The sequence below is a fragment of the Telmatherina bonti genome (genome assembly GCF_933228915.1).
Source record: "Telmatherina bonti genome assembly, chromosome: 16".
NCBI classification, from domain to species: Eukaryota; Metazoa; Chordata; class Actinopteri; order Atheriniformes; family Telmatherinidae; genus Telmatherina; species Telmatherina bonti.
Window position 1 is genome coordinate 22,826,716 of NC_136614.1, and position 121,136 is coordinate 22,947,851.

The 121,136-nt window shown below is 38.1% G+C and overlaps 5 protein-coding genes across 6 annotated transcripts; 3 read left to right on the plus strand and 2 right to left on the minus strand.

The window, feature by feature from the left end:
* Positions 1-1,743: 1,743 nt before the first annotated feature.
* Positions 1,744-73,942, plus strand: xkr6b (XK, Kell blood group complex subunit-related family, member 6b; the record flags this gene model as incomplete). Its single annotated transcript, XM_079255648.1, has 3 exons — positions 1,744-2,306; positions 72,159-72,355; positions 72,972-73,942. 3 exons carry the CDS (start codon positions 1,744-1,746, stop codon positions 73,940-73,942), a joined length of 1,731 nt encoding a protein of 576 aa, XP_079111774.1.
* Positions 73,943-81,171: 7,229 nt separating this feature from the next.
* Positions 81,172-92,217, plus strand: ccm2 (CCM2 scaffold protein). 2 transcript variants are annotated; one of them, XM_079255576.1, is made up of 10 exons: positions 81,172-81,520; positions 85,773-85,949; positions 87,361-87,444; positions 87,630-87,813; positions 89,237-89,373; positions 89,510-89,645; positions 90,051-90,108; positions 90,228-90,360; positions 90,466-90,604; positions 90,912-92,217. In XM_079255576.1, exons 1-10 carry the CDS (start codon positions 81,491-81,493, stop codon positions 91,214-91,216), a joined length of 1,383 nt encoding a protein of 460 aa, XP_079111702.1. In that variant the 5' UTR covers positions 81,172-81,490; the 3' UTR covers positions 91,217-92,217. The 2 variants fall into 2 exon arrangements, with proteins under 2 accessions (XP_079111702.1, XP_079111703.1); XM_079255577.1 differs by lacking the exon at positions 85,773-85,949.
* Positions 92,218-96,763: 4,546 nt separating this feature from the next.
* Positions 96,764-98,051, minus strand: fam167ab (family with sequence similarity 167 member Ab; the record flags this gene model as incomplete). The annotated part of the gene is made up of 2 exons (XM_079255114.1): positions 96,764-97,027; positions 97,701-98,051. The coding sequence occupies 2 exons, from the start codon at positions 98,049-98,051 to the stop codon at positions 96,764-96,766; spliced, it is 615 nt and encodes a 204-aa protein (XP_079111240.1).
* Positions 98,052-101,449: 3,398 nt separating this feature from the next.
* On the minus strand, positions 101,450-105,866 carry lca5 (lebercilin LCA5; the record flags this gene model as incomplete). Its single annotated transcript, XM_079255115.1, has 8 exons — positions 101,450-102,776; positions 102,878-103,034; positions 103,137-103,273; positions 103,358-103,454; positions 103,560-103,697; positions 104,246-104,551; positions 105,051-105,292; positions 105,479-105,866. 8 exons carry the CDS (start codon positions 105,864-105,866, stop codon positions 101,878-101,880), a joined length of 2,364 nt encoding a protein of 787 aa, XP_079111241.1. The 3' UTR covers positions 101,450-101,877.
* A 3,277-nt stretch (positions 105,867-109,143) lies between these two features.
* Positions 109,144-115,914, plus strand: sh3bgrl2 (SH3 domain binding glutamate-rich protein like 2; the record flags this gene model as incomplete). Its single annotated transcript, XM_079255116.1, has 4 exons — positions 109,144-109,188; positions 113,508-113,693; positions 115,054-115,134; positions 115,900-115,914. 4 exons carry the CDS (start codon positions 109,144-109,146, stop codon positions 115,912-115,914), a joined length of 327 nt encoding a protein of 108 aa, XP_079111242.1.
* Between the last annotated feature and the right edge of the window lie 5,222 nt (positions 115,915-121,136).

Sequence of the window (121,136 nt, forward strand, 5' to 3'; positions counted from 1 at the left end):
GCTCGGTAGGCACAGTCTAATCACAGGCGTCGAGCTTGCAGCGGACTCACCAGCTCTTTGCTCACACATGCAGCCCAGGGAGGGGGAGCGCCACTTCACAGCAAATGCTTAACCCCTTGACTGCTACTCAGAACAAAAGAAATCGTGCAGGACAGAGATAAGGCCTACATGCCTTTTGGTAATCAACTGAATTTGACATAAAGATCAATTCTTTTCATTAATGCAGGATATTTTGTGTTGAAGACGATGACGATGTTTGATTTCAGTAGTTGTGTTGGCGATTAAACTAATACTGGTGTTTGCTTATCAAAAGCTTTATCAGTTTAGCTTTTTTTTCCCACATATATGCTGTCCATCAAGAACACAGCACTCAAACACTAAATAAATTCCAAGTAACACCTAATTTCAATTTTCTCCATTGTTTCATTTAAACATAGAAATGAAACAGAAAACAATTAATCCCAAACTTGTTTTAACTGCAGCAACTTATAAAGTAGAGCAATACAAGTAATAATTGTGTGTGCATATATTCTGTTTCATATGTATATTTGTATTAGTTCATTGACGTTGCAGTCATTTATCTATGGATCAGGAATTGTCACAGCATGTCGGTCAGGTTGAAGTTTGGACTTTGCGACCATTTGGAACGTTTCTTTACTTTTTCAGCCCTTCTCTTTCAGGCTTCTGTGCCTTGGATTATTGTTTTGCTGTAAGAACAAGTTTTAACAGACAGATTATTCATATTCTACTCGAGAAAACTTAGTAGGAACTCAGGGTCGACTCACAGCCAAGTCCATAACAAGCCCGAGCCATCCCTTCTCCAACACGGCGCGTGACAATAGATAAAAAGTACTGTGCCACAAAATTTGGCACTGAACTTTCAAGCTAAACATCTGCAACTTTTTTGTCTCTTCTTAGGAAATTGTTAAAGGAATCTTGTGGCGTTTTTTTGGGGGGATTTACCTTTGCGCTTTAAAATGCGCTGTCATGTTCTTTAAACATGAGGCATTCTCTTGGAAACTCTTAGAAATAGTTTCACACCACCTTTTATAATGCGAACACGATACCTTTTTTTTTAAACTTATGCAGTAGTTTAGGGGTTGTGACTTGCTATTGGTTTCCCCACACTGTGTCACGGACTGTTTTAAAAGTCTAAACAAGAAAAAAAAAACATATTTTGGTGGCAAAGAGGCAGGCTGCGTGTATTAATCACCCTAATCATGCAGTCCTCCTCTGTAAGAGCGTCAAATGAGACACTAGATGGCAACCAAGCAGGATGGGAGGTGTATGTGGTGATTGTGTGTGTGTGTGTGTGTGAAGCGCAGAGGTGGGGAATGAATTACGTCGGCGCGGGACAGCGGAGAGACGGACGGTCTGCTCGAGGTTCTGCGCTGCGCAGCCGGAGGCGGGCAGCGCAGAGGGGGGAAACAACTGCAGGGAAGAAGATAAATGCAAGGGCAAAAACTATCCGATCACAGCTGGATGCTCGACTTACATATGAAAAAGTCTGAAGTTGAAAACTAGATCACTGTAAACCAGTTGAGAGTAGATCTGCAGTGGAGGGCCAGAAGAGATGAGCTGCGTCGGTGGCGACGGCGGTGCGCTATTTGGGGCCAGAAGCGACGGCGACGCACTGACACCCAGCTTTTAGATGGCTCTATCATTTGGGGTGCAAAACAGGTGTCAGGGAAGTGTCGTCACGAACCCCGGAAGCCGGAGGAGGTGGGAACATCAGAGGGAAAGATGGCAGCGAAATCCGATGGTCGCGGGGTCGTCACCGGTTTCGCCCAGCTGCACAACCTGGACGAGGTGGTGGGGACTGGAGAGGACGACACTCGGGACAGCAGTTCATTCCACATCTGCCATTGCTGCAACACTTCCTCGTGCTACTGGGGCTGCCGGAGCGCCTGTCTGCATTACCTCCGGAGGAAGAGGAAGGGGAAAGATGCAGGGCGACCACCGCAGGAGGAGCGCCTCTGGCTGGACTGCCTGTGGATCATCCTGGCGCTGCTGGTGTTCTTCTGGGACGTGGGGACCGATTTGTGGCTTGCTATCGACTATTACCACAAGCATAACTTCTTGTGGTCAGGCCTGACCCTGTTCTTTGTGTTAGTGCCCTCGGTTCTGGTCCAGATCCTGAGCTTCAGGTGGTTTGTCCAGGATTACACTGGGGGTGGACTGGACTCCGTGGAGGGTCTGAGTAGTCGTAGAGCTACAGCCAGTTTTCAAAGAGACAGGTGCTGCCGCCTCTCTGTCTGGGTCTGGCAGACAGTCATACACATCTTTCAGATGGGACAAGTGTGGAGGTAAGACAAACTTTAAGTTTAACCTTTAAAAGAATTGTTTGACTCTGTTTAACTCTGTTCAAAACAGTGTTCCCAGCTCATCTCACTCTGTCAATCCAGCCTTCTAACCTCTTCTTGACTGTTACCTGGTATAACCCGATGCTGTGTACATGACTGGCGTAAAAAAAATCAGCACCGTGGTGATGCCATTACGCTTGCTTCCCAGTCTCCATAGATATGATGTCTGCATTTGCATTTTTTTCCCCTCTTTAACATTTCGTCACATTTTACGTTTTTTATTTTCTCCAACGAGTCTCTTTCTCTCAGACAACCAATTTCTTTCCCTCAGCAAAAACTGCCACATCTGCACCGATGTAAATGTTTAAGTACAGTGCGCCATTGCGCTTGTGTGGTGGGGGGAAGATTTGTCCTAAACAGCGGCAGGTGGTAGCCGAAATCGTATGTTTCTATGCATGTGTGTGTGTGTGTGTGTGTGTGTGTGTGTGTGTGTGTGTGCGTGCGTGCGTGCGTGCGTGTGTCTGAGTATGTGTCAGGCGCGCCGTTCACATCCCAGGGTACAGTCGCCTCGATTCACCCGCTCTCAGATACTCCAAGCAGAGGCCAGACGAGCATCTGTTTTCACGGCGCACAAAACTACATCTTCCCCCCACAGACATGATGTCATCGATTCCTCTGCGACGATCGACACATTTGGTCCCTAAATCCGCTTTCAGCCCCCACCGCTTAACAAACTGATGCGTCAGGAGGGGACCGCGGGAGATACTCAAAAAGGTGTGCAGCTCTGCGCGTAATCTGACATGTAGAAGCCACAGTAGTAAAATGTGACACTGGCGCGCGCAGCTGCTCTCCTCTATTTCGACTGAACAGTCTGAGCCTGTGACCAGTGAATGGATTTTTGGTGCAGACAGACGCAGTGGCTGGCATTTAGTGGGAAAATAGTAACGCATGACGGCTGCTCAGAGAGGGCCGGCGTGAAAAAAAAAAAGAAAAAAGAAAAAAAGAAAGTAAAGCAGCAGCACGCTGTGAGACCCAGCAGAAAGGGTCAGATGATTTCATCCTACTCAGGTTTTTTTAGTCACACAAACGACAGCGAGATTGATCACAGAATCTGTTGCAGTGTTTGTGTTTGGCAGCAGCCTGTGCTCCTCATCGGACAAATGGCTGTGCTGTATATTCTGATGCATGAGAAGGTTTCAGCCACAGGCTAGATTACTCACAAGCCGAGTCCAGGAGTAACATTTGAGCACAAACTCACAGACCTTTCTAGAGAAGAGAGCAAATAATCCACAGCCTTAAACTAGATATCTTCTCATTTACTTAATCGTTTCCTCTCCTAGTTTTAGTGAAATGAGCCTAATTTCTGTTATGTCAGTTATATTTTACTCTTGCATTGAAGATAAATAATGCCTGCTGGTGCATCCCCAGTCAAGATGGGTTTTCCAAGAAGGAGCGAATCCTCGGTGCATTCCTGATCAGACTGATTCTGAAAGGTGTTGTATTGATCTGCTGCAGCTGCATTGGCTCAGGTTTATTTACTCCACTGTGGTTCAGCTGATTGTTTTCTTCATATCTGAAGTAAGAAGGAGGCACGGAGACAGCTGTTACCTGGAGCCCATAAAGGAGTGTTGGTTGAAGCAGCAGTCTCATAAATCCTAAGTAATGGATAATTTTTTTTAAAAAAAACATCTGACTTCTGTTGCCCAATGATGTGAGGGCCCAAGGGAAAATATAAATGTAGCTGATTTTATTTATGTCACACACCTTTTTTTTTATTTGGCATCATCTTCTTCTGCTTCACCTATTGAAGAAGAAGTTATTAGGAAGTGATGTTTCAACCTGATGTTACAAAGGATTGTTGGATGTCTAGTTTAATATTCATCATAACACTTTCTTTAGTCTGTTTACACGTACACAGCCTTAGTTTCAGTTTCAGTCTTTATCAACCACATCTCCACACATGTATTCATACTTTTTTTTTTTTTAAACTCTGTAAAGCACTTTGGTCAGTTTATACTGTGTTTAAATGTGCTATACAAATAAAAGTTACTTACCTACTTCCTTAGTATAACCTGCATCTTTATGATGATGATGATGGAAGGCACTATTTTATGGTCTTTTGTTACATTGAAGACCTATGTACAAAATCCTTGACATCCCATCATTGTGCACAACAAAGTAAATGGTCATCACACATTTTTTTCCCCTCATTCATCATTATTTCTTGTTTAGACTCTGTGTCCGCCAAATGTTTATGGATAAGATGTGCTTAAAGTCAACATATTATAAAAGACATAAACAACATTTCATCAACATTTACTGAATCAAAACAAAACTTAAATTGCACTCTAAATCCAGATAGCTAATATTGTTTATGATCTGTTTCAGCAAATTGTAATCCAGCTTTTAAAAGGAAATGTATTTAACTTCTTCCAAAAGAAAAACAAGTTTTGGGTTTGCTTTTAAGTAAAAATGAAGGCTTCCACTTGCATTTTCTTAGTATAGTTTAACACAAAGAAAAAAAAAAGCCTAATTTGACCAAACATATCAGCACTTCTAATCTCATGGCTGTAATTTTACATTTTGTCTCAACTGCTTACTTGACAGGGGTAGGGGAGGTGAAGCGAGGGAAGGCAGGTTTATTTGTATAGCATGCGCCCGACAACTCAAGGTGCTTCACATAAAAAATGAAAAGCATGACAGCAAGGTGCAAAAGAAACATTAAAAAGATAAAAATGATTAAAGAAATGAAACAACAAGCTAAAAGAAAGAGAAAGAGACAACAGATCACACACTGTGAGTTACAGTATGACACAAATAGATGTCAGCAGTATTCATCATCGTCTACACCATCACCACCAAAGTACATATGTCAGAAAATATATTTAAAAAGAAAAAAGAAAAACTCTCTCTACTTTAAATAAAACCAGAGACAAATAAAGACATTTTTAAGAGCCTATTTGAAAGAGCTGAAGTTTGGAGCAGAATTCAGGTTTTCTGGAAGTTTGTTCCAGATATTAGAAGCTGATTCCCAGCTGTTTCATCTTAACTCTCAAGATGGAAAGTAAACCAGATCCAGATGATCTTAGAAGTGTTTGTGGCTCTTTTGACATCAGCAGATCAAACAGGTATTTTGGACCAGCTCCAAGGGAATTTACAACATCATTAAATCTCATTAGATTTATTGGGAAAGTGTGTTCAAACTTTGGACTGGTGCTGTAAATAGCAAAGTTTTGTACTTCAGGGACACCTTTAGTGTTCATCAAAATCTCACTTGAAAAGATAATTCATTCATTCATTTATTCATTCATTCATTCATTCTCCCACTTTGTCCAATCTGCGGTTGTGGAGGGCTGGAGCCTGCAATATCCCAGCTATTAGCAGGTGAGAGACAGGATGCAGCCTGAACGGGTCACCGGTCCATCGCAGCGCCTCGACAGGAACAGCTGTATGAAAAACTGTCAAACTGAGTTAAGTGAAAGTCAGAATAAGAAAACTGGCACAATGAAATGTTGCTTGTAGGGAACTTAAGGATTCATGTTTGTGTGAATGTTGTGACAGCACAAAGCCTGGGGGGCAGCAGTCCTTCTCAGGCCATTTTCTCCCGTCGGACATGATCTGCCTCACTACTGGTTTGGAGGTGAGGGTCAAAAGCTGCTTTTGTCAGATTCATTCAAGTTCACAACCCATTAGACCCGCAGCGCTAACGGTTGATATGAAAATGATTAGAGTCTGTAAGAGGTCACTCACCCAACAAGTAACATATGTTGGTAGAAAGTATTATGGGGTATGTGTATTTATTGTTGTTATTATGTACAATTGCTGAAAAAATAGGCCTCCTAATTTTCAAAAGAAAACTACCTTTAGTTGTACTAGGCATTAAAAATAAATGTGAAATTTTTGGTAAACAAGGGTTGGTGTAATAATTTTTTTTTTCGCAACTTCATGTGCATGTCTTTAAAAACATCCACATTCTTCCCATCCTTCACTTGCTTTTGTTATGTAGATGATTTCATTTTTTATATTTTCTGCAAGACTGGTATCCATAATAGTGATTCTTAGACAACACAAGCTGCTAAAGCATCAGTTTGTGAATTGTTTTGCCCTCATTAATATGACAAAACAAGCTGAAGTGCTGACAAGAGTCAAAACCGCTTCCTCATCATGTCTCATTACCGAGTTCTATTTTTTACTCTGCTTTCAATTAGTTGCTTTTTTCCTCCTCTGTGCACCTGAGGACCAAGCTGATGGCAGAATCGCCTGCTTGTCTTGCAGTTATCTCCTTGTTAATTGTTGACAGAATCCCATCTGCAATCTCACTATGTTGCTGGTTACCAATGTCCTTCCTCTCTGTGAATCGCTGGCTCAGTTGATGGTGTTGAGATTCCACTTGCATACGCGCAGGCACACAGTGGATCACACATACACCATGGTCTCCTGACGGCAGGGTGGACAGCTTAATCAGTGTAAGCCCAAATTAATGTCTCACAGAGAGAGAGATGCAACCATCTCCTCCCTCTCATAGAAATTCATGTGGAAGTTTGGGAAGCTTTTTATTAATTGGAATTCCCATCAGAACCATGTAGTCTGAATCTCCAGAACTTCACCAAATCCTAAAGACATTCTTTTTCACACTTAAATGCATTTCTAAATAATCAGTTTTACATTTATGTGAAGTGATTTTAAACTTAAGTAGCTGGCTGCTTTTCCCGGGGATCCCATGGTTAAAACAGCTTTTCATTTGCAAGATAATTTGTTGATATAAGTTTTATTAATGAAAATGTTATCAGTGAAGTGTAGCAAACAAATTTAGACATCTAGCTCAGCCAAAGAAAGAAAAAAGGCATCCACTGAACACAGCTTGCAGGGTCTTTAGTGGAGATGAAAAGAATCAACTAAATGCCAACAACAAGTTATAAGAACCACTGAGATGTAGAGCTTATTCTCTTGTGTGTTACAGTGTGAAAACTACCAATCTTAAAAATGGCAGCAGTGGATAAGAAGTTCTAGCTTGGCAAGCCAGACTCTCTCACTGTACCAGCGTAGAGTCTGGGGACTCACCATAGACTGTAAAAAGATGGATGGAGCCTTCATCAGTTAAAAGGGAAGCCTATGCGGAAGTCTATAAAACTGCAGTTCCCCCTTCATCCACTAGATGCTGGCTCCAAAACAGATCAAACCCCCATAGACTCCCATGTTAAAAAGACCAACTTTACAGCAGAAATAAACAATAACATCCGTTAGCAGGTTAGCTCCTGTTAGCTCGGTTAGCTTTTAGCTACAGAAAGCTTGGAGTTCGCTAGATGTCAATCATCCACCATGACGCTCACAGCGCCCCTCTTAGCTCCACCTCTTTGCCCATATATGTATTTTCCAGGCAAGACAGCACGCATGCCCCTGTCAAGATGGCGATGGTAGGAACCACCCACTGAGCTTCAGTTCAGTTCTTCAGAAACCTATGGGTGATGTCAACGAGGCTACATCCATCTTTTTATATACAGTCTATGGGACTCACTCACATCACAACAGATTTCTAGGGTGGGACAAACAAGCACGGAGTAAACCAATTAGAAAAATTGTGGATGTAACATCAGTAAAGCGGCAGCGCATGGCGTTATTGGCAACTCAGTGTAGCCATTTGAACTGGATTGTAAGTCAGAAACGAATATTTTTTTTTACGGCAAAAAGAAACTCATGCTACGTCCATGTGCCATATTGAATTTTTTGAAGAATACGTGGTGATGCAAGGCAAGAGTCTACTCACATCAACCAATCAGAGTGGCCGGTTTGTTTAAGACCGATGCGAATCTCTGTGAAGGGGAAGGACTCCAGACAAGTCGCTCTGTATTGAATATAATGGGTGTTTCTCAATTCAGGTTCTGCACACTTCCAAGTGTGGATTCGTCGGCTGCATTCTGTCCCCATTCAAAGGCTCCTTCAAGTCCACCTTTTAAATCCGCCCTTCGTTTGGCTCCAGATTAGCTTAAAACGAAGGATACAAGAGATGTATCCTAAGCGCCCTCTCCTATCCGACAATTCATTGCGTGCCAGATAGAAAAGAATGAGCAGCAGAGCACCGGTGTAGGTACCACACCAGCCAGGCCTTTTATTTCTTTGTTTTTATGTATATATATACACACATATTTGTCCAGCAGACAAGCTGGGAGGACAGTGGTATTGTGTCCAATAACCACAAATTAATTTCATTACAGTTGTCCTCAGATGTCTTCGGTTCCTTTCATTAAAGAAAAGGCTGAATTTATTACAGTCACTTAATTAATTGGAAACTGAAATAAGGAACAATAATTGGAAATGTGCTAAATTATAATCCAGTGATAAAAGACACTGTCATTTAATTGAGTTAAAGAAAACAAACAAACAAACAAATCGCTCTTGGACAAATTAGAGCATTTTTCAGATGAACAGTGGGACAAAATACCTGTCAACAGGTGCAGAAGTCTGACTGGGAGGAACAGAAAACATCTGACTGTAGTCAAAACATCAAAAGATTAAAAAAAAAAAGTTTGTGAGTGATTTAACATGTGTTATTTTATCATATTGGTTTGCTTTTTTTTTTTTTTTTTTAAATCTTTCTGTTGAATCAGAATTAGAAAATAATGTCATGATTTTCATTAAACTTTTATGTATTATTACTTTTGTCAATTTCAGCTTATTTCTAAGGCAGCTGTTTTTCTCCTTCTTTAATGGAAGATCTATGAATACATATGAGGATGACTGTATATGTGTCTAACAAAGACTAATTTTCACTGAAGTTAACGTCAGCTTGACAGGATGAGCTATCAGCCAGAGGAGAGCTTATCTAAACCACCTCCTCCACGTTTGTAATTTAATCACGAAGGAAAAAAAAAAAAATCTAATTTAAATCACGGGCACCATATTCTGTCATTTAAAAAATATTTTCATGTTTTTTGTGGAAGAATGGGATCAATAATTAGATAAACTTGGCATATGTAGTTGTTAGGCAACGGAGGACTGGAGCACTATGGGTAATTCTCGTACACTAGATAGGCCGTCTCATTTTACTGACAGTAAGCGCACTTAGTTGTGTGCAGACGACGCTGAACACTTCGTAGCCTACGCAAGTGCGCAGACCCTGAATAGAGAAACAGCCATGGAGCACTCCAGTCTGGCATGCCAGGCTAAAGAAGCTCCAGCTGGGGGGTTCTGACCACATAGGAAAGGTGTAGCGACCAGGTATCTGAAAAACAACTTGCAAGTGAGAGTTGAAGATTTCTGGATAAATGAGTTACTTGAGCATGAAAATATTTAATCATGCTTCTACTTACATATTGACTTTATGATGATGCTTAAGGCCAATAATCTTTTTTCCAGATACTGCAGCTAAGTTAGAAAACACAGAAAAATCTAAAAAAAATTTAAGTAAAACTTGGGAAGCATTGCTCCTTAACAGACTACCCTGCTGTTATCTTCTTTTTAAGAAAACCCAAGTTCAATACAAAGTCAGGTCCAACTGAATTTTATAGTCTTTATTGATCATGTAATAAATATTATTCACAGTTTTATGTAGTGTGTATAAACAAGAGAATGTACTGATATAATCTACCTCTCAGTCAAATACAGCACTGTTGTGCTGTGTTCAACCACAACAAAGATGATATCAAGATGTCTTCTTGTAATATGCTGGGGGATATTAGATACCACTGTATTTGGTGCACATTTTGACTCCTGTGCAGGAAAAGGCTGAGACGACTACATGATTCTGTTCTAGATAGTGTATTTCTTAGTATACAGTTGCTCAAACGAGAGCGTATTATTTGATTTACAGTCTTTATCAGCATTAGTTGGGCTGGTTGGTTGATGGGTTTCATTAAGGATTACTGAGACAGACGTGTGTTCATTTTATTATTTCATTGTGTCCGTGAGAACCATGGAGTATATTGCTGCCTATCTGAAGTCGTATTAAATGGAATTTAATCCTCTTTAATGCGAAAATGCATCAGAAACCACACTGTTACAATAATGTTAAAGGATCTTTGTATGTAGAAGCCGATAAACTTATAATTAAGGTCTTTGTCTTTGTTAATGTTTTACCTGATTTACACATAAATGTTTTCTGCTCAAGAATTCAACAGCAATCATGGGGAAGAGGGGATTCCCTTTTGGAAGTTGTGAAAAATATTTTAATGCCACAAATCTGGTTGGTTAGATTATGCTTTAATCCAGTACAAGACTGGGCTCACTGCTGAGCTCCATGAGGAAATCGCCTCATGGTTGGCATCGGCTTCTGTTTCCTTGCCTGGTACACATTAATACACACTGCAAAGGAGCTAACAAAAAAAACCTTCTTTTGATCAACTGCAGCTTTTTTTCCCCCAAAAAAGGTTTGCAGACATAGGAAAGCAAGAGGTTAAGATTCAACAACGTAATCAAATGCTGCTTGGAGAAAAAAAAAAGAGCTGTGAGAGTGAAAGTTGGAATAGATGAGACTTGGATGAATTGGTGACAATCTATGTAATTATGTATTGAGAGTTTAAAATGGTGACAGATGGGAACATCTTGTTCCTGCCATCGTGGAAGCACTAGAATATTTTTGGATTGAAGGAAATGACTGATACTTGTCTTAATCTTCCTCAGCTGCTTATTTTGATGGCCAACAGAGTTAATAAATTGAGGAATATCCTTAACAATATTAATTGGTTTTATACTGTGGCAAATGCAAAAAAATAATAATAATAAAAAAAACATCTGTGCATTTTTTAATATAAGATTTACATTATAATATAACAATAAGATTACTATAACAGACTTGTACATTTCGTGACCGAAAGAACGAGATCTCGTATACAGGCGGCTGAAATGGGTTTCCTCCGCAGGGTGGCCGGGCTCTCCCTTAGCGATAGGGTGAGGAGCTCGGTCATCCGGGAGGGGCTCAGAGTAGAGCCGCTGCTCCTCCGCATCGAGAGGAACCAGTTGAGGTGGCTCGGGCATCTGGTCAGGATGCCTCCTGGACGCCTCCCTGGTGAGGTGTTCCAGGCACGTCCCTCTGGGAGGAGACCCAGATTTATTGGAGATTTATTGGAGATTATATCTCTCGGCTGGCCTGGGAATGCCTCGGGATCCCCCCCGCAGAGTTGGCAAATGTGGCTGGGGAGAGGGAAGTCTGGGCTTCCCTGCTTAGGCTGCTGCCCCTGCGACCCGACCCCGGATAAGCGGCAGAAGATGGATGGACTTGTACATATTTTTTTAATCTTTCAAGTGCATAATTTTGAAAGGGAACACAGGTAGAAAACCCTTAAAAAAAACAAAAAACAAAAAAAAAAACCACATCTCCAACTCTGTTAAGTGTTACTTACAGATTCCATTGTTGCTCTGGAACAAATCAGTATAATGCTGCTTGTTTTCTCATTAGTGATGATAGCAGGGAAGAAACCTTTAAAGCCAGCTCTCTAAGAAAACCCCCCAATTATGTGACAGAGAAGCACATCCAAATGCAAGAAAAGCCATCTTTCTAGCGAATGTCTCACAGCTGGGGGTAAAGCGACAGAAAGCAATAAATGGCAGATAAGTATGTGTTTGAGTTATTCAAGAAGCAGAGAGAGAATTCTTTAATAAAGGGATTCAATTACTGTTTGGGTTGTATTTTATTGCGGTTTAGATTCAGGCTGCTGTAGAATTGAAGAGCATTGGTGCACTCTTTGAACTGTTTGCATGAATCCAAATATTCACACTCAAAAGCCAACAGGTTTGTGTTGAGGTGGCATTTATGAGTAAAACATTACATAAAAGAGTATCTAACATCTTCGGCTTATTTCAGTTCCATTTCTGCAGGCATAGCACATTGTGTTACTGCAAACAGCTCTTGAGTTCAGCACAGTGCAAATGAATAGGAATGAAAGGTCTGTGATGATGCCTGATTTACTCGCCTTGGGCTTGACTTCTGAGCAAAACAGCATGGAGGCCTTGATGTCACACTGCTGCTTTTTACTCCATTCTGGTCAACGCACAACCAAGTGCATGAGGAAACATCAACCACACTGGGTTGGCAGACAGAAGCCATACACTTATATGCATTTGTGAACATAAATAATCAGTTTCTCAGTGAGTAAAGTACAAGAGTAACCCTTTTTTTCATATGCCTCAGCAGTCTCACCTATGACATTCTTACAGATACACAAAAGCACACACCCTGGATGTGTACTGTTTTCTATTGGCACTTAGATCAGAGAGAGGTGGAGGACAATGATCCCCTCCTACCTTCCCACGGCATTATCCTTTTCCAAAAAGTCATCTTCTGCATTTACACCAGCGTTTCTCACTTTGTTCCCATGAGAGCCACAATCCAGCAGTAACTTATTATAGCTTCTTATGTTATAAGAAACTTAGGTTTTACATGTATTCCTGCTTCAACACATCTGAATTAAATGAAACAGATATGTCAATTCCTGCACAGTTACTCATTATTTTGAGTCGGGTATGTTGGAGCAGGGATACATGGAGAACCTGCTGGATTGCTCCTCTTGGAGGACTGGAGTGAGTAAGTCTGACTTATCTCTCGGGAGACTCAGAATTAAGTCCCCCTTTTGATATTTTTAATCATATTAAATGACAAAAAAAAAAAAAAAACCTTAGATCACCATACATGAATGTCAATATCTCAATAGAGTTAATTAAGTTTCAGAACATCTTCAATTCTGTATATAACAGCATTGTTATTGGAAAAGTATGATGATATTCCCTGTTTTCCATGCGTAGAGGAAATAATGCTGTAGCCATATGTATCTTAAAGTGTGTTTTGATTTGCTCACACACGATGATCCACCAGAAAAGGCACAAGATGTGTATTAATTAAAACTAGTTAACTACAACAAAGTTGTTTCCATTTAAGGATCTAATTATTGCAAACTGTTAAAATGTTTTTTTTAATTACTGAAGGATGCTTTAAAAATGAATTTACTGACTCATTCTCAAACAAATGTCTCAAAGGCTCAATATTTAATAATTTAAGCCTTAATAAAGCAGCAGCAACAAAAAGGAAGAAAACAAGTTATTAATAAATAATAGAACAGTAAAATGATTGTGGTGGAAAATACTCTGGTCTTGAGAAGTTGTAATACATCTAAGAGTCAACTGTCTTCGTACAATGAACATTTTATTATAAACTAATACAAGCACACGCTGGAGCTTGGAGAGAGAACTCTCTCTGCAGATGCTGAAGTAACACCCGATTATAAACCATGCTTAACTCCTCCTAGTTGCTGAGCACACCATATGAAACAATCATTATCTCTTATTTAAGACTAAACTGAACTCACTAAGCATCAATCACTCACTATATTACTTTATTACCTTTAACCTTTAGACAACTGGTCAACCAAGCAGTTGACAAAAACAGATGCGCTGCAGGAAACTCTTCCTGTCTCAGACTTTGTCTGCACATTCCAGACAAGGATCATATAACTTAAAGAAAGCTTTGTGCATAGACACAAAACACAGCAGGATCACAGCAAATCAATGCATATATGTCTAATACTTAATTCAAACCAAACTCATAACAATTTTCCCCAACACTCTCCCTCCTCTTGGTCCTACAGGACCAACAATAAGAAGAGAAATTGTTATCAGAACGCAAAAATACATACAGAAGACAACATTCTCAAAACATCAGGAGCCTCATGCCTATAAGGTTTTAAAAGAATCTTTCAGAAATTACAATAGTGAGGAGCCATTTACTTCAGCTTCAAAATCTGAGTCTAACAATAAATGTAAGAAAAGTGGAAACAAATCATTCCTCTTAGGGGGTGACAGAGGTGTAGTGAAGACACTGTCGGCGTTCTGGTGGGACTTGGCATATCACAGTGGCAGTGGAGCGCTTTTTTTTTCTTCACCTCACACTGATCTTGCTTGAGAGCGAAGGCTGGTCTTCAGGTGTGAGAGTAGACTATCTCACTTACCCACGCAACCACAGGGATTATTCTGCCCTTTGTTGGGTGGTGCATTATTCTTCTGTAATTTCAGACTGAAGAGCTTCAGGAGGTTCAAGCAATCTGTAGTGCCAAGCAGCTCACTCTGCGACCTTTACCGCTGTCTGGGTCGTCAGGAAAACCTGAAATGGCCTAAACCATCGATGTTGGTTCCAGCGCTGATGTTTAAAGCTTCTTATCAGGACAAAATCTCCAGGCTGAAGTGAATAGAGCTGCGTAGATGCTGATCCATGAAGGGCAGCTTTCACCTGTGTGCAAATGCCTGAAAAGGGTTCTTATGAGGTTAGGACAGTATGTTAAAACATTACTTTCACACAGAGCTGTGTCTGAACAGGCAGTCTTGGAAGGAACCATGCCCACTTGGGTGAGGGTCCTGCAAAAAGAATCACAAAAAGGCCCATGTTTCCATGTTACGCATGCGCATATACATCAGAACCAGAAAAAGTACTTTTGGTCCAAGGAAGACCTGAAAAGAGAGCCAGAAGGAAATTTCCCCGTCTGCAACCTGTGGGAGGAAAACATTCAGGAAAATGGCATCCAGAAAGTCATTCATAAGAGAGCGCCAAAACATGGACTTGTTTTCAGCTAAAGAGTAAGCTCAAGTAACGAGAACTGAGACGGGAGAGCTGCAGCCTCCACCATGTCACAGTCAGAGCAAACAGCATCAAAAGGAAAATCAAGTCAGGGTCAACTAGAGGTCGGTCAGGGGCCAGGCCTGGGGGGTGCAGAGGATAGTCAGTTTCAGCTAAACAGTCATGGAGTAAAACATGAACAATACAAAGCAACAGTCAGGGCCACTCATTTATCTGGTAGGTAATCATTCAAAGTAACCAAATTCATTTAATTACTTATTGCAAAGTTCCTATCAGGTAGTCTCATCTTAACCAACAACCAGAAAAAAATCCCCTAGCACTGCATAGCAGGACATGTGTCAAACTGGACTCCCAGCAGTCTGACCAACACTTATCCATGCTGGAATTTCCTTTCTGATTTACTGCTCGTGTTGTTTATGTCATGTCTGCTAAATGACAGAAGCAGAACCACACTGAAGAATCTCTGCATATATTAAATAAAGCTCATTCAGAACTGTTGATTTAATCAGTAATGTAGTCTAGTTTAGTCTCATGGTTTACTCTGATTTGTCTCTCTCAGACTCCAACAGACCCATTCAGAAGCAACACACACAAAACTGAGATCATGATAAGACTGGCTTTCTATTCCAAATATATTGTAAACATAAGCATAAGCATAAAGCAACAAGATGTAAACCCATCTTTAACAGCTGGACTTCAGGTACTGAACAGCCAGAGACCTTCAGGTCATAATAAAGCTGTTTGTTTTCTATCTACATTTGAACTTAAGCAGCATTTAGAAACAAACTTCTAATACTGATGGTAAAGCTGTTTACATCTACAACAACACGACGCACACATGTACGTGCACACACTCACAGCAGCATTTCTTCCTTAATGATTTTAATGCAAACGTGTGTAACAGAAAAGGCCAAGGCTAACGGTTTAGCATAGTTAGCTTAACTTTGGAAGTATCAATACTGTTCAAATAATCTGCCTCATATTCATGTTATTTTGAGGACATACAGGGCTTAAATGACTTGTTTGTTTACTTATTAAGCGTGTTAACTAAGAGACTGGTCTATTTACTGGCAGCCATCGCAAGAGTTGGTTCTACTCTTTAAACAAAAATCATCTGATGTGTATTTTAACCACTGAGCATATCTGCTTTAATCCAAAATAATGAATTCAGATTAGGGATAAAACACCAGCTGTCAGCAAATAAAACACGGAGATTGTTGTACTTGTGTTGCATTCACTGAAGTCAGGAAATTACAAAGCTACCTTCTTATTTAATGTCATATAGCGGCTTATTTTTTCTCTTTTGACATCTATTCTGTCTCAAACATTAAAAACTTAGTATTCATCACTTTTTTTTTTTTTTTTTTTTTTATAAGGCACAGCGTGCCAGAAGTTGACTAGTCTGTATGAACTGTTCAGCTTCCCTGCAGCAGAGCAGAGATGTCTGTGTCATTGTTCAGTTTCAGAAGTCTGCAGGAGTGCGAAATTTTATGCATGCTCATAAATGTGGTATAAAGCTAAGCAGAAACAGTGAGTAAATGTTTGGTTGTAGGGCCTCATTCCCTGGCCTGGTCTTGTGGATAATCATTCAGCTCGTATCACTCGATCTGCTCAGGAGTCAGACGCGCCACAGCCACCATGCTCTCCTCCAATCAGCATACAATCAGAAATTCATGCCAGGAAGTGCCCGACACATGTTCATCAAAGCTTCCTGGTAGATAAATCAGGTTCATATGTGTAATTAATTAAGAGTAACATGTAAAGGATCAGAGAGTGGGCAAAAGTTCAAGGAAGGAGATCCAGGTTTTCCACAGAGAACTGAGTGAACCCAACAGTCTTTCTGACAGAATCAGGGTGCAGCTTATTCCAGAAAACATCATCTGATTCTGTAGTTGTGGTGGGACTTGTGCTGCCTGTCGGCCACATCCGTTAGTCTTTTACTTCCAGAAAATCCCACAACTGAAACACAGTCTGAGGACAAGGAGGATCCATCACCTCCAGAGGTCAAAGGTGAAAATCCAGCTCAAATGTCCACCATAGGAGCCATATCCACACTGTTCACAGTCACAACCAACAGGGCTCTGCCAGACCCTCTGGTTCTGGGATCTCCGGGCCCCATCAGCAGCGGCCGGGTCCATGCAGCCACATCTGCATATCAGGTTCTGCTCCAGGACTCAGAGCTGACACAGAAGGGAGGTGGAATGATGCTGTAGGTTGTAGGGACCGTTTCTGCTCCAGTCTCCTGACTGACCACGCGTGACACCCAGAACTCTGCAGTGACCCGGATCAAGAACTCACTTTCCCCCAGCCCCTCCTCTGAATCCCCTCAGGCAGGATAGACAATTTTAGGACCCTGTGGACCAAGCTGCATGCTGACAAGGGTTTAGAAGGGAAAGCTGCAATGCGTCCAACACCATACAGCAGACGAGCTTTTGAGACTGAACCATTTGGTCATGTGGTGTATTTTCTTCTCCAGTAAGGGGAAAATAAAGATCATAGCCTCATAATTATAATAGTTTTCTTCTGAATCCTGTGGCAAACATATTATGTGGACCATGTTCTGTGCTGTGAACATCATGTAACTTGAACATTACATTGTAATTGTGTGTGTGAGACTATATTATCAGTGGATTCATAACTCAGTTCTCTCCTGGGAAAGCTGAACATGATCTTGCTAAGAAGATACACTTGTTCTGAGAACTTCTCTTCTCGCCGTTAGCTCACATTTAGCTAAAGTGAACTTATTGCAAGGGAAATTTACTCTAGCACGTTGGTTCACCATTCCTATTTTAAGGTCAAGAATTTTCTCTTTTTTCCCTAACATTATGCTTAGTTTCAGCATCCTTTAGCTGCATTATTTATTTCCAGTTTATCTAAATTTATTTAGACATGCTAGGTGTAAATTAATAATTGCAGTAGTAAAGGAATAAAAATCACCTTATGAATGTCTGAAAGGGAACAGACAGAAACCTAAGTTTATTGCCTACACAATGTACAGTAATTTAACATAGTAAGTTCCTAATACTATAAATCAAATCTCTCACATTTCAGATTTCTCATTCTTAATATGTTGTTGCTCTTTAAAATGTTCTCAGGTGATAATAAAGAATGCTTTTCCTTAGGAAAAGGTTTCCACATTCATACAGGGAGTGGCTTTTATGCTCTTATAAAAGCTTTAGGAAGAAAAGCACAAGCAGCTATTTTACACAGGATTTATATGTTTGTTTCTGCCTAACATGCTATGACATCATCTCCTTCAGTGAGCAGAAGGCCTTTAATGAACACACTCTTTTCCTCACTTCCTTCTCTCATACATTTTTTGTTGTTTGTTTTTTTTCTTTTTTCTTTTTTTCTTACTGCAGTAAATTAGATTTTACACAAACAATTCACTTCAACAGTTGGATGAATGCATGTGAATGGGTCGTGCCCCCACGTTTGTCTACCCCCACACAAGCTTCTAGGCTCTCCTGCGAGAGTCCGGTGTGGCTTCACAAGACGTGGTTTTAATTCTCCACACAATCAGTCCAATCAAGTTTAACACAGGAAATTTTACACAACCACCCCAGTTTCCCCTCACATGAAGACAGAGATTTCAACTTCTTAATGGTGCTGTACATCAACCTCCTACTGCAAAGGAACTAGTTCTGTTTGCAGCGGATGTACACAGAGGGTCAATCCCACACCTTTGTAGAATTATCAGGCAAAATTCTCAATGTCTCCAGAAACCAGCCCACACAGTTTCTTCTCTGTTCCTCCTCACTCAAGATGGCTTTCCTCTCAATTTTCTAACTCAAGGTTGGCCTGGTCTTGCTTCTCGAGCTCACAGGACTTACTGACTAATTTACTGGTCTCGGTCTTGTAACTCACAAGATTTACTGGTCTGGTCTTGCTACGTCTAGCTCACAGCACTTACGACTTTTGTTACTCACGATTTTTAACTTAAACTTTAACTTAAACTTAACTTAAACTCACAGGATTTTATTTATGACGTCAACCTGATCTCGTCTTAAGTTATTCTCTTATCCCTTGAGTTATTCTTTCGATGAGGAGGTGAGGAGGAGAATCCCTGTCACAATGAGAATAATGAAGACAATTGACCACAAAACAGAAAAATATTGTGATTATTAATTAAGATATTGATTATTAATTTGTGATAAATTTCTAGTAATGTTTGACTCCAGTTTGAGTCTGAAAATTAATATAAATTTAGAATAACACTTCTCACCATTGTCTTTTCACACTGGTTCAGAAGGAGTCCTGGCGTAGTCGACCACGGGTGGGAGAAAGACGTCCTGTCCTCTGAAATTCTCTAATTGAGGTTCTTAGGATGAATCTGTGGATTCAGGTGGCCAACCCGTCTATCCCCAACCTGGGCGGACTGACGCAGGATCCCGAGACGAGCCCCCAAAAACTGTGGTGGAAAATACTCTGGTCTTGAGAAGTTGTAATACATCTAAGAGTCAACTGTCTTCGTACAATGAACATTTTATTATAAACTAATACAAGCACACGCTGGAGCTTGGAGAGAGAACTCTCTCTGCAGATGCTGAAGTAACACCCGATTATAAACCATGCTTAACTCCTCCTAGTTGCTGAGCACACCATATGAAACAATCATTATCTCTTATTTAAGACTAAACTGAACTCACTAAGCATCAATCACTCACTATATTACTTTATTACCTTTAACCTTTAGACAACTGGTCAACCAAGCAGTTGACAAAAACAGATGCGCTGCAGGAAACTCTTCCTGTCTCAGACTTTGTCTGCACATTCCAGACAAGGATCATATAACTTAAAGAAAGCTTTGTGCATAGACACAAAACACAGCAGGATCACAGCAAATCAATGCATATATGTCTAATACTTAATTCAAACCAAACTCATAACAATTTTCCCCAACATGATGTTCTTGTGGTAGAGACTAAAGTAATTTACCTTACCCTTTTCTGCTATCGTATCCAACTTTGCATGTTATTTTACAACCGTTCCTACTCTACAATAGGAAAACAGAAACTTCCAGTCTTTATGTAAAGTAAATACAGTAAAAATGTATTTATTGCACTTCACACAGAAACAAAGCACAAGTGCATCACAGGATAAAAAACATATAAATACAAAAAATGCAAGAATACATAAGACATACAATTTATACCAACGAACAAATGAAAATTTCCACAAGGGGATGAAGAGAGCCAACATTGCTTTGGTGTCCCTGAGAGCTAGCTTTGGTTTCCCCTTTCAGATTTTGCTTGGCTTGTGTTGGACTTCCCATTGTGATGACCAGTTATTTCCTACTCTCCTACATTAGATCTGAAAAAGAAACCAATATACTTGTAATGGCTGTTAAAAAACAGACTTAACATGACGGAATTAGCATTTAGATCCAGCCATAATCTTTCATCTTGTGCTGTAATATTTGATTAGACATAAATTTCCCAGTTTCAGCATATGTTTCAGTTTGCTGTCGCATAAGTTAACATGTTTGCTCTCTTCTTATCTGCCTTGCTACAGTTGTAGCTTATACATGCTGGTGGAACTTGGCTCGTGATGATGTAGGATTTGTTGACTTTGAAGTCTGTTGTTTGCTCAGCGTGCCTTGTTCTCTTTGGCAGTTGTAGCAGCTGCATCGGTTCAATTCTCAATCCTCCCTGCAACTGTCTGCTGTTTTCATTCCCGTTAAAACAAAAACTCTAACCGGTGCTTTTCCTGTAAGTTCATTGAGAAGCTGTCAGGACAGCGCTTGTTTCATTGTGTGTTTATCTTTACATTACTCTGCAGCATGTCATTATCACCTGGGCCCAGAGGACTCCTTGTATGAGCTGAAATAGTCACACACTGAGGCTATTTTTCAACCTAATGCTTGCGTTTCTAAAATATACTTATGCCTCTTTTCCCTCCTGAAACAGGTGAGACTCACATTCCCAGATGTACTATTTGAGATCATCATGTGCTCTCTCTGTATACTCTCTCTATCCATTAGTGCTCCTCATAAGCTCATGCCACTGCATTACCATCTGTCTTCCCTGCAAAGTTAACATATGTTTTTATTTTTATCCCTCCCTATCGCTTACACCTATTAATGTTCTAAGGCTCCTCATCAAGCCTGTTAACTCCCTGCATCCATCTTGGAAGGAGACACCGCAGTGGATCTTCCTTTGTGCTTTCTTCTTCTTACTGGCTGAAGCTGAAAAGATGAGACTCTCTATAATCTGTATCCAAAAACAGTGTCCCTTACTGCTAGTTAAAGTCATCATGCTGCCTCCCTCCGCTCCGTCTTCCGCTTCATATCTGTGGCTCTCTCCCTGTGTTGCCTTCTCATAAAGTTGCACTTGACCTCCATTTCTGTCAAGGAAACTGGAGCATCTGGCTCCTGCCCCATTACAACTGAACACTTCCTCCCTCCCTCCATGTCTCCCTGATCCTGCCATACCACCCATCTTTAAATCCCTACAGAGCCCATTTTCAGCTCTTCTAGAATCGGCTCCTCATTTATGCTCCCTCACTCTGACAAGACGTCTCATTTCGATGGGAAAATATTACACTTCAGCTCTCCAGTGAACCTGTGGCTCTTCTAACATTGCATGCCATTTCTTTAGACTCATGGGTACTATTATGTCCTGTTGAAAAGAATATACACAATAGACCAACTCAGTATTAATACAAAGGAAGAGTATTGAAATATTCATCTATAAACGTTTAGATATTACAATTAAAACTGGAGTTCTAACGGAATCCGGTATTGCAGGTCACACTGGGAATCAACCCTTCACATTGCAGTGATTTACAGCTTTTGACACATTTTTCAACGCAAACCAAAGTCATGTTGGTTCAAATAAACCTCTGACAAGCTGCACTTTGCAACAAGATCACACAAACTGCTTGCACATAAGCTTTTCTGTGTAAAGTGGATGAAAACAAGCAATAGGTGAAGACAATCAAGCATAAAGTCAAACAGAATTAGATATCTCTCAGGAGTTGAAGGCCTAAAGCATGGATTAAATGAAACGCAGTACTTGACTTACGATTAACAGCACAAATCAAACAACTATAAATTTGCCGCTGGTTTTCACAATGTGCTTGTCAACGAGTGTTTTTCAGGCAAATTAAGTTGGCAATTTGTTTTCCTTGTGCTCTAAAGGGGGAGGATATTTAACAAAAGTTTAACTTATATCCAGATAATTGAAGGTGTTGTGTTCTGTGCTGTTAAAGCATCTAAAGCATAAAAGGGTGATGTGTGTTTTTTGGTGGAAGTTTCTGGTACTCTTAAAACAAAACACTCAAAACTCAGTCAGGCATAAAATCTCAGACTGAAGTGTATAAATTTCAAAGTTATGTTGAGTGTTTTTTTTCTGTTTGTTTCCCCTGTTTTTATGCATATTAAACAAATTTGCAGAGGTAAGTCTGGGACTGTCAATGGGGTAAAGCTTCCTGGTTTCCATGTTGACTTTCCTTTAAAGATATTCTAGAGGTTTTAAAGCGTGTTTTTTGAAAGTGTTAAAGTAAAGGAGTTGCAACCTGTGTGTATGTTGAAGTTGAGGAGCTCAGAACCCTGTAGAGTACCAACATCTTGTAATAAGTGGAAACATGAAGCATGAGGACTTTTAAAGGAAGGTGTTTGTGTTTTGATGAGGGAGTGGGGCTCAAACATAAAGGTAAGGAAGGTTGTGTTTGGTTGATTATTACTCTCTAATAATACCAGTTGCCATTGTATTATATATATTTAGAAAGCCTGATTAGTCACTTTTAGAACAAGATATAACTTGTGAGGATTATCCTTCTGAAGAATGAGCAACACAGCTAATCCAATATTCTAATAATGGTATTTACTTTTTACTTTTAAGTTTCATTATGGACCTTCCACAGTGATAGGGAGAAAAATAAAAACAGCACATTTAGAATGAAGTCTGAACTCACAGCAGGTTATTTCATCTTTTCCACCCCCGAATTCTGGAGCTTCTCTAAAGCAAGGTACTCTGTGGGGGACAGCGATGTCGTCTTGGATGATGGAGTTAGGATCGGGAAATTATGATCTTGCCACTGACACCTGATTCTCATTCTGATAAATCTGGCTGTTTATTACAAGCCAATCAGGTTCCAGTTGTACACCTGTGACTGACACACACCTGGCAGCACTTGAACATGGCAGAAAGCTTAGATTACATAACAGACTTAACAATGAATATTAGGTTTGTTTCACATTACAACACACTACAGAGTGGTTTGACAGATGACTGGATACTGTATGTCATTTTTCATAGTAGATACAACATGTATTTTCACAGTTTTCTAAACACACACTTTCAGCTCTTTTTTGATGCTGTCTGTGCTTTATTCATATCTTGAAAGCTGCATCAGCAGTGTTCAGTGAGGACCACCATTGTTTGAGTCTAATCATGGCCGATGCTCGGGGCGTCAGTTTGATAAACAGACAATCTCTGCTTATAAATAATTGAACAGCCCTGTTAGTGCTCTTGCTCCCACAGTGTCATACTCGCAGGGTTTTGCAGGCGTCCCTTCTCATTCTCATATTTGCATGGTGATGCCCTGCTTAGTGAGCTGGTGCGCTCACCGAGACACAAGCAATACTGAGATACGATAAACACAAAGAAAGAAGAGCGTACTATGCAGTCTGTCTGTTGCAGGGAGTCAACATGCTAATGTGAGACTGAGAAAAAATGATGACAAGAACATGTAAACACTGACAGATCTCCCTGTCTTACTAACTAACTCCCCTCGCTTCAGTGCCATAGAAAACACAGCATATGAAAGTGGTATTTACTTTCTCCTCTTATGAAACAGAAAAATGTCAAACTAGTCCTTTTCAAAAGATTAAATCCTTAAACATTTTTACCACAACTGGAAACCAACACGTATACTGGTTCTCTGAATTCATTTTGGGTGTTCACATGTGACATTTCTTGTAAGAACATCCTGATCTGGCCCATATAATCTTAGGGGCCGGCTCATATTTAGAACAGCCCATATTCAGGTCTCCTGTTCTGTAGTCCATCTCTGTCCTTCTGGTGTCCTTCTTCTCTTCTATATGATTGTGACTGGGTGGCTTTTTGCCTCGGATCATGTGGACATGGCCAGTTGGAGGAACCTTCTTTTGCTGTTGAAGGTAACCTTAGACCTGAATGATGTCACGAAAGTGTGAATCACAAGTTTGGTCATGCTATAATATATCAGTTCAGTGGCCAGTTATAGAACATTTGCTATTATAATAAATTTCCAAGATAGATGTCACATGTTGATTTAAGATCATTGCTTCCATTTACATCAAATAACATTAAGAAAACAAAATATCAGTTGACATTTTGACTATTTTCTCTGTTCACTTGTTTTCAGACTAACCCTTCCTCACATCCTTCAGCATGTCTTCTGTTTTCACCACCTATTTCCAACCTCTTTCTTATCATCTCGCTTTTCATTCTCTTATTACTTGTTTTGTTTCTGCAGCATCTTGGCACTGTGTCTGTTCACCCTCAGTGTATAATGGGTATTGACAGCAGCTTGTACTGCATGGTTTGGTTCTTAAATACACTTCTCAATTCACTAGATGCAAAAAAAAACAAAACAAACAAAAAAACAACAACAAAAAACCTGATGTCAGTCTTCTTTTATTACTCCTTAGTTGCACATAAAAGAGCCTGTATCCCCAGAAAATAAAACCAGCAGGCTCTTACTCATGCCATACATATGTAAGCAGGTGTTTGAGCACATATACATGCATAGGAGGTGTGAATGTTCCTTTGCCTTATGTTACCATGAGTTTTGAGAAGCAAATGACTCATCTCTTGCGATGGTGTAACATTTCTGATGCTTTGCTGAGCAGTTTGGCTCGGCAGAATGCTTGGTTTTATGATTAGATGCCTGCAGATTCAGATCCTCATTAGATGAAAACATTTTGAAAGCAAACTCTTCTGCACCTCTAAAAACACACTACCAGGTTCTGCTCATGAAAAGGAAAGACAGATGTAAAAGAGACAGAGAAAAGAAAACACTGAATTAGGAAGTAAAAGGTTTAAAAGCTTTTAGCAAGGAAAAGGGAAAACAAACTGGGTTCATTTAGCTACAGTTGTGCAGTTTTTGCTCCACTGCTGCTCAAACAACCATAGTTTTATATCCTTTGATATCAAGACTAAATATTTAAAGATATCTCTATGCAATCTTTAGTGTCATACTTTCTTTTAGTGGAAGTGATAGGGTGTCATACAATTAATACGTGAATGACTTTTTCCAAAGTTGTGGGTTAGGAAAAATCTGATTCTTGCATTTTTAAGAGGTTAGAGGAAAAATGCAGAACAGATAATGTATCTTAGTGAATTTGACATTTCATTAAGTGGGCTGTTAAGCTGGGTCCAATACAATAGCTGGATCAGTTTTTCTTAATCAAGACTTACATTCTGACCTTTTTTTCACTAGCTGACACAATTTCTTGAGGTCTTAATGAAATGTCTATGGCATGCTTTGGTTGAAGTTACACAAAAACACCCTGCAGTCGCTTCTTTTCCTTTCATTAAATTACACTTATATTCAAGTGGATCATTTTAAAGGCATGGAGTGACCCATGCTTCCACTCCATCCCTGTCTTCCTCAGGGTCTACCTCCTTTGTAAAGTGCAATAACCCCTGGAGCATGTTATTACAGCATGAGAGAGCATATTTTGATAGCTCAGATTGCAAATCAAACTCAGAAAAATATAGAAGTAGCAACTCTAAAATACCTTTACTTTCTATCATCAAGAGTTGGACCCGTAACGATTTGTTGGCCATAGATCAGCTTTTAGCCACAATCTTATGAGTCATGTGATCATGACAAGCCTGTTAGTAACACCACTGAGAACGCGCCTCATGATTATACTGTCGCATGAGCTGAAATTTAGACTTTCCTATTGCTCCTTTCCTGTTTTATTTGGGCTTCTAGACATCCAGAACTGTTGCTAACATTGTTGATACAGTGTTTCAATATTTGTTTTCTGAGTGGAGTTAACAATTGTGCATTCAGTGACGAATTGTAAAATAAAATTTTAACCGTCAAGTAAGAAAAATCAATGAGAAATCGTTTTTCCGTGAGTATAAAAGAACTGAACAATTAGTAGCTCAGTTTTATCAGTCAAGTGATTAAACTAAGGATACTAGTTCATTTTAACAGGAAACCAAAAAAAAAGCAAAAGTAATTTAACTTCCTACTTTTTAAGGTTAAAAAAACGACAGCATTATTTAAAATTGACATTAGGTGGAGATGCAGAACAAGTCTTATTTTTCCAAAATAAGTCTCTCTTCAAGGCGCACTGCTGAAGTTTGAAGTTAACGACTAAAGACAATTTCACACAAAGTAACCCAAACTTGGATTGAAAAGTTGAAAGTTTTATGAGTAATATATTAACTGTTTTCATAGGGGTGCACACCGGAGGGTTAGGTGGTTGATGGTTCACTGTGGGGAAACAGAGGTAGTTAACGATGGCATCAAAACTGATGATGGGGAGCGTGAGGAAGAACTGCAGAGCAGGTTTCAAAGATAAAGACACAAATCCAAAGAAATATGTAGGTGCCAGCAATAGTCAGTATATCTGAGAGCAAACAATTTGCCTTACAAAGGCTGATAGTAAGCACAGCAAGGGTCATAAACATGAGAACAGACAAGACAAAAAACAAGTTCACCTACTCTTCTGTACAAAGGATACGACAGAGACACGGGCTCGCTGGACAAACGGCAGCAGACAATTCAGCACTGGAGGAGTGAGAAGAGGAGACTTAAATACCACGAGAAACAAGTGAGCAACATGAGTGCAATTACCAGGCACAGGTGGACACAGCCAGGAGCCTGGCAAGCAGAGCACCAACCAGACAAAAGACAAACAGAGTAATATAAAGGGACTTTTAATGAGGCTGTTTTGGATCACGTCTCGTTCTAAAACATGATTATGATTAGAGGGATGCAGCTGTGGGGCATCAGTGTAAAAATATCATAATGCTTTTTGTCACGAGATGATGAGAGCAGTACTGGAACAAGATTGTACCTTCATGTTATAACAGCTCTCAAAGGGATTTTAAACAGGAATGTGTGGTGGAAAATACTCTGGTCTTGAGAAGTTGTAATACATTTATGAGTCAACTGTCTTCTTACAATGAACATTTTATTATAAACTAATACAAGCACATGCTGGAGCTTGGAGAGAGAACTCTCTCTCCAGATGCTGAAGTAACACCCAATTATAAACCATGCTTAACTCCTCCTAGTTGCTGAGCACACCATATGAAACAATCATTATCTCTTATTTAAGACTAAACTGAACTCACTAAGCATCAATCACTCACTATATTACTTTATTACCTTTAACCTCTAACCTTTAGACAACTGGTCAACCAAGCAGTTGACAAAAACCGATGCCCTGCAGGAAACTCTTCCTGTCTCAGACTTTGTCTGCACATTCCAGACAAGGATCATATGACTTAAAGAAAGCTTTGTGCATAGACACAAAACACAGCAGGATCACAGCAAATCAATGCATATATGTCTAATACTTAATTCAAACCAAACTCATAACAATTTTCCCCAACATTCTCCCTCCTCTTGGTCCTACAGGACCAACAATAAGAAGAGAAATTGTTATCAGAACGCAAAAATACATACAGAAGACAACATTCTCAAAACATCAGGAGCCTCATGCCTATAAGGTTTTAAAAGAATCTTTCAGAAATTACAATAGTGAGGAGCCATTCACTTCAGCTTCACACTGATCTTGCTTGAGAGCGAAGGCTGGTCTTCAGGTGTGAGAGTAGACTATCTCACTTACCCACGCAACCACAGGGATTATTCTGCCCTTTGTTGGGTGGTGCGTTATTCTTCTGTAATTTCAGACTGAAGAGCTTCAGGAGGTTCAAGCAATCTGTAGTGCCAAGCAGCTCACTCTGCGACCTTTACCGCTGTCTGGGTCGTCAGGAAAACCTGAAATGGCCTAAACCATCGATGTTGGTTCCAGCGCTGATGTTTAAAGCTTCTTATCAGGACAAAATCTCCAGGCTGAAGTGAATAGAGCTGCGTAGATGCTGATTCATGAAGGGCAGCTTTCACCTGTGTGCAAATGCCTGAAAAGGGTTCTTATGAGGTTAGGACAATATGTTAAAACATTACTTTCACACAGAGCTGTGTCTGAACAGGCAGTCTTGGAAGGAACCATGCCCACTTGGGTGAGGGTCCTGCAAAAAGAATCACAAAAAAGCCCATGTTTCCATGTTACGCATGCGCATATACATCAGAACCAGAAAAAGTACTTTTGGTCCAAGGAAGACCTGAAAAGAGAGCCAGAAGGAAATTTCCCCGTCTGCAACCTGTGGGAGGAAAACATTCAGGAAAATGGCATCCAGAAAGTCATTCATAAGAGAGCGCCAAAACATGGACTTGTTTTCAGCTAAAGAGTAAGCTCAAGTAACGAGAACTGAGACGGGAGAGCTGCAGCCTCCACCATGTCACAGTCAGAGCAAACAGCATCAAAAGGAAAATCAAGTCAGGGTCAACTAGAGGTCGGTCAGGGGCCAGGCCTGGGGGGTGCAGAGGATAGTCAGTTTCAGCTAAACAGTCATGGAGTAAAACATGAACAATACAAAGCAACAGTTAGGGCCACTCAGTTATCTGGTAGGTAATCATTCAAAGTAACCAAATTCATTTAATTAATTATTGCAAAGTTCCTATCAGGTCGTCTCATCTTAATCAACAACCAGAAAAATCCTCTAGTACTGCATAGCAGGACATGTGTCAAACTGTACTCCCAGCAGTCTGACCAACACTTATCCATGCTGGAATCTCCTTTCTGATTTACTGCTCGTGTTGTTTATGTCATGTCTGCTAAATGACAGAAGCAGAACCACACTGAAGAATCTCTGCATATATTAAATAAAGCTCATTCAGAACTGTTGATTTAATCTCTCTCAGACTCCAACAGACCCATTCAGGAGCAACACACACAAAACTGAGATCATAATAAGACTGGCTTTCTATTCCAAATATATTGTAAACATAAGCATAAGCATAAAGCAACAAGATGTAAACCCATCTTTAACAGCTGGACTTCAGGTACTGAACAGCCAGAGACCTTCAGGTCATAATAAAGCTGTTTGTTTTCTATCTACATTTGAACTTAAGCAGCATTTAGAAACAAACTTCTAATACTGATGGCAAAACTGTCCACATCCACAACAACACGACACACGCATGTACGTGCACACACTCACAGCAGCACTTCTTCCTTAATGATTTTAATGCAAACGTGTGTAACAGAAAAGGCCAAGGCTAACGGTTTAGCATAGTTAGCTTAACTTTGGAAGTATCAATACTGTTCAAATAATCTGCCTCATATTCATGTTAATTTTGAGGACATACAGGGCTTAAATGACTTGTTTGTTTACTTATTAAGCGTGTTAACTAAGAGACTGGTCTGTTTACTGGCAGCCATCGCAAGAGTTGGTTCTACTCTTTAAACAAAAATCATCTGATGTGTATTTTAACCACTGAGCATGTCTGCTTTAATTCAAAATAATGAATTCTGATTAGGGATAAAACACCAGCTGTCAGCAAATAAAACACGGAGATTGTTGTACTTGTGTTGCATTCACTGAAGTCGGGAAATTACAAAACTACCTTCTTATTTAATGTCATATAGCGGCTTATTTTTTCTCTTTTGACATCTATTCTGTCTCAAACATTAAAAACTTAGTATTCATCACTTTTTTTTTTTTTTTTTTATAAGGCACAGCGTGCCAGAAGTTGACTTGTCTGTATAAACTGTTCAGCTTCCCTGCAGCAGAGCAGAGATGTCTGTGTCATTGTTCACTTGCAGAAGTCTGCAGGAGTGCAAAATTTTATGCATGCTCATAAATGTGGTATAAAGCTAAGCAGAAACAGTGAGTAAATGTTTGGTTGTAAGGCCTCATTCCTTGGCCTGGTCTTGTGGATAATCATTCAGCTCGTATCACTCGATCTGCTCAGGAGTCAGACGCGCCACAGCCACCATGCTCTCCTCCAATCAGCATACAATCAGAAATTCATGCCAGGAAGTGCCCGACACATGTTCATCAAAGCTTCCTGGTAGATAAATCAGATTCATATGTGTAATTAATTAAGAGTAACATGTAAAGGATCAGAAAGTAGGCAAAAGTTCAAGGAAGGAGATCCAGGTTTTCCACAGAGAACTGAGTGAACCGAACAGTCTTTCTGACAGAATCAGGGTGCAGCTTATTCCAGAAAACATCATCTGATTCTGTAGTCGGGGTGGGATTTGTGCTGCCTGCCGGCCACATCCGTTAGTCTTTTACTTCCAGAAAATTCCACAACTGAAACACAGTCTGAGGACAAGGAGGATCCATCACCTCCAGAGGTCAAAGGTGAAAATCCAGCTCACATGTCCACCATAGGAGCCATATCCACACTGTTCACAGTCACAACCAACAGGGCTCTGCCAGACCCTCTGGTTCTGGGATCCCCAGGCCATCAGCAGCGGCCGGGTCCATGCAGCCACATCTGCATATCAGGTTCTGCTCCAGGACTCAGAGCTGACACAGAAGGGAGGTGGAATGATGCTTTAGGTTGTAGGGACCGTTTCTGCTCCAGTCTCCTGACTGACCACGCATGACACCCAGAACTCTACGGTGACCCGGATCAAGAACTCACTCTCCCCCAGCCCCTCCTCTGAATCCCCTCAGGCAGGATAGACATTTGAGGTCCCTGTGGACCAAGCTGCATGCTGACAAGGGTTTAGAAGGGAACGCTGCAATGTGTCCAACACCATACAGCAGACGAGCTTTTGAGACTGAACCATTTGGTCATGTGGTGTATTTTCTTCTCCAGTAAGGGGAAAATAAAGATCATAGCCTCATAATTATAATAGTTTTCTTCTGAATCCTGTGGCAAACATATTATGTGGACCATGTTCTGTGCTGTGAACATCATGTAACTTGAACATTACATTGTAATTGTGTGTGTGAGACTATATTATCAGTGGGTTCATAACTCAGTTCTCTCCTGGGAAAGCTGAACATGATCTTGCTAAGAAGATACACTTGTTCTGAGAACTTCTCTTCTCGCCGTTAGCTCACATTTAGCTAAAGTGAACTTATTGCAAGGGAAATTTACTCTAGCAAAGTTACGTTGGTTCACCATTCCTATTTTTAGGTCAAGAATTTTCTTTTTTTCCTAACATTATGCTTAGTTTCAGCATCCTTCAGCTGCATTATTTATTTCCAGTTTATCTAGATTTATTTAGACATGCTAGGCATAAATTAATAATTGCAGTAGTAAAGGAATAAAAATCACCTTATGAATGTCTGAAAGGGAACAGACAGAAACCTAAGCTTATTGCCTACACAATGTATAGTAATTTAACAGAATAAGTTCCTAATACTATAAATCACATCTCTCACATTTCTGATTTTTCATTCTTAATATGTTGTTGCTCTTTAAAATGTTCTCAGGTGATAATAAAGAATTGCTTTTCCTTAGGAAAAGGTTTCCACATTCATACAGGGAGTGGCTTTTATGCTCTTATAAAAGCTTTAGGAAGAAAAGCACAAGCAGCTATTTTACACAGGATTTATATGTTTGTTTCTGCCTAACATGCTATGACATCATCTCCTTCAGTGAGCAGAAGGCATTTAATGAACACACTCTTTTCCTCATTTCCCTCTCTCATACATTTTTTTGTTGTTTGTTTTTTTTTTTCTTTTTTTTTCTTACTGCAGTAAATTAGATTTTACACAAACAATTCACTTCAACAGTTGGATGAATGCATGTGAATGGGTCGTGCCCCCACGTTTGTCTACCCCCACACAAGCTTCTAGGCTCTCCTGCGAGAGTCCGGTGTGGCTTCACAAGACGTGGTTTTAATTCTCCACACAATCAGTCCAATCAAGTTTAACACAGGAAATTTTACACAACCACCCCAGTTTCCCCTCACATGAAGACAGAGATTTCAACTTCTTAATGGTGCTGTACATCAACCTCCTACTGCAAAGGAACTAGTTCTGTTTCCAGCGGATGTACACAGAGGGTCAATCCCACACCTTTGTAGAATTATCAGGCAAAATTCTCAATGTCTCCAGAAACCAGCCCACACAGTCTCTTCTCTGTTCCTCCTCACTCAAGATGGCTTTCCTCTCCGTCTTCTAACTCAAGGTTGGCCTGGTCTTGCTTCTCGAGCTCACAGGACTTACTGACTAATCTACTGGTCTCGGTCTTGTAACTCACAAGATTTACTGGTCTGGTCTTGCTACGTCTAGCTCACAGCACTTACGACTTGGTCTTGTTACTCACGATTTTTAACTTAAACTTTAACCTAAACTTAACTTAAACTCACAGGATTTTATTTATGACGTCAACCTGATCTCGTCTTAAGTTATTCTCTTATCCCTTGAGTTATTCTTTCGATGAGGAGGTGAGGAGGAGAATCCCTGTCACAATGAGAATAATGAAGACAATTGACCACAAAACAGAAAAATATTGTGATTATTAATTAAAATATTGATTATTAATTTGTGATAAATTTCTAGTAATGTTTGACTCCAGTTTGAGTCTGAAAATTAATGTAAATTTAGAATAACACTTCTCACCATTGTCTTTTCACACTGGTTCAGAAGGAGTCCTGGCGTAGTCGACCACGGGTGGGAGAAAGACGTCCTGTCCTCTGAAATTCTCTAATTGAGGTTCTTAGGATGAATCTGTGGATTCAGGTGGCCAACCCGTCTATCCCCAACCTGGGCGGACTGACGCAGGATCCCGAGACGAGCCCCCAAAAACTGTGGTGGAAAATACTCTGGTCTTGAGAAGTTGTAATACATTTATGAGTCAACTGTCTTCTTACAATGAACATTTTATTATAAACTAATACAAGCACATGCTGGAGCTTGGAGAGAGAACTCTCTCTCCAGATGCTGAAGTAACACCCAATTATAAACCATGCTTAACTCCTCCTAGTTGCTGAGCACACCATATGAAACAATCATTATCTCTTATTTAAGACTAAACTGAACTCACTAAGCATCAATCACTCACTATATTACTTTATTACCTTTAACCTCTAACCTTTAGACAACTGGTCAACCAAGCAGTTGACAAAAACCGATGCCCTGCAGGAAACTCTTCCTGTCTCAGACTTTGTCTGCACATTCCAGACAAGGATCATATGACTTAAAGAAAGCTTTGTGCATAGACACAAAACACAGCAGGATCACAGCAAATCAATGCATATATGTCTAATACTTAATTCAAACCAAACTCATAACAATTTTCCCCAACAAATGATCATTTAAATACGCAGTTTACTTTAAAGAGGATATCAGTGGCATGTATCTTGATCATCTTGATGTCAGCATATTTAACAATGAAAGGAAAAAGAAAATAAGTACACATTAACAAACATCTAAAATACAATCTTTTCTTAGTCAGCCCTATTTCATTGGCTTAATGATATAATTTGATAATTTTTCAGTTAAATAATTGGACGGAATAATCAATATGGGTGCAGGATGTGGATAAATGTTTTGAGACTTAATACATCCTCTGTACTGGTTAAGGATGAAATGGAGTCCATGAGATATTTTCAGCCACCGTGTCTGAATGGATTAGACTAGTATTCCTTTAAGGGATACAACACTTTATCAACTGCTTCTGCCAATTCCTTGACTCCATGTGGATAACAGGTTTGGAAAAAACAACAAAAAAAGTACATTATAAATAACTTTTATACATAACACACTGTGCTTCCATTACCAGCCTCTGTTATTTAGGGCCATACAGAATTTTGTGAAATATGATGTGACCACAGAGACAAAAGATGTCAAGACAACCAACAGGCAAACTGCAATTCATTGCAAATTTAAAAAAAAAAAAAAAAGATAAAAAAGAAAGTTTTTTTCCCAGTTGGAGGTGATCAGATACACAAAGAGTATTATTAAAAATAAATATTAATTGTTTCTTTTTATTCTATCCACTTGTGTCTTTAATGCTGTATTGCAGATGGTAAAATCTTTTTTTCATTTTTGCTTTAGGTGTCTAGTTTGTTGAGCTGATTAGTAAGCATCAGTAGGCAGCGTTCATGGCAGGTTCTTTACTGATCATTCTCTGACTAAACTTTGGTCGTTGGACACTAAGCTTTTCATTTCTCTATGCACTTATGTCAATAAGATCATTTTTAATTTGCTTATATCCACTTTCAAGGCTGGTGTTTGACCCAGTTGTGACATATTACAAAGTAGAATTGAATAGTTTCACAATATATTTAGAAATATTAAAAGGAATATCTAGCAATAGGGTTAATTTACACACATTAAACTTTATTGCATGGTAAGCGTTTATTAACACTTATAGTTGCAATTTTCACTCTAAAAACTGACAGGAATCCTGCTGCATGTGTGCCTATCTATATTATATTGTGCAATAAATGGATTTATGCTCTGTGGAGTGTTATGTAGAACACACCAAGATTAGCAGGATGTTTAATCATGGAGCCTTTTGAAATAAGCTTAACATTTATCTGAGAGCAAAGGCAGGAAAAAAAAAAAAGAGCCTGGGAATTCTGTTCATCTGCACTTAGGAAAATGGTCTCTGGGAATATAAAAGGAAATCAAACAATACTCTCAAATGTTTGAGGTTCTGCTAACTGATTTATTTGGAACTTTTTTATTCTGCTTTTCAAGGACTCAGAGACTTTTCCCTACATCTGTACATCCAAGAGACAGAAGGTTTTCCTTTTCAGTTTTTGTCCTTTGCTGCATGTATCCCTGGCTGTCACAAGAGATTGCAGACTGCATTTAGTCTTTTTTTGGCTTGGCTGAACTCTCCTCTTTCTCACCTCCTCAGTGGGTACAAATCTCTGCCCTAGAGATGAAGACATTGTAACAAACATGGAGCAATATGTTGCACATACATACTTTAGTGGTCAAAGGGCTCATCTAAATATTATGGAACAGCTCGTAGCCTTTTCACATCTGATCTAAAATTGATAGGTTGTTGGAATGCTTTACTGAGCTTTCTGACAACATGAAGTCAGTGAATGATGAAGCAGTGTGTAACCACAATGAAAACACAGAGCAAAAACAATGCGTAACGTGTTTGCTGAAAGAGTCCAGAAACAACCAAGCAAATGTTGAGACAGTAGCGTTGCATCCCTGTTGAAGGAAGGCATCGTAGATAGAATAGCTTTCTTGGTGCTTCATTCATGAAAACATAGAAGAATGTAGAAGCATGTAGATCTCTGTCAGATTGTTGTGAGCATTAGCAAAATAGCTGAGAAGACACAGTTGCGCCAGTTACTAGCTTGATCATGTTGGGAGAAAGTCCAGAAGCTTGTCAGGTTTGAACATTGTTAAAGATTTGATTCTTTTCCCTTCTTTTCCCAGATGACTTTCATGTGGAAATTTGATCTTTTTTTTTTTTAAGTCTGCATTCAAAAAAGGTTTGAAGTAACCAATGTTTGGTGAACATTTCTTATTTGGGTGCATTGGCTGTCAACTTACTAAATGTAAGGAAGGGTGACTTCTGGGCCATATAACTTTACACATATTTTTTCAACACTTCAACTCCACCATAGTTGCTTTTACCTGCTACATTAACATAGTGAGCTCAATGCCACTAACACTGTAGAGTCATTTTAACACCTCAGATAACAGTGTGTGTGTTTGTGTGTACGTGTGGGCCTCTGTGGTTGTTTCCTGCCTGGATTTGGACTGTTGATGATGATATGATGTGTCAGGTTTCATTTACACCTGTCTTTGCCAGACACACTGTGAAATTAATTGAGCCAAGACATTAATTTCCTTAAGGTCTCTCAAAATGTCAAAGCATTTATGAACACGGTTTGAATGAAATCTGGATGGAAAGCAGAGAAAATACCAGAGAAGTAGAAAACACAGGTGTTGTGTTGGTGTATGTGCCATTGGAAACAGGGAAGATGAAGGAAGGACAAAGAGGTGATGGGACAATGCTGCACTGTAGGTTGTTTATAAGCTTGTAAAAATGCAGTTTGCCAATTTTGTAACTAGACTTTCTGCATTCATCCATTTTTTAAAAACACTTGTTTCCTCCTGTTTATTGTTGCAGGGTGTGTGAAGTCTATCCCAGCTGTCACAGGATGAGAATGCAGCTCAATGTCAAATATACACTCAGTTTAGAATCACTAATTTACTAAACATGTATGATTTGGACTGTGGGTAGAAATTGTAGCAGGCAAAAAGACTCCACAAAGAAAGGTCTCAAACCATTTTTGCACTAGGAACCATCTATTGGGAGGCAACAGTGCTAACCAACATGCCAAAGTTACACCTTTATGAATATTTGTAGCTTTTATTGCAAAGATCAAGAGCAGTCTAAAAAAAAATGACTGCACAGCAACCTGTACATTTTTAATTAGTGTTTTTCTTTTTAATAGAAAGATAACACTTAATTTTCCAAGTGTCATAACTGCATGAGACGTGTCATAGAGGTGTGATGGGGAGCATACAATTTGCTTCTTGAGAAGTTTGTTTATAAAAATGTTTCTTTGCACAAAAATGTTTGTTCTGTGTTTTATTATAGACATAATCTTGATCAGTAATTAAAGGCCAATTTCCACAAAAAAAAAGAAAAAAAAGTATCAGTATCGACCAGTTGGTACGGGAACTGGTATCGTCGATACTTGTACCTACTTGATATTAGATCAATACCAAAATTTGCAGTATCATCCATTCCTATTTTGTATCACGTATCTTATACTTTTTCTATGTTTACATTTTAATGATGAGACTTTATATTCTCTCGCTTGTCTTTAATAGATGTGTTCCCGATATTTAAAACTGTTTGTGTTTAACTATTTTGTGCCTCCTATATAGCTGAATATGATGCCTTGCTATACAGTAAAGGCTTATGGCTGACACACATTCATGTTGACTTTTGCCTCTTATTACCCTGTTACTATCAGTGAGTTCCTATATTCTGTATGCATTATTATCAAACCAGAGCGTGGCACCCAATTTATTTCTTTACATGCTTCTCTTGAGTTCTGTGCACTGCTTTCTCTAGTTAGACTGTTGAAGTTTCCTTCTTGCCATCTTTTCTTTTACTATCTACATGCCCTGTAGTTAGGGAACTGCAATGTAGAAGTGTGTATTGAGAACCATTAATTAGATAGTGCCCTGCTGCAAACTGTGACCCAGATTTTCAGAGCATAGCACTGACCAGTCAAACCATTGCTGCTGTACAGTGGCAGCACCCTGCTTTCATTTAAAAGAGCTCAAGCCATGCGTGAAAAAATGAACTAAAAGTACAGTCTTTTCCTCTCACCCTTTGTGAATAACAGCAGTTATTTAGGTTAGCTACAGACAACAGGTCAAATAAAACCCTATCAGTGAGAAAATTCTCATATGGAGATGAAGCGTGAGAAGGGAATGCATTAAAATCTAGATGTTAGTGGTCGTGATGCCAAAATGTCTGCAGGTTGTGCAGGGAGGTCTTTCAGTGACTGTTCTGACATCCTAACAGCGATCATTAGGCAGCTGGAAATGTTGCATGTTCTGTTTTCAATCCAAATAATCCATTACAAGTTATTTTCTATACTACTGTGACGTTTTATCAGATCAACGTGTCTGTTTTAAAATGAGCAGATAGGAAAGGAAGAAAAGGAGAAAATCTCTGGCTCACTATGTGTCTTTTCAATAAAGCAATCCTTCAGTAGAGAGAAGAGTTGTGGTTTCTAAGTTTGTTTAAATTTTTTAGTTGAGAAAGACCAAGAGCAGCCCAAATGCACAAGAGTCTGTTGGCAGCAAAGAATTCTACTTCATATTTCAGGAAGTACCTGCAGACTGAGTACAGCTCCACAACACCAGTGATTCTACCTGTGCTAAACTCCAAAAACAGCTGTAGCTAGCTTCCAACACTGGGATAAAGCTGCATCTGCCAGAAAATTAAATATGTTGCTGGTTATGTGGTGAAGGAGATGATACCAACAACCATAGTCCCCAAAGACTGATTGATTGATATATATCTTTCCATAAAAACATTAATTAAATCCCTATAACCTGTCAAGCTGTGTGCATTTAACCTAACACACTCTGTTTTATGTTCATTTGTAAAAAAAAAAAAAATCCAAAAAACTAATCATTACATAAAGCGCTGTAGATGTTATTTCACTCAATATTTTGCATTAGCTTGAATGCAATGAGAAAGCAGGAAGAATATTTGAAGGTACCAAACCAAACCTACTGAAAAGGCTGTTTATAAATTTGGCAACACAAAAGTACACTAGCAAGTTACTTTTCTAAAAAAAAAAAAAAAAAAAAAGCTTCAGAGCACCCTGAATTAATTCTAACGCTAAATATCAGGGTAACAGTTGTGGCTGAGGTCATGCAAATGGAATGACTACCCTGGTGAAGTAAAAGTAAATTCACTGTATGACAAGACTAATTTATTCAGCATAAGCAAGTTTATTCATAGTGGAATTAAAGACATAGAAGGAAACATCCAATATTCACACAGGATGATATAATTTATTACAGACAAATTAAACGTATAGTGTGGAAGGATGACTGGTATCTAGTGGTGAAGATGGATTTTATTTCCATAAAAATGACTTCCAATGTCAAGTACGGTTGTAAATGGACAGTTGCAAAAATCCTTCCAGACAGGTGTCTCAGGTGCACTGATGACTGTGCTACTGTACATGTCAGGGCTTAAGAAGACATGAGAAAGAAAAAAAAAACATGTTGGTTCAAGACATAACAGCAACGCACAGTAGGTTAAAAATAGCTTTCTTTTCATTGTTTTTTATTTTTTACGTTTAATCCTATAAACCTATTCTAGGATTTGGGAAAAAAAAAACACCCTCAGAAACCAACATGGACTCTTTCATGAATCTACATGTGCATCTGCTTTACCAGCGTATGTCTTGGTATTCCGAAAAAAATATTAAAGTTCAGAATATGTCCACAGACATCATCAGACACTTTGAAGACCTTGTTTATTCTCTTGCAGCTTCTCATGAGCTGATTAATATATTTACCTTGGTGAACTCAAGTAGTTTTTGTACTTTGATGCAAATTAGTGTTTTACTCTTATGCCGTGTCATAACTGTCTTTTTATTGCTGCTATGAGGTGTTGCTAAGTCGAAAATTGATGCACAAATTTAGGTAATGTGCAAAAAAAAAAAAAAAAAAAGAAAAAAAGAAAAAGAAGTTCGCTGTCTGAGACAGAAGCACCCGTGTACAGCTTGCTGTGTCCACTGAGCTGGAAAACAGTGTCTGCTCAACCATCAACCTGTCTGACCTGCTGACCACAATGCTACAATGTGCAGCCTTGTCACAGGATGACCTAAGTGACTCACCGTAGTCTGAGCAGTCTGCCGTTCTTCCTCACACTCTGACATAAGTTCTGCCTCACTGTGCTCGTCTGCCATCCTTCTGTTTGCTCTCCACTCTCACATTTGTACCACTTTCTCTGTTACGTAGCCTTTTTTTTTTTTTTTTTTTTTTTTTTTTTTCACCACATTGCCACAGCCTCTCACAGTTGTGCTTCCATGCTTCATTCTGCCTTTCCCCCCTCTGTCGTTCATTCCTCCGCTGCTCCTTTTCCCAGACCTACCCCGCTGGGCTTTGGCGGGCAGCAAGCGATGACAGTTGTATTAGCAGTCGATTTTTGAGGTCACTTTCGCTCAGCGCCACTGAGACTCAGATATGCTGTCTGAGCCACAGAAACAATGAGAGAGGAATCCAGAGCTATAGTAGATAGAAAAGAAAAAGAAAAACAACTGAAATATGTAGATATTTGAAAAATACAGAACATATTTGTACCACATTAAGGGGAAAAGAATAAAGTAATAGGTAAGTATTTTGTGTGAAAAAAATCTTAGAGGTAAAATTAAAACACGTGATTTGCACAGTGAATAATTAATTTACTGCCACAGTGAATAATAAAAAAGGAGCTTCTCATGACATAATGTATGAACTCCACCTACATATGTTTATGTTTGTTTTCATAAGTACCCTCAGCTTAAAAAAAAAGGCAAGGGTGAGACCTAGCGCCTGCGCATGTGGGTGTAAAATCCAATGGAGACAGACCCGCCATGTCTTGATTGACATCTAATCACTATGGCAACAAGCGAGCTGCAAGTGTCTGTTCCCCTGAGAGCTTTCTGTTGGCAGGTTGCAGGAAATAAGGAGACTGAGGACTTTCCCACAAAGCATCAACACTGTAGTATTACACAGCTCATATAGGACATAGCCCCCAAAATTAGATGATTGTTCCTTTCCCTAACAAACCTCATACCTCCCAAGCAGCTGTTGACTCATTATTCAAAAGTAACACAGTCATAAGCAAGCTTTTTTTGGATTGTGGGGGGCCCCAGCTGTCTCAGCGTTTCTGGGTGCTAAGCGTCATCACTAATCGGTTGAAACATCTCAGTGGGGCTTCATCTTCCAGCAGCTTTGAGTTGATTACAAGCTTCTGTAGTGGATTTCAGGTTCAGAGGAGCTACAGAATGACAGTGACACTTTCTGGCTTCCAGATGGTGTTTGTCTCTGCATTGTGGTCTGGTTATGTGATGTGTTGAGTCATCCTGTCTCCCGTTGCTTGTACTTCTACCTTGCTTTCTTGTCACTGTCTCCGCTTTCTCCCTGCACTCAGATGCTTGTCTCTTAAACTTTGAACAAGGTGCAGAATCAGTTTGAATAGTTGAGCAAACAGCAGCATGAGCATTTGCTCTGGTATTTGTGCGCTGAATACTGACGAAGACAGAGAGGCAGGAGGTGGGAGACAGGGAATCCCTGAAAATGGAAAGTGCAGCACTGCACTTGTTTTCTGTAACTGCTCAGCATCTCTTTCAATTACACATTTACACAACCCAGCTTAACTTCCATAAGATCTGCAAGTGTAGTTGCATAAGGGTGCTCGACAACTCCCAGCAGAATTCATCTATAGTTACCATAGCATCCCCTGCAAGCACACAGACCCCTGCTGAGGTCCAAGTATGGTGGTGTTTGAGCCCTCTGCAGATGGTATCATTCCAACGCACAACCCAGCTGGAGTCCACTCAAGGGTGGGAAGATACTTTCAGTTTGTGTTTTGCATAAGATGCTTTATTTTAATGTGCATATTTTGGGGGTTTATAAGAAATGAAAGCTGTTCTGTTGTCTGCCTGATGTTGCACGACTCCTCCTGGACAATAACTTGATGTTGCTTTAACAGGCTGTACCTCATGTAGCACTGTGGCCTCACAGCAAGAAGGTCGCAGGTTCAAGCTCTGGCTGAGGGGAGGTTTGAACTGTGACCTTTCTGTGTGGAGTATGCATGTTCTCCACATGTATTTGCAGGCTCTTTGCAGGTACTCCAGCTTCCCCCCACTGTCCAACAACATGCGTGTTAAGTTAGCTGATCACTCTAAATTCTTCCTAAGCCATGAATGAAAACATGAATGCTTGTTTGGCCCTGTGATGGATTGTCAACCTGTCCAGGGTGTACACTGCCTCTTGCCGGATGGTTGCTGGGATAGGCTTCAGCTTCGCTCTGACTCTTAATTGGACTAAGCGGAGTAGAAAATAAATAAATATCTCATTTGTTTGACATGTTGCACCCTTTTCTAATATGCATTAAATGATGAAAGAAACTCACAGCTATACCCAGTAAATGATGCAACTATTGGCTTAAAATTTTACTTCCATCTTTTAAAGCGCCTGTTTGTCGTAAAATCAGCCAATTTGTATCACAAAAGGATCCATAGAAACATGCTGACTTAAACAGTGTGAGCACAGCAGATAATTGAGCCTGTTTTCATTAAAAAGAATTAAATTGAAGATATAAAAAACATGCAGTCTACATTTTATTCCTTTTTATTATTATCATTTTAAAGGGACTTATGGTGATGATGATGAAAGTAGATTTGATTAATTGATTACCTATTCTAATTTTATGTGCAGGAGAACACCGTTACCAAAGCTCAATATCATCTGACTATTCATATACCTTTTGGGCTTTAACCATGATTACATGGCCTCCCCATATTCTTTTGAGCTGTCAGGTAAGGTTTTGCTTGCAGACTCCTCCTCTGAGACCTGGGTAAAAGAGCTAAAAGCCTGAGGCTGTGCTCTTACTGCATCAGCTCTCTGCTTCACCCTGGAAATTCCAGTTTCTCTTGCAGTCGCTTACTTATGCACAGCTTGGCATAGACAAGAGAAGGATGACCAGGGACTCAATGATGTGGGGTAAAAAGGACTTAACACACAGGCTCTTGAAAATAGAACACACACTGTTTGAGAGTAACACAGCTGGTGTAATTGTTGAAAAATAACATTACTCACTAATGTAGCAGCAAAAACATTGTATAAAGTCACCTGTATGGAAAAGACTAAAGGGAATATTTGTTTGGCAGCGTAGATTGTGTCAAGTCAACTGAACTGGGTGTAGTTTCTTTTTTTTTCTTTTTACATCTCCTGTTCAGCACCATAACATGCAGAATGGTAATCTATCTCCTGTGTCGTCTCGCACAAATTTGATTGCCTCTTTAAATTTTTTGTTCTATCATTCTTCTTTTTCTTCCTATAATTATTATGATTAATAATAATTATTATCTATTTGTTTTTAGATTTCTCTATTGCTGAATGAATATACATATTAATGCTGGACGTGATGGTTGGAGGACAAAGATCGGTGAAAGTAATTGGGAAGAAACAAAGAAGAAGAGGAAAAAAATGAAGAGAACAGAAGGAATAAAGGGCAAGGGGACAACAGATAGATGAATAAAAATCAACAGTATAAGATTTTCAACAATAACAGCGACAAAGTAAATTAATGAATAAACAAAAAATAAAAAGAGGACAAACAGCTGCTACACCTGTAAGAAAGCAAAACACACCTTGCAACATCTCTAATTAAAAACGGACAAATATCCAGGGAACTTGAAAACAATATAAGGACAGCTGATAGTCCTGATAGGGAAAAAGCGAGAGACAAAATAAAAAGAAGTTAATCGCAACAGGAAAAACATCATGTGCACAGATTGAAGCATGAACTGCAGTTGTTGTTTAAACTTGCTTGACAAGCAAATGGATGGATGCTCATGCAGGTTAGTGGTGCAAGCTATCAGGAATGAATAGTAATAAGTAAGTGCAACCTGGTTGTAGTTTTTTGACGTTTTACTCTCATCCAAAAAAGGTTTGTGCCACTGATGTTTTAAAGACTGCATCTGTTGTTGATAGTCACGACTCACATGAGGTCTTTTTTAGAGGGACCATTGTTCATAATTTCACTTGAGGTCAAAGGCCCATTTATGCCTGAAACTATATATGGATATAGAACCTTCTGTCTACCTCCTTTATGTGAGTTATTTGGTCTGTTTCCAGGGCTCTTACAGATGCATCTCCTGATACAACAATAAGAGCAGTACCACCTGAAACTCTGGGGGCAGTGTTGAGCAGTAATAGCTGAACTGTGACCAGTGAAAGGAACAAAGAAGAAGCTGGGATATATTGAATGGGTTCACAAACCACTGTCTACTGTGTAGATTTTTCTTTATGTCTCTCTATGAGAACGCCATTATCATGATTTTATCTGCTGCTGTTTGAATTTGAAACTGAACTCTGCACTGTTTATTGTGGCTCTATTACATAACAGCCGTGCCAATGTAAAGGGCACGTGGAAGTGTGAAGGCAGAAATGTTTTAAAGCAGGGACGCCCAAGTTCCATCCTCGAGCTCTACCATCCTGAAACGTTTAGATGCAACCCTTGTTGGCTCATTACCAGGTCTCTGCAGAGCTGGATGACAAGGAAAAGAGGGAATTCAGCAGATTCAGATTTCGAGAACCAAACTCGGGCATCCCTATTTTAAAAAGATGTGCTTATTAATATATGTAAAAGGAGCATAAATGAGTCTTAAGTCTGAATAGGTATCATTAATCTCTTGGGGTAAACTGAAATTATGCTACTGTCGATGGCTTAGAGGTGAATATTTCAGTTCTCCACCTGTGGTAAGTGACCATTTCTCTTCTTTAATATAGATGTCTTTTTTTCACTCCCAACTAAAACCACTTGTCTTCTCATTCCAAGAGACTTCTCCTCTGTGTTCAACCAAAACAAGTCACTTTAAAATCCCCGCCCCCCCCCCCTTCCTGTGATCATTGATCTCTTAAGTGGTTCCCCCAATGTAGAGCTGTCACTCCGTCGTGAGCAAGATTCATGTACTCAGCCTTACTTAATGAGAGCTTCAAGAAAATAAACCCAGTCCAGTTGACTTGAGTCAACCGACATTAGATAGAAAATGTTGTTTTCAGTTCAGAAATCAGGTTTTCAGGCTCCAAACTGACTTATCACTGGGATTTTTGTGGCACCTGCTTGCAATGTTAATCCATAGGACCCCAACATACGCTTGTATTGATATGTTTTGTTATTTCACCATTTTTTTAATCCTTGGGGATAACTTCAGAATATCAAAACCTTACTTTCTTGTATTTTGTTAGCTATTAGAATACAGAATCTCATAAAATACGGGTTTAGACTTTAGCTTCCCATCATGGTGATCTGTGATTGCTGTACTCATACAAATAGCCTCACATTGGATATTGCAGTTCAAGGTGATGTTTCATTTGTGATCATATGTAATAGTATAAATGAAGAATGAAAATAAATCAAGAACAGGTTCATTTAACAAGTTACTTTGATTGGGAAAACTAACTGTTTTCTAACAGTGGTCCAGCCATGGAAGAAAACCCTATTGTTCATAGAATCTGTAAAATTTATAGGAGATGTGTATTATGACTGTACCTACATTGGCCGTTTCATGTGAATTCACCACAGGCAAACGTCCAATGCTGCATTAACTCAATACTTCAAACAACAGTAAACAATACTTTCTCTAAGCTGATATAGAATTAAAAGTAAAAGTATAAGACTAGAGTCTGGTCTTACTTTTATTTGGGGCACATATTTAGATTTTTGGTAAAAAGCCCACAGTGTTTACATTTACTCAAACTACCTTCATAAAATAGGATGTTGCTCCTGCCGCATTTATACAGAAAAAGGATTTGATTGCTGTCACATTTTTGTCATTTTTCACCAAATTGGATAAAGGGACTGAAGGAGCAAAGATGAAACATGAAAGGAAAGGTATGAGCACACAATGGGAAGATAATAAATGAAAAAAGTGTAGGCTGGCTGAGAGTGGAAAGCAAAATAATAAGGATGATAGTGAAAGTGTAGGCACTGGAGTGGGTCACAACCAGAGGAGCCATAAGAGAGACTTTCTGAGGCAGCTCTGCACTGTGCATGTAGGTTTTGATCTCAGTCTCTAGGCCCCATAAATGCTCACTGATCTTGCTGTGATTTTTTTTTTCTTTTAAATCTTGCTATCACATCTTTGTACACAGCCTGACTTGACCTGGTTAAAGCTATTCCTGTCTTGATTGTACTGAGAGATATTTATTTAAACCCCTTCTGGCCTTGAAATGCAGAATTGAGATAGGAATGTAACATAAATAATGATAGAGTATTTTAGCTGCAGATGGTTTTAAGATGGACAAAAGGTCTGAAAATGATGTTTGAGTTCCTGATAGCTTGACACACAGCTTTTTTTTTGACTGACACTACAATGCTAAGCATAGTTTATCAAAAGTAAACCGTGCTCACTTGTTTGTGTCCTTTAAGACGCTGTGTGCAGGGTGGTAGACTGGTGATTCTTTTCTCTGACTGGGTCAGTGCACAACCTCACAAGGAGAGTAACTGCCATTGAATCCTCTCCTAATGACTTATTGACTGGGTGCCACTGAGCATGCTCAGTCCAGGTTGCTTCAAAGGTAAGGCTGGTTGGGCTGTGATGTGTTCTTTGACAGGACAAGACTGTTTGAAGCCAACTATGCCTTGTCTTGCACTATGACACAGATGGAAACTATGTGGAATGCAGTAGAATGAGAAAACCTGAGCAAGAAGAAGTCTCTGACATATTTGAGCCGGATGTTCTCTTATATACTTATATTTTCAGCCGGGTGTATATTTTGTATTACACCATGTCTGTTACATTGAGACAAGCCAGCTTTTATCTTGTTTATAGCTGTGGGTTTCTTTTCATTAAATTTTGGACCCATTTCCATCAGTGCAAGTGTGTGTATTTGAGTGTGCATGTTACGCCACTGCTTAGGTCCTTGCTTGCTTTAGTAACACAGTCTGACCGTAACATATTGAGCCTTTCTAAAGAGATTTCTCTCTCTTGTGTGCAGCCTTTGATGAAAGTGTGTCACAGACTTGAGAGATGTAGCCGTTTGATCTGGTCTGATGTGAGTTGGGGAGGTGACCTGAGTACAAACAGACACAAGCATGCACATTCATGCAGGCTAATTATCTTCTCACAGATGTTCTATTTTTAGACGGCAGAACAACCCAGGCACAGAGGGAATCCATATAAATGGACAATAATGACAAATGTCTGAATGAACTTGTTGACCAAAATAGAAGGAAAAATGCAAGTGGAGCAAGGAGGTCAAAAGAAGGTGTCCATACAAAGGCCAGACCTTTGACACATATTGGACACATATTCTACCTTTCATGCTGCTTTGCCTTGGGTGGAATTGGAATTTGGATCCTCTTAACCCTGTCTTGTTGTGTCCACTATTGGATCAGTATCAGCAGTGTGAGCAATTTTATTGCTCGGTCAGCATCACAAACTTTAAATATATATATATATATATCTCAGCTGAGGAATATTTGGTTTTATTAACTGCTGGTACACAAATCTTGTCCCAGCACTTACAACCCTGATTCCAATTCAGTTGGGAAATGATATAAAACATAAGATAAAAACAGAATACTATGATTTTCAAATCCTTTTTTAATCTTTATTTAGTTGAATACAGTACAAAGACCAGCTATTTGATGTTCAAACTGATAAACGTTAATGTGTTTTTTTGGAAATATTCACTCATTTTGAATATGATGTCTGTAACATGTTCCAATAAAGCTGGGACAGTCACAAAAAGAGACTGTTGAAGTAGATTAATGCTCAAAAACACAATACTTGTTTCACATGTGAACAAGTTAATCTGGAAACAGGTGAGTGTCATTATTGAGCATAAAAGAAGCATCCCTTCACAAAGATTCACCACTTTGTGAACAACAACAACAAGTAGTACTACAATTGATCAAAAACACCACTGGGTTCTCTCAGCCTGCGCTCATCTCAGATAACCTGATACAAAGTGGAAGTGTAAAGTGGCCTGTCAAGCCAACATTCAAAAGTTGTTTTTTTTTACCATTGTTTCCTTCAGGCCAAAGAAGAAAAGGACTTTTCAGATTGTTATAAATCAAGTTCAAAAGCCAGTATCCGTGATGGTATGGGGTTGTGTTAATGCCTATAAGGTGGTTAATTTCCACCGCTGTAAAGGCACCATTAATGCTGAAAGAGCCATATGGGTTTTAGAGCAACGCATCCTGCCATCCAAGCAGTGTCTTAGGGACGTCCCTGTTTATTTTAGCAAGACCAAGCTAAGCCACATTCGGCAAATGTTACAACAGTGTGGCTTTGTAGTAAAAGAGAGCAGGTACAAGACTGTCCTGTCTGCAGTCCAGACCTGTCTCCCATTTTAAATATGAGGCACACTACGAAGCACAAAATGTGAGCTCATGAAAGCAACCAGCAACCAACAAAAATGCTTTAAAAGAGGTCAGTTGTAAGATATTACTATTTTGGATTTTTTTCGGGCTCAGTATTTCGAATAGAAGCACTGGTAAAAGAGAATTTCTAGTAATCAAACCACTTTTAGAAATAAAGTGATTGTATTCTAAACCTAATATTCTTTTCTCAGCTTGATAAATAATGGCTCACAATAAAACTATTAAATGGCTTATATCAGCTAGCTTCATGAAGATGGTGATTCATGACAATAAAAGATGTAGCCTATATATTTTTTTTACCATAATGTGTATTGATTAACATTTCTGTGCTTTTTCTTGTAATTTTCCTCCAACTATGAACTAAATTCTTCAATACAAGATCCTATACTCAGCTATTCTCTTGAGAAATAGATTGGCTGTCCTGTGTTAGTGGCAAATTCCTTAGCCCTCCGTTAAGGAGACAAAGATGTCAAGATGTCCTCTCTCTCTCTTGTGCTTTCTTTCTCCGTTTCTCGATCTCTGTCAGTATGTGTCGGTCGCTCTGTCACTTTTGAGTTTCATGTGCAGTCATAGTGACAGCTTGTTTTTCCCCGCAAAGTGCTGAGTTTTTGAGAGACTGTCGTATCCCATTTGCCATTTAATATTTCAGTGTGAGTTGTTTCTGGGTGTTGTCGCTGCAGGGTCTGCTAAAGGGGCTGAGCTTTGTTTGCTGGCTTGAAAATTTGTTTCAGAGGATGAAATGCAATGGTTTTAAATAAAGTTTTTTTCGTTTCTTTCTTTCTTTCTTGTTTTAATTCGAGCTCCAACATATTGTCATGTGATTAATAAATTCCCTATTATTCATCCTCTTGTAAGTCATATTAACAGCATATTAACATATTAACATAACACTAGGTTAAACAATAAGTGTTACTAGCTCTTTTCACCTTTTCTAAGCTCAAACTGAATAAATGCAGTTTGTAGTGAAAAATGTGAATTAATTCACACTATACATTAAATATTTACCTGATGCTACCTTCTAATATTATAAGACAAAATGTTCAATGGTGTTTACAAACTAAGTAGTTTCACAGCGGAGTGGGTAAGTTTTACTGGTTTGCTTAGCATGCCGACCATATGAATAGGCTGGATTCACTTGTATGTGTTTTAGGCATCGATGGTTTAAGATCTTGTTATCTTTTGAAGGGAGGGACATCTTGCACAGCCAAACTAAATTAACGGTTTATTGCTCTGCTTTGCAAGCAATCACATCAAATCACTTGATCAGTTGTGTGCCTCACGTCATGGTTAATCGACACTATATTTCCACAAAACAAACGTAGCCATCGTGAGCCTTAAGTAATCACATCCATGTGACTGTCACCTTCACACCACATAGTTCATAGTGAAAGTTATGGGTCTAATCCGGCTGCCAACCTGTGATGCCACCAAATTAAATTAGCTGAGTAATTTTACTGCTATTATACACATATTCAACATTTTTCATTTACAATATGCCTTAAAAACTCAGGCACCTAAAGCAATGAATAATTTAAAGCAACTGAAATTATGGTAGGCTATAAGATGCCAGGACAAAACCATCTAAGTACTTCTCATTTGGCCCGTGTGTTGCTTTTAACTGTGATTTAGACTTCCCTCCTTGATGTTGAAGCATGAGTAGGGTTATGCCTACCCTCCCTCAGAGAGTGCTGGAGTAATAACAGCTGCTCAGTCCTGATTAGAGGCACCGTCCTTCCAGAGCCAAGCCCACACATCTCCGTCCTACTTTCTCTTCCTCTCCTCTGCCTGATCTTCCCTTCTCCTGCTCACCATCATCTGAAGTCATGCAACTAATAAAGAAATCACATCCTATATAACAAGTACTCTTAATGAAATTCTAATGCATTTTTAATGCTATTGACACTGCATCTGCAGAACTTTTAGCATGTAAATCCCCAAACATTGATAAGTATTTGGACAGTTTAAATGTTCCACATTTTTATGTTGAAATGAAATAATATACATTACATTAAAATGTTGTTGGCAGCCACAGTTTCAGCATTTTTTTCTCCAGTAAATCAGGATTTGTGTGGGACTTGAGAAGGTCTTTCAAATACACATACAATTTATATGTTCTAATATAATTGGAGAAATACACATAGTGAACATTTTTATTTTATTTGCAGTGGAAAATCTTTCAAGAGCTATAAACCAGGAGTGTAACTTTCCCTGAGTTCCTTTCCCAACAATATTTTGTACAACACTAAGTAAAAAGTACCATCCAGATTTAACATACAGAACCAGTCCATAGAACAAAAAACCTGCAAAGTCCAGACCTCAAACATGTGACAAGTTATATACTTGTGTGTAATGAAGCTTCGTGTTTGGATGAGATTTAGACTTTCTGTTGCCCATGTGATGCAAATTTAAACAGTAAAAACATCTTCAATTGGTCTCATTATTCATTCCCTGTATTGTCATCTAAAGGTTGCTATTCATTTAAGTACTTTTTTTTATAAAGGACCAGGGTCTGCTTAAAGTTTGTAAAAGCATACTCTGCAAGTTTTATTGATGAATTTTCTGAATTAGTTATCTCTTTGGATTTCAGCCATTTTAATAAGTGGAGATTTTAACATCCACATAGATAATATGACAAAGGGTAATGCCAAAGAATGTTTATCTATATTGGACATGTATGATCTTGCAACATGTAAAAGGATGTACCCACATTCAAGGTCAAATTCTGAACATGGTTGTTTCTAAAAGAGTTGATGGTTATTGTTGTGGTAACTGACTTGGCCTTATCTGACTATTTGACTGTTTTATTTACTGATCACCCAGACAGTTAAAAAACTTGCTTCTTGATTAAGAAAAGGTATGTTAATGACTGAACCAGAGCTTAGTTCATCAATGCCTTGTTTCCAAGAATGAGTGCACAGTCAGGTAACAGACTCCTGGAATATTTCAGATTGAAAATCTTGAATGTAATGGATGCTGTTGCACTGATAAGAATCAATAGCACCTTGAGCAAACAAAAATCACTGGGGCAGAACACTACTACGGTTATAAACTTGAAAAGGCTATACAATAACGTAAGTGGAGGAACACAAAACTTGAAATTCACTAGGAATTGTACAAACAAAGCCTGTGTATTTATAAGAATGAGCTGTGCAAGGCTAAACAGGTTAATTAATCTGAAATGATTCACAAGAATATCAACAATTCTCTCACTATGATTGAAAATCCACCTAAACAGTAAGGCCTGGAGCTCCTCTCCACTGAAAAATGCAATGAATTTACTAATGTTTTTAGTGAAAAAAAAAAAAAAATCAAAACAAATAGACCAAACATCAACGCTACACAGACAAACAAGAAAACTAATTGCGTCTGAAGCCTAAAATTATTTCTAAAGTCATGTCACAGTTTACTGTGGCTGATTTAAAAATCCAAGAAGAAATGGTCTGACATCTGAAGTCAACAACATGTAACCTTAATGTGATGCTGTCCAACTTTTTAAAAACTATAAATGTACTCTCAAAGAGAAAATAGCACACTGGCACCAACCATTTTCCCCAAGACACTGAAGATATTTACCATTATGTCATTCCTGAAAAAGAGGACTCTTGATGCTTCCATGAATAACTATTAACTTACAGTATCTTAACAAGCTTAATGAGTAAGTGGAGGTCTTAATCAATTTCAGTAATGATTCTGACATCATCATAACCCTGAAACAGCTCTGGCCAACGTGTTAAATGACTTATGACTTATGAATATTGATCAGTTCTGGTTCTAATTTCAGTGCTGTGTTTGATACAGATCACAGTTATGCAGATGATACCTAACTTTATGTGTCTCTGTCCGCAGAGGACTGCTGTCCAACAGACTTCTTGTGTCTGTGTCTTGGATTAAAGAGAATTAAAGACAATTTTCTTATTAAATAAAATCAAAACTGATATTATTCTGTTTGGTAGTAAAGACAAGGGTGTCAGCATTGGTTACATCTTAAGAATCAAGGCCCTTAATATCACAGAACAAATTCATAACTTTGGAGTGTCGATAGACTTGGATCTGACTTTCAAAAGCCACATCAAAGTTGACTCCAAGACAGCACTTTACCAAATCAAAAAACATCAACACAATTAAAAAAAATTTCTCCCTGAAATACCAGGAGGAATTCACTTATGTATTCATCTCTAGGAATTTGGATTACTTAAATGTTCTATAAACAGGACTTTCAAAAATTAGTTTCAGCTCATCCAATACACCACTGCTAGAGTTTAAACTAGGACTAAGAAATCTGAACACATCACACCAGTTTTAAAACTGTTCAACTGGCTTTCTGTCAGTCACAGAATATATTTAAAAACTCTACTTATTATTTACAAATCCCATAAGGGTTAAAGCCCAGAATTCATCTGTGATATGTTCAATGGATAAGTAGGGTTCTTAGATCCAAGGACTCAGGTCAGCTAGGTCAGACAAGAGTCCAGACTAAACATGGAGATGCAGCATTTAGCTGTTAAACTGTAAACAAGTGGAACGGTGAGATTAATCTTTTACCAAAAGTAGACACTTTAAAAAATTCCATTTTCTTTCCTGTGTGTTTATGCATAAATTCTGCATGATATCTTTTAATTCATTGAGGCTGTTGCTTGCTTTTAATCCTTTTAATGTAAAAATCATATATGAATTTATTATAATTTTTGCAGTATCTTCAAATGACTTTGTTAATATTCTATCACATACTTTTTAAAACTTCTTCATCATGCTGCAATGCTTTTAATATTTTATGCAAAACACTTTGAATTTCTTTGGACATGAAATATGTTATGAAAAGAAGCTTGTATTGCCTTACCTTACCTAAAAGGCAGACAGCTGCTGTGAGTTTGAGAAGAAAGCCAAACTCCCCTAGGTCATGCTTTCAGATCATCTATTATTGGCATGAATTTTTAAGGGCTCGCCATTTTTTTTTCAAGTTGATGACAAGACAATCTAAAGTAGCTTTTCTGACTCAAATTTCTCAAGGGTCAGGGTTAGTTGAGCAGCTTCATGACAGATGGGATGCTTTCTATGTAAAAATAACACCATATTTTTCCATTTTGAAGAGTCTACTGTAACTTTAGCAGGATGCAGTATTAACACACAGGCATAAGTAATTTGGTTCAGTTGAGCACAGCAATTACAGAGAGCCTTAGTCTTGAACTCTGTGGAAAATGGTCTGTGATTGAGGTTTTTTTTTTTTCCTTTTCAGATTTAATATGAAAATGAAAACACAGAAATAAGCCACGGCAAAGATTCCTAAAGCATCATGGGTTTGTCTGGTTGGTCTTGTTGGTGTTTTCAAAAAGACGCTGCATAATTAGGTAACGTAGGACTCCCTGCACAAAATAAAAGGCAGAGGAAAGCCTAATAAGCTGAACAAAAATAGAAAATAACAAAGAAGGAAGGGACAAGATGAAAGCAAACAAGGAGTAGGAGTGAGAAAATTCCCTCCCTCTCTCCCCGGGGCCGGAGATTGTTCAGCCTGAAGTTGGATGTGCTCGAGGGTTTGTGAATGGAACAGACTCCTTGGCATGGTGCCCATGCATGACACAGCAAGGTTTTCTTCTGCCTTTCTTCCCATCCCTCCTCTGCTCCCGTTCTCCCTTCTATTAATCAGAAGACTTCCCAGACTGCAACATGTTGGAATCCAGTTACTATCACTTACCAACTCCCAAGACTGTTCAGTTCTCTCTGGTGTTTTGTGTGCCTCCATCTCATGATTTTTTTAAATAATGCTCTCAATTACAGTTACAATACTTGTTATTCTTGCATATGTAATGAAAATAAGAAATGAGAGACAAAAAATAAACTAATTGCAGTTCTAATGAAAAATGTAGTGTTTTAATAAAGTCATTGTTAATTCTTTATATTTTTAACATAAAATAGCTTGGTATCTGGTGCATTAGGGATTCATGGCTAAAGTCATGATTAAAGATTTTTTAACCATTATTTTCTGAGAAATAATCACAATTTTACAATTCTTACATTCAATTTGTGTAATTTTTACTCATTGACACATAAATAATTTATTACTTATCCTATGCTTAAAGCAAACATTACCTAGTGTAAAGGAGTTTTTCATGGTTTCTGATGAGCTAATTGACTCCATTCAAGCTGTTAAGAGATCATCAATAAATTTCAGAAATGCCAGCTTGTCATGCAGAAAGCACAGCAGTTATAAGATCAGACTGGTCTCATCATCACATCAGCATCAAGTCGCTCTGTCCTTGTGTGTATGAGTGTGTGGAAAGAGCGTCTTTATTGTTTTTGAATGTCTTGTTATCTACTGTTTGTTTTAATCCTTATGACTTGATTTTATCTTGTAAAGCACTTTGTGTTGCCCGTGGCATGAAAAGTGCTCAAGAAATAATGTTTGATTTGATTTGATAACAAATGAATTGTTTCCAGGTTGAGTCAAAAGAAAGAAAATGTATCATTCAAGTCCATAACGTGTGCTTCTCTGACTCATTTCATGTGTTTGACACATTTTGCCATCTGATAAAATAAAGTGAAAAATATGCAAAGAAGAACAGCTGTATAAAGAATTTGGTTAACAATTCATGTGGACTTTACTGTTTTATACTGTTTTACAAAAAGATGCAAAAATATGTGACTTTGGCACTTGTGTAGTGACTTTGGCCTATTTCAGATTAATAATCAAGCTCAGGTGTCTTCATCCAGTTCTGAAAGCTTCAATTTCAAATAATTTTAGCTGGACTAATATTTACATGCATTTTAAAAGTTCAGTTTGGTTCTGCCTAGCGCCATTTAAACGCACTGATTGTCACAGACTATGTAACTCAAGTGGAGGTCGCATCCATCATGATGCAATGCTACTAGAAGCAGAACAACTGCCAATCAAAACATTGTAATTTCACCATACATCTGGGTTGTTAAACTCTTATGTATTATATGTAGGGACACATATTTCCATTTTCACAGTTTCAGGTAAGACTTGGGCTTGTCTTTATGTTCAAACAGTGTTTGTGTCTCTGCAGTTTATGCAATAAAAAATCAATTCCAACCTCAGTACATCAGCTTAGTTCAATTACATTATTAGTGTTTTTTATCTTAATTGTTTTTGCTTCCTCTATTTGGAAACACATACACATAAAACACATATACAACACTTCTGCTTTTTCATCTAAACAACCGCAAACCCTCTCTTCTCTCCAATCTGTCGATGCCCACTGATCTTGAAGGGCTCTGCTGTAGTAGCGGTCAACTTGTGTTTCACATGACATGGAACAAGAATAAATGGAGAGGAACAAGGTTCTTCTCAGGTTCACTGGTTCTTTCACATCTATGATAGGTATGGTTGAAGCAAGTCAAAGCACTATCCATAGTGCTTTTGACTTGATGGAGAACTTATGGAGTAGACTTTCAGAGTATTGCTGCAGTTAGTGACGTTTTACCACAAGTCAAATGCTATGTCCTAGTGTTATGTATATAATATTGCAATTTATAATTCCCATATTACTACTTTATTCTCTCTATATATGTTTCAGAACAAGAAATGGCCACATTGGCCCATTTGAAAATAAATGCAAGAATTAAAAGTATTAATAAAATGTAACCTGCAACTGTATTACACAGAAAGGAACCCATATAATGACTGTGAATTATGCAAGACTTCTATAAGCACAAGTTCATTTCACATGGACAGTTAGACTGTGCTTTTTGAACAAGCAGACTACATATTCTACAGATGAGACAGACCATCAACACTGTTATCAGTGAAAGGGGAAGACGCTTGCACCTGGGTTGGCATTGGAGTGGAGTCCATAGCAAGAAAGCAAGAATGATTTGCATATGAATGAATGAACCATTAATACAGAGACATATTTGACTTTTAGGAAAACATACATGACTGTCAATGTAATTTCTTTACCAGGGATCTCTGATTATTTTAGTGGGACAGTGTCATTATTTATGGCTTACTGCGCAATGCCTTCACAAACACTAAGTATGCACATTTGACTGGCTTACCGGCAGTCTAGATCTATCACTTATTAAAAATGTATGGGCATCTGGAAGAGAGTCCCTTTCCAAACAGAAGACAGAATGAAGGTTGTAAAATTGTTATATGCTGGTGCTGTTCTAACAGTTGAGTCTTGTCAGGTAAAAACGGAAAGGGTCTAATTAAGTGTCCAGTACCGCAAAGAGTTTAACCTCCTTTAAACTGCATTTTTAAGATAAACCACAGCTCACTGTCCAACATGCTATATGTACAACAAACAAGTATTACACCTGTCACAGCATGACTTTTTCACATTATATTAACGTCACACCACTCTGTCTATTCACATTATCAACCAGTTAGACATAGTATGCTTTCTTTGCTGTGTTTTCACGCATCATGGCAGAATAGGAATGGCAGTGGCTCAGGAGGAATAGCTGGTTGTTCACTGGTTCAAGCTGCCCATGATGCAGCCTCGAGGGGGGCACAAGCCAGTGTTCTCTAAGAGCCAGTCCGGAGCCTGGATGAATGCAGGGGTTGTGTCAGGAAGGGCGGAGAACATGTGCCAATGAAAATGTGCGAATGCGGCTTCCTTACCGGATCGGTAGGTGGGAGCAGGTGTTTCGCTGTGGCGACCCCTTGAGAAAGGGACAAAGCTGAAAGGGGAGGGGGATACTGAGGCACAGACAAGAGGATGTAGCTGCAGTTATACACTTGCTGCTTTTATTGATGACAAATGATTTTTGCATCACTTTGAACAGGCACTCCTTTTCAGTGCAGAATAAAGTGTGGGTGGTGAGAGGGCGTATGTCTACCTCTGCTGTGTGGGGGGTGGGCTTTGCTCTGTCAGCATTTGGTCTTCCTTGCATAGATTCATGGAAAAAAAATAAATAAAAAGGTTCAGAATATCTCCATCGACCAGACCCTTCCCCCTACCTCTTTCTCCTCCAGTCTTCCATCTCCCCATCCCCCAACCCAGAATGGTAAAGCACACCAAGGCGTTTTAGCTCATACTATACATGTGTGTTTGTATGTTTGTGTGGGGTAATTTTGAAGAAGTGGAAAAGCTGACATCATAAATCTAGACCACTGCCTCAGAGAATTTATGTCCTATATTGTGTTCACGTTTGGGTGATGGGAGGACACTGTTTATAGGGGTGAAAGTGCTGTTATGTCCTGAGGAGATACAAATCTGTCTGAGTGTATGTCTGCACTATGATGTCTTTTCATTTCTTTTCTTCATCATTACTAACTTTATCTTTCTCAGGCTGTGGAGTCTAGCTGAAACACAACTAGTCTAAGTCATAAAGAGAACCCTGATATAACTAAAATATATCTGGATTATCTGTTCTGATGGTCTCGTAATGTGCTGTCTGTTTCACTGTCTGTCTTTCTCCTTCCCTGCTGCTGCCCACCTGATATGTTTGATCTGTCACAACAAGTTTTTCACAGCAGGCCTGTCAGTGACTAGCAATTGGGGATTCACACATATGCTTTGTGTCACTGGATCCCCTCAGGTTATCATGCAGCTCAGGGCTTTCCTGTAGTAACAGTGTGATAGTGGGAAGCCTGGTGTGAGTGTTTTTTTTATTGCTTGAAAGCTGCTCGTGTAAGTGATTTATGTGTAACATGTATTCATAATATTCCGTAAGCATTGACATGTTGATCTGTATTCATTCTTTTAGTTATTTATTTGCCATTTCCGCTTCATCCTGTGCTGGAACGTACCATCTATCCAGCGACAGTACACTAGAGTTGCTAGTCCAACATTTGTACCTGTTTTCAGCTTTGAGTTTTTTAATTTTTTTCTTTCCTTACTTAGGTGGGATTAGGTGAAGTATTTATGAGTAGTCTTTTATCTGCAGGGGAGAATTTTTTGCCATTTGAAATGCTAAAACATAAAAAAAAACCACTTAATATAAACTAAATAAAATTTTACACCATAACACTTTAATGTTAAACAGTAATGTGAATGGATGTAAAAATGCAATTTAGAACCCAAATCACTATGAATTTGTTGAGGTTTGAGTTGCTTTGAATGGGAAATATTTGCTTTAGGATCTTTCTGAGTAGCAGTTATCTTGACTTACTCCTCCTAAATGCTTTTTCTTCTCCAAACTGAGAGGCACCTGACTGTTGTCATCTGCAGGTAAGATATTGACTATTCATACTTGAAGTCAGATCTAGTGTCATTCTGCACCAGATTTGTGATAACAATTCTAAAACAAGTAGCAGTGTTAAAAAAAAACAAATCTTTCCTCAAGTAAACCTAGAATATGCTTTTCTGAGTCAGAAAACTAAGATTAGAAGCTCCCCATAGTTTAAATTTTATCATCATTTACTCTAGATATGATCATATTTGGATTATGATCATCAGAATTTGCCTTTTGCATGACTGTATTTTTGTCAGACTAAGAGTTTCATGAGATTTATGTCAAAGTGTTGCCATCCATGTAATGATAGTCACCATTCTACAATGACTTAACACAAATCCACATCATTAAAACAGAAAATTTTTCCTCTGTTTTTTATGTGTGTGCATATGCTCATTTCTTTTATTTGTGCTTGTGTGAGAGAGACAGTTTGGTCAATGGCACTGCTGTGTAAGAGCAAAATTTTGCTAAGTTAGTTGAAACTGATCGTGCACTCTCTGTACACATCATTGTGTGGATTTGTTTACGTGTGACACTCAGAGGTGTGACACAGTGTCATTTATGATGTATGAGGTGACACGCTGCATGTCAATAATCAGCTCGCTTTCCTTTCCTACTTTCACACCCCTCTCATAGGGAAGGATTCCTGTTTTCCAAATTAGCATGTAATGCGACTAATCTCCCTCCTCAGTCAGTGTGCCTGTGAAAATGGGGCAGACTGCTGTGTGCAGGAGCTTTCGCATTCTCCCAGGGGTATGTTCCCTAAAGAGGAAGATTAATATATCAGCGGATGACTTGATCATAGTTAAACATACACGCAGTGGGGTGTGTGTCTACGTGTGGGTTTGTGAGTGAGAGCATGTGCACACTTCTGAGGAGCCGCCTCTTTTATTTGCATGTCTGGAGTGAACATCTATCATCATCATCAAGACGCCGCAAAACAGAGAGGCAAGGCAGACACCGCCGCTGCCTCCGCTGCTCTCAGGAGAGACACTCAACACACTTTCAAACCTTTCATTGCAGCTATATCAAATGCTTCCTAAATGCCTGCACCTAGAGGGGGTAGGAGGATGGGAGGGGGTTTCACACACACAGGCTCAAGTGCAAGCAGACATGCTTTTTTTTTTTCCCACATCAGCTGTAGTATTTTCCCATCATGCAGCATGTCACCTAATGCTCCCCTCATAGTTGTATTAACACACATTACAAACCTTGTTCAGCATAAAAAAAATGAATAAAAAAATCAAACTTTAGTTTTAATATTGATACAGAAAAATCAAAATCCCTCAACTGAACCTCCCTTTTCTTTAGTCTACAGCATTATGTGTGTGTATGTGTGTGTGTGTGTGTGTGTGTGTGTGTGTGTGTGTGTGTGTGTGTGTGTGTGTTTTCATCCTAATGGTTTGAGTGGCTCAATCCATGTTTTGGAGCCAGAGGGGATTACAGAGAAGGACTAAACAGTAGAAGGGGGGGAGAAGCAAATGGTACAGTCTGATGGATAGGGGAGGGAGAGACAGTGCGTGTGAGCAGAATAGTAAAAAGAGCCCCCAAGACGAAGAGGGGGTGCACAAGGGAGGAGTACGGTGGGGTGGAGGCACAGAGCCAGAAAATTGCATTGCGTGCTCGGTGATTAGTTTACCTCCTGGGTCTCATTCTGTCTCACTCACCACCTCTCACTCTCGTCTCACTGGCCAGGTTCTTCCCCACCTCTAGTAGCTCTTCCTTGTGTCTTTGTTGTGCCACTTTTGCTGGCTCTCTTCTCTTTCCTCTTCCTCTGTCACTACATCATTCTGTCACTTCTCTCTATTCTCTCCTCCTCTTGCCTGCTCTCTTCCACTTTCTTGGCGGTTATCTCCACAGCCTCTCCTCTCTATCTCTGTCTCAGCCCTCCCTCCCTCTTTCTCCCTCCTCCTTCTTGTGTGCTGACTTGGCTCTCGCCTCCATTCTTGTGTTATCTTCAGGGCTTGAAAAATGCAAAATGCCACCTAACCTGCAAGCAAACCATCAAACCTTGAAAAATAGAATTGTGCTGCGGGATGGTTATGTGTTTCTTTGGGTTGGGACAGCGGTAGTATGAAAAAGAAAGGAGTCTCAGACATCAAGGGAGATTTACAAAGAGAACTTTCATTCAGGCGACAAGTCAGGGAAACATTTTAAGACCATAAGCCAGCCTTGCTAATTACAGTCTTAAAAGCAGTAAACATGAGCTTCAAGTGTTTCACACACCACAAGAGAAGTGCTGACTCTGAGTGAAAGCCAGCCTCCACATGGCGCTTTTTGGATGGGACTCTTTGAAAGGCAAGTGGGTCAAGTCTTTTCCTCTTAATCCGTACATAATCTTGCCCTTCCTCTGTTGGAAGAAAAAAAAGTCAAAACAGTGAAGGAGGGGTGGAGAGACTTAGGAGGAAAGACAAGAAAGGGAAGAGAAAAAGAGGATTTCACTTTCGGCTGTGAGGGTTGTTTCTCAAAAAAAAAAAAAAAAAAAGTAGAAGATCACAGAGTAACAAATTGCTATTGTAAAACAAAAGAGGAAGAAAAACCCTTCAGTTATGATGAACAGAAACTGACAGCAGTCTGGTTTATGTCCCTTGGGTAAATATTGAACTTAGCAAAATGTACCTGAAACTTGCAGTAAATTTAATAAAGCAATGAATTATTGGGCGTGGGTTCAAATTGTCTTTCTGTGTAGTTTGGATGTTCTTCCCATGTATATGTAAGTTCTCTCCAGATCTGGCTTCCTCCCATTTACCAAAGACACACGTTTGGTTAACTGGATGTTCTAAATCAGTGGTGGACAACTCCTGCAGTGTGTTATAGTAGGGAAACTCCTAACACTTGCAGGACTGTGGCCCCCGGGGACCAGAGTTGCCCCCCTTTACTCTAAATGTTCGTTAGGATTGAATGTAAGTAGATGTTTGTCACTTTGTTTTGGCTCTTCGATGGATTGGTGGCCGATCTAGGGTGTATCCTGCCTCCCACTTGCTAATTGTTGTGATAAGGCTCTAGCTCCCTGCAACCGTCAATTCGTTTTAGCAGTTTTTTTTTCTCTCTCTCTCTCTTTAAGCGGTATTGATGCCCTTTTGAGGTGATCGATATCCTGCTTTTAAAGGAGGGCCAACCAGTCCTTTCTTTTTGGAGCTGATGCTGAATCCAAACATAATTATCATACACATATGCATTTAAAGGAAGAAAAGGATTTTAAATTAGAATGAATGTGTGACTCTCATCCATCTGAAGATCTTCCTTTGGCCTTGTGTGTTCCTCTTCCTTGTAAATCGTTCATTTGTTCTCCTTCTCGACAAAACATTATTACTTTTTATAACCTTTGCTCTAATTTCTATCTCTGTGCTTTTACAATTTACACAGTGTTACATAATGGCAGCTCAATGAGTTGGGGTACCGGAGGACAGTTGCTAATCATGACAAATGACTGCTGTTCAAAGAGGAAAAGACAAAGTGTACAGGCAAAAGGAAAGCTAATATGCATGGTGGGTGCCAGTGTTTGCTTTCTGCAGACACAGTTGGAAGAGGATGTTCATCCCTCATTTATAAAATGTTAAAGATTAGTTTACCTCCACATCTGGATCTTTGTATTGTTTGACATTTTGGGACAACTGCTTATTTATATTCTTTCAGTGAGTGAGATGAAGAGATTTGCATCCAGGAGAGCATGTTATTCAAAATTGGATTGTTTTTGACGAAGTTTGTAGTGACACTGCAATTATTCTAACCAATGTTTCCTAACCTATCACTGGGGCTCAACACACCCACTTGAGTTATATGTTATGTTCAACCAACTCAGTTGTCTAGCCAAAAAATATCTCAACATGTTCATTTTATTTGTTGTTCAGCAGCCTGGTCACTAAAGAGCCAAAAAAAAAAAAAAAAAAAAAAAAAAGGACACAAAAAAACATTGCAATTACAATTTCTCCTTCAGGACACGCAGCTTGACACCACTCACCACAGTGTGACAAGGTCCTGACAATTAGTCCTACCCATTTCTCTGCATGGCACGCACTGGGCCAATTTTTTTTCAACTGAGAAACCATCATTTTATGTCATGATGCCAGAACAATTGCTCAACTCTATGATGTGCACGCATTCAAATGTCTAAACCTAAGAATTAGCCGTGCAATTAAAAGGTGACACCAGCATAGAGCAGCTTGCAGACATTTTTTTTTCTCCCCATTAAGCTTTTTTATGGGAACGGTTCCTCATCTGAGTTGAAGTTGTAAGAACAGAAGATGTGATTTGCTGTGTAAATTATAAAACCTTCTGAGGCCATTTTTTAGTGTTATAAATGGATACACAATAGAAACCTATTTACCTGATTTTATCTGACTTTTTTGCTCTTGTTTTTCTACATCCACATCATCAACAGAGTACAGATGCCTTTTAATGTTTGCCCAACAAACTTGACTCGTATAAAAACATAGCATTGTAGCCATGACAGCCAACAAAGCTTTAAATGCGGATGCTCACACACACTTCAAAACCAGCGGTAGTCCTGTCACAGTTAGCGCATCAAGCAGACAACACTCCAGCTGCCAGAACTCAGCCAGATTTGCTTCTTTGTTTGGCTTCCACACCACTAGTTGTTATTTTTTTTCCCATTTACATTGTTCAGGTCTGTTTTGTTTTTTACGTGTCAACACTGTGATGATTAGCTTGTCATTCCATGCTATGTTACAGTCTTGACCAAAGATGGTCAGGGGCAAATTTCCAAACTTTAGGATGATAATTCTGCAGGGACTGCTGCTATGACCCATGACTCCTATCCATGACAACAGTGGCTATTAATTCACTGGTGGAGGAAGGACAGACAGTTATTTGATGCTGGTGATCTTTTATCTGAGATACACAGGAATCATATAGTGTGTGTACTGGGCTTTACACCACTTAATAGAATGGACTGACTGACTGCCAGAATTTATGCACTTTTAATGGTCATAATCATAATACATGTCTACCATAGGAAAACATAAAGTTATTTTAACATAATAAATCTTTGGGGGAACTAGTGTCATAATTTGCATATAAAACCTTGAATAACAGCGGAAAATATGCTTTGTGAGGTCACTGTCAGCTTTGGTTGTCATATTCATTTTCATATTTGAGCGCTTGTGAACATCTGCATCAGATATGAGGAAATTCCTTCTATACTTATTGCTGGTACGAAGAGTATTTTAATGACCTGGCCTGATATTGTAGCTTGCATAAATTTAAGAAAAAAAAATCAGTTTAACTGTGTTAACAACCTCTTAATCTTTAATGTGGTGCATGCAGAATCATGAAACTACATCTTACCCAGTAACAGCTTCCAGTAATGATTTTGTTTGTTTTATCAAGTTTCATTGACACTGGCTATTTTCTTTGCAACTAAACTAAGTCAGTTGTTTTGTCCCACTAAACCAAACACTAATCCATGTGATTTTACACCTTTCAATGCTGAATCCAACTAAGTAAATTCAGTTCTGACAACCTGAAATTCCGAGAGAAAAAAAAGACTATCTACCAAACACACGATATGAAATGTTGTGAATGTTATAATTGCTAATGTAATTTTTAGTTAAGACATCAGAACTGGTTAGTCATTACAAATTCAAAGATCTGACAAGGCGCAAAAGGGTTTGACACAGAACCTCTCATTTCAGCCTGCCGCTCCCAATCGTTTTCAGCTTGCATCATGTCAGCCCGCTCTCTATTCAACACTCCAGCGGGCTTCAGTGTAGCTTTCGCCCAAAGGCAACGGTCACAGATCGTTGTGTGTTTGTTTGGGAATATAGCTGCAGGACTTGGTATTAAACTGAGCCTTCCTTTCATCCAGGGCTATTCACAGCCATAAGGAGGATAAAGATGTATCTAATGTAGATCTGTGGGTTGCTGTTAAAGATGAAGCTCACTGAGCCACATTGAGCTATGAAGTGGTTCTGAGAGGCCTAAAGACAAATCCCTGAATTGTTAACATTTTTAAAACATTTGTCATTTCTCCCAATTGAAGCTATGCTGAGATCAGAAAATGCTTGCGACAACCGCATTGCACAAATTAGCAACTGATGAATAAGACAGCACTTATGCCAGTGTTAAGTTCCAGCCAAAGCAATGATGCTTTCACTTACTAGAAAGAGTAAAAATGCCCATTTGTGATGCTGTTTCCTAAAGTTTCCTTAAGCTAAATTCTGAATTCTTGCCAGCTTTACTTTAGCTTCTCACACATACACTGGGAGCACAAATGGTGGCATTTTTCCTGCATGGATGACTAAAAATGCATTTAAACCTCTATTGTTTGGACACACTTTCTCATTAAATACAATGGGAAAATGTGTCCAAACTTTTGACTGGTAGTGTATATCAGTCTCAACAGGACTTTTGGCTCCAAACATATATATTACATACTTTAAGTGTGTACTGTATGTGTCTGCATGTCCAGTGTGTATGTACATCCTGTGGTGGAAATTACACACAGCATAGTTTTAATGTGTTACTCCTTCATTAAAGTTCTTATATGTTGTACAAAATAAACTCTGCATTGTTTAAAGTAGCTCAGAAAGCTTGCTTTAGTAGAATCATGCATAGAAACGGAGTGTTCTGTTCAAGACCTGTTTCAGCTCTCACTGTTATCATTCTTCAGTTAGAAGTTGTTTTGTTTCGTGCAGGTTTTGAGTATGCCTAAAAAGAACTCTGTAACACTCTTGAGAGGGGCAGAGCTCTCGAGACCTCTCGCTTGCAACATCTGTACATTGTCAACAGTTGATTCCTAGAGTTATTTTTCATCAGATAAATTCCGTGGCACATACTTAAAGAGGCTGCACATGAATTTGAAAGACCATTAATTGTATTAATGAACTAGAAGTGCTAGTCTCTCCCTTCATCTTGGTGTTGAAGACACAGGTCACATCCATCCATTCAACCATATCATAGATGCATGTAGTGCAGGAAAGCAGATTAATAATAATAAGTCGGTTCTGACTCTATAGTCGGCGACGGCCCCTTAAAACCCAGAACCTTGTTTATTTTTCCTAACTAATTAAAAAATGTACATTTGTCGATTTTTTTTTTTTATCTGAAAATATTCCAGATTTTGAACAAGTGCAAAAGAAAGTTTTGCATTTGAGCCGAGGAGTGGCTCTGTTCCCTGAGTTGGCTGCTGGTTTCTTGGGACTTGGGGCCCTCACCTGCCTCTGACTCTTGAAGGGGGCAGTGTTGCATTTGCATGATCCCCTAGCATAATTCATCCCTAGTAAACACACGCTTATGCACATAGAAGCACGGACGCACATCCATATCCCTATACATACATACACATGCCTAGTTACACACCTACACCCTTACACAAGGACATACACATCCACACCCCTGTACATATACCGGTTGCAGCTCTGTTTGTGGTTATTCATGGTTTCTCCTTGTACGATGTGTATTGTGCTTTCTTTGAAGCTTTAAGTACGTGATGATTCTCTGAAGGAGTAAAAGATGTTTAGTTTACCTGTAGAGATGGTGTGACAGTTGCTGTGGCTTGTTTTTTTTACTTTTTGTTTAGTTTTTCCTTTTCCTGATCTTGTTTTTTTTTATCTTCTTTCGCTCTCGCTTTCGCTTTTATCTTCTTTTTGCCATCATTTCTCTCTTTTCTTCGATGTTCTTTCTCATCCTCTCCCTCCATTTTCTCTTTCCATCCAGTGTGGTCCAGCAGTTATAAGCTGAAATAAGAGATTTATAATATAAATAACAAAATAAAGAATAAAGCTTAAGATTTAAGGGGAGCTTCATATCCATGGGATCCACTTGGAAGAGTAAATGTGTTCAGCACAACATGGCAGCCAGCAGCCAGACCATCATTCTGCTGTCAGGATGCTGGACAGGACTAGTTTAAAATACTAAAAAAAAAAAAGTTTTCTAACGTTACATGTGTGATGAACAGTGCTATTGATTTCATTTAACAGGCCAAGAGGAGATCATACCTGCTGGAACTGCTCTCCTCCTCCCAAACACACCCTGCAACACTCCCCCTCTGAAAAAGCAGCATTGAAAAAGAAGACAAATTACCGCCCACACATACATAAATGTAATTCTTTCCTGGAGGGAAAGTGTGGTTAAAAAAAAATAAATAAATAAAAAAAAAAAGGCAAGTAGAAGTGAAGCGGGAGGAAAAAAAAGAGAGAAAAATGTAAATATCCCAATAAAGAAGGTTTAAAGCTCTTTGAGAGTCGATGTGCGGCCCCTCGGAGTGACTCAGGGTGTGACTCATTGCAGCTGGCACTGCCTCCACCTTACACACATAAACACACACTCTCGCACACACTTTTTGATAAACCCTCCGGCCTTGTGTGTGTTATATGCCACCCATGTTTGGTGTTTCAACAGATTCCACCTGTTACAGATAATGCATGAGTTCTGCTTCATGCTGCAGTCATACTGCATGGGATTTTCCTATGAATCAGCTCATGACACCATATGAACGTGGACTGGGCGGCTCAGCCTTCCCACGAGCATGACTTAGAAGACAGATGCTGTTGAACTTGGCAATGTGGTGTGTGTGCATGTCTGATCTGTCTAACCACCTACTCAAGGGATTAGTGTAAGAGCAGTTGGATGACTCATTGGTCAATGACTTTGGAGGGAGAAACAACATGGCCAAGTTGTCCACATGGTGTGTGTTTGTCATTCCACCTGTCTCCCTCTGCAGCTTGTATTCCTTTCTCAAGATGGCTACGTGTGAAAACATTATTACAGTTACATATCTGTCTGTGGGCTGGAGGTTGTGGGAGGTTGCCTGCTACAGACACGGCTGGGCTTGGAACATGACCCCGGCACTGCGTTGAGCTGTTAGGCCATGCATATGCTGCCTAACGAGCCATGAGTGATTACTATGATCTTGCCACAAATAATTCATGAAGAGCCCTGTAGAGGAGGTATGGAGCTAAAAGGGAAGGGGAAGAGAAAACCATCAAGACCACAGTCTAAGTGTGTGTGTGTGTGTGTGTGTGTGTGTGTGTGTGTATGTGCATGTACGTGTGCTTCAGAAAGAGATCCATCTGACAGATGTGTCTGGAATAGAAAGGAAATCCTCCATTACCTCCAGTCCTGACAAGTATGTTTGAGCATTCATGTGTGTATCTGCACTTGTCTGTGTGTACAGGCTTGTTTTTTTTATGCTATTTGTGTTACTACATCAGAAATGGCACAGTGGGAGTGTTAACAGTGTGCATCACAATCACAGGATGTGTGTGAGATTCTTGTAAGAAAATAGCTGCGGTGTTGGAGACGTGATGAAGTGAGCTCAGATTTTTCTGACAGCCCTGAAAACCCAAGTGTTTAACTGTACACTTTTTTTTCCCTTTCTTTTTTATTTTTTATTTTTGGTAAAACTAAGGAAATATTAACAAAATGTATCATCAGAAGAAATAGACAGATCTGAGTAAATAAAACCTTCCATTTACCTATTTTCCATTGAAGACTATAAATTCTGGACAATATGAAGTGTGAATAACTACCTTATGGTAATTTGAAATAACAGGCTGCAAGTTGGTGAGTCAATGTCCGATTACGTGTTCATAACATGTTTTTATCACGAAAGACCATTACACTGGAGGCACCACTCATTCCACCTGCAACAAATAAAGTGCAGTACTGTACTTCATTCAAATTCATGGCTTTGTGAAAAGTTGTTTAGTTTACTTTTAATTTTAAAAATGTGTAAAGAAAAAAAAAATGTAAGGACTTATTGGTTGCTGAAATAAATGGAGATACGCTGTCATATATGTCATATATGTCATATATATATATATATATATATATATATATATATATATATATATATATATATATATATATATATATATACATATAAATGTGTATATATGGCTGAACGGTGGTGGTCACTGTGGACAATAGTGATATATATATATATATATATATATATATATATATATATATATATATATATATATATATATATATATATATATATATATATATACATTTATATATATACATGCTCATTTGATCTTACTGTTATAAATTTGGACTTGTTGCAGCAATTACAAATGAAATCAGTATAATTAATCATTTTCTAGTTAACTTTATTCAAATTTTTTTTGATTATTGTGCTCTCAAGACAACGGGATCAAAAATAAATCATTGTAAAAATGGCAGTTCTCAGCTTCTGCACACTACCACTGTTTTATTGGAGCATATGCTTGTGATGGCATAAATAAAATGAAACCATCCATTGTTCTTTTTAACTTTAGAGATGAAATCTTAAGTTCTGAATCTTTGTATTTGTGAAAAGCCACTATTAGTGTATACTGCTTCCTAGCTAATGTTTTCTACTAAGGTGAAGGCATGTTTCCTGTGATGGAGTCTGACGTTGCAGAATGAGTGAATAATGCATGGCCTGCAAGCGTACAGAAAGATCCTATCACAAGTTTGGCATTTTTGTTATCCTAGTAATTAATGTTTTTCACCAACATAAAAGAGCTGATATATCTGTAGTGAGGAGATATTTTACAGAGGTTATAATTCTAGAAAAAAGTGTAACAATTTTCTATGAGGACTTACCTTAATCAACAAGTTAACTTAATCAATGCAAGACAGCAATATTCACAAGAAAAACACCTTTGACAGATTTTTTTTGCACCCTTTCAACCTGTTGTTCAGCTATGGCAACATGATGGAGAGTTTGTCGCACCTCAATACTCACAGGAGAGATATTTTTGGAATTTATGAACATTTGTGATTAAAAAAAAAAAAAAAAAACAAACAAATTCCATAACAAATCACCAACACCAAGCCTGACCAAAGTGCTAAACAGTTAGAAAAATAAAAATAAACACAGACCAGAAATTAAAAACAAGTTGGTAAAAAAATATGCAATAACATTTCAAAATAAAAATGCACACAAAAGAATGAAGCTCTGCTGGGTCTGCTTAGCTGGTATAAATAAGTGGGGACATACGAGTTGTCTTTTTAGCAATGTTACAACACAATCACTGCGTGTGAACACAGTGACAACCACCGTTCAGCCATTTCAAAGAGTGCACTTCTGCTTTGGCTTTTCCATTCAGATCCAATTGGTGTGTCCATCTATTAAGTACAGTCTATTAATATACTGTACCCTGAGCATTTTTTATTACTCAAACTGAGGGCACATTAGCATGCTACCATTTGCTTGAAGCTGAAAGGACTTATATGTCTTTCATGACAGGTTCTCAGTACAGCAATAATGGCTGTAGAATCCTGTTTATTGTAGCTGAGGCAGCTGCAGAAGCTATGAGGATTACATTTTGGAGGCCCTTCAGACCAGTGAGACATATCTATGGAATATGGACTAATGGAAACTGGAGAATGGAGACCAATGTGTAGGCCTCTGTGGCATGTCATTAGTGAGGGAGTGGGGTTGACTTATTCCATCTGACATTTACCAGTTTGACTGAAAATGTCATGGAATGCCAGCTTTTACCTCTGGATATAACAATGTCTCCTCACGCCCAGAGCTGTTGATCCCTAAAAACCTTTTCCCAGTTGCCCTCCTCCACCCCCCTCCCTCTCTGCTTCCTTCTCTACTGTCCCAAAAAAGACTGTCATCTATCTGTTTCTCACACTCGGACCTTTCTCTGCTGATTTGCTCTTGCATTAGCAGCCATGACTTAGTGGGACAAGAATTCAGTGTGAACATAAAGGAGAAAAGCATTTTCTTTCATGACTTGTTGAAAGTTTTAAACAGCATTTTTAATCATGGTTACCCTGCATTTGTTCACTTTAATTTTTTTTTTCTTGCTCAACATGCACCCAATAGCTTTTGTTCCACTGTTTGATGTCCTCTGCCTATTTTCCAGCTTCTTCGGAGCTTGCTTTGCATTCAAGCTAAACTGAATGAAAGGCTGGATCACGCAGGAGAACATTTTCTACAGTCAGTACGAGAAAAAAAAAGAGGGTGGTAGGTGGGAATGGGGGTTTAAGCATTGATGTTTCCTCTTTCTTCAGTTACGGCACATCTGTACATGTGTTTTTGGAACCATCTATTCAATGAGTCAGCCAAAAAATCAATTTGTTTAAGATCAGAGGAAATGTGTCAAATTAAAAAATAATGTTTTTATATGTTGCAGGATAATTAATTTTTAAATCCAGTTAATGTAAAAGCCATTAACTATTTCTTTTGAACGAGTAATGAAGAATAGGACCGTGTAAGAGCTAATGTTATCAAATTCAAATTAAAGTCTAATATGTTAATCAGAGTTGGATGCAAACCAGGAACAGGTTAATGCTCAAATCCCAGTCAAAACAATAAACCAAAGCAATCAAGTCCTACTCCACAATTCATTCTTTACAGAGCACTGTTCTCAACCTCATTTCCAATTAAACACTAATCACCTACCCAATAACCAATGCAAGAGCTAATCATGTTGGAAACCACTCATAAGCTTTTCCAGGTTTTTGTTTGCTATGCTGCAGGGGAATTTGTGTCTCACATTTATGAAACTGAATTTAGATTCTTGGCCTCACATTCTGTATTGAGGAGAGCTACTGTCTAGTCTATTTCTGTCCTCACTACTCCACTGTCCTCGGTTGACTGCCTTCACATCAAATGCTGGATTTATTTGGCTACTCTGCCAGCTCAAGCAGATAGACCCCACAGCTACCAACCAATATGCAATAGTTGAAGTTACTCTTAAGATAAATATAAATCCATACTGGTTAGACTCTTTTTCTCCACGTTTGATGAGTAGTTTCAAGCACGTGGAGCTTTGAGGTTCTTGTCCAAAGCTACAATCTACTGACTCTCCTTTGCTTCGGTGCATACCTGGTGACTCCAACTGTTGTTTGGATAATGATCTTAATTAGCTATTGGTCAACACTGAACACATTACAGTCTTGCTTAGCTGTACACAATAAGCCATTGTGACTTATCTTTTCAAAAAGAAAAAGAGTGCTACAGCTTTAATTACAACAGTGTGCAATTCAATTAGTTGCTCTGGCTGTATCTCCCGACTTCACGACCTGGTTTGTAAATCTCCCAAAGTTGTAAAAGTACATGTTACACCAGCTGACATTTATCCATTTGCTACTCATCTTCAGACATGTTTACAAAAATGTAATCCGCAAACTGTGGAGAGGGACTGGGTTTTTGATGAAGAACTAAATTGTATAGTTTACTATTAGTTTCTTTGCCCTTTTTTGTATTGTTTGAAGCAAGGGAAGGATGCAAATATATATACCACAGTCAACAAACACTTGCTTGGTATACCAAAGTTGATTAGTCATCATAATACTTCACATTCACAGCTAAATTAAGTCAAACAACTGAAGAAAAATGATAGAAATGTCAGCGTTTTCCATCTTTTCCTCATTGATGCTGCCCATTTTATATACTTTGCTTTATTAGCATCAGCAGTTTTGATCAAGGTAATAAATTTAAGTTATAACATTGAGTTCTCTGCATTTTAAAGAACATCTTTTGACTTTAGTTATTGCTAAGCTAAATATTACATCACTCGAGGCATTTTCCAATTTTAAGCAAAATAAAAGTGGTGAGTTCAGTCAGTTTAATGAGGCAGTTTGTTGGAGGATAATGTTATTTTTGGAAAAGTGTACAATTTATGAATGCATGCAAATACAGTGGGTTCAAATCAACCTTTTTAACATGTAATATTCAGGTACTTTGCTGATCTTTTTATTTTCTCATGAATATTGGTTAGCTGATCTACTCCTTTGTATTTCCAATTGTGTTATTGCATTTGCTTTTCTTTTCTTATTTCTAATGGTTTGTGATAACAGTTAACTTGTATTCCTGCATCAACTGTAATTAGGATCAGAGTCACACACTCTAATGGTTCAGTTTAATGGAACCCAGTTTTAAACCACTAATAATTCAAGCGGCTATGATCTCTGTGTATTTAAATTGAGACTAAGAATGCCCTCTAGTGTTGTGGAAACTTAAACAAGTGCAGGTGGAAAGTGGCTCAAACTGTCCATGTCCTCAGGTTAAAAAATATTCCTCTCTTTTAAAGTAACAGAAATAAGAATTAAAATACACACTATAGAACTTTGACAGATTTTCCCAGCAATACATCCCTTATCAACACCTTATTGGGCATTCATCTTACATCCTATCTGTGCTAAAAGCTCCCGCCAGTCAGTAAACGACTCTTATCTTAAGCTTGCTCTGTCTATTTCTTCCTTTCTTTTCCCGTTGTCCCGTGTTTTTTTGCTGAATCAGTTATGATGCACGTTCAAAACAGCCTTTATGTTTATATCTGCTTGCTAGCAAATAATGTGAAGTGTAAAGGGAAACATCGATGCAGTCCCACATTTAGTCACAGAAGAAAAAGGTGTATAATTGTCTTTCTCAGCATTGGGGCGCTGCTGGAAAATGAGTTCTCCAGAAATGCACATTATAAATGTCACTGTACCATCGAACAAGCCCAGAACTTTGAGTTTTGATACCATTACATGTCATGTCTGTAGTAATTCTAAACAGGATAAAAAAGAAAAGAAGAAAGAAAAACACAAAAGATGTTTGAAGTGTTAAATTCGGTACCTCTCTTTCTCTGTAGGTACATTCGGACCATGTACCTCGGCATTCAAAGTCACCGACAGAAGGAGAACCAGCGGCGTTTTTACTGGGCCATGATGTACGAGTATGCTGATGTCAACATGCTGCGACTGCTGGAGACCTTCTTAGAAAGTGCCCCTCAGTTGGTGCTGCAGCTCTGCATCATGATCCAGAGCAACAAGGCTGAGTGGCTGCAGTGTAAGGGTCTTCTCTTCAAAACATCTCTTTGTTTTTGTTCAGTCCACATACTTCTGAGCTACTTTTGTCATTATCCAGCTTGGATCATTCGTCACTTCTGTTATTGAAACCACTTTTACAACTCCAGTTTCCTGACGTAATATAGTTCCCAGAGGAAAGCAATTCAATCATAACAAGTGATACCCTTCGTGGTCAGGGTGTCTGTAGAAATGCCATCAATACATTCGCTCTATGTTGCTGCTCTGCAGATAATCCTCTATCATTTTTCAGTCAGTAGGCTACACTTCTGACATATCTGCTGTCTCTACTATTATGGATGCCTTAAAGAAACTGAATTGGAACCCTAACTGGAGACTGTGTTGACTGGATGATGTGTGATGATCTCTAATGACTTTCAAAAATGTGATGAATTGCTTTGACTGCAATAAAGTGTTGTGTTTACTGTGATAGAGCAGCGAGCTTAAGAACTAACCATAATTCTTTGGGTTAGACTTTATATTTAAGGAGGAAAATGAATCTTTTCAGATGTTTATAGAATCATCCATCAGTATGTATCAGTATGTTTTATTCTTCTATCCTCTGCTTTAATTGCTCCTGTCTTTGTCTATATTCCCAGGTCTTTCTGCCATGTCCTCCCTCCTGTCCCTGGCCTGGGTGCTAGCTTCTTACCACAAGCTCCTTCGGGATTCACGTGATGACAAGAAGAGCATGAGTTACCGAGGTGCTCTGGTGCATCTCTTCTGGCGCCTTTTTACCATCTCTTCGCGGGTGCTCTCTTTTGCCCTTTTTGCCTCTGTTTTCCACATCTACTTTGGCATTTTTGTGGTGCTCCATTGGTGTGCGATGGCTTTCTGGGTCATCCATGGTGGCACGGACTTCTGCATGTCCAAATGGGAGGAAGTACTCTTCAACATGGTGGTGGGCGTGGTCTACGTTTTCTGTTGGTTTAACGTACGTGAGGGCCGGACGCGGTACAGAATGGTGGCCTATTACACAGTTGTACTGTTAGAAAATGCCATCCTCACCTCACTTTGGTATGCATACCGCGACCCAGCCACCACTGACGCCTATGCCTCTTTTGCACTCTGTGGCGTCTTCCTGTGCTTTGCCTCTGGTGTGGCCTGCATGATTCTCTATTATGGGGTTCTACACCCCATGGGCCCCCGACTGAGGGTGCTTGCCAGCTCCTGCTGCGCTGAGCTGCTGTGGGGCCTTCCATTACCACCTGAAGCTGAGCCTATGGCTCCCACACCAGGACCCCGTGGTTCCCAGGCCACTCCTACACGGGGTCTGGCAGGGGAACACATGGAGTCAGATGAAACAGCCACAGACACTTGCCTTCCGGTTTTCCAAGTAAGGTCTACAGAGCCTGTGGATGCAGCCGGTAGGCCCATCCAACCTGAGGGCCCGCTTATCAAGATAGACATGCCCAGAAAACGTTACCCAGCCTGGGATGCACACTTTGTGGATCGACGCCTGCGCAGGACCATAAACGTGTTGCAGTACATTAGCCCTAATGCAGTGGGCATCAGGTATAGGGACGGTCCACTTCTGTATGAACTCTTGCAGTACGAATCCTCCCTCTAAAGGCCTCTCCCACAGTTCTGTCATGCCTTTTACACAGTGATGCACATGCATTTAATTTCTTTAATTTCTTCCTCCTTCTCCTTCCTTCAGATATTAGCTCTTTCCATTCAGCATTGGGTTCTATTCTTCTGTCCTCTTAGTTAGCTAAGAGGAGTGTTTTGCCAACTGAAAAGCTATGAGGACACTCTAAACACACAGTTAGGATTTATTTTTGGAGAAAACATAGTCAAGAGAGAAAATGAGTAACCTACAGTATATTCTTTGATACATACAGACATCTCTTATAAATCTCTCTACACTGATAGAGGAGGCTTCTGTATGAGTATGTAGATAACATATGAATGTTTCATTATGAAATGTGCTAATGCATTATACTCTATTGATGATTCAACCTGTGAATATTTGTGAAGGGCATATTGTATGTCCCTGTGACATGGGACTGGCGCAAAGCCTGATGGGAATGATGGAGGAGAGTCTCATAGGAGGCAGGTCTTTGCACAACCCAACATTTACTGCCATTCTGTATGTAAATCCCTAAATCGTGTAAGGTTAACAAATACCTTACCCAACACGTTTACATCCTGAAAAACAAAATATGTATATAAAGCCTATATATAAATCATAGTAGAACAAATTAGAAAATAAACTAAATGAAATGTACATCCCAATGCAGTATTTTCCCTCCGTAATCCTAAACGACTCAACAAGATCCTGGCTGTAAAATGTTTGTTAAAATTCAGCTTCAAAATGCGGGGGAAAAAAAGCACACTAACCTTTAATCAGTTTTACCTACAAATTCTTGTTTTACAGTGCAGGCTGCCCTCCAGTGGAGGAAAGCTGTAACAACATGTCTTACTCAGTCACTGTGTGCCACAGATGTTTTTGTGCAAAATTTTAAGACAAATATTTAAAATGAAAACATAGAAATCATAGATAATAAGCACATTTTTTATATTCGTGAGTTAAAAAAAATCTTACTAAAAACATTCCACATACAAAAAGGAAAGGAATTGATGTTTTTGTTTTAGAGTAGAAGGGTACAAATGTGTTTTAACATGCACTTTTTTAGGTGCAAAGACAACCTTCAAGGATTCCTCCACCATTCCCGTTTGAATCCTGGAAAGTACCCAGTATTGCAACCTTGTTATTTCCTTTTCAGAAAATGTTTTAGGTGAATTAGTAGTATATGCTTATTTGGTGCAACGACTTGTGATAGGTTCATGAAAAAAAATGAGCTATACTTTAGTGCTTATTTGTATCCACATTTATAGCCATTAACATAACTATATTTGCCAGAGTGTACACCTTTTCACATGACAAAATTCTACAGCATTGTAAGAGGTACTTCTTAAAGTCTATGTGCCCTCAAAGGCATCACACTCCTACATCGGTGTGTAGGGCTGCTGCTCTGGCATTTGCTGGACAGTTGAAACAAAGCCAAATGGTATCTTACAGTACTGTCTTTCTAGTTTAGCTGCCCTCCGTTAACCAACTGAATGAGTCTGTGCATAAGGTGTGCTGTCTTTTGGCATGTTGTGCAGACCCTTATATATTTCTCTCCACCTAAATCTTTAGGACTGATACCAAGGCATCATGAATATATATGTATATATATATATATATATATATATATATATATATATATATATATATATATATATATATATATATATATATATATATATATATACACACGCTAATATATAATAACTATATATAGGCATATATATATATATATACACATATATATATATATATATATATATATATATATATATATATATATATATATATATATATATATATATATATATATATATATATATATATATATGCTAATATATAATAACTATCTATATTAAACCATGCCTTCTGAGTCAATGCAGCTTGACTAAAATTTTGAGAGGGCTATTGAACAACTCATGGGAAATATGAATGCATTTCATTTTCCAATTGTATCTAATTACTCAATGGTTCATCTGAATATATAATGTGTGTGAGATTTGTTTAGTTTTTTCCTGTATTTTAGTTTTATAACAGCACCCAACAGGGGATGCCCAAGAGCCCTTCCCACCATAGAGATCCCTTTTTCCTGGCTTTTTGGCTTTCTGCTTAGCTGTGGCGTCATGCGCCTTCTAACATCGTACTGTAAAAAGGCAGATGCCTACATGTAAGTTTGGGGTAAAGGTGAAAGAGGGTTTTTGCCAGGGATGGAAAAGAACACGAGGACACAACTTGCCAAAGGGTCTGGCTGGATAATGCCTGAGTTCTTGTTTGCATGTGTGAGACAAGTGTTTACTGCTCAAGTTAAAGTATGACTCCTTAGCTAAAAATACTTACATGGTTGTGGATGTGAAAATGTGTGTGTCCTCAGTCCTTTCCCGTGGTTCTGTTCTCTCGGTGATTGTTCGACTCCATCCTTGGTTGCTGCTCCTCCCTCTTCCCCATCTCCACGGTGCTGGGCCTTGGCGCACTTCCATGAAACACTCTCTGGTAACTGAACAACGGGGTTGAGGCTGAACAAATGGAGATCCTGACATGAGAACTTGCAATGAGCGACACTGCCATAACCAAGAGTTTCAACATCCAGGGTCTGCCACCTTTCAGCTTTAAAAGCAATGTTCAGCCCTGAGTAATTAAGATCTGTTTGGTCAGCTAAGGTAGAGCAAACATTCTGCACATCATATGTTTGGGTACAGGTGTATATGCAAACAAGTTGCTTATCATTTTCCATAGTAGCCGGAGTAGTTCCTCTATGTTGAAGCGAATGAACAGCCATGTTAATAGCGAGTGAGCAAATAAAGAAGAATTACAAAACTAAGATTAAAAAAATGTGAAAATAGCCAGTATAAGGGGTTCCTCAGGACCAACAAACAAGACCACTTAACCAGCTGACTCAGGGGTGTCTCAATGCAGTTCTCATCCCCAGGCATGTCCTAAAAAGTCTCTGTTTTGTCCTTTGCATATACATCCTGGATCATTACTCGGCTGGGATTGTACCACTAAAATATGATTTGCACATTTTTGATTTACCGGAAGTGATTATTCATTCTTGTTAATGGGTGTAGGGCAGTTTTTTGTGGTAGTTGGCTGCCTGGCGTGCAGTGCATCCTTTCTAAACACTGCTGACCTTTTCCAGACATGAACACGTGTCAAAATCAGGTGCAAATACACTGTGATTCATGCATTTTTGGCTCTGTGTATGTATGCATGTGTGTGTTGTATGTGTATGTGTGTGTGTGTGTGTGTGTGTGTGTGTGTGTGTGTGTGTGTGTAATACCAGAATTACAAAGCTTCATGAACATGTGCAACTGAGCTGCATTTAATTTAGAGGTGCTTAACTATTTATGCTCACATTTACTGTCATTAAGAAAAAAAAAGTTCATGCCAGATAAGACAACTGATTTTAAAAGTTTAGAATGAGTCTTTATGAAACATGCCGTATATTTTACATATTTCTATCGAGCAATTATCATTCTGCCACAATCTATTACCAATAATTAGCCAGAAGCCCAATAATGAAGTGGGTTTTATGTCTTTATATGTTTTTCCGGTTATCTTTAAATAATACACGGGTCTTAAGTGCTAAGATACATAAAAGAAAGAAGAAGCAGTTTCAATATTGTAAGGTGAAGTATTCAGGCTGCCACACATTATAACATAACCAAGATCACAAAGAAATAGCCGATGGAGAATTGTTTCTCAGTCAGGTTACCTTCCCAATGCCACTCTCCTTTGACAGCCGCAACACACAGCAAGAGCATTTGAACAGCAAGTTTGTTTGTTTCAGTCCTTGTTGTGCCTTGTTATTTTGGGTGCTTCAATCCAGCCATGGCAGCCAGGGCCGCAAACAACAATGCCAGTGTCTTTCTTTACTCGTTTCCAGATGATAAAACCAAACAACACCCCAATCTAGATAAAGCCAAGTTCTCATTTCTGTCAGCTTACACCTCAGTTCACCGTGCATTCTTTTTTTTTCTCAGTCTTACGCTTTCATCCAAGATGTCACTTGCAGGGCTGCACTCTTTCAGTAGTTACATCTGAGCTTCACAATATGACAGAACTAAGTGACAGGAAAGCTGTATGGAAATCTGTTGTTGGTTTGATAAAAAGAAAAAAATAAGTCAGGCAACACTGAACATCTTTGTTACGTGTGAGCAAAGCTGAATCGCTACAACCCCAGTTAATTTAGCAGCTGACAAGTGTCAGTTCAGACGGAGCTCGGATGTATTCCTCTTGGACTGTTTGTCAGAGTCGCTACCCACGACACTGAACAATATGGGCAATGATTGTTTGGTACTTTTGTCTATGCCTTTACATCTTCTCCTGTCTTGCAATTACGAATGATTTGTAGTGCCAAAAAGGAAACTTTTTTATGTTTTTCGTGTCTCGTGTTAACAGTACATCCTCTAGCCAAAACAATAATGCTTGCAGTTTGAATACAATGTGGAAGAAGTTGAAAGCAAAATGTGGAAAATTGTATTTTGTTGCTTTTTTTTCAACCAATGGGATAATGAAACAAGCTTGATCATTAATTTGCTTTTAAATAACTTTTTTTTTCCTGGTTTATATTCCATGTCCCAGCATGCCTTTCAGGACTCATTGTGAGGTGACTCTCAACATTTAGCATGTCGGTGCCCTCACCTGCACAAAAGACCCTTTGATTTCTGCTTACTGTGTAGCAACAGGCCACTGTAGTGTTTGATCTAGTGTAAGTCTCTACATTTGTGTCGTGACCATCTTTTTGAACACAGGGGTAGGCAGTATGTTCAGATGATATATTGGTGCATTTTTCTTCTTTGACTTTTGTTACTTCTTTATGTTTCGTCAATAACCTGGTGCTGAATAAATACTATAAAAGGTGCTACCACAGTGGAGTGCAGCGTCCACGTTTTGGCTCTCTGAGAGCATAGCCTTCCGGTCAACTGAGAAAGCCTGCACCTCACAAACATGCAGTCTCAGAATGCTCTGCGGCCAGCACCTCGGATCTTCACAGTTTACAGCAGAACTTTCAATGGTGCCATTTTGATTTTCCAATCTGCACAAAAACCAACAGTTATTCCACTGCTCAAACAATGTTTATTCTGCTAGGTTCAACATACAGAATGTTCTCATTTTGATATGATTCAGTCTGCACTAGGATTTATTTTCTTTCTTTGATAGAATGGAAACGGAAGATGACTAAATGCATCTTTTTAGCAAAGACACAGGAGAACAAATGTACTTCTGTTACTTGAAGATGAGTAAAAAAATATATATATAGAACGTGGTTGCTGTGTTGTAAATTCCTGTCATCTATATGTCTTTAAGCTGTGTGTATCTATTTTTGTTGTTACTGTAAAACTGGCTGTAATATTTTGTTTAAAAATGGATTTGGTATGCCAACAAAGCAACTATGGTTGTTAAATTAATTGCTGCTGATTTTCAGAATTGTTATTGAAGGTGATGGGAATTAATGCTTTGTTTATATTCAATCAACTTATAAATTGTGTTAGCTTGTTGGTGTATTTCACAGATCTATCAGGATACCCCCTAGGCTATATAATTTATCAGGGGTATTCCGCAGTTGGCATACTGTTAGTAATCAAATTTGCTACAAAATCTAGCTTCTCTATCAAAGTGGACTCGTCCAACCAATATTGTGACCGATAACATTGAAGGAAGGATTTCTTTGTTGTTGTTAAATATGAAATGTAAGTAAATTGTTTCAAGGAATCCCCGTTCTTTAAAAAAAAAAAAGAAAAAAAAAGAAAAACTGATGTCCAGTGTTGTATCTACACCCTATTTTTGGGAACAATATGAATATTATTAATAACATATGGTGCTAACGTTCTTTTTGTATGTTTTGGTTTTTAGATGAAAAGAGAAATATTATGCTGAAAATGTAATGTTAAGCCTTACTGTAGATTCATATATCAGACTGTTCATCCCAAAAGAGAAAAATAAATATAGTATTTGAAAGTGCACTATATTAGTAGTGTTTTTTCCACATGCCTCATATTTCTGACAAATGAAAATGAAAACAGTGTGGTTATTTATCATTTTTCCACTTGGTTCTGCAAAGGCAGGGTGATAAGCAATTAAGCAATAAATGAAGAGATGCATTTTCTAAAGATTATATTTCTTCAAAATGCCTGTAAAATTAGTAAATGCAGGTCTAAGCATGAGTGTGTTTTGAACCACTATTTGCAACCTTATTAGTGTAGAATATGTTTATATCTCAGAGCAAAATGTCCAAAATGTTTAATCAAATAATTAGAAAGACACCTTAATCCCCTCCTTTGTTGGAAAATTCCCTTCTAAAGTTTATCACTAATAATTATATGTGCATTGCAGGGTTACATGTGTTTTCCCACAGGAATTGGCTGTTGAAGAGGATTATAAATTATATAAATATGCACAGAAGTACAATTTACATGAAGAATATTCTTGAGAGATGACTTTCGGACTTTGTTTGCCTGAACGACACAGAAGCAGAGGTGTGTGTCTGTTTATGGAGCTAAGTTATGGACCTCCTTAAACAAAGAGCTACAATGTTGTACAAGTGTTTTCATATTCAAAAAAATGTACAAGGATGGAATTGTGAGACTGTGTTTTTTTTTTTTTTTTTTTTTTTTTGTTGAAGTAGTGTGTGGTGACATGGTTAAGGTGTTAATATAATTTAGTCAACTCAATATATTATTATTATTCAAAAGGTGCTTTATGGGGCAAATTATACAAGATTTAATCTTCTATCTGTGCCTATTTGTTCATGTATAACAATGTAAAGTTAAACTGAATATGAAATGAAATTAACAAATAAATAAATAAAAAAGAATAAAAAAATAAAAAAAAGAATATTATTATACGGCTAACATAGGGATACCCCCACTTGGCTAAGAGGTCAGTCTGTTCCTTATATAACTTTTGACTGACTTCCTCAGCATCACCTAATTTCTCTTCTTCTTTTTTTTTTCAAATCAAATGTCATTTACCTGGTGAATAAAACCTAATGGTTAATGATTACACACGTATTTAATTATTAAAGGAGAATGATTCGTATGAAGAATAGCTTAATGTTTTCATGATTCCTCAGCCTTGGTTTTCAGGAAACAACGTCCATTTGCGTTATTGCTCCTGTATGGAGACTGGGCGGCGTAATCCCAGCAGCAACTGCCTGTTTTAGTTTGAGCAAAGCAAAGCATGCTGGTTCACAGTTTAACGCCCAAAATGGCGGCACGATTGAAAAGTTTTGGCAGTTTGGTTCGACTTTATTTTCAAAGCAGACCATTTCCTTGGTTATTTTAAATGCAGGTAAAAGTCTGTTTTCAACCTGTACGGAGAACAGACATGTTTTACGACTGTAGCGGCACGATGTGAGAATAAGAATGGCGTTTGTTTTAAGTTCAAAGCTGGGCATCTATTTGCAAATGCTATGCTACGTTCAAATAGCCTAGCAAGCTAACTGTGGTCGGATTGGTGCTTCGCTAAATGCTTCAGTGGTAACATCTGGCCACACCTGGATCTCCAAACAGACGTGAATATGAAGACGAGAACCTTTACTTAGAAATGGATGATGATGTGAAAAAAGTTAAAAAGGTGAGTAGAATGATAGACACACTTTACCACCGAGTTGGTTGTATGCTAACTTTTTTTCTAGCTAGAGTAGGCTAGGTTAGCTGTTAGCTGGTTAAATTAAATGGACAATTGAAAGTTTGGTGTCAGTTTGTTAGTGAACACATGGAAAACTATTGCACAACAACACTACAGAGAAAATACCCCAGTTTACCACACTTATACTAAGAACCGTGTGATTATAAGATATAAAAACAAGGTTTAAAATAAAATCCCGAAGTTTTTCGAAGTTAAGTTGGACATGTTAGCTTTTCCAGGCAGAACTACGATTAGCTTCGGGGTGATCATATTCTTTACGGGTCTGTCATATAAACATAAACACTTTTTGCTTTCTTTGTTTTGTACTGAACATTTAACTCACGTTTGGAAATAAACGGGGAATTAGGTTTTGGTTAAAACTATCAATCGATGTAGATTCAAGTTAAAGTTGCATTTGTATATCTGATCATTTGAGTTATAGAAGTAATGAAAGCAAGCTTGGGTTTTCCATTGTGATAAGTCGTTGTTTTGACAGGCCTGTAGGACCAATGTGTTTACCATCAGCTGTCAAAGCCAAAGGTTATCAGTGTCAGTCCTAGTGTAAGTCAGCAAGCACATCTTGGCTGCTCCAACCATCCTGTCTCTCCTCTCATACCCGAAGCAGCAAAAATTCCATATTGATTCATGTTTTATATGGGAACACGTGGATATAATACACATTAGTTACTTTGGAGACATGCCTTTTGTCTTTGTTTCCCCACTGTGTACTAAAACAAATGCTGGGGACGTTTCTCCTCAGTGTCCTTACTGGCAGAGGGGGAAACTGTGGCTGAACACCACAGGCTCACAACAGCATAATAAATTTAGAATCTGAAGTTTGCATTATTGATGATTCCAGTGAGAGGAGTTTATATTTTGTCCGGAAAAACATGTTTATGCCTTTCCTTCAAGGGGAATTTCTACTGAGTTGTTTTAATAGCCTCAAAAGTTTATCATGGCAAGGCAGTTATTTACTTAATTGAAGTCTGTGAATAGGACTTTCATTCATAAAAGCTACAAATAAATCCAAATCTTTTACTTTTTGAGACAACAAAAAATTGTTGTATAGTTCCATAATTAATTAATATTGATAATAAAATACTTTGCTTTTAATTTTATGCATTTGTTCTGGTTGTTTTAGCTGCATTTTGGACATGAGTATAATGTAGTTCCTGTTTGTACCACACGGTGTTGATAGTGAATACCATTTGACTCGGATGTCTTTGTATTCATAGTGGAAAGCTCACCCCCCCCCCAATATAACATGAAGTGGGTTTTTTTTTCTTCTACTAAATTAGATGAATAAATTTATTGGTGCATCCTACTTGTCTGGAAACTTGTAGCTTGGCATGAAGTAAGGTTAGATATGTTGGAGGCAGGGAAGTTTGTCTTACATTATGCATATGTGCCTGGGAGGAGCAGAGCAGACTGAAGATGTTCTTCACTCACATATGTACATTGTCTTAACTTTCTGTTTGTTCTACTGGAATATAAATGCATTATAAAAGCCACCTACCAGCCATTCATTTCAAACAATTTCATGTGTTGCATATTATTTTTGCAATGACCAGAAAACAAAATAGTTTTTCACTTTTTCTTTAGAATAAATATTAAGTTTTCATTTGTTGGAAAACATGAAGAGGGCAACACTATTAGCTTAGATCATTTGATTTAATAAATTTAGATAATTTGTAATCAGCTTGCTGCAGAATTTGTTCTAAGGAAACCAGCTGCCTCTGTGGTATTTTCTTTCATTGAATGTCGAGGATCCTCTTGCAGCTGCTGTGTTGTCTGGCATTGTTCTCAAGTCTGAGAAAGTTTGAAAGGTAACCTGCGCTTACTGTCAGCCTGGCAGTTATAGCCCAAAGATTTTTTGAGAAGTATGGTAAATGTATGGAGATACATTTATCTCACTTAGGCGTTTTAATAAGCAACATTTTTTATGAAAGGTGCTTCATCTTTATGGCCTTTCACTTGGGTCAACTGTGGGAGTTCTTGTCTCACATTTCCCCTGCAGGAATTTTAAAATGTTAATGCTTCTGTCGTCGTTTGTGGTGTACTGTTAAATAATGCACCTGTCCTACCGGTTGTGCGTTTCTATACAACCTGAAATATGATCAAACTCCAATGCATCAGACAGGAACCAAGTTTCAGATCTAGTGTAAAAGTCAAACACAGTTTTGGCTCATAACTGGGTAATTAAATTGAGTGTGTTTCTTGCTTTCAACCTGGACAATAAGTGTTGATACAGGCTAAGAAGAAATATTGAAGTCATACTACTGAATAAATACTGCTTAAAATATTTTACACTGACTTTTTTGATAACGTGGCTGAATCCTATGGTTAGAGCTGCAGAATATGCAGACTTTGTTTCTGTGGTTTAGAATTTTTCTCACTCTGTCCCTGAGAGAAGAACGGAAAGAAGTTTTGGCAGAATGTTCGTATGTTAGACAAAAGCCAAACATACCACATTTGTAGGTGTGTTTGCTTGTCACCAGCCCATACCAGACATTTCTACAAAACACGGTATGCCTTAAGAATAGTGTCACAATACTCAAAGCTCGTGTCATCACAGGAAGTTGTGGCCAGTTCTTTTCCTGTTCTTGTGTTTGAGTATAAAGTCAGACACTTCCCTTCCTATCTTTAGGGGTCACACCCCTCACATACACAGCTTGGGTTTAGTCTTGTTTGTCTCTCTCGGCAGTTGGCAACTGTCAGTGTGCACGTGAGGAGACAACAGGTGTTAGTTTAGTTGGTGCCGCAGCATCTGTGGGCAGGTTGGGATCTTGCCTTTTGTAAGGAGTCATGGAGAACGAGGTACACTTTTAAGTCTTTTACATCTAAATCAATACCTAAAATGTCACTATTTTTCTGTATATTTTGCTGGGGTTTTAGTCTGTGATAGCAGTGTATAAGCTAATAAGAATACTAAGTTTTTATCATTTCATGGATTTAATTGCTTCAAGGAAGCAAAATGTTAGTATAGGTTGTTTTTCAAAAAACAGTAACACTTATTTTTTCTTTATGCTTTATTGATGCTGTTCATGGTTAAGCTATCAAGATCATTGCTTTGTTTTACCTCACTTCTTCCAAAATTCTGTTTACAGTTGCTTTATGTTGCTTTTTGTTGATATTTATAATGATATATTGACTGATTGTGCAATTTGGAGGTTTGTATCTCTGCTGCTGCTGCTGCTGCCAAGTCAGAAAAGAGAAGCAAAGCTTGCAGAAATGACATGTCATAGGCATTGTCAGCACAACCTCTGTTGTTTTTCTTTTCTTTTATGGGACATTAAACCAAATCTGTAAGCCCTTAAAGTGGACATCACGTGTGTCCTTGATATAGAGCTATGGATGTGCTGTTGCAGACAATAAGGTATTGATAGTGGTTGGTTATTTAAAGAGTAGACCAGTGGTTCCCAAGCTTTTTCTGCAGGGCCCCTTTTCATCGACAACAATAATGTTGCGCCGCCGCCGTGCCCCCCCCCCCACGAACCACAGAAACATACTAAGATGTGCCTTTAGTTTTAGTGGCTGTATTGTAGGTAACTATAATTAAAACCATGTCAGTACTATTATCCATTCTTCTGTATAAGTATAAAACATTTTAAACCAGGAAACTCTGCAAACTACTTTAGGTCAATGGAGTTTTGAATGAGACGATGCTGCTTTAGAAAAACAACTTTGCTATATATGATAGTTGGACAGTTTATGTTAAAAGTAACCTGCAGGCTTTTCTTTGTGTTGAGGATGAAAAGTCCCCAAGTGGTGGTGTAAATTGTTTGGCTTCATACTTCATTGTATTAGATGATAGTATTTTAGTACATGCAAAAGACTGCATTCTCATTATTACCCACCATTGATTATTATTATTACTGGTCAAGCAGGTACAGATATGCTCCATCATAGTTTGTTCTCTTTTTTTATTGCTTGAAGTCTCTTTTGTACATTTATCGTAATTTCCTATGAGTACTTTTACAAATTCATCCAGTGTAAAAACTCCCAAGTTTTATTTAGCCTTTCCGCGCCCCCCCTGTGATAAGTCTGGGCCCCCCCTGAGGGGCCTGCCCTCCAGTTTGGGAACCACTGGAGTAGAGCATGTTTGTAGGAAGTGCTATATTAGCACATAATTTTCATATTACCAATAAGACATCAGTTATCATTACTTATCCCTGCTCTTTCTGTCTGTACTCAACAGGCTGGTATTGTGTCTCCATTCAAGCGAGTCTTCCTGAAAGGGGAGAAGGGGAGGGATAAGAAAGCCCAGGAGAAGGCCACAGAGCGCAGAGCCCTACACACTTTCTCTCTTTCTCAGCCTGACCATCGCATTGACCCGGACATCCTACTTAATGACTACATTGAGAAGGAAGTCAAAGTGAGTTTTAGTAGCAAAGAAACTAGTCTTCTGCTCATTGATTATTATTTTACTTTGTGGGGTTCTGAAAACCAAGCAGCAACCTCCGGCCGTTAAAAGTGAAGCCTATGCGGAAGTGCATAAAACTGCTGTTCCCCCTTCATCCACTAGGGGCTGGCTGCAAAACAGAGCAAATCCCCTTAGACTCCCATGTTAAAAAGGCCAACTTCACAGCAGAAATAAACATGTTTACAGCCTGGTTCAAAAATCCATTTTCGGTTTATAGGTCAGGTTTACCTTCATGACAACTGTGGGGGGAGTGAATTTTTTTCTAAGTCGGCCATTTTAAAGTTTTATAATCTCAAAATTCGGCAAATTTAGGGGCGTGTCCTTTTGATTGACAGGTACTAATCTCCGGCTTCAAGTAAGAACGTAGAACAGCCGTGGTTTTTAGCCGGTTAACAATGTGACTTAGCTTTAGCCCGCTTACCTCCGTTAGCCGGGTAGCTCCCGTTATCTTGGGGTTAGCTCGGTTAGCTTTTAGCTACAGAAAGCTCTGAGTTCGCTCGATGACAATCATTCACCATGATGCTCACAGCGCCCCTCTCAGCTCCACCTCTTTGCCCATATTTGTATTTTCCGGGCAAGACGACGCGCATGACACTGCCAACATGGCGATAGTAGGAACCGCCCACCGAGCTTCAATTCAGCTCTTCAGAAACCTACGGGTGGCGTCACAGAGGCTCCATCCATCTCTTTATATACAGTCTATGCTGAAAACCTGAAGCAAACGGGTATCTTGATTGACTGATTGCTTTGTTTTAATTTGCCAATAATGTTGACTCCAGTGCAGTGCAGTGCAAGATCATTTGTCCAGCTGCCGAGATGTCTATACATAATGAGGATAAATGATCTCTATTTGCCAAATTATAAACTCGGGATGCAACGGGACTCGGGGAAAATACTGAACTGTTTGGTCCACCGTACACGGGACAATTCACCCTTCTGTCCCTTATTGTGCCTAACAATGAACTCTGCCAAGAGGAGCCTTTTGGATACTGGGCTCCCTTTGATTCTTAAATTTAGTTCTTTATTTTTATTTTATTTATATCTCATATCATTGTTGTTCATTTTAGAAAATGTACAGTGGTATCTTTTGTTCCAACTATGAAATTCTGTTTTTTTCCCTAAAAAAATAATTTTGGGACATAAAAAAAACCAAAAAAAAAAACCTTTTCTTTTTATGCCCAAAATACACACCGAAACTGTGGCCCAGAAACTGATGTGTGGACTGCACCATGGGCTGCTTGTACAGTTGCACCCACCAACAAAATGTTGCAGCCTTTGATCTTTGCTCACTTGCCTGTAGTTCTTTTTTAGTTTCTACATGAATTTAAGTGTGACTCATTCTTAAATATGTGTGTCCTGCTAGTACTTGGGGCAGCTGACATCAGTTCCTGAATACTTGAATCCTTCAAGTAGGACAGAAGTCTTGCAGCTCATTGATAATGCAAGGGTAAGCATCTGATACAATCTAACTGATTTATAACTGTGCGTTCTCTCTTTAACCTGATTTTGTTGAGCTACTATCAACTAATATGCTACTTATCACGATACAGCTGAAATGTAGAAACACAGGAAATGTTAATATTTTCGTTGTTAATAAATGGCTTCATTTAATTGTTTTTCTTTATTGATCAGAAGTCACATCAGTTGGCAGGCCAACTGACGCCAGAGCAGGATGCAGTGGTGAGCTTGTCAGCATACAACATCAAGCTTGTATGGCGAGATGGAGAGGACATCATTCTGAGAGTGCCCATTCATGATATTGCTGCTGTCTCTTACATCAGGGATGACTCATTGCACCTTGTGGTGATAAAAACGGGTAAAAAGAAATTAATATACTAGGTGGGGGTAATACTGGGGCTAGATGCACAAGTACATTAATAGCCGGCTCAGTGTATTTGATGACTCAGTCTCATATGGTTATTTTCTATCCAACAGGGGGATCTCTTACTCCATAGCTGCATTTAACACTTGGTACCCCTTTCTTGCACATGACAACCAGCTTCTGTACTTTTTAATGCACCCATCAAATCAGTAGAGGGTTGCAGAATGAAGGATTGTCATCAGAGTTTGGAGAGTTTCTGACTATTTTTTTTTTTTTTTTTTAGACCAGTTTTTCATTTTTCTCCACCCATTCCCCACAAAAATTATAAAAAATGTTACTTTTTTTTTTTTAAGCAAAGCAAACTTAACCAGAAAGTATCCAAACTAACCCAAACCACCTTCCTTAAAGGGGTGCTATTATGGTATTTCAGGTTTTCTGAGCTTTCTACAGTGTTACAGTGTTGACTCCTAATCAGACATGTGAACGACACTGTTTTCTATCACCTAAACGCATGTTTGAGTTTGAGTTCCAGCACTCTCTCTGTTCGGTTTCCATGGCAACGAAAAACGCGTAGTTTTAGAGTTTTTTCTACTGGAAATCCTTTTGACGTCTCGGGGGATAAGGTTTGGTGATTGGTTACCTTCTACTGGTTAACCAGGGCATGTACAAATACATCAGGCGGGTGGAAAACGTCGGATAAAGTTATTTCCAACGATGGCTGGTGAGTTTACCAAAGAGAGACATCCTGCTGCATTTGTTGCTGTGGGTTGCTGTTTTGCACTTTGTTTTCAGGGTCTGATTCAGGTTCTAACATGTAGGGCTGTATGCTATGTGTTGACATTGTATTTTGTTTTTTATATTGAGTTCATATTAGCCTAATCCTTCTGTTTATGAGATGTTACAATGACGGCGAAAGCAGTTGCGGTGCGCGCTCCCGATGTAGTGCAGTGGCGGGAGGCGGGGCTTAATGCAGAAGATTCTCAATCCACTCGTTTTGCCCACAGGCTGATCTGACAGTCTATGGAGAGGGTCTGTCTGAAGTAAATAAAGCGATTTGTGACAATAACTCGATCAATCCCAGCCAGAAATGCACATAATAGTTCCACTTTAAGAAACTACCATTTCAAGACCACAACAAATATAAGCTGCATTAGCAGGAAACGGTCCAAAATAACAAGTTAAATTATTGTCCTTAGATTATAAGTCATTATTTGTAGAATCTGAAAGGCTACAGATCCATTTAATCTGATCCAGGTGTGTTGAAGCAAGAATACATGGGAAACCTGCTGGATTGCAGCCCTCATAGGACTGAATTGAATACCCCTGGTCTAAGTCATTTGAAAGTGATACTTAAAAACGGAAATTTATGTTAATGTTAATTTACCTACCCCCCCTTCTTTCTTTCTTTGTTTTTCAGCCCAGGAGTCTGGAGGCTCTCCATGCCCCAGCTCGTGTCCTGATCTCAATAAGTCCCAGACTCTGAGCTCCCTGTCGGAGAGTGGAGCTGTGCTTGTCGAAGTTTGCTGTCTGCTTGTGCTTGCGGTTGATAATAAGGTAATATTTTGCATGCGGGGCTAAGTGCAAGCATGTCTGTTGGAGTGAGTTGTACAGGGCACAGCTGGAGGGATAAATAAAGTTTTTATTAACATCTAGAGGAAAGTGCATTAATTACTAACTCTTTGTGTTTTAGGCTGCAGCAGAAGAGTTGTGTCTGCTGCTCAGCCAGGTCTTTCAGATTGTTTACACAGAATCCACCATCGACTTCCTGGACAGAGCCATTTTTGATGGCGCAACCACGCCTACAAGGCACTTGTCGTTGTACAGTGGTAAGAGAAAAATAAATTTAATTTATGGAAATTTTTAAAAGTATGCTTTGCTGTTGATCCCCTTTGATGGAGAAAACTTCTCACTTGAAATGGAAGGAAAGTTACTGGAGTATTAGGGAAAAATAAGTGTTCAAGATCTGCAACTGGCCACCAGGTGCAGATGCAGAAATGGAGTGCAGCTTTTGTCAGTCCATATCAGTCCAAATCCATATCAAGTATTCCATATTACATGTCTGATCATGTTGACATTACTCAACAATGATTTTGCACACATACTGTAGTTTTGTAATATCATGTAGCCCTATTATCTGTCGAGGAAAAAAAAATTCAATTTAGCCACAAATGTCAGATTATTAATGTATTTATTTAAGATGTGCTCACTGACATATTTTGTCAAATTTAAAGATGATTCTTCAAGCAAAGTAGATGTCAAGGACACTTTTGAAGGAGAAGCCAACGCATTGTAAGTACACCAGGGAGGAGCCCCACCTTAATAGCTATTTTGGCTTACTGTGATTAAGTAGATTTTTATGCATCACTGCCAGTAGTATATTGCTAATATAGTGGGTTTTTTTAAATCAGTCCTTTCCAGATCAATATAGAAACAGATGGAAACTCTCCATCAGCGTCCACTCCAACATCTCAACCAAAAACTGCAAGTGAAGGAGAGCTCAGTACCACTGCTACAGAGCTGCTGCAAGACTACATGACCACAGTACATTTATGCTTTTATATGTATCTTTAATAAATATATTGCAAAGAAAAATTATCCCTATCTCTCTTTTTTTTTTTTAAATGTTTTTCTTTTTTACCATTTTAGTTGCGGACAAAACTTTCGTCACAGGAGATCCAACAGTTTGCAACTCGGCTCCATGAATACCGAAACGGTGCCTCCATTCATGAATTCTGTATTAATCTGCGACAACTCTATGGGGACAGCAGGAAATTTCTCCTACTGGGTACTTATTTATTGTTCTTTGAATAAACAGTTATTTTGTGTCGCTAAATCTCCCATCACCACTTTTATAAATAGAATATGCTTGAACAGTGACCAGTAACAGTGATAAAATAGTAGTCTAAGAATCTGTCAGTTTTAATTGTACTGTTTTGATTTCCTGACTTGTATTTAACGCAGTTCTTGTATGCGAGAAATGTTTTGTGTGAAGCAGCTCATCTGACAAATGTAAAATGCAAAAATGACTTAAACAGTTCGTGGATAACTAAACAAGAATAAATTTGGTTTTTAACTGTTTCCTGTCACTGCAGGCCTGCGTCCTTTCATACCCGAGAAGGACAGCCAGCACTTTGAGAACTTCCTGGAGACTATTGGAGTGAAGGATGGCCGTGGCATCATCACGGACAGCTTTGGCCGCTGCAAGCGTACCGCCAGCTCCGCTTCTGACTCCACCACCAATGGAAACGGAGCAGCGGGAGGAAGTGGCGACAGCACAGCCTCGGAAGAGGGCCAGGAGGCCTCAGAGGGTGATGAATGGGACCGTATGATCACTGACATCAGTAATGACATTGAAGCCCTTGGCTGTTGTATGGACCAGGAGGCAGCAACACCCTGACATGCTGAACAAAGGGAGGTAGTTTAGCAAGAATGGAGGATCTGAACTGATGTCCTCTAATGAGGAGTAGGCCTGAGCTGAGCAGATGAGACGAAGGTGGCCTTTAGCACTGACCTATGATCTGCTTAATTGATATTCCTCTAATTGTCAAGAGGACATTCCATAGTCCCTACACACTCAAGTAAAAACCTCAGATTGTTATTGAGTCAACAAATGCACTTACACAGACGCTGTAGTTGACATGCCGTTTGCCAGTTTTTCATTTCAGATGGATTTATCGCCACTGATTTGTTTTTAACATTTTTATTTGATTTTGTACTCTCTTATTGGCAGCATCTGCCACTGCTATCAGTAATGTAGCAAATATCTCCAGTCAGAACCAGACAGATTCCAGAGAATCTGTCAGCAGACTGTTGACATGTTTTCAGAAAGCCAAGACTAAAATTTCATGCTGTCGTATGAATCAATCAGCCTCCTCCCTTTGGAGATCTTTGGTTTTCTTCATTTATTACACATTGTGTTGCTGTGAGTTTAACATTTTGCAATTTTTTCACATTTTTTCCCTTTCAGTAAGATTTGTATTCTGCTTTGTTTCACACTATCATTTGTTTATCAGTGTTTACTCATATATAGATATATATATTTATATATATTCAAACTGACCAAGAAAATGCTGTACAAAGAATTTTTCACTGATGTGGCGGCTATATTTGACAAAACCACTTGGATGGCTGATGGAAATTCATTGTTTTTCATACTTTTTTTTTTTTGTCGTTATCATGCAGGTCATTGTTGTGTGACATCACAGTTTTCATTGTGCCTTTACACTGCAGTACTACTGCCAACTGTCTGACACAGACAAGCTAATTAGGAGCTGTAAACAGTTTTTCAGCAGATTGTGGTTATTAAATAACGGATCATTTATGCTGATTGTATGTTTGTGTTACAAAATTGCAAGCCTCATGATGTTTCATAAAAGCATGTTTTAGTCTTTTCCACCACTGGTTCTCAAAGTTTTATTTTTCTGTATTTTAAGATTTTATCATGTTTTATACATGCCAGAAAAAATACATTTAGGTTTTTATACACATAAAAAAATGATCAAATTTTGTATTTCATGTATTCAATAATCTAATGTATTGAAAATATGTACAATTTTATATTTATAACTAAACTTTTAAAACTTTTATTTATATATCTCTATATATACTATATCTATATATCTGTATATATAATATATATTAAAAACACATAACACTTGCCTCTATATATAAAATATAACACACCGCAACCTTAAGGTCACAATGGATCTAGTAAAGTCATCAGACATTTCAGGTATCTGGATTGGAACAATACAGTAATTGACACGATTTTTGTACCTTAGTTATTTTCAGTACGTACATGGACATTACTGCAACTGTGTAGCAATCCTGACCACCTGAACTGACTCGCCTAATAATACAAACAGAAGTCAGATTTATTCAGTAAGAAACATTTAAAAGATAGAACAAGTCATGTATTTTTTTTAATTCTCTAATGTCCTCCATTTTGAGTGTCTCAAATTACCCCAAAGGTGTGTATGTTCTCCTATTTGAGAATCACTGCTTTAACACCTCTCACCAGTAGGGTCATTGTCGGTTAGCACCTAGTCTGATATGACATTAATCTCCTTATTTAATTTGGCTTAAAGAAGTTATTTGAAGATTTAGTCTAATCATGTTCTTATCATTTGCTTGGATGCACCAATGCTGCTTTGGAACTTCAGTTTCTTTGAAGCAATCCTCCTTGATGCTGCTCAATGCCATTATGGTTACCAGGGATTAGTGTTTTTTGAGTCTCTGGGATGCGAAATTGGCAGGACAGCTTAAATTAAGCACATTCCTTTGCGTAAAGCCCTTCAGCAACTATTTATTCTATGTTACTCAGACTTTTATATGATCCCCTTGAGAAATATAAATTTAAGCAAAGTGAAATCAAACTGTTTGAATTGTCTTTTGCATGTTTGAGATTGGAGCAGAGCTTGGCCTGTTCTGAATATAACACTACACCTGGCCTCATATAACTTCTTTAGATGGAAATAAGTATGCTTTAGACAAAATATGAGAGGATGTTATTTCTATTTACACTTGAGACAATGGTTACACATATATGTGCTGTGACTGCATTGTATTGCTACAGGAAAGAGTAAATGATTGTTTTAGACATGCCATCAGCGTAATTGAACCATTTTCTCACAGTACTTGAAAGAAATAATAATTGGCCCCCTGTAAATTCTCTTTAATCCAATTTCAGACTTAGGAAGGCACTGCACTAAAAAAAAGAAATTATAAAAACAGATTAGCTGGTCTAATTAAGTCATTAAAAGATCTCCTGTTGTTATACCAAGATTTTACCAATTTAACTGCAACATTGACTGGAGCTCCTGTTGAGTCTGCAGTAATCGGCACAAGCACACTTCCTGTCGAATACTGGTGTTGATGCACAGCGTGGACAACTTATGGCATATTTCCTTGAGATGATTAATAGAGACATGATTGAAAATCCAGTGATCAAAATTTTTGAGTCAAATACAGAAATAATCTAGATTTCTCAGACTCCAAGTAAAAATTAAAGTTTAGGTTCTATTCTATTCTACTCTATTCTGTTCTATTCTGAAGTCATTTAGCAGACACTTTTATCCAAAGTGTCTTACATGTGAGAGGGGTTGGCAAAAAGCATGAGCAATCATCAATGCATTCTCCAAACCTCTATTCATTTCAAGGTTGAGGTGGCCTGGGAAGGCTGGCATCCATTTTTCCAGAAACGTCTGCCAGGGATCCTCAGCTGCTTTCAGACCATCGTGAAGATCTGATCTGTCCAGCAAATTCTAGGTCAGCCACAGGGTTTCCACCTAGCTTGCACCTGATTAACCCCAAAATCTATCCATGTTTTTATCAGAAGATTTAACACAGGATGAGATAAGTAGTTTACTAAGGAGATATATAGTGATCTATATACAAGCACTAATGGTTCTTTAGATGTTATTTTTTGGCAGGAGCCAAGACCGATTTTTTTTTTCTTTTTTTTTCAAGAAAAAACAGTTCTGGCAGGAAAAAGTTTTTCCCAAATTATTTTTTCCACATAGAAAATTGTGGTATGAAAGCTCTTTTCCCACAGCTCTTGGACATGTTATTATGTGTCCAGGAACTGCTCCAAGTGTTCCTCTGATCTATAAAGATCCTATTTCCACACTAGTTAACAATAAAAATGTCTTGTTGAAAATTTCACGTAACTCACTAAAATGTCTCTTCAAAGTGCCGCTAATGGCAGAAAGGGAAATTTCACACCATCAGAATCGGCCTCTAAATGATTAACCCATCAGCTATAAAACAGTATTATCCTCTTTTTGTCTACATATTATGACCTTCTCAAGCCAGTTTTGTTATGGTCTCAAATCATTTAATCAGTGCATCTTTGGGATGAGATGTGCTAACACACGCCTACACACACGAGCCAATGTGCGATGCAGCCTGGGATTCTTGCCAGTCTCCCTATGTGGCTCACCTTAGTGAGGTTTCTTTCTGCTGTTCATACTTGAAGATGGAACTTGGTCGTGGTGAGAAATGTGTCTTTTAGGTGTCACATCTTTGTGGATTTAATATCATAGTCATAACAATTTCCATATAACACACTGTGGGTAACAGTGGCCCAAAAAATCCAAAATCAGTAGATTATTTCAACTTCAGCTTGTCCAATAACACACAGAGTATCTTGCCTTCGTGCTCAAGCTGCAGATATAGTCTGATTTTATGCCTGTCACATAGATAAGTGCCAGTTTTTTTGTTATGATAATTAAGATGGTTTGGGCATGAAATTGTTAGGATGGCAGGGACAGCTGTTAAGCAGAGATGGAGTCCAAACAAACACAATGAATGTTTTTCTTCTACTGAAAGAGTTTTGGATTTAATTCATTAAAGGCATTTTATAGGAATTCTGTGAGAAAAAATGTTCCAGTACAGATTAAAAAAAAAAAAACTAAAACCATTTTGATAATCTGCAAATCATCAAAAAAATGTACATGACTCCCCTTTTGGCAACCTTCTACACTGGAAGAACTTTCTTTTTCAGCAGCAATAAACTCTAACGGAGCTGCAGGCTCTGCAGTCATTCGTGACATGCTACTTTAGGACAGTGAGTGTTGCATAGATCAGGGATTGAAGTACACTTCCAGCTAACAAATCTTCACTTATATCTCTTGCACAGACGGTGGTCTTTTGCAAAAAGTCATCAGGACAAGCATGACAGGATGTTCAGTTGGTGCTCTAGAGCTGTAAAGATTAATTACACAGTTTTGTGGACACATTTGGTTGTCTGACTGAGAGCAAGCTCAGAAGATTGATACTGCTTTTGTAGAAGTCTGTTTGTTGGAGGGACATTTGTACTTATTGCATGATGTAGTGCCATTTAAAGATGTAAAGTAAGCAAGACTTGCCTTAAATGACTTTAGCTTGATTTCTACTTAGACTATCCTGGCTTTTAGATATGCTTAAGTTGATTATAGGCTTAATATTGCAACACAGAGTAAAAAAAAAAAAAAAGAATTTGTTTTCCTGCCTTACTGCTCAGAAAACAGTCAACTGCTGAAACAAGGTGAAGCACAAGACATCAGGGTTTATCTTCATCATTTCACAAATGGGTTACAAGTTTATTGGTTTCACTGAAAGTGCTTTGATACACAAAATAAATTCGCAAAATGTGTGAAACAGGTTTTAAACTAGAAATGTTTGTTATATGGGGAAAGGTAAAGTCATTAATCTAATTTTCCTACTGGATCGCTGCTTCTCTAAGACTAAGCAAATATTTCTGTACTTATGTCCAACTCAAACCCCACTTAAGCATATTTCCTGTTAGGAAATGTTTGCCTCCAATTACAACTGCAAATCAAACATCGCAAGGCTCATGAGGGGAGCCACAAAATCCCATGATTGGTTACAACTAGGGACCGAGATGCATTATATTTCATTGTTTATCTGGGTAGTGAAATCATGCGTGCGTATCTTTCAAACAGTTAATGGTTGCCACTGGAGCTAATGTTCAGTCATGTAGCAGCCATGTAGAGGCAATCTGCTTAAATGAGGGATACTTAACTAAAGCACTGGAGACTATCATGAACTCAGAAAACCGAGCAGTTGCACACTCATGGAAAGGAATAAATCATTTAAGGCAGCTTTTTAGAAAACAAAATACTCTGGTTAAGATAAAGACATGAAATAAACTAATTCAATGACTCATTAAAAACAAATAGATGTTTATATGTAGTACATGCCTTGAAAACTTTAGCATGTGTTTTCTCAAGATAGTGTGTCAAAATATCATAAATGATTAGTTACTACTTAACTGATTAACCTCAAAAGGTCAAAAGTAAATCACTATCTGGAAATAATTTGCATGTCATTCAGCTTCATTCTGTGGAGAGTCGGACTGTTGCACCATCCCTACAAGCTAATATATGGTTGTACTGGAGCAAAGTTATTATCAAGCAGGCTCCTTTTTATGAAGAATTTTTATCTAGCAGAGTGAGAAGCGGCGAGAGTTAATGTTCATCTTTGTGACACCAATGAGTCTCAGTGGGGCTGAGAGGCCAAGGCCCGGAGTGACCGGACACTCGCACAGCAGGTCTGACAGTTCGTCCTTTTCTTCGAGGCCAAAGGTTGCGTCATTGAGCATCCTGCGATGCAGGTGGCATGTCTGCTCTATCTTCAGCATGTTGATGTCATTCCGAAGCCGTATGAGCTGCCTCGCTAGCTGCTGATCCTGCAAACGCATATCCATCTGAAAAACAAGACAGAGGTCAACAATTAAATTAGTCTAGAGTAAAAGCTTGGAACAGCGTGAAAGTTTTTTTTTTTCCAGCTTTCTATAAAATGCAATTAATTTTGTAAGACACAGTTCTAGGGCATGTGAGCTACAAAATTCAGTCACATATTTTGCACAGCCTGTGTGGTCTCCATTGACCAGAGCTCCTTGTGCGTCCTTTATTGTGTGGCAAAATCTAAAAGAAAAACTCACAGTGGGATCTCTATACACAAATTTATCATCTCTGTTCACTGTCTATATGTTTAGAAAACATCACAATGGTTTTAGGTCTTTGTGCAACATGTTTGCGACACCATGCTGTGCGAGTTTTCCTCCATCAGTGGCTCTTTGTGAGCTCAGCCCCAGCTTATGAGCCACGGCTGAATGTGCAGAGTAATTGAGCAGAGTAAAAATGATTACACTTGCAGAAACTCAGTGTAATTCTTTTGTCTGAGGCACAGTCGGTCACACCGACAAACACGAATGGGAATCTTCTGGCCAGTAACTGGACTGTGTGACCTTTGTCGAAATCTAATTGGCTAAGTAGCATTAAAGTTTGTGTTTGAATCTAAAGTGTTGGACAATAAAATGAGATGAGAAAACAGATGAGAATTATTAACAAAGTGAAGAAATTTTAGTGCTGGCTCACCAGCTCTCTTCTGAGCCATGTGAGAGCTTCATCAATGTTCTCAAATCCTTTAAGCAAATCTGATGGCAGATTCTGCTTAATCTCATCAGACGCTGCCGCTGTCTGTTTGCAGGCGAGTCGTTCCTCTTCAGGTTCCACAGGAGTCTGGAATTTTCCGGTTCCTGACTCTTTGAAGCTTTCAGCCTCCAGCCGAGCTTTCCACTCCAGGTAAGAAGGTCTCCGGGTCTCCAGTCTTAATTTCTCTGTCAAAGCTTTTAATGTCACAAGATGGTCATCTGGAGGGAAATCTGCAGCTTCATCCTGCCCATTTGTTTTGTTCATCACAATTTGGGGAGCTGAGGCCATGTCCATTATCGATCTGCTGAGTATGAAAATTAAAATTAGTCAAAAAAAAGGAAAAAGAAAATAGAGAAACCAAGGTTTCTGGTCTTTGGTTGAGAAGATGAAAATGTAGCAATTGACAGCAAAGCTGCACCTGAACTCCTATATACATATATATATATATATATATATATATATATATATATATATATATATATATATATACATATATATATATATATATATATATATATATATATATATATATATATATATATATATATATATATATATATATATATATATATATATATATATATATATAAATGTGTATATATATATATATATATATATATATATATATAAATGTGTATATATATATATATGTGTATATATATATATATATATATATATATATATATATATATATATATATATATATATATATACATATAAATTACATACCTTGGAGAAATACATCTCCAGGATTTTCATTTCATAGAAACAAACTGTTTCTGTAGGAACCACACAAGCTGTCTAAACGAATCAGCAATTTTTCACCTCCTGCATGCAGGCGACTGCCTCAGCCAAACATAGCAAGTAGTTCATTTATATCTGAAGCAAAAGAAACATTAATCTTGATGTTTATTACATTACTTTAATTGGACATAACAGACTTTTTATGTAGCAGTGGCATCATTATCCTAAAGTAAATGTACCAATGCTACACTTTAAACTCCCTTTCAATTACAATACTGGATTGGAGAAAGTTTAGATGTTACACATATATGACAATGGCAAACCAAAAAGTAACTTGACTAGTGCTGGATCAAATGACATGGGGAATAAACAGATGGTTGAACAAACTAAATGGACATTCTTTTATAGAAGTTTGTGGGGTTTTTTCCATATGTTTTTTGTTTTTGGTTCATTTAACTTGTTAATAAACATCAATTATGAAATTTCAGGTTAACTCTCAATTCTCAAAAAAAGTTTGATCGTGTAAAAAGAGGTGATATCATCAGGGGATGCCAGTCACTGCAGTCATGATTTGAAAAAGCAGACAAGATAAGCTCTGATCTCCAGTTTGCTGATCAGTACGTATCAGAATACCTAAAATATCTAAAAATAATGCTTATTAAAATGTATCGCATATTGCTTGTCTACAATACATAATGCCAATAAACAATTATTAAAAATCTGGAGAAATGTCAGCGTGTGGAGGGCAAGAGTGTATACACAAGCTGAACACCTGTCATCAGACAGTGTTTAATTTTCTGAAATCTGATGCATCTTTTCCACTGTGGAAATATGTATTTTGGTCACACTAGTTCAAAAGCAATATTCATGTCCACAGTTGGAACAACTCAATAGTAAATACACTAAATAGTGGTTTCTTCTTGTTTAAAGATAACAAGAAAAGCATATTTTCTGCTGTGTCCAATTACACAGTGGTTTGAAATCAGCGATGGGCACAGCAGTGAGGTCACTACCCTTGTATCTTGGCTGTTTTGTTAGGTATTATAGACCTCTGACTGTGCAAAGCAGCAGACTTATGAATACCTGCAAGTGGATCCACTTCTACTCTTTAGAGGAATCAATATGTCTCTTGAGACTGTGCTGTTAGAGGTAAGCATTAAAGCAGGGAGTATGATCACTTGAAGAATTTGTAAAGACTATGCAAGTGCACTAATGAGGTCATTTAGTTTCTGTAAACAAAATGCAGAGCAAGTAGGTTGTGAAAATGTGTGCGAATGCAAATATTATATAACACGCAATGATGGCAATTATGAAGACATAAAGAGATTTAAAATCACTGGAGCAAAACCTCTTCATGGCTGATCTGGTGAAGCGAGGCACTCTTGAATAGAGCAGGAAGAACTCTGCCACCTGTTTCATATTGAATATCAAATGCAGTCTGTATACACATAAAAAAAAAAAAAAAAAACAAACCCCATTTTCATACACCAATCAAACTCACTGTAGATTCACCAGTTATTAGGTGCAGATCATTTTTCTGGTTTCAAAGTTTATTTACCAAACTAGGCAGATGCATTTTGTGGTGTTGAACGAGGTGAAATGCCAAAATCTTAGTCTGATTGAGCATGAAGATCTGGCTCCCCTATCTGGAACATGCAGTTGTGTCTACATACCAAACACGCTGCTGAGTAGTGAATCAGCTCTTCCAATCTCTAACCACTGAAAAGTTAAGGATTTTAATGCTTACATTCAGAAGCCTCTTATGAGATATTAACATTAACTATGAAAAAAAAAATAAAAAAAAATATATATATATATCTATATCTATCTATCTATCTATCTATCTATCTATATATATATATATATATATATATATATATATATATATCTCAAGTTGATTTTAAAGTAGGGGTTTGAAGTCAGCTCTGTTTAGAAGACTTGAGTATTTAACAGGTTGTATTGTAATTTTATGAAATAAAATGTAATGTAAGAATAATTTAAAGGGAAGGGTGATCGACAACATATAGATGAATAATTAAAATGTTTAGATTTCAATTTTGTCATGTGGTTATCTATGGCTAAACAGGCCTAAATGTTGTTGTTGTTGGGTTGTTTTTTTTTTATAAATAAAAAGAGTCTTGTTTAACACTTAAATGTGTAAATAAAAAAGTTATCAGTAAGTTTGCATAATGGCACCTCCGTTTTTGTTGAAAGACAATAATCAAAAAGCAACACATATGCGTATTAGTTTAACTCAACATCACGCAAGCATAAAGGTGAATTTATATAGTCTGATGTACGTGTAAGCATTCTTTTTTCTTTCTTATAGAGGGCTGCAGCTGAAACTTTCTCCGTATCGTTCGAAACAACGTAAGGCATATTTACCTTGTAAGAGACTCGAAGACGCGGCAGTCCAACTTGCCATAGTGAAACCAGACAGCCCCAGCACGAGCCCATTCGCCAGGAGCCGTCAGCTCCCCCTGTTTGCTCCGCTTGTTCGAAGCTGCCGGAGGAGGAGCGGAAAGGCTACGTCATCATCTGGTTGCTTGGAGACGCCTCAGGAATCCCTGTCAGGCTTCCTGCTAAATGGGCAAGTGCGCCACAGTCTTCTAATAACTAGGCAAAATATTAATTATTGTACAAATATTTATTGTCATTAAATAAAATACATAAAGAAACGTTTCTTTCCTGACATTAGTTTGACAATAAGTACAAAATGTGAAGAAAAAAAACCCCAACCAAACAAAAAGCTACTGCTTCTTTGATTATAAGCTTAACATTTCATGCTAAATTAGCATAACAAATAAATAGTTTCACAAAAAAGTGCTATAATGTATAAATATATGAAAGTCTGGTTCAACAGAAAGTGATTAAAACTGCATTCATTTGTTTTTTTTTCCTTTTATTATGAAGAGATATAGGTTTAGACGAAATCAAATAAATAAACATGAAAGTGGATCATTTTAATGTTGATTGTCTACCATCAGTCGCAGTGCAGGAGAAATAAGCCATACATGAAGTCATAGTGCACTGATATTTACTGTATCAGTCCTAAATAAGCTGTTGTCATTGAAGAGATGGGGGTTAATTCAGAACCCATTTTATAAAATAAACTTCACAAGCCCTGTACTATCACCAGTTTTCTGACTAGACATGTATTCTAATGGCAAGAAGTATTTAAAGATCATGAATAAGACCATAACATCAAGTTTGTATAAATAATGACAATTGGAAACAAATGTACAGGTTAACAAACAAAACAAACAAAATGATCAATCGTAAATATTGCATAATATGACAAATTGTTCAATTTCAAATTGATGATGCCATATAAGATAAACTAAAGTGATGACCTGCTATGACAACAATATTCATTTTATAAAGTGAGTTCCTCTATGTCATCATCATATGAGGCGATGGCACGAATAGCTGGTCTACTCTCCACAACATGCAGAGTGTTAACAGAGGATGTTGGTGGAGAGGAAGACCCCAAATTGAAGCTAAGTAGTCCGTCTCGCCTTGAACGTATGCCGTTGGTGGTAGGAGGGCTCTCAAAAAGCTCCATTTTGTTAGGATGACTTAAATTATCTACAGCCTGGGCACCAAATAGCTGCTGCATGAGGCTCGACTTCTTGTCCTTCCCTTCCCTCTTTTCTGCATCCTTGTCCTTCTCGGTCTCCACCCCTCTGAGGTTAAAAACTCCAATGGCTTCTAATGCAGAGTCCTCTTTGGGTGGTGGTGACGGGAATCCAGAGAAAGCTCTGGAAGTTGAATGTCCAAACGAAGGTGCATAGCCTCCAAACGCCAAGTCATCATTGGAGGTTTGAGACCGCAAAACTCTTCTCCCCATTCCTGCTGTAAGAGCTCCACTCTCTGTGCCTGATCTCCTCCTTCCACCTTCTCTATTTCCAGCATGTAAAGTACCAGTCTCCTCTGTCTCTGTGAGGTTGAAAATGGAAGAATTATGGTTCCTCTGCTCAGGAGGACGTGGAGAAAACTGCTCACCAGCAGTCTTGTTGGACTCAGATGGGCTTGGCTCTACAAACATAGAGTCCTGAGCTCCCAGGTTTTGGCGATCTATTTCTCGCATCTTAGCCAACAGCTGCTCTTTTTTGCGATGCGCTTCCTCTGATGCTTGCTGATTGGACAAAGATTCTTGGTTCCATCGTGCAACTTCCTCCTGGACATGACCATGCTTCCAGTAGTTCTCTTCTTCCTTCTGGCTGAACAGGAAATTTGTTTTCTTTTGTTCTTCATTTTTCCCTTTCTCTAAGCCTGTGGACAAAGTGTGTTGGAGTTAAGAAACATACATAACTGCTGCATTCATATGTTGTTGTTTTTTTTTTATACACAAACTACTCATTAAATTGACATACTTTTTAATCTGTTTTCCTTTTCTTCAAGCATATTCTGTTCCTGGTCCATTTGATGTCTTTTTTCCTTTATTATCTCCTTGTCCTCCCCTTTCTTCTGCTCTTCTATATTTTGAGGCACATTCCCGGCCTCTGCCTGTGTGTCCACTCTGTTAAGCTCCTGTTGACAGTGTCAACAGAAGGAGGTACAAGAAATGAATGACAACAAGCTAGCAAAGCAGAAAATGAGATGCAGGTATGGGGGAAAAAGTGTAGACTTCACCTTAAGAGAGAGGTATTCATCGGGTGCCTGTTCGCTATACTCGTGTGTATCACTGACAGCAGGGGGCGGTGTGGGAAAATCCAAACTTGAGGCCCTGTCTTCAGTTTGTACTGCTTTGGTACTGCCTCTGCTCGGGGCTGTGTGAAACAAACGAAAAGATTAGTCACTTTTGTTGATCCTGTTCACTAATCTTAACAAACACCAAAGCTTGTCCCTCCTACCTTTCCGCTTGGTGCCACTTTCAGCATCTTTTCTTAGTGATGGTTTCACCATGCGGTTGGCATAAATATTCCTAGCATCTAGTTCTCGTTCTTTTTCCTTATAAAAGAAAGAAAATAGCATCTCAAACAATGAGCATTTCACTTCTATGGAAATGTTAATGGTTGTTGCAGAGGTTATATGAAGTAAATTTCTATTTTGCACCTTGAGTTTATTGGTCAGTCGTTCCAGCTCCTCCTGCAGAGTTCTTATCTCCTCCTGGGCAATAATGGTTTTCTTCTTCTCCGCAGCCAGTTGCCTCTGGTAACTGCTGTTGCTCAGCTCCAAGCTACGCTCCAGGTCCTTCCAACACACATATAAAAACAAAATATAATGCAGACACATTTCATTAGGGAAACTAAGATATAAGTTCACAGAAATGCATTATTGCAGCTATTAATTCACAGTTTGCTACTTAAGATGTCACAGGCATAAGAGGTTGACTTATGTTAGAAAATGATTACGATAGTATAAATTCAAACCTGAAAATGCCTTTTTAAATTTGTAAGCCAGACACTTATTTGCAGTTTAGCAGCCAACTTGCTGGAGAACATCTCTAAACAAAAAACATCTGCAGCTTTTAACAATAAGTCCATTTAAAATGGAGGAGTGAAATGATAACATGAATTTAGGTAAATGTGTTATTCTAAGCAACTTCAACATAATGAAATGGTAAGGCAAAATTTATAACCTTTTCTAGTTCCAAAGAAGTATGACTGAATATGGTACAGAACTCTCAAAGTGTTCAACTTCCTATACAGTTTTTCCTAATTTGTGGAATTGCACAATAAATGTGGTATTAGTAGGATCAGGAAATACATTTTTAAATAACCACTTTATGATAAATTTACCTTAATTTTATGTTCTGCCTCATTGGTCCTAGTTTTCTCTTCTTCTAGCTTGCGACTTAGCTCGTCTCTGGCTCCTAATTCTCGCTGGTCGACCAGCTTCTTCAGTCGTGAAATGGTCACTTGGCTTCTTTGCAACTGCTCCTCACTGTCCTTTAACCGGCGCTCAGCTGCTCGCTCCCGTTCTTGTGTGCGTCTCAGTCTCTCTCGCAGCACATGGATCTCATTGGAGTGCCGTGACAGCAGCTGGGATATCTCACTCTCTGTGTCGTCATAACGCTGCAGGGCTTTCTCTTGACGCGCTTGAAGCTGCATCAAGGAAAAGATTTTTATTTCACACACCGAAGTGTCAAAGGTAAGGATGGTGCAAGGACATTTTAATGTAAAGAATTGTGAATAATTTTCATTGAAAAAACAAGTGGTTAAATGATCATTAGAATTCTTATTTTACATTAAAGATCAATAGTGTGTACTAAAATATATCTTTAGGTCAATGGTTCTCAAACTCTTTGAGCTATGACCCCCAAGATAACATACGTTGGTGTTCGTGACCCCAAACCCCTAATGATGATCGAGTGATTAATTGTGTGATAAATCAATTGGTCATCCTCTGGCCATCCTCTAAATAAAAGGCTTAAAAACTGTCAGAATATTCATAAATGAGGGGGAGAAAGTGGTTTTAGGGTAATTTGGTTCACTGCTGGGACAAGGCACCTACATCCCCAAAATCAACTTCTCTTGTGAAGATAATTCAGATCATTAATATTTCAAGGCTTAAAACTAACCCAAACAAGGGAGTAATACCTACTTGTCTGAGAATTCGATTTTCTTTTTGAAGTTCATCAGTACGCTGTTGCACTTCTGCAAGAGCATTGCGCAATTCATTGATTTTTAGGAGGCGAGCTGAAAGCATCCGCTTGGTCACCAGATCCAAGTCTTTAGGTGGTGTGGACTCCTTGCTTTGTGACCGCACTCCCCTGCGATGCTGCTGGATCAATGACAGACCACCAGGTCGCTGTAGGTGAGACACACCCCAGCGCCCCACACCTCCTGCAAAGACAAAAAAACATTTCATTAATCAGAACAAATAGCTTTTAAACATCTCCCTAAATAAGTTTGAGCATGTTAAAACCAGCCCAACACTGCCCTCACCTGGACAGTTATATAGATTTATACTGAGGTTTAAGTTTCACTTACTTATCCAACCATAAGTGATCAGATTCTCACTTTACGTACCTAATTTATGAAGAGGGCTTTTAGGAATCCGCTTTGCACAAACCCCTTTTTGTGGGGTAGGGGATGGAGACAGAGATCGGGAGAAAGGAGAGAGTGAGCGCTCAGAAGGTGTCTCCTGCTCATAGTCTTCAGAGTAAAATGAACCATCACTTCTCCTTCCCTCTCTGTCTGATATCTGGTCCCTGTCTGGATCTGAATGACATGTTCTTGTCTTTGATCTACTCTTCACACTGCCCTCTTTCTCGTCCTCAGTGTAAATCTTGTCTCGAGAGTCTCTTTTGTGCTTCTGTGACGATGATGGTCGAGAACCTTTCTTTGTACTCCGATGGGACTGGCGACTGAAATTGCGATTGTCTTCATGTAGGTCAGGTTTACTTTGAGCTTCCATGTTGTCAGTCTAAGAAAGCATGCAAAATGTAAAAACAAAGAAAAAAATACTTTAAACACCATCCTTGTTTTTATGGTAGTCTAGCAATAATGAGAAAGAAAAAGCCTTAGAAGCAAAGGATTGATAAAATTGCCAGAATTTGCCTTGGTAAACTGGCCTTAACTTTTATGCTGTGCAATCAGAACAAATTTGTCATTATTCACTAAAAGCAAATAAGAACAAGACAGGTAAAACAATCTCTCTCTTTTTCCCTCTCTCTGTCGCTCCCTCTTTTTTTTTAATCATTGTGCATTTGGTCACTAAGCAACATCATGGATGAGGTGGATCTTTCCATGAGACTGCATTAAGCATGATATCCATTGCCTACAGGGATGAATATCACATTGCCTCCAATTTACCCTGATGACTTATTAAGAGCCAAGCAACAACTTCTGGCTGCAGTAATATGCCAACACAGGCAATCAAACAAAACAAACCAACAAAGAAACTGAAAAAAACAAAACAAAAAAAAAACAAGTAGGCAACACATCTTTTGATGTTGTTGTAATTACATTTAAGTATTAAAAATATTTTTACATAAGTCATATTAACTGGTGTTATAATAATGACAATAAAAAAAATTTTTACACCGCTGAAATGAGCCTAGATTAGATTAAAAGTCTACTGTCAAAGGAGCAAGCTCCTTACTAATTAATCTTGTTTGGCATGTAGTGACTATATTTATGGGTAGATGCATATTTAAATATCCAGGGTGTACAATCCTGTAACTACTGCTGATTGAGCTGTTTGTTACCTGTCTCGGCAAAGCCACTCTTGTTAAAAAGATTTAATATTTACAGTCATATACTTTGTTAAATAAAACAAATTTTGATAAAACATTAAGGCAATACAGTCATCTGGCCTGTCATAAACCCTAGCATGAAGAGTGACTTGTTGGGCAAGTATCTGTAGCAACATTAGATGCATTAATTGTTTACTCTTTAATATAAGGTAATATTATATTATATAATAATATATTAATTATATAATATAATATATTAATAACACTAAAAGATCGTTTATATATATTTTTTTATCATAATGTTAAAAAATTTCATAGAGAAAAAAATGCTTAAATAGATAAAAGTTCACACTCACCCGATATATTATACATAAATTATCTCTGTCCTCATGTCGTGTGGATTTTGTCGATTAACAAGTATTGTAGCTGTCATAACATTCCTGATATTTCTACGAAAATGAATGCAATCTATCTCAATCTTTGTGGATATAAATATCTAAAAACTTCAACAAACGACAGCGTGAACAGAAGTGGTGTGCTAAGGGATACAACCTGTATTTATGTAGGCCTTGTTCGGTGACACAAGCAGCGTTGTTGTCAGACCGCCTGACAAACAACATCAAGATGTAGTGCCTAAAGCCACTTCCAAATCTAAGAGGAAACTCTCTTAGTGTATATATGCTTTATCCATGCTATATGGACAAAACAGTGAAAAAAGACAGAAGAAAGAGCTCAGAATGTCAGCATTGTCCATAGAGAAAGCTAACGGTGCTCATTGAGCAAAGCTATTAGTGCTAACATGGCGATAAATACAACATTCAACAAGTTGACTGTGGATCACCATCACCACCGATAATATATTAATAATAATTAGCACCCTCCTGTCTGTTTCTGCACTTTTGTGCAACATTTAGCGAACGTTTTGTTCCACAAAACTTCGTACCATTTACCAGCTTGTCGCGGACTCAATTAGCTAATGCAAGCTAGCTTCAACTTGAGCTGACTTAGCTGTCCCTAAATATATAAAGCTTAGCCGTCCGCCCTTTTTTGGAGTAGAGGTCCATTACTCTCGTTTTAACGTGCGCTGTCCAGCAATTATCCCTTGTAAAAGAGAAAAGTGCCATCGAGAGTAACCAGTTTCCTACTATCCACGCCTAGAGTTTGCTTCAGTGTAGCGCCTGACGCCTTACCATGGCAACCGCAGGACTTCCTGCAATATCTCCAAACCACCAGTGTGGCGCTGTCCAACATGTTGAAATGAAACATAATGAATTAGCCTGTAACCAAACCTAAAATAGCTCATTTAGTCGACATTAACCTTATAACGATAAAAAAAAATTACATTTGCTAAGTATAAATATCAATGCAAAACTATCTAAACTATTACTTTTTATTATTATTATTATTATTATTATTATTTATTTTTATTTTTAATTTTTTAATTATTATTATTATTTTTTTTAATAATTTGGTAATCATGGATGCAATATCCTGCCAGCGGGATAACTGGGTTGTCTTCTTTTTTTCCCAGTTTTTCTTTTTTTTTTTTTTCTAAGCCTGCGTTTATAATACAACACAAGCTGACCAATCGTATTTCATATGGATTTTTTGTTCGAACAAATAGCAACGGTGGCTCTAATCACGTCCAACCTCTTCACAAATTCATCTGGTGCACTTCCTGCGAAGTTAGGGTTACATTGACTCCCTGAAAAACGTACACAACTTTGTTTCAGTTTTAAAATGCAGCATCCTGATATGTTATATTACTGTGTACAACCATAAACAACCAAATCACCGGAAGTAGAGGGCCTTTCATAATAAAAAGAAAATACTTAACTCAGAAGTAAAGTTAATATTCATATAACATAAGCCTATATTTACAGATATAATTAAAGAAGTTCTAAATTAAGAATGCTACGATTATTAAACGGATTTTAGCTACATTATTATTATTATTATTATTATTATTATTATTATTATTATTATTATTATTATTATTAACAATAATAATAATGATAATAATAACAATATGGCCAAAGTCCGTTTGATATTCTTAGCATTCCTAATGAAAAATATTAATAAGTATAATAACTGAATATGAAAAAAGTGTTGCAATAATAATAATAATAATAATAATAATAATAATAATAATAACAAACTTGGCCCTTACTAATAATAACAATGTGTCATTGTTTTGTTTTGAAAGTTATTCCGGAAGTTAACTGTTGAGTGTGTGACGTCTGTTTCTGAGGAAAGGGTCGTTTGCTGTCAGTCGTTATAAGCGCACGTTTTAAATTTTTTATTTTATCTTATTTATTTATTTATTTTTTTAAAATTATGGCTTAGTTTAAAAGAAGTCACGTGTGCTCTGTCGTTTAGAGCACATTGGTATTTTAGCAGTTTATTTTTTTTCTAATTATTTAACCATTTTGAGAAAAATCAACGCGAACTGCAGTCAGGAAACTGTTGACTGGGTGACATCAATTTGGGATTAAAATGGTCATAAAGGTTTACATCGCCTCCTCCAGTGGTTCTGTTGCGGTAAGTGTTTGCAAACGGGCTATTAAACATACAGACGCTTTCACGTGCAGGAATTTAAATATATAAACAAATAGTAGTCTGTTATCAACTGAATGTAATTATGTAACCAGACTAAACAAGGTGCGCGTGCAGGAGCTCTTGCAACGACTGTTGTTTAAACCGTGTAATTTATGAGCATCATTTGGGCAGGTGAGTTCGCTACGAGGTGATATTCCTTTATTTTTGGTTAGCTGGAATTTTATAATAGTGTCGCGGTCTGGTAGGTGCATTTGTCGTTTCAGCCTGAATGCATCAAACAAAATCTTTTTTAACTTTGCCTTTCTTTTAAAATCAATTACATGTAGAGAAATATAGTAGTCAGAGAAGTACAGTGGTCAGAGGGGGCTTAGACTTGAAGAGGGTGTACGCAAAAAATGCATTAGACTGAGTTGTAGCTTTTTTTTTTTTTGTATGAAAATAAGTTACTCCAATTAAGATCTGGGACTTTTGTTCTGTCAGACTTTTGGTTTTGTTCGTCAGCTGTTATTCAAAGCGAGTAGACGTAACAACTCAACGGATAATGACAATGATAATGGCAGAGTTTAAGGTTTTGCAGAAACTTCATTCTTATGTTTAAATATCAGTGAGTCATCTCCTTGTATATGAATAAAGCTTCTTACCACTAAACCTATATGAGGTATCCCTTTCAAGTCGACCATTACCAATGCAATCCCTGAGCTATTTCAAATTATTCATGCCAGGAAACTTTTTTTTTTTTTTTTTTACCTACCAGTGATGAGACTGCTTACAATTTCTTGGATGCAAGGATTTTTTTTTTTTTTCAAATCTAAAAGGTGGGGATGTGACTGTCAGCTGAGTTAATAAAATATACAAAAGCTTTCTTCTGGGTTCTAAGATACTGATCCCTGTTTATTTTCTCGCCTCTTCAAAGATTAAATCTGAGAAGACAAAAAAAGAATCAGTATAATAGTTGAAAATGGAAAAAAAAACGTTGCAAGTTGCAGCTCTCTGCTTATTAAAGTCTCTTGTCAGGCAACTGGCATCATACCTTTGAGAAATCCCAGCTGATATGAGTGTATGCAGAAAATCATCAAACACCACTTTTACATGAAGGTTTAAAGAATTAGGTAATGGCACACATGAGTAATAGATTTATTTTATCTTGCTTGGTCTCCATAAAAGGGACTCATTAATCTACAAGTTTATAAAAGGAGTTATTTTTAACCCTATGACACATGCATACAAAACACTCTGACTCTCCATTTATCCTTCACACACAAAAACCACAGTCATGCTCGCTTGGATAAGTCTACCATTTGGGTCAGTTATGCGAGTGTCAAGCTCATGTGAGTGTAATTCCCAGTGAATGGTTTAGAATTGAGTTACAAGTGAACTGAATAAAGGGGAAAGGTGAGAAAGCTTCCTTCAGTGGATTTAAAATGGAATGTGTGAATAATGTTGATATTGAGACAACTGGAAAAAACAAATAAAAATCTAGGAATATGTGAGTAGAGAAGAGACAAGTGCAGCAGGAAAGTGGTAACTAAATGGCCGATGTGTGGCCCCATTAAAAACATAAGCAGTTTAACATCAGCAGATTAGTGGGGCGGAAATGATACGCACAGAATAGATGAGATGCAAATGAGGTTATCCCTCTTCCCACTTTTCATTATATGGATGCGTAATGTTGAGTCTCATTAAAATTCACATTTTGCAATTCCTCTTATGAATGAAGGTTTTGTAGTCATCACGACTGACACAGTCTTCATATCTGATAAAAAATGATCTTTAGAGACATAACTCCCCTCCATAATTAAGGACTCATTGTTCAAGTCGAAAGAAAAATGTTGTATGAATGAAAATGTACTAAATATAGTGATTACAGTCACAATAAGGAACTTTCTTTTTCTGATTCTACTGTCCAAACATTCTTTTTGTTTTTCAGGATAGCTGTAAGTTGTTGATTCATTTTAGAACGAGTTTTCTATATTCCTCTTTTGCTCTGTGTGTGACTGAAGAACTAATTCTTTCTCTTAAGGTTGAGCTAATCCCGGCATAACAGAAATTGCTTTCAAACAATTCCTGAGCTTTCAAATAGTTTTGAAAGTTTTTATTGCTTAAATCATACATGTACATAAAAAGACACCTCAAATTTTCATTTTTCCTTTCCTTACTTTCACTCCCACTCAGGAGGGGCACCTGCATGTTTAATTATTTAGACTCAAACAGTCTGGCTTTCAACACAGAGGATGACTGTGTCATTCATACTTCGTTGTACTTAGTGACAGAAAACTGCAGTCTTTTGACGCTGACTGTATGGGTAGTTGTAGCCTTTGGTTAACGCAGAACAATCATTCTTATTTAAAAAAAAACAAAAAACAAAAAAAAACAACTATGTTTAACCATAATTTACTTTAATGTGTGAACTTCAGCAGTTAAAATTAAGCTGTTTTTTTTTATGGCCATACAAAAATACTTTTAGCTTTTAGACAATAGATTGCTTGCGGATTCATCTGGCTTTGTATCTAAAACCAACTGCCCTGAACAATCCCTCTGTCTTTTTACTAGAACAGTGGCATCGTTGTGCTTCTAAAGGTTTCAAATTAATGTTCACACATGTCACTTGTACACACAAGTCTTGTAAAGACCCCCATCTTCCGCATCCAAATGGAATTTCTAAAAAGCCTTAAACTTGACTCAATTCATGAGAACTTTCTTCACCAAAACCATTCTTTAAACAAAAGACAGTATCCATGGCTTGTTTCAGGTGAGAGAAAGTAAAATCATTTATGTAACAAAAAAAAAAAACATAGAAAAAAAAGCAGTAAAACAAACACAAAACTTTTTGCCTTGACAATTCATGGAATTGACTTCTGAAAAAATTGAGTGATGAAATTAAGTATTTATAATGATAAACAAATTAAAATGACTGAAAAATAATATATTGTAAAGAACCAAGAGGGAAACATCATGCCCCATCTGTTCTGTTTGTACTTCCTGTTTTTTTTATTTTTTGTTTGTTTGTTTTTTGTTGGATGATTATGACTACAGGTCTCTTACCTGCCAAACTTTTGAGGATAATGCAACTAAAGCTCCATTGTAAAGGCTGAGCAATTCTTTTTTGGTCCAAATAAATGACAGCAGTGGTAACAAAAGACAAAAAATGCATGCAAAAAAGTGCAATACAATTTCACGATTACATGGTACTTGATGCAGCTGCTAAAGGTTAAATGAATAATCCAGCAGCTTGGAACTATTGCATTCTGCAAAGGCAATGTCAGAGAAGAGGATGTGTCACACACACAGGTTAAAAAGATTTTGTCTTCATCTTTATATCTCATGGATGTTCATGACCAAGTGTGGAAGTTTTTTTTTTTTGTCTGCTAAATTTATCCTTTGGATGTTTCTTTCCCACAAAATTTACAAACACAGCCCGTGTAGTCTTAGGCACACACTGTCCCAGAGGTCAGGACTGTAGGGAGTTGTTACATCCATCCTAAATTACAGCTGCTTAAATGTCCTCCTTTCTTTGCAGAATAATGTACCCTCCTGCACATATTCTTATGGTTGTAGCTGGCACATGAAAGTCTTCTACATTAAGAATTTTTAAACACTGAACAAATGGCTTCCCACAAAATGCAAAAAGACTGCTGTCCATTTCAGCAACGGAGGCTTTATTTCTACATAAAATATGAAGTCTTTACTGATGTCTTTACTGAACTCTACTGATGACAAAATTGTGGACAAGTGTAACAATCCCAGACTGCATTTTACGGTCTGCTGTGTAATCTAACTACACAGCTTTTTGATAAGGGTCATGCATACTATAAGTATGTCAGCCCTGAGATTTCAGACCTAATCTCCTTTACATATCAATAATCCTCACCTATTATGCTCCTACTGCCAAAGCAGTTCGTGTGCACTCACTTTATTTCTTGTGTAAATGTTTGCATGAATGGACTGGTGACCTGTCCATAGTGCAACCTGTCTAATCGCCCAGTGATTGCGGGGACAGGCTCCAGCTTCTTGTGACCCTTAGTTGGAACAAGCAGTTAAGAAAATGGATGGATAGGTTTGCATGAACTGAAGAGAAACTTTGAGAAACTTTGGTCTACTAGGTGTCACTTTACCATTTGTCATTACAGGAGTATATTACACACCTAATGACCTGGTCATAGCCACATAGCACAGAGACATGCACACAACCTCTATTTGCATGCATATCATTCAAGGGAATATTTATTTAAGAAAAAAAAAATATTATTTTTTCTTTTTTTTTTTTTTATATACCTCCTTCACTATTTTCTTGATTTGTACAGGTAAAGAAGCATCAACAGGCAGTGGTGGGCTTCCTGGAGGCCAATCGAATCAACTTCCAGGAAATAGACATAACCATGATGGAGGAACAGAGGCTCTGGATGTACCGCAACATCCCCAGGGACAAGCAGCCTGAGAAAGGCAACCCGCTGCCTCCACAGATCTTTAATGAGGATCGATACTGTGGTGTACGATGGACGTTTGTTTTCATATTTGTATTCTTAATACCATGACAAGTGTTCTGTAGTTCTGCACACACATGTATTTTGAACACATTTCAAAGATCATAAAGCCTGGTTGTAAACCTCCATGCTTGATGTAAACTTGCATTTCTTCTGTCAATCTTTAGTCATTCTTTATTTAAATGTGTACTTGATCTAAAAAAAAAAAAAAAAATACAATTTAAGACTTGATTGGATCACTTAAAAGTAGGCGCCTTTCTGCAAATATTGAGTACTACAAAGCCAAGTAAAGGTACCACAGACAGTATAGAACAATGTACACCACCACCACAACCCCAAAACTGCAGCTGCTTTAAAATTGATTTTCAGTTTTGCTCATCTCAGATTTCTGGAGCTCTTTGAAACCACACATATTCAAGATTATTTAAAATTTTATTGGATAAAAATAAAAAAAAAACCTTTACAAGTTTAACATTAATTTTGATTGATAACTTGTTTTGAAAGGACTACCAGCCCATCGCTGGGAAGAAATGAATATTTAAATATATTATGACTTTAAGTCATAATGTGTTCACTTCAAACTAATGCTGGTGCTATTTTTAAATGGGATTTTGTTGGAACCACAGTCTGGTGACCATTACAGGTGTTTGGACATGGAGACATTTCCTTTTTGACTTTATAGCTCTGTTTCAGTGGTTATGTATTCATCTGAGAGTTGCAGAGCTGCAGCGGAATCTACCTTTACCACATTAACTCACATAGTCACTTTAGGTTAGAGGATTGAGATAAATTAGTTGCTTTATTTGAAAATAAATTTATCACAGAAAAAAAAAACCAAATGCAGACTTTTGATTCATTCATAATGGTTTGAGGTTTAATTATCACAATAACATTGTACAGAAATGCTGAAGAAGGATGATAATGAATTAGATGATATTAATTAGAAAAACACAACATATGAGAAATAAAAATCCAAGATAAGAACATGTGGAATTAAAATCAAATTAGCTACTTTCACACAAAATATTTGTATATATACCAACTTTGCACTGCACATCGACGTAAGCAGAAGGTGAAGTTACCTGTGTTGTGAATGAGTGCGAGCAGTTAATGCTTTCCAGTTTTGTCCTCATCTGAGATTGCACGCCACTCTGTAATCCTGTCATAATCCAGTTGAATGGATGGGGCAGATTATCTGTTCTGCCTGCCATCACTCTCACTGGCCAAGGTAGCTGTAATACCATTCTGCAATGTCATGCTCAACAAATTATATTAAGAGCAGCGGGGCTTATTTGCCAGGACAACAACCTTCTCTCAGATGTAGAGATTATAGTGCAACCATCATCCTTATTTTGTGTCCTCGCAGGACTATGAAGACTTCTTCCTGTCAAAGGAGAACAACACTGTGTTTGCATTCCTCGGGCTCAGTTCCCAGCCTGCTGTGAGAGTGAGTAAATGTGAATACACCAAAACAGACTCATTGTGGTTCAAACCAACTTCCTTAGAAAATTAAACAGAACTTTGTTTTTCACAAAGCTTCATCAGCAACCTTTCTGCCCCAAAGTTTTTCTTTGGAAAACCTCATTTGTTATTTTTTGAGAAGATAGATTTTTTTTTTATGTTGCTTCGTTTTTTAATCCACAAAAATAAATTTTTTTGTTTGTTTTGTTTCTTTTTAGATGAATGCATTTTGTTGGGAATTAACTGGGAAAGGCTTCTTTGACAAGGACTTTTTTTCATATAAATAATGAAGTTTTTGGGTGAAAAAATAAGGTCTTGACAAGTGAAAGTAATTGTGTAGATGTTTCAGGTGATGCTAAAACAGAAAAAGGATGCATGCAGTTTACTCCATCAGTGAAATCCATGGTGGATTTTTGTGTTTCTGCTTGCCACGATCATTAAAAAATATGGCGTAAAAAGAAAAGAAAAAAAAAGAAAAATTCTTCAGATAAATATGTGCTAACAAATATTTGTTGTTGTTCAGACGGTGATTAACTGTATGTAGCTGCAAGGCTCACATCCTTTCCTCCTTCAGTCAAATCTGTCTCCAATCCTGCTTTCTACTTTCATTGAATAATTAAGTTAGGAGTGATTTGATTTCACCAGCTGGGTACTGCAGATGCATTAAGCCTGTAAAGGTTTTTGAGATGTCTCATTTTTCTGTCATTTTAATTTTTTTTTTCTTCAATAAATTCTTTTTTTCTTTTTTCAGGATTCAGAGTCCTAAATCCAACTGCTGGTTTTCACTATCAAGGAAACCTCTATATGTACATCATTTCCTGCATTACATCTTCTTCTTTTTCATGACCCTATTTTGACAATGCCAGCATTTTGCCAAACACTGATCCTCCCAGATGTTCCCTGTAAAAACCTCTAGACTTCTGATAGCCTCTCACCGTCACCTAGTCTCTGACAAGTGTCTGACTTCAGCCACAGACCAAATCTTGCAAGATAAACATTATTATGCTTATGTTTTATGTTCCTGGAAATGCTTAACACACTGTAAAAGAAAACACTCCTTGTTGCACAAACTTTTATGCAAAATAGAGAACCATGTAGCAACTTTTGCATCTGACAATCTAAGTGGGAGAAGAAGGGATCAGGTTTAGCAAAGCTGCACAAGCGACCTGATTACACACTTGTTTGTGTATACACGGTCACCATGTGTCTCTGCTAGAATCTGTCACTGTACAGCAGCAGTCAATGATGACTGTGTTGGAAAAAGGGGACCACTAAGAAACAAACCAAGGTTTTGCCATTCTCTGACTGTACATGTATTTGAGACCAAATGCTAAATTTCTTTAAAAAAGCATATTAAGAGAATTAAAAATATTAAAAGAATTATGATAAACATCATTTACAGCATTTAAGAATGATTTGTAGCTATGCACACACACATTTACGTACACACACACATATGTATGTATATATATATATATATAGATATATATATAGATATATATATATCTATATAGATATGATATAATCATTTTCACTGCCAAACTGGTCCAATAAATAGTGTTTGTCTGAATTAAGTCCACTTGTGATTCCTCATTCTAGTCAAATCCCATGAAATGATTTACATGTAGAAAAGCTTTGCCTATCTTTTTACACATTCAGAAATCCAAGAATATTTAGTTCTACTGAGTCTGTGGCAATCTGTAGTCAAATAGAAGCTGACAAAACCTCCGTTGGGGTATTAAAATCTATGGATAAATATATGTTTGGTGGTGCAGAATGCAGGATAATGTAGTGTGTAGTTTGTGAGATTGTTTCAAATTAATCTACAGCACCCATAATACCTTATATCGCAGGAGAAATGTTGGAGCAATGGCACGGCTCACAGTGTGGCTTAAATTGTTCTGACTAACAATAGAAGTCTACGCTTCACTGGAGTAAGCTGCTGTCATACTTGGGAAACAGAGATAGTGCTCACTTGATCTTTTTGTGGGATTTGTGGCTTGATAACCGGGTTTGTTCTCTAATCAAGATTTGCAATAGACAATGAACGGTTTCTATCAGGGTCACAGGCAACAGTGTACATGTAATAATATTGCTCCATGTTTTATCTGACAAGGATTTTCCAGAGCAGGGATTGCCTCGGAGATAATGGAGAAGCAAAACTCCAAAGCACTGACACCCTGGTTTTATCTCTGCATCGCCAAATGTCAATGAAAACATGAAATGTGTGAGTTTTTTTTGTTTTTTTTTTAGAGAGTATGTCAAACTCTGTTGTCTCTCTGTCTGCAACGCTACAACTCTAACAAATTATGTTTGAATTTCTTCATGTTTACACATGACGGACACATCTTTGCAAGTCATTCTTTTACGTCTTGTGCTATTGTGCAGAAGTATAACCAGTTCTGAGTTAGTTCACAGTGTGAAGTAACAGCTACTTCACACTGTGGGCCCCTGATGAGACAAAATTCATGTTTTTTGTTGATTTCTTTATTAATTTTTGTTAAAGAATAATATAATTTTGTAGTGAATTTCGGAGCATTGTAATTCAAATGTAACGCATTGACTGCATTAAATTTGTTTCTGCTTTTGACTCTTCTGCCTTTCCTTTTCAGTCATGTGCACCTTATTTAAATAAATTTGCTTTTAAAGGAGTTTATAAAACATATTTTTTCACATTTAGAATAAGTAAAATATGCTTTCTTTTTTTTTTCCAGAGCAATATGAATCGACCTTAGTTTCAAAGAAGAAAACATTAAATGGCAAACATAAGGTTTTGAAGATGTCTGTTTGTGTTGCCATACAGACCAGTGATATGTGAAGTTTAAATTAGATTAGATTAAATTCAGTTTAACATTACCACACAATGGATCTAGATGTAAAGTCTGGATTTAACTTCAGACATGATGAGCTTTTTGTTCTCAGCTTTTAAAGTCCTTAAATATTTAAAGCCAGCAACATGAAGGCACATCATGCTAAAGAAATGAAATGGCTGAGACTAAATATGGAAAGCTGGTAAACTTACTGAAAACACATTTAACTAAACTACAGACATATCAGAGAGTAAGTCTATGAAGGTCTTGAACAGAGCAAGAGGAAGCAGAAAAAAGACGGACGTGAAACAAACGGAAATAATTCATCACACTTTTTGTATTTTTTTACTTATGGAACTAAGGAAAAACTGACTTGTGTCTACAGTATGTGTTAATTGTTTGTCAACCTCACATCCTGCATCAGCGTAAGCTTATGTACACCACAACTCCATGTCCAGCACGTAGAGGTCCTGTCCTTTCATAAGATCACTACACCAGGTCAGCGACAACCCTCATGATCAGGACATGAGCCAACATCAGGTACAATCCTGATCTAAGAGCGTCATGTCACCAGTGGGATGAGCCTGTTTTTGATCAATCACTGCATTTACACGCTTTCCACCTTGTTTGGCTGTTATCCTGCTGGTACCATGCTCTGTTATTTAGCTCACTCCAAATCTCTGCGTGCAGCAAATAACTTCAAAAACATCATTTCCCATCAGAGGATGATACCTGCCCCAGAGATTGTAATGATTTACCAGAAAATCAATATGCACTGAAGCTGTTGACCTTTCAAAACTTCACTGTTGTACATTTCTGTCAATAATAAGAATACTAGCAGGCTACAGAGGTTCACAGAGTCTCCTATCAGTTTTATCCTTTTCTGAGTCGCTAGCTGGCTGCAGCTGCAGCAATGTATTTTAAACTGATGACTTATTGTCGAAGGTTGTGAATGAGAGTATTTAAAGTCCAGAGTAACAATCATGTAAAAGGTATTTTTTTCTCTTAGTTGTGAAGTAAAAATACCTTACATTATTTAAGTGATAATAAGCAAATGTCGGAATCACATCAGGAATGATAAAACCTGTTTTTCTTTTTATTTGTTTCTGTTTTGTTTTTCCTATTTTAATTATTTTCAAAGCACTACAACTGGATCTCACCAAAGAAAAAAGCAACAAACAGTCAAGGCCTTAAAACTAGATGTGAAAATTGTCCCTCTGAATAAATTCACAAAACAAATAATACAAGATGATAATTCACATCATGTGGGCTCAAATCACATGACTTGTTGTGTTACTCCTCATATCTCTTTATTTGGGTGAAACCTTCTTTATGAGCTGAGTAAACATTTGTAAATGATTGCAGTCGATTCTATAGAGCTAATAGGACTAGAAAAACAATCAAATTGGTCCATATAAAAAGACAGTCATTAATTAGGCATATACTGGATACAAAGATTAAATGATAGTTTTAAAACAGTTTTACAAACAGTATGACAGAGTGTGTCATAAAGGAGAAGTGTTAGTTTGGTGATGTTGTGAGTCAATATTGTTCAGCTTTATCAGGAAGCAACCAAAGGAAATTGCTATATGTGCCAAATGTGCTGATTCAAACTGCTGAACAGACTGAATAAATGCCCGTTTGGGCATATCATGTACATGTACATGTCTGATCTCTCTATTGATGGACAGCATCTACTAACAGTGTGTGTACCACACTGAATAACATTTTGCTTGATGAAATTTGACAGAGTTGTGTATATTATTTTAAAAAATAGTATAGAATTTTTGTCACAGTAATAAATGCAACATGTTTAATAATGACAAGATTTTTCTAGATGTTTTTGCACTTTTTAAAAAAAAAAAAAAGTTAAAATGTCTATTCTGCAAACATTCAAACATATGACTTAATAACCCACAATCAATGAGAACTAGGAGTACAGAACATATGTGTATTTACTTATTTAGCTCTAAAGAACTATTTTAATATTATTCATTCATCCTTCCATTCCTTATCCGAACCGCTTAGTCCAATGAAGGTGTGCGGGGGAGTTGGAGCCTACTTATGAAGAGAGGTGGGGCACACCCTGGACAGCTCGCCAGTCCATCGCAGGGCCAACACAAAGAGACAAACAACCATTCACGCTCACACTCACTTCTAGGGGCAATTTAGAATAACCAGATAACGTAACATGCATGTCTTTGGATGGTGGGAGGAAGCCGGAGAACCCTGAGAAAACCCACTCATACACGGGGAGAACATGCAAACTCCACACCCCCAGCCGAGGATTGAACCTGTGACCTTCTTGCGTCCACAGTGTTATCCACTAGTCCATGGTGCATTTAACTTTATTTAACTTATAAAATTTAAAATAATTGTGCCAAGAAATTATTGACGCATCTCGTAATGTTGCTGAATCTGCAACCAGTTGCACCACAGCCATTGGGACACTTAATGTCTTGTCAAATGTGAAGCAATTCGCAGGAAGGTTATAAGTCATAAAAGGAACTGATTTTAAAAACATACTGAGGACTTTTTTTCTCCCTGATTCTCAGTGACATAATAAATATGCAAGACAAGAATAAGTCCTGAAACGTGTTTGTGAAAGAGGTGTTTTCCTACTAAACAAAGACTTCATCAAACTACTTTTAAGGTAAGAATTTTAATTTGAAAAGATTATCATTTGGATTCTTCTGGAAAAGAATCAATTTATAGTTTTGCATTTAACCAAATGGGAGGTTTCTTATCATTGTCCAGGGCAAAGGTTCACAAAAGATATTAAAGATCTTGATATTTTTTTTACATAATTTAGTTTAGGAGGACAATTTTACTGCACAAAATGCTGACCTGAACCCTGTTATTTGTCTGTATGTTATATGATAAACCATATTAGACTACTAAAAACATCATTTTGCAGTGCAAATTATTATTTTTTTATTAAACTGCCAGACAAAATTTACACAGAAATTACAAAAAAGTTGAACTTGAATGATATGGTAAGTGATATGATATGCATTTTGTTGAAGCTTTCTGAAAGTTTCTATGTAGTTTTCAAATACAGAAGGATGAAAAAAGGGTCCTGAAAGAAAAGGTCACTTCTTGACATTCGCTCACAAACAGAAGCATTTGATCTACATTTGCCACCCAAGTCTTACTACTATATGTGTACATCAGTTCA

Excerpts from the sequence above, each read along its gene's own strand:
- ccm2 (XM_079255576.1), top strand. The coding sequence starts at position 81,491 with ATGGATGATGATGTGAAAAAAGTTAAAAAG. Across the intron at positions 87,814-89,236 it reads CCTTGTGGTGATAAAAACGG|CCCAGGAGTCTGGAGGCTCT; the intron begins GTAAAAAGAAAT and ends TTTGTTTTTCAG. Across the intron at positions 90,361-90,465 it reads TGCAAGACTACATGACCACA|TTGCGGACAAAACTTTCGTC; the intron begins GTACATTTATGC and ends TTACCATTTTAG.